General features: G+C 44.5%; 5 protein-coding genes across 10 annotated transcripts; all 5 read right to left on the reverse strand.

Annotated features, from left to right (window-relative positions):
- Positions 1-3,465: 3,465 nt before the first annotated feature.
- On the reverse strand, positions 3,466-25,106 carry mical1 (microtubule associated monooxygenase, calponin and LIM domain containing 1). The gene is made up of 24 exons (XM_080015434.1): positions 25,000-25,106; positions 21,067-21,378; positions 20,165-20,372; positions 18,262-18,369; positions 17,922-18,017; positions 17,513-17,668; positions 16,873-16,973; positions 15,645-15,902; positions 14,326-14,441; positions 13,941-14,067; positions 13,543-13,630; positions 13,270-13,417; positions 12,230-12,420; positions 10,983-11,089; positions 10,687-10,740; positions 10,386-10,596; positions 9,354-9,424; positions 8,284-9,028; positions 7,750-7,877; positions 7,548-7,661; positions 5,632-5,725; positions 4,887-4,980; positions 4,357-4,430; positions 3,466-4,023 (listed from the first exon to the last, which is right to left on the reverse strand). The coding sequence occupies exons 2-24, from the start codon at positions 21,322-21,324 to the stop codon at positions 3,824-3,826; spliced, it is 3,747 nt and encodes a 1,248-aa protein (XP_079871560.1). The 5' UTR covers positions 21,325-21,378; positions 25,000-25,106; the 3' UTR covers positions 3,466-3,823.
- A 2,948-nt stretch (positions 25,107-28,054) lies between these two features.
- src (v-src avian sarcoma (Schmidt-Ruppin A-2) viral oncogene homolog) lies at positions 28,055-53,121 on the reverse strand. Of its 2 annotated transcripts, XM_080015604.1 has the most exons (13): positions 52,655-53,121; positions 37,042-37,303; positions 36,855-36,954; positions 35,139-35,156; positions 34,262-34,360; positions 33,572-33,675; positions 32,662-32,811; positions 32,414-32,569; positions 32,058-32,237; positions 31,896-31,972; positions 31,662-31,815; positions 30,846-30,977; positions 28,055-30,743 (listed from the first exon to the last, which is right to left on the reverse strand). In XM_080015604.1, the coding sequence occupies exons 2-13, from the start codon at positions 37,292-37,294 to the stop codon at positions 30,535-30,537; spliced, it is 1,632 nt and encodes a 543-aa protein (XP_079871730.1). In that variant the 5' UTR covers positions 37,295-37,303; positions 52,655-53,121; the 3' UTR covers positions 28,055-30,534. The 2 variants fall into 2 exon arrangements, with proteins under 2 accessions (XP_079871730.1, XP_079871731.1); XM_080015605.1 differs by lacking the exon at positions 35,139-35,156.
- Positions 53,122-54,845: 1,724 nt separating this feature from the next.
- Positions 54,846-58,004, reverse strand: kcng1 (potassium voltage-gated channel, subfamily G, member 1; the record flags this gene model as incomplete). Its single annotated transcript, XM_080015233.1, has 2 exons — positions 54,846-55,625; positions 57,219-58,004. The coding sequence occupies 2 exons, from the start codon at positions 58,002-58,004 to the stop codon at positions 54,846-54,848; spliced, it is 1,566 nt and encodes a 521-aa protein (XP_079871359.1).
- A 28,213-nt stretch (positions 58,005-86,217) lies between these two features.
- On the reverse strand, positions 86,218-105,419 carry nfatc2a (nuclear factor of activated T cells 2a). 5 transcript variants are annotated; one of them, XM_080014864.1, is made up of 11 exons: positions 102,640-103,123; positions 101,255-102,182; positions 100,976-101,144; positions 98,924-99,126; positions 98,505-98,677; positions 96,846-96,986; positions 94,746-94,801; positions 94,533-94,665; positions 94,045-94,428; positions 93,697-93,904; positions 86,218-88,710 (listed from the first exon to the last, which is right to left on the reverse strand). In XM_080014864.1, exons 1-10 carry the CDS (start codon positions 102,776-102,778, stop codon positions 93,699-93,701), a joined length of 2,532 nt encoding a protein of 843 aa, XP_079870990.1. In that variant the 5' UTR covers positions 102,779-103,123; the 3' UTR covers positions 86,218-88,710; positions 93,697-93,698. The 5 variants fall into 5 exon arrangements, with proteins under 5 accessions (XP_079870990.1, XP_079870991.1, XP_079870989.1 ...); XM_080014865.1 differs by having other exon boundaries at positions 93,691-93,904; XM_080014863.1 differs by lacking the exon at positions 102,640-103,123 and adding an exon at positions 105,315-105,419 and having other exon boundaries at positions 93,691-94,428.
- A 7,679-nt stretch (positions 105,420-113,098) lies between these two features.
- atp9a (ATPase phospholipid transporting 9A) lies at positions 113,099-143,522 on the reverse strand (the record flags this gene model as incomplete). The annotated part of the gene is made up of 28 exons (XM_080015617.1): positions 113,099-113,235; positions 115,220-115,423; positions 117,911-117,968; positions 118,084-118,192; positions 118,440-118,504; positions 119,107-119,262; positions 120,091-120,155; positions 120,402-120,546; positions 120,639-120,728; positions 122,124-122,222; positions 123,061-123,231; positions 125,150-125,233; positions 125,410-125,502; positions 126,087-126,248; positions 129,008-129,217; positions 132,218-132,330; positions 133,555-133,697; positions 133,877-134,037; positions 134,145-134,221; positions 134,705-134,780; positions 135,129-135,209; positions 135,758-135,852; positions 137,024-137,075; positions 138,152-138,210; positions 139,452-139,560; positions 139,689-139,802; positions 141,622-141,766; positions 143,455-143,522. The coding sequence occupies 28 exons, from the start codon at positions 143,520-143,522 to the stop codon at positions 113,099-113,101; spliced, it is 3,141 nt and encodes a 1,046-aa protein (XP_079871743.1).
- Between the last annotated feature and the right edge of the window lie 657 nt (positions 143,523-144,179).

Below are 144,179 nucleotides of genomic sequence, written 5' to 3' on the forward strand. Positions count from 1 at the left end.
TAGTCTGAGAAAAACAAACGAAAATAAACAAAAAATAAAATGAAACAATAATGATAGTAATAGTTATGATAAATAGAATAAAAAGTAAAGTATTTTTTTTTTATAAAAAACAAATATAAGCGAATATCCGAAAAAAGCAGAAGATAACATAATATGATGGAACACATCCACGCCACATGCAGTCTGTGAATAGTTCCTTTTGTTTTTTTCCCCTCTTGAGGCCGAAGTGAAGTTACCCAAGACCTGGCAGGACGAGGGAAGGTCAGAGAGCCTGAAATAAATCAGTTTCACAACCTGCACACCACTCAACACGTTACAAACAGGGGCAGACGTAGAGATTTGGGGGCTTAAGGCAAACACAGGTACAGTATGGACATTTGACCAAAGGGTCAATGTTAATGACTTATAGGCTATTTAATCAATAAAGTGCATAGGAAATGGACAATGAAGACCTTACCTCGGCCTGGATGTTTCCCCCCAAAAATAAAGACAATTGTAAATCATCTTTTTGTGTTTTTTTAATGTTTTTTTTTATTGTGAGAATTTATATATTAACTAGGGCTATCAAACGATTAAAATAATAAATCCTGGTTAATTACATAATATTAGTGTGATTAATTGCACAACATTTGACCCTAAAGAAATATTTTTCTATTAAAAAAGCATGGCTTCTGGGCTGTTTTGGCAATAGCCATAATATGATCTGATTATTGACAACAAAATATTAAGTAATCTTTATAAAAATGTATTTAATGGTATTTTCACCACGAATAGGCCGCTATCCTTCTCCTTTTCTTTTCCACTGAGCCAATTTTACATGAGCCTGTTCACATTAAATGCTATATTAAAACGTGGAAAACTTAAAATAAAAAAACATAAATTAATAGAAATAAATCAATCATCTAAATAATAAAGGTTTTACTGCAGCCCTCTGCAATTCCAGATTTAAAATCTTAATTTCTCCGCCTTTTTTTTCAGTTACAGAGTGCACATAGTATCTTGCCCAATTCTGCCTTGTGACACAGAATTGGACACACATCATCTAACTGTAAGTTGCTCTGGACAAAAACTGCTGCTGCTGATGTAAAGATTACAGTGCTAAAAGATGCCTCTGTATACATTTTAAACAGGAAGCTCTCCTCATCCTGATATCCACGATTTCTAATGGGGAATACATATAAAACTACTTAAATACTTTTCCCAAGCAATTTGAATTACTTTGGGTCTTTGGATTTATCTGTTTTCAAGTGTATTCCCCTTAAACTGACATTACTCAGAATGGTCTTAACACCACACAGAACAAGAACAACAGCATCAACAAGAACAGGAAAACACTGCATCACGCTCTCAAACCCAGTGTGTGGCATTAACCTGCAGTTCAGCTGCAGGGATCAGGTAGAAGTTAATACCTTATGTAACCAAGTTGGTGGATCATGGAAGTCATCCAGCAAATGTGAAGCAGCTCCCAAAAGAAGAATTATAGAGGCGACGGAGTCGAATAAAAATCTCTTAATATTCAACAGGAGACTTAACATGCATGACATTGGTGTGATGCCTAAATAAAAACATAAATACATACATTGATTTTCCATTGGACCACATTTTTTCCATACTTTTCCCTTGTGAAAAAAAACCCTCAAACAAGACAAAAACCTATTGACGTAATGAACACCCATTCTAAAAAATGGTTGGCAGTGTTGTTGCTACTATTTATTGAGGGCCTTTACGGTTCAATTGTGAAAAAAGAGAAAAATGCACCCGGCCTCCGCAGGCTTCCTCTGTGAGGTCAAAAGGTCTGATCAAGTTTTATGCCCACAAACATGCATTTTGAAAATGAGGCACCTTCTGTGGGAGAGTCAAAATAATTATTAGACCGCCTTCATCCAATTTATTAATACCCTTTCCTACGCTCATAAAATATTCACCACTCAGTATCAGCATTAAGGTTTTGCTATTATGTGCTATCGATATTTACGTAATCAGAAAGTTGTTTCTTTTTTACTATTTTTTTGAAGGTTTAATATTTGACTTAAACTCATATTTCTTTTCCTCTGGCACTCCATTACACTTATAGTTTATAGAAATGCATTCACTACTGCAGACATACCTCAATTTACTTGCAAGGTGAACACACACTGATGTAAGTAGCCCTCAACACTGTCATATAATACTCTTAAGATTTATTTAATAAGATATATATTTTTATAAAAAAAAAAAATATATATATATATATATATATATATATATATATATATCATATAACCTCGCATAGGCCAGAAATGGAACATGCAAAGGCAACCTCGAGACTGCATTTCCACAGTGAAACTCACTGTATACAGCTTAAGGGCTTCTATTATGGATCAAATGTATTTCAATGTTTCTCATCTTGTCATCAGCCAAATTTGCGGAGACTGAAGAGATACGCTAAGTCTGCCCCCTAGAGTTTAAAGAGGGAAACAGCCGGGGACATGATCCTGTCCCACAACATGGAAGAGGGTTTTGGCAATGATGTCCAAAGACAAAATTCCATAAACCTGGAAAGAAAGTGCTATTCATGCACACCAGTCGTCAATGATGTTGGCTTTATATAAAAATATCAAAACGCATCAAAGTGCATGATGTTTATTTGAAATAACACGAAAAGCTGTTTGGCAGAATGGCAGCAGCGGAACAATGTTTCAGGCTCGTTGTCTCATTAAGTTGAACCAGTTGTTTTACCGGCACGCGGAGAGCTGGGTCTGCAAATTATACCATAGGCGATGGCCTTAATTAAACAAACACATTCGGTCTGTTCTCCATTTCCTCCCATAAACCCCTGTGTTCCTGTACACACCGCCTTGAGAACAGCCTCATTGTTGAAAGGCCATCGGTGAAAAACTAAACTCTAATTCTGGAGAACTAAACCCCTGAGAGCAACTATCATCATGCAATCAAAACAAAAAAAGCAAATGGCAAACAATTGGAAGTGCTACATTAATGAGAATGAATAATATAAAATGTATTATTGGATTGAACTAATCTTATATATTTTTTTTTTAATCATCTCTGTGTATATATCTCTCCAGTATACAAATAACAAATATAGGAACATGTTACGTTACGTTTCTGTGAACAGTAGCACTTATTTTTCCAGGTGACACATGAAATCAACAACCATTTTCAGAAACATCACCAGCCAATTTTTTTTTTCCTTTCCCCCCTTTTTGCTAAACCCAAAACTGCCTCGGCAGTCTGGGATTCAAATTTTTATATATATATATATATATATATATATATATATATATATATATATATATATATATATATATATATATATATATATATATATATATATTTTTTTTTTTTTTATATGTCCCCCTGGAGCTCTACAGTGTATGCATTTTATTCACATATGCGGTCTTTGTATCAAAGTCACACAAACATTGCAGCGACTTAACCCGACCAAGTCTCTGGAGGGGCTAGAGAACGGCTGCGACCGCGGTGAGGGATTTGGAAGAGCGGCAGCGAACGGCAATGGGGGTCCGGCTCCATCTGTGGGACCCCCCTCCCACACTCCCACGGCAAACGGGGCTTAGCCGCCAGAGGGTCCGACGACGGATCCCGGATAAGACTCAGATCAGACTAGAAGACTCGGATCAGACTACAAGACCCCGATCTCCCTCCGGGGAGGGGGAGGGGACAGGGAATGGTGCTGGTTCTCTCTTCAGCCCGTGTACTCGGAAATCACCGGAGAAGCCCTCCGCCATGCTTTGGCTTTTGCAGAAGTTACATTTCAAGGTTGTTGTTTTTTGTTTTTTTAGGTTCTTGAGTTTCTCCGAGCGTCTCACGCCCAGTGGACCTGGGCCCCGGTCTTGGAGTGGCGCTTGGCCTCCTTGATGGAGAAGGCCTCTTGCTCCTCGCTCAGGTCCTTCAGCCGCTTCTCGTCCAGGAAAGCCACCAGAGCGTCCCGCATGTCCACCACCTCGATCATCTGCTGCAGGACGCGCTCCTCCTCCTCCGCCTGCCCGGGGCTTTTCTCAGAGTCTGATGAACACAAAACATAAAAAGTAATGAGTTAAATTCACATTACTCGAAACAAAGAAATGACTAAACTTGCATGTTAAAACGTCACTATATTTAATACATGCATTTCAATTGAGTTTAGACAGTGTACGTCCAAACTAACGTCTCTATTTTTATGAATATTTTTAAGAATTCCAGTTTTTCCTCCTGCGCACCTGTATCTCTACACAGGCGCGTAAACAAACGTTTTCCCGCCCCCCCCTCGTTACCCACATAAAGATCATGCATTTGCACAGAGACGGGATGAATTGAGAGTACACAGTACACACTGAGTGCACGGGCTGAGGTACACACCGCTCAGCTCCATGTACTTCCTGAGCTCCAGCTCCAGTGTGCTCTGTTTGTCTTCCAGCTCCAGCTGCCGAGACCTGAGAGGGAACACAAACGACAAGTAAATATTAAGTACTCCGGCGTCAAACGACAAAGAGGAAAGATATACAGTAGTTTCAGTCCGCTGTGCAAGTGCTAGTCGGTAGAGGAGTCTACGAGAAAACATTTGAATAAAAGGGAATCGTCTTGACCAAACTACTCCGCCGGGTAACGACGACGCGTAACGATGGTAAAAACATTCAAAATTGGGCGGAGCCGCTTTCACGGTGCGAGCACACTCCGTGACCTCCCCTGGAACAGTTTCTACCGCTCTTACTCACTTTCAAACGCCATGTGCCGTGTTTATTTATTCCCTTCAAAAACAGGAAACGGCGATCACGCTGCTGAGAGCACAAGGTCCGACGTTGTGTTAAAGGGCGGGGGTCGCACCGTCTCACACACACACTTGTGTAGTTTTCTAAGCGTTTGCGTCTCGACGGCGGGTTCACACTTACGCCACCATCAGGTCCGACTCCTCAGACACCACGGCGTTCTTCTGGTGGACGAGCTGGATCCACTGCTCGATCATGTCCGGATAGCCTCCAGAACCTGCAGAGGAGAGGAGCAGGGTTCAGTGTGTGTGTGTGTGTGTGTGTGTGTGTGTGTGTGTGAGTGAGATTTTTTCCCCCCTCTTGAAATCTTCGATATGTGTGCGTGCGGTGAAGGTGCAAGAATGTTGTTCATTATCCTGATAAACTTTCTCTGTACATAAAGCTTTTTTTTTTTTTTTTTTTTTAAACATTCATTTTCATATTTCACAGCTGATCGGGGGGGAGGGGGGGGAATCGTGGACAGTTATTCACTGTAAGTGCGTGTGTAGAGTGTGTGTATATAAGTCTTCCCTCAGAGAAAACTGAAGCTCTATAGGCAAACATCTCATAACTTTGTCTTTGGGATTTCTGGAGGGTGATCTGCTCCTGGTATGTATTGAGCATTTTGTATTTATGAGACTTACTTAACTTGTTTGTTTAGACGATTGTTTAGTTAAAGCAGTGTTCCAACTGGAGAGAGCTGCAATCAATACACTGCATGTGGCTACAAAGCCAATTAATAAATAAGAAATACAAAGACTTTCAGCCTGCCAGTGCTTTACAGCCGTCGCCAGCGTATGGAATGGCATCACAGTGTCCAACCCATGGCTTCAGGTCTTCATGACCAGACAACGCCCGAGCGTCGAGAGCCGAGTGTTTTGCTCCTCACCCGCCTCCCTTCTCAGCTTCCTCTCCAGCTCCACCCCTTTGTCCTCCAGCTCCTTGAACGTCACCTCGATCTCCTCCAGCCTTCTCTGGATGGACTGGGCAGCACACAGCACAACAATGCATTCACTGAATCACATGATCACAGGGTGTTACAGTGCTGCGTGGGCACAGACCAGAGATGGAAAATTCCAGGTCCGGAAAGCAAAAGACCTGCCGTGTGTTCGCTCCAGCCATTTTGCTTCAAAGTCCTGAAATGGAATTTTAATTTCTGAACCTGGATTCTCCACCTCTATCACCGACTACCTTCTTAAATTAGAATTGGCACAATTATCTTTTAGATAACAGCATCACAATAATGCAACCTGATTAATTCATGCTGAATGTATCAAAAGTATGAGAACAAAATTATCTTCATTTAATATAGACCAATACAAACAACGCACAGAGAGGGCCTTTAGGCATCCACGAGAATCTAAAAAATAAAACAAATGCATTTGTGGCAGAGAATTCAGCCAGTAAAATACAGAAGCAACATTTCCTCGGCGTTCATATCACAGCCTTAGTTTAGCCAAGTGAAAAATACACAGCATTGAGCCAGAGAGAAAAAAAAAAAAGGGGCTTCTGCTTGCTGGCAGATATTTCCTTAAATGGGACACAGTTTTTATTTTCACGCTAAATGTCATTTTACTGCCTTATGAATGTTGAGGTGTTTGTGATATTTCAATCCAGTTAATGCAGTTTTATCAGATAACATTCTTCCCAAAACTTTGCATCGGGGTGCATAGTCTGTCCCTCTTTGGACTTGATCCCATTGACGCCCTCAGTCATGACGCAGTTTGTTCCCCTTTGACACGTTCAATAATTCTGCGGTTTTTGTGACTGATGCACCTGCAGTTCGGGTGCCAACTATTTGCCCTCGTTAAAACTGTAAGTTTGCCCGTGTTACTTTGAAAACTCCCTCATTGTAATTGCTAATTCTCAGACCTCTTTCCTAGCCGACACGCACTGCTAATTGACACAAAACCCAATATGACTCACCACTGCAGCTGCATTTGTAATTTATGAATTTGTTCCTTCCAACAGTAAACTCCATTTTCATGGAGTGTCATTGTTATTTGATGTTCTTCACATAATATAATTGGTTGCTTGTATTAATGATACTGCCCCTAGCAACAACGGTTGCCAGACATTGTTTGCGGATAGTTAATTTCTGCTCGAGGTCCAACTTTCTAAATGCGTCCAAACTCTGGATAAAGCATCCTTTTCAAACCACTTCTTTATCTGTCCGCCTCCATGTGACACATTTCTTCGGTCCTCTTGATCATAAACACGTGCGCTTTTTTATGCAAAAGGAAAGGGCACTCCCACACGTGCGCTTTCTCGTCAGTGTCGTTGGCTAAGTTACAACGACAGCCACTGATGGAGTCAGTCATCATCAATAACTTTATGAAATGGCCAAATCTTCATTGTGCCACACATTTATTCCAATGTACTGTTTATACTGCCCATCCCTCCAGCAATTCAACTTCCGTAGTTCTTTGTAACTGTAAAAAATTAGTTTCCAACTTCTTTGTCATTTTCGTCAATAATAACATCCAAGTTATATGTATTCTGTTACTCCCAAGCCCAGTTTGTATATTGTATCTAAATGTATACTGATCAGTTTTTAAAGAAATAGAAGCTCATGATATCTCATTTGAATATACTGCTATACAAGTATCACAATATATTGTGACATATTCAATCATAACCCTTCTTTCATAATCCACGTCGAATCGCCAGATTCCTGGCAAAGCGTGTCTCTGATGGATACGGTAAGACTTGAGGAAATGAGTATTGCTACAGCCCTGAAAGACGAGGCCTTCAAGAGCCCCCCCCCCCCAAAAAAAAAATCAGCCAAACCCAGAAAGTGCTAACCTGGGCTTTCTGGAAGCGCTGAAGTTCACTCATCTTGGCTCTGCGCTCCAGCGTTCTCATTTTCATCAGCTCCAGTTTCTTGGCCTCGACAGGGTCCGACGGAATGCTCTGGAACTGGAGGCGGAGTGTTTTCGTGCGTTAAAAACAAACAAACGAAGCAAGACTTTTTAAATGCTGCATCTGAGCCATTTTCCTCCTGTACCTTCTCATCACTAAAATCGATGTCGTCTCTTCCAAACATCTCGTCGTCGTCGTCATCATCGTCATCGTCGTCGTCGTCTCCGTCGGCGCCGTCTTCTGACGTGCTGTGGCCGTGCCTGAAAGTAGTTTCTGTGGGGAAAGAAAAACCAATAGATAATATTAGAAACAAAAAATAAAGGTAAAATACACAAAATGACACAAAAGCATTAGTATTACATACGGTTCCAACACCAGGCTACAACAACATGTATATCTGTGTTGGAGAATACTAAGAGACACATCAAATACATCAGATATTAAAGAAATGCCACTCTATTTTCTCCACAAAGAAGCATACTTGATGTCTATTTGGGAGAAAACACGGATTAGTATGTCAATCATGAATGTTATATTCTGTTTATTCTGTTCAGGAAAATAAATAGATTGACTTAATCTCAAACAATACTTGTGTGAGTGGTGAAAAAGAGGTAACGGCCCATCCCTTTGTTTGTGACTTGTATAAAAGAGAATGAATGGGGGAGGGCTTTGGACTCACCCACTCTCCCTGGGTGGGCGCTGAGCACGCTGAGCCGGTGGTCCCGGCTGAGCCGAGGCGAGGAAAGGTTCCAGGGGGAGAACTTGGAGCGGACCCGGATCTGGCCCGCCGGCTCCTCCTTCCTCCTGAAGCAGCGCCGGTTCTTCTTCTCCCTCAAGTGCCCCGCGGTGCTGCCGCTCCAGTAGCCCTCCTCCTGCTGCTGCTGCAGGTCCAGCCGCCCCGGTTTGGGGGGGCTCGGACCGCCAGCCGTGGCCGAGGAAGAGGAGCAGGAGGATGAGCCGCAGGGGGTCTCAGAGTCGGAGTCGGCGCTGAGACTCTGCAGGTCGACCAGCTGGCTCTTCTCCTCGTCCGACAGCTGCAGCTTACGCAGTGACGGCTTGGAGCGGGGGTCCCACGCCACCCCCGGAGGGAAGCGCCTTTCGGGGGGCGACGGGACGACAGGGTGGATGGTGCGAGGTTTGGGCATCGGAAGCGAAAACTGCGGCTTCTGCCTGGAGATGCGGGGCTTCGGGGTGGGCTGGGCTAAACCCCCCCCCACCTCCTCTACTGCCCCACTATACAGTGTTTTTGGGGACTCGGGGTCCTGTGGCTCTTCAGCACATTCCAGTCTGCAGCGGTCCGTCCCTCCCCCGGGGGGATGAGGATGTGTGTGTCTGGGGGGACCATAGTCCTCGTCTGAGGGGGGAGCGTTGTCCTCACTAGAAAGGCCATTCTCTTCATCCGTTTTGGGATTTCTTGCACCACCCTAAACAAGATGATATGAGAAAATATGACAACTGCACGTTCAGTTCTCCTGGTCTTTCTGTACAAAACACAATTAAATGGATGAAAATTTGCCACTGCCCCTGGACCTCAATGAGTCCATTGTTCTGAGTTGATTGGTGATTGTGCTTTTTGTGTGACCACTGGCAAATCCTCCTCTGGGGCTGACAGCTATGGACCAAGCACCAGAAGGACCTTACATCATGCGACAGAATGTTGTGTAACGCCGCATTATGAAAACAAGGATTCCACCGACAACCTCTAAGTCCTTTATAGCGGCAGTAATTCACACATGCTCAGCGACCCACCTCGAGCGGAGACGCCTCGGCGCTGTTCTCCAGACCAAGGTTTTCCGAGTGCAGCTCGCAGTAGAACCTCCCTGCGGAAAAAATAGCACACGGCAAACAATAGATGTGTTGATGGAGTGAGACAAAGACCTTTGTCTTTTTTTTTTTTTTTTTTTCTGCTTTCCCTTTTTCTTTGGAAACCACAAAACCCTCATAAGGGGAGTCTGAAGGCAAATTATTCATAACACTGATGAATAAATGACGCCGTGCTCCATTAATCCCACGGAATAGCGTGCCGCTTTCTGCAGAAAACACATTGTACCACAGGTACAACAACTGTTAGAAATACAGACAGAACTTCTCTTTTTTTGCTCGTGAATGGGGGAAAATGTAGCTTTTGGTTACATGGGAAATGGAAACCAAAACCAAACAAATGGCTCGGGTACGATGGGCTTATGGAAACACCTGTCACACCAAGCATTAAAAGGACTGTATCCGCGTGGTTAGAATCAGCAGTCATTTCACCGCCTGACCATTTTCCTGATGAGAGCTCACACTTTCAGACTTTTGGCCTTTTTTTTCATGGGCTCTTTTTTTGAGGTTATGGAAAATTTTAACGATTTGGCCAGAAACATACCATGAAATGAACTCCTGGTAACCTTTTGTCAAAGGTACTTCATTCTGTCATATTTCGTATTTGTTGAAGCAATGGTGCTTCCGCCTTATCAAATGGAATGAACAAATACAAAATAGACGAAATTAAGTAAATTGACTCAATTATGTGTAACTGTAGCTGTCATCGGGAACAGGAGATCATTTTAAATTAGGCTTCTCATCATAGCGTTCAAATCTTCCCAAACCTGGAAAAAACGACACCAAATTAAAAATAAATAAATAAAGAAATGTGAGCAACTTATCAGGAAAATGGTCAGGGGTGCAAAATGTGTGACTTACTGGTCCTTTAACATGATACCGTTACACCTAGAAACGTCTCCAACTTGTCCATTTGTGTAAAGTGTATATTTTAGTTAAGCGTGGAACTCGTGCACGTACCGGTGCTCAGGTCAAAGGTGTAGCCTCCCAGGCGCAGCGTGATCCCACACTGAACACAGGAGAAGCAGCCGCGGTGGAAGAACTTTCCCTCTGCACTGATGCGCTCCAGCACATAGACCCGACAGCCGCAGAAGTAGCACTCCTCGCTGCTCCCCAGGGACTCGGGGGGGTCGGGGACCTCCTCCGGGGTTGACACGGGGGGCGCTACTGGCTACAGGCAGAAGTTTAAAATTACCGGAGGCGTGCCTTCATGGAGAACTTGTGCGGAATGCAATGGATGACTTTTTATACGTCAACGTACCTTGGCCTCATCTCCCATCCTCTGCTTTACTTGTTTGTCCGCTGCCAGCTTCTCCTGTTTGAATGACCCAAAAAAATTCAAGACGACGACCACAGACAGCTTTGGAAGAGGAAATTTAAGGACACGATTGAAAAACGTTTGACCCTCAACAGTTTATTTTCCCCAATATAGCTCTAACAAGCTCGACCTGGACGTCTTCATGCGGGACGAGAGGTTAATCCCGACGATCCGACGTCTGTAAAAACATTGTTATCGTGTTGTGTAAACACTGGATCCTCGTCGTGGCGACGGCTAACCTTGCGTCTCTGCAGCGAGTTGTGCTTCAGCTTGTTGAGGAAGTAGACGGCCGACTGCGTGCGGGAAAGAGTCAGGGGCTTGGGGGAGGCTAGGAGGCCTGCTGGCTCTGGAGCACACGGAGAGATAGCCGTACACACACACACACACACACACACACACACACACACACACACACACACACACACACACACACACACACACACACACACACACACACACACACACACACACACACACACACACACACACACACACACACACACAAAATTAGAGTGCTTGTGAACACACCATCCGTCACAATGACACTTTGATCTCCCTGCAGCGCTGCACACACACACCTATACGTTCGATATTCAACCACACCGATTTTTAACTAGATGTCCATTTTTTTTGTTTTGCCTTTCCCCCCACATTCAACGTAGAGATCTCATCATGCCCACTTACCTTGCGGTTATTGCAGCAATCCAATGCAACTATTCTAGCAGTTAAACTTGTACCTTTAAAACAAGCGCACCCCCAGGTCCTACACCTCTGGACTCATGGTTTCATCACCCAGAGGAGGTAACAGGAGACTGACTGACTGACAGCCCCCCCCGGCACATCTGTCAGCGGGTGCTCAGCATCACACACTGCCAGAATGAAGTCACACCCACTCCAGCTCGCACAGGGGGCTTTTAACCAGAGTCTCGCATTTGCCCTGGAAATGCCTAACACAACCCCACACACAAGCAGTGGAACGGCTGAAATACCCACTTAAAACGCAGAGTCAGAGGACAATCCTCCTCCTAAGCAGGAAAAGCAGATCCCCCGTTAAACCCCCGAGTCCCGTCCTCTCGGTGGCCGTTTGCTCTCTCTGCTGCTGCTGCTTTGAGCAGAGAACCAGTCCCTCAAACCAAAGGGAATTCTGGGTAACTCTTGCTCTTAAAGGGACAGCGTGGATTTCGCTGCTTGTGATCACACGACATGGACAAATGAGCCTGAAGCCTTTTAGAGCAAGGTGGTGTGCTAATGTCCAAGCCGCTGACTTACATAAGATTAAACGGCCATCTGGGAGAAAACATCTCTAACAATATGTCACCGTGAGAGCAACAGAAAGACATCATATTTAGGATTATATACCAACAACTTTTTGATACAGTACAACAATCAATCAATTTTGAAAGTATTTTGCCGATGTTATTTTCTTTTTCTTGCCATCCCAGCCCATGTACAATAACACTTTACCATGTTTGTCCTACTGTCCTACCTTTGCAAGGCTTGGTGAAGCCGTCATGCACCTGGGTGAGATACAGCACCATGGACAGCTTGTCGATCTCGCCGCTGTTGGCCATGTCGCTGGCGGACACAACGGGGGAGATGCCCAGCTCCTTCTCCAGGAGGCCGAACGCCAGCTGGTTGTTGTGAACGGCGTTGGACTCGTCCAAAGAGGAGAAGTCACTGCGGTGGCACGAGGAAAACAAGAGAATCACTTAACACAACGGGAGAGCTTTTCACCTTAATATTTAAGAGTCATGCAGTTGTGAAGATTACTGTTGTAAAGCACTGGTAAGGGCTGGGTACCGGATATGGAAACTGTTACGTATTGTATAATTCAATGGAATCAATAAAACGTGACACTTACCAAAGCTTTTTTCTGTACTGTTTTGTTATTCTATTAGTGGTCACTAAAAATATAATTTAGTTGATAGATACTTTATTCATCCCCAGAGGGAAATTGCGCCGTTTCAGCAGCTCAAATTAAACCAAAATAGGCAATAATAACAAAGTAATATAATAAAAATGAAATTAATAAATAACATTAAAAAAAAAACAACAACCAATAAAAATGTACCTAAAAAAGACAAGGACAATAATCCTAAAAATAACATGAATGCATTTGGCAAAAATATGGCAATCAGTGCTGGTGTGTGGGACAAATTTAACGAAGAAAACATTAAAGCAAGGATGGCAAATTACAAATTGTCAACATGTCATTAAAGTGCAGGAGTGCAACTCTTGTAAAGTTTATCATTTTGTTTAAAGTAATGTGTTATGAGACAGGAGAACAACACACATCCCCCCCTCCCCCCTATTGAGAGTCTAAGTAGATTTATCTGATAATCTGGAATGCGTCAAATTCTAATCACTATCACCCTCCTCCAAATCAGCGGCCAAATTAGATTTTCCCTGAGATATAATAAGAATAAACGTCATCTGCTTTTGCTACCCGGTTCTCCAGGGGCCTGGAACAGCTTCATGCGGCTGCGTTTGCAGTGTTGGATCACACGTCGAGAGGGTCCGACTCACATGAGCTGGGGTCTGAAGTGGTGGATCAGAGCGCACAGAGCCAGTCCGGACCTCCAGGACTGGCTCAGGTCCTTGACCCTCACCCGGTCGTAACCCGCTGTGTGCTTCTGGCACCAACTCAGCAGCTCCTCGAACCCGCTTCCAGAATCTGAGAGACAAGAAGGACAAATGTTGAGCCTTCCTGCGAGCCCCCCTCCCCCACGTGACGGTAAAATGCGCACTGAGAAGGGAAAAGAAAGACACAAAACTGCCAACTACTATATCCCGAATTACCTTGTCGCAAGTGAGACCACCGGTTCTTCTGCTTCTTTCCTGGGGTTTCCTGCTTATCACGGTCATCGACATCATACAGGTGCCTAACCTAGGCCAAAGTAAACAAAACAAAAACAATTAAATGCAAAACATTTATTCGACGAGGTGCAATAAAACAGCACAAAGTCCAATAGTCTATCAGCCCTATCAATCTGAAAGGAAACTTCAGCCGTCTCATAGTTATCTCATTAAATCGGTACAACTTACAGATCTTTTCCCCAAGAACAAATATGACAAATATGATTTTCCCGACGAGATGAACATTTCTCTCTGTCTTTCATGCTCGCCCTCTCGTCTCTCTTGTTCGCTCTCAGTCGGGATGTTGCTTTGGTAAATGCAGGATTCAAAGCCCTCCTCACCTGGTTCACCTGTATAGAGCCGAGGCTTGCGCTCTGGTAGCGTGTGGACGGGTCGATGCTGTAGGCGGTGTAGTTTTTACTGGTGTTTTCTGGGGTGGTCTGGGACAGGAGCTGGTAGACGCTCTCTCTGTGCGTGAATTTGAGGAAAGTAAACAATAGCAAAAAAAGAAGAAAAAAAAAGAGCAGTATGTTATGTATCTTTCCAGTGATAAGCCTCTAATGGGGAACGAGGCGGATATTGAAGGAAAAGAACAGAGCCACTACATCTCTATCCAACAGTTTCTCCATGCAAACTCCATTAAATAACTACATACTGTATATTTTTTAAATCAATGACAATGTGTACTTGTCAAGTTTTAACAACATATTTATGAATCTATTTTACCGTTCAGCCAAGACCTTGAGGTGTGGGACCCCCGCTCCCCAGCTCCTCACCATCCACGCCGTGTCCAACGCAGCAAGGAAGCCACGAGCGATGCCCGTTCCCAGAGGCCAAAACGGCTGAACCGCAGAACGACAATCACACAAACAAACACTGGGATGTTAGATTAATACTCCATTCTGATTGGCTGGTGGCCAACCCGAGGTTCATGTCCCTCATATCACTCCGCCTACATGCTCAACGTGGGATTTGTGAAGCCCTTTGAGACTGCGTTGTAATAGAGTTCGGGAGGGCTTCAGGGCCCCTTGCACTACTTGGAGGTGCCGCGACATAATACTGACCTTCTACACCAGTACCAATGGGGACAAGTCATGGACACTCACCGGTGGATATCTTACACACACGCACGCACGCACACACGCACACACGCCTGCTTGGAGTGCACCCCAGCAACCTCCTGGTTGCATTCCTCTCCTTTCCTCCCTCATTTGCTGCCATAACTGTGACAGGAAGAGGCCACGTGACCAGTTGTAGTTCCAGTTTTCCTGGACCTAATTCAGTTTTTCAATACATGTTGTTGTCCAATGTTCATGTTTTTGTATAAATGTTGTTTGTTTCTATGTTTATTTGTCTCACTGTGGTGATTTTCTTGGAGTAGTGATCAGTTGTTAATAGACCCAAACATGATAAATAGTTCTCCAAAGAGGGGGGTTGGTGGTGGCTCTCCATAAACAAAAATGTGCTCTTGTCATTCTACAGGTCATCCACAGGACAGTTATTGCAGCAGTTCTTGATGATTTAAGAATGAATAAAGAGTTGCATTGCAGGTTGACAAGTTGAACTCCACTTGCAGAGTAACTCTGTCCTGAATGCAATGGCATACAAATACTGTGTGTTGTATGCCCGGCATGCTGACAGCACAGGTTAAAAAAACAAAACAAAAAAATAAAAACTATTAGACTATTGTGATTAAGGGACATACAAATAAATTGGACTTGGCATAGAAGATACAATGGAAGACTTGAAGAAATTAATGTGGATATGCCAGTTTCACATCATAACAGTAAGTTATATGTAGGGCAATTTTTTATTTTATTTTAGAATAGTTCTTTACATTGTTGCAGCGTTGGGGACTATTTTTCTTGGCGGAAGCTCATCATCATAGCAGACTGGAGGCAATCTCAAGCATCTGTACATAATCAACACTGTGTGTGTTCCCATGAATATATTTGATAACAATCTAAGAAGAGGTCAAAGAAATGATATGAACAGATTAAAAAAAGAAGTATTTTTTATGAAGAAGCCTAAACATTGTGTCCTACCTCCATGAGACAGTCTCCAACGAGGCCCATCAGCAGCTTCTTCCCCTTCCTCTCCCTCACCAGGGAGGCGTTCTCAGCGCGGTGCATGCAGGTGAAGTCGAACATGGCCACGTCCGGACGCCCGCTGTGGTTCTGGGTGAACTCCAGGTTGGGGAGCTTCCCGCCCGTGGAGAAGTCGGCGGCCTCGTAGGCGTAGTGCTCCAGGGCGTCCTGGTCGACGTTTTCGGTGGCGAGGAGCTCCTCCGCATCGGCGTGGTCCTGGAAAAGAACGGAGGAAGATGGACGGATCGACCACGTCATCCATTTTGAGATTTAGTTTAGTTTAGTAATACAGTACGGCTCGTGCTCATACAGCTCTCCCATACTTTAGGCCAGAGTACAGATAAGAGTTTTACACCAATTAGCTACAACATTAAAACCACTCACAGGTGAAGTAAATAACAATGCTCATCTCGTTCCAATGGCATCTGTCAAGGGGTGGGATGTATGAGGCAGCAGGTGAACAGCCAGTTGTTGAAGTTGGTGTGTTGGAGCGTGTCGTCTCCAAAACAGCAGGTCTTGTGGGATGTTCCCGGTATGCTGTGGTAAGTACCTACCAAAAGTGGTCCAAGGAAGGACAACTGGTGAACCGGCAACAGGGTCATGGGCGCCTAAGACTCATTGATGCAAGTGGGGAGCGAAGTCTAGCCCGTCTGGTCCGATCCCACAGAAGTTTGAAAATTGTTGAAAAAGTTAATGCTGTTATCATAGAAAGGTGTCAGAACACACAGTGCATCACAGCTTGCTGCATATTGCGCTGTGTAGCCGAATGTCCATAATGACCCCTGTCCACCGCTGAAAGAGCCTACAATGGGCACGTGAGCGTCTTGACTAGACCATGCAATGGAAGAAGGTAGTTTGGTCTGATGAATCACATTTTCTTCTACATCATGTGGATGGCCAGGATTAGGGTTCGATCTGATGGAGCATCTGTGGGAAGTGCTGGAACAACAAGACCGATGCACGGGGGCCCCACCTCGCAACTAACCGGACTTAAATGATAAATGGACTTAAATGATAAATGATATTAGTGGTGGTTTTAATGTTGTGGCTGATCAGTGTGTAGCACACAGGAAACTGTCCACTCATCCGTCTAATCCATGTTTTTTTTGTCTAGTGTGGGGAACCGTGAAAGCAGACGCCAATAAAATTCACACGTTTTTCGTGAGGATGGATGTGCTGTCCTCACCTGCTTAATGACCCCCTTCTTCAGCAGGCTCTTCTTCTTGGCCGTCATGACAAAGTAGTGGGTGTCGTCTTTATAGTAGACAATGTTCTCCAGATCAATACCTGTGAGGGAGAGAGATGTCAGTGGGAGTGGAAGGCACTGGGAGGAAGTCAAAGGAAATAATGGTTTTAACTTGAGGACTTTTTAAAATTTGTTTTCTCCTCATTTCTCTCTCTCTCTCTCTCTCTCTCTCCCTCTTCCTCTCCTTGAGGGGAAAGAAAAAAGAGGAGCTATAACATGTGTTGAATCAGTTCAGTTGATACAATCAGACAAAAAAAAAAAAAAAAAAAAACCAGTAGATCCTGTAAATTGAATGAAGAAAATGGATAAATATACCAGGAAGTAGGCTGACAAAAGAGAGAGAAGGGGATTTCATCACAATTACCAAATTCACAGGAAATTGACACACAGGGTAAGAAAACATCTTTTTTGGGTCTTGTATTTATAGACTGCCACGCTGAATGTTCCTTTCAAACGGTTGTTTTCAGTCAGGTACAACAGAGGAAGAGTGATAAAAGGGATAGAAGGACATAAATACTCTCCTCAAACTGTCCTGGCTCAGTCATACTTCTCCGTCTTATTAAACCGTGTGCAGATGTACCCATTTCGGTGTGCAGGTCCTGGAAGAACTTCTGGTTGTAGATGCGCGCCACGCCGCTGATCTCTTCCACCTCGGCCTCAGCCGCGGTACGTCTGTTGATGAAGTTGGCTGTGATGCCGATGGCGAGCTTTCCCCTCAGCTCCTTGTGCTTGAAGCCTGAAAGAATGGGAGAGTGTGAGAGTGAGAATGAGAAAGAGAGAGAGAGAAATGTCAACCCAGTCTCTGACCATTGTATCTTATTTACATAGTTTTTTAAAATGGGACCCAAAAGGAAGGGGCTCATTAAAATGGAAATGCAATGGAATCTTTTTATGTTCACATTTTTTACTGTAGTGATATAGAATGTGTGTGTGTGTGTGTGTGTGTGTGTGTGTGTGTGTGTATGTGTGTGTGTGGGGGGGTTTCTCACCATCAGGGAGAAAGCTCCCGCCTCCGGCAGAGATAAAGACATCAAATTGAAATGTTTGAGTAGCAGGGGGTGTGGGTTGTAGTTTGGCCATCCAACCTGAAGCAGGGAAGTATAGACTTAATAAATCATCCATGCATTGTTGATTAAACTAAAAGTGTGCAATCTCCCAAGCCTTGTTAAAATACCATACTTTAATAACGTCAAGGCACAGCTTTGCTGAACGCTTTACTCTTAAGGAACCAAAGTCTTAATAAGGTCTGGCTTGAAAGCTCTCCTTTAACAGGAAAAGCAACCTGAGGCTTTGTTGTCTAGACATTTTCTGCAAGGCTAATGGAAGTACCTCTCTCTCCCGAGGGCTCCGCCAAGCCCTTGAACTTCACCCCAGTGTGCACCTCCACCCCAAGGAGAAGACACACCTTCAGCAGGACCAACTGCAGCTGGCGGATGCCTGAAAACACACGCAGGTTTAATTTGCTGGTTGATGTGGGCGTGGTCTATGTGTCCATCACACTGAAAGAACCTTTATGACAAAAACAGCTTATCATTATTCAAGTGACTGGTAGGAATTAGGGCCCTTGATACATTTTCGATACATTTTTCAGATAACCGATATTATCTGGCTGCGTGTGTGCGTGTATATATATATATACATACATACATACATACATACATACATAATACAATTTAATGTATTATACCAATTCATATTTTCAATAACAATTAACTCAAATAACAGTAACACATATGATTATGATCATCATAAAAAAAAACATTGGCACTCTGTCCAGTGTCCTTAATGGCATAATACGCACACGTTTATTTAACAAATCTAAAAATGTAAATTGTATTTTATAAATTTTTTTATAAAAAAATAAAAATAAAAAAAATAAAATATATATATATATATATATATATATATATATATATATATATATATATATATATATATATATATATATATATATATATATTTTTTTTTTTTAATCCCTCATCTCAATTTGTTACTTCTGTGTTTTTCTATTTTTTTTTTAAATATTCCAGGACAGATCAGGGCCGGTCGCTTTAAGATATTGCATTGTGGGTAGTGTAGGAGCCCTGCTGGCACGCGGCTAGGAGGAGGATACGTGATGGAGAGATTGCTTATGAGAGCCAATACACCTGTAATAATATGCAAGTGGAGAGAAATCACTCATTGTTGGACGTTCCCAACAACAAGGTTCCATTCAAACTGACTAAACACCGCATGTGAAAGCCTCAGAGACATTCCATCAACAATACTTTATAAACTTTTGGGGGTAAAATAAAATGGACATGATTCAGACCCGTTGCTCTGGAGCTGCAAGCGAACTCCATGTGTGAGGACACAGACACTGAATATGTTTTTCGACTGACTTGGGGGTGAGTAAGGAATGTGACAATGTGAACTCTAGGGCTAAAACCCCAGCAGGGATGGATATAATGTTATTGTAGGCTCCACAGTTTCGGCTATCTTACTGTCAACACTAACAATCCTGTAATTGTTATTTAAGATTCAATTTCATCTTCTCTAAAATTCAATGTCCACAGACGAATATTGACTTTATTCAAGATTTTGTTATAAGAACATTTGGAACTTTACTTCTTTTACTCAGGGCTTCTAAGTTTGTTCATGGTTGGTATAACCATTGGTAGGATATAACCTTTAGCTGCACTTTATCAGTGAAATTTCAACCGACACCGATAGTTCTTCGGACCCCGAATATGGGGTGATATTATCGGTCTACTGATATATCGGTCATGTCCAACAGGAATATGCACAACAACAACAAAAAGGGAACTGCGCTCCACAAGCTGATCTGCCCGTCCACTGCAGTCCATACTGTACGGATACACACAAACTAGAGCTGCAACTAACGATTATTTTCATTATCCATTAATCGTCTATTACTTTCTCGATTAATCTATGAGTTGTTTTGTCCATAAAATCAGAAAATGCTGAAAAATATCACCGTTTCCCAAAGCCCAGGGTGACGTCCTCAAACGTCTTGTTTTGTTCACAACCCAAAGATGTTCAGTTTGCTGCCATACAGGACTAAATTAACAAGAAAATATTCACATTTAAGGGGCTGGTATCAGAGATTTTTTTTCTTAAAAAAATTACAATTTATCGATTATCAAAATAGTTGGCGATTCATTGAATAGTTGGCAAGTAATTGATTCATCGACAAATCGTTGCAGCTCTAACACACAGACAACAAACTCACTGATGTGATCCAGAGCCCCGGTGCAGAATTTCCCGTAGAACTTCTTGGCGCCGAGCCCACGCAGGTCGTATATTGTGTAGGGCCACAGGTGGAGCACGTTGTTCCTTGAGAAAGATTCTCTCTTCTCTACCACCACCACCTGAGCCCCCAGCAGGGACAGCTCGATGGCTGTCCTCAGGCCGCACGGCCCAGCACCCAGCACCAAACACTGGGCGGGAGGGAGAACGGTGTGGTAAACATACATGGAACATACTGAAATGAAGAACTATATCATACTACATTACATCATGATAGCAGTCAGGATATCCACACACGCTGGATGTGGAAAACTGGCTCCAATTTGGAACTGAATCCACTCAATTCCCCAAATCTATTAGCCACCACCGTCCATCAACTGGATGCTTTTTGAGGAGCATCTGAACGTCTCAGTTAAAAAAATGTCTATTACAAAACAAATCCACTATCAAACAATGTAGACTACACAAATAATCTCTTTGGAAAATGACAAGTTATAAAGCCGTTATAGGACATAGTGATATTCAAATAAGAATGTACATTATGTTGACAGATAACTAATACATCACTGAATAAATAAGGTGGACAATAACGCTGTATTGAATGATGCTTAATTTGTCGACTGAATGTGGCTTTAAACCACAAGGTTGCAGAAGTCTAAGTTACAAGTTTGGTTTCTACCCAAGTCATACAGCAGGAAACAATAGGAAAATCTAGACGAAATCTGACTGGTGAAACCCTGACACCCAGCTCTATCTACAGTACAAGCACGTTGAGATATTGCACTCAAAAGTCACATGCTGCTATATTTTCAAACAAAGAAGCATCCTTTTCAACACACGTATTTTTAAATAAAGAACACAAAGTGAGGAGTAAACAACCAATACCTTGTTCTTGGCACATGCTTTCCCCTGCTTATAATCGGGGTGCGACGCCCTCTTGTCCAGCTTCGTCCACAGGGCTTTGGCCTTCCAGTAGTTAAGGCGTTCCTTCAGTTTGGTGTAGAAGCGGCTGTAGTCCGTGGGGTCGACCTCCAGCTGTGTGCAGAGCCCCGCAAAGTGGCGCTGCACGTCCTTGCAGCTCTGGGCTTGGACGAAGAGGTCAAACAAGGCGTGGGACGGGTTGCTGGGCTCCTGGGACGTCATGGCGAAGGACCGGGAGGAGAGCTGGGGGGGGGGCTTCTGCCTTTTAGAAGCCAACTGTGGGGGGAAGGAGATGGCGAGATGTTATCCAGAAGAAACTAGGCTTAGAGGGTCGAGGATGTAGAGGGAGCGACTCGTGTCAAAGGCGTAGTGGTGGTTTCTAGTCTGAGGGAAATCCCGTCCCCTTAGTAATAATAGCCTCAATCTTTAAAAGTAGAATACTTCCCAATCCCATGGTGGCCCTGAGTCACCGTAACCGCCACCAACCCCCCGCGAAACCACCCCACTGAGCCGATGTCTTTGTGGCAGCTTCATGCACGGCAGCACGCCCACTAGAGATGTGTCATTCTCACACTGCGCTTCAGGCTCCAAGTCACCAGTCACAGGTCTGAGGAGGTGATAAACAGCACAGCGTGTACAGGAAACTTCAGAGTTGCAACACAAGCCTTAAAGTCAACACAAATTCAAATAACCTTAAGGTAGACTGCGGCCAATGCGACTCATTTACAACGAGGGGTAATTTCACGCGAAACAAAAATAAATAAATGCTCTCACTGCTCGGTTGCAATAAAAGTGTCAAGTTAACTGTGACGCCTTTTCTTTTTTCTTTCTTTTCTAAGAGCAGCATCAAATGAAGACCCAGCTCTGGCAGGCCAGATAAGACGCAGCGTGTGATAGATTTTATTGTGGTCTGTGGCACATTTCCTGTAACTGATGTCTACAACTCCCTTCCTGACACACACACACACACACACACACACACACACACACACACACACACACACACAGTACCCACACACACACACAGTACCCACACACAGATGGTACCCATTCTAGATCATTTCACCACAAGCACCTGAGACACAGAGCCTATAATTAGAGGAGTTACAAAGAAACTTAAAAAAAAAAAAAAAAAAAAAGGAACCTGCTCAGTTTGTGTTTGTGTGTAAGTGCACTCACAAGGTCTGGGAAGAAAGTCGGTCGGACGTCTCGGTGCTTTATATTACATCCTCCTGTTCTGAAGATCACAGCCTTTGCTACTTGTGGCCCCTTTTTTTAATTCCACTAACGACATCCTGGTCATTAACATTTATACGTTTAATGTAAAAAGGATGAAAAGGCGCTGTGCTCAGCATATGGACATGTCAACCCCCTGCGGTCCAGCAGTCTGTGGACAGTCCCACCATCTTAAAAAACGGTTGGGAGGAGCGAGCCCTTATCTCAGCTGCTCCAAAGCCCTAAAATTCAAACCTTTATCACACTAGTGTCTGGTGAATACTGTAGATAGAGGTGAATAGATATCAACAACCAAAAATATGTGGGCATGTTGGTGTCTTGACAACTTGACCTTGTCATTAGAAACGATAGTGTTGTAATTGACCAATATGCCTGAGAAGTGACATAATATCCTTTTTATGAGATACGTATCTGGCACTGGAACATACAGGCTGCTGTTGATGTTGATATGAACCAAGTGACATCATGTGTGTGTTCAGAATCACATGATATGCTACAAACATTGCACGACGGTTTCCTTCAGACAAAGTAGCAGACACGTCAGCTGTAGCCTGGGAGGCCGCTTGCTGAGGGACACTGAGTCGCCACAGAGCTAGAAAATCCATGCGTCTCGGCAGATAACGTCCATGTACCAGGCAGGCAGCCAAGCCACTGTGCCACACAACCGCCTCAAAGCTTCAAGGTCCCTGATGCCATCCTGTATTATTTGGAAATAATAATAATAAATATAGCTGCAGGCAGACACAGGGTCCATTACTGACAATACAATTTTTCCCCAGTTTCCCATGAACGCAGCATCGGCTCACGTAATGAGCGTAACGGGTTTTCCAAGTCCTGGTGACAGGCAGAATTACTAATACAAGGAAACACTTGCGGCATGTTATTACTTAATCCTAAATATGTGACTGTCTACTACCTGTCGTCCAGCCTCACGGTGTCTCTGTGGAAGGTAATCACTCCATGTGGAAGTTCCTGACAACACGGTTCCATTCAAACAGATTAAAACACCGCATGTCCCTCAGAGATATGTCTGCAACTTTGTACTTTCGAGGACTGAAAGAAAACGATTCGGACCCGTTGCTCTGGAGCCGCATGCAAACTCCATGTGTGAGGAAAACAAACACGGAATATGTTTTGCACTCCTTCAGTTTGCGTGTCAGGACTGGCTCGATTGCCACAAAATAAGGAGGGACCGGATTAGATCCGAACAGAATGTGTTTATATTTACAAAGAGGGGAAAATAATAAAATATCAAGGGAAACGCCCCGCCGACATCAGGCGATACATGACCACGCACGACCATGGGTGTTATCCGTATCGCGACTACTGCAAAGCCTTAAACACATACAGACCACCACCGCCCTAGAGTCGTGAGGCAATTATAGGAAGAATTACAAATATTTCACAAGTCCGAGCACGAACGTCTCAACCTGGTTCAGAGTTGGAGAAAGAAATGCGAATGTGAGTTTCTGCCCCGATGTTCCCCGGCCTGCAAGTGCACCTACCTACCCTCTGTCAGTGCTCGCTATCAGGACACTGGTCAACATTGTGACATACTGACTTGACTGGAAGTGGCAGCAGCCTACAGAAAGGGCCGTGGGCAGAACTCAAGTTGCAGACAAAGAGACCCTTGAGAATATATTTATAAAAAAAAAATGAAAATAAAAAAAAAAAGATTTTTACCAAGTGTTACAAATCAGAAAGGAAAGGCTTCCCCCCCCCCCTCTGACTGGCACATCGACTTCAATAGACTTAAAGTGATTATCTATAAAATCGTCTCTCGGGTGGACTACGCTAAAATTCCGTTAAAAACCATGCCATGGGTTTAACCATCCTCCTTACGCTAAAACCGGTCACTTTTCATTTCTTCTGATATTCTATTTTCTGGGTCACTTGAGGTGGTGGGGATATATATATATATATATATATATATATATATATATATATTTTTTTTTTTTTTTTTTTTTTGTTCCTTTCCTTTTTGAATGTTCCAGCCATATCGACGCTTAATGTAAACAGCATATAGAGGATCACATCGAACATCGAACGGCTGTTTCTTATTAAGTGATATCGAAAGGAATATGGAATACGTAGAAAAATACGGGATTATTATTATTATTTTCTTTTTTTTTTTTTTTAAACATAATCATCTTTAGGATTGCCACTTTAAAACTGGCTGTAAACAGGAAAGGCGCCAGACCCGCTGGCGGTCAGGATGGAACACAGCAGAGACCCTGATAACTGTACAAACACACTTCCCACTATTACTCTCAGTGAATTTTCAGAAATGGTCTTGATGTATACACATGTCTATACCGTTGCTGTATTAACATCCACAAATGCATTCGTTTTTCAAATTATATAATGAGTGATATATATATAATTATATAACATTCATTTTCAAAGTGCCTCTTTTTTTTCCGAGAGTAATCCCGGTGAAATCCACCATCGTCCGTGCGAAGTAAACGTGTATTTCAAAAGGAAATAAACAGACAAACAAAAAAAACAAACTTAAAAATAATAATAATAATAATATTAAGAGTGGACGCCGGCGCCACACGAAACAAAAGAGCCAGGCGAGAAAAGAGTTTAAAGTCGTAAAGACCGCTCCCACGCCGACTTCTCCCCGCCGTGAATACAGTGACAACAACGCTCCATTACCGGTTCGAAGTGACGCTGGGTGTATTCGCAGACAAGTGACCCGAGCGTCCCCGTCCGCGGTGTCCACGGTGTCCACGGTGTCCACGGTGTCCACGGTGTCCACGGTGTCCGCGGTGTCCACGGTGTCCGCGGAGGGAGGAGGGAGGAGCGGGGCCCAGGGACCGGAGCGGCGCTCACCTGCGGCAGCGCGGAGGGAGCGAGTCTCTTCCGGGAGCTTCGAGTGCACGCGGGGCTCACACCACGTGGTCTGGACAGGTAAGCGGCGCCGGGGCTTGTTTTGGATTATTTCACTCACTATAAATATTTTATTTTGGATTCGTACGTTCCTTTTTGGGGGAGAGTTTAGGTTTAAAATGTGTTCACTGGTCTACAAATGTGTTTTTAATATGTATTCAATGAATGAACCTATGAACTACAAGTATTAATATGAATATATCATATTAACATATTCATAAATATGTACATGTTATTTTTTATTTATTTTGTTATTTTATAAATGTTTTTTATTTATTTACATTTGATATTTTATTTATATTTATTTATTTTATACTCATTAATATATTTGTATTATATTGAACATGTAAAAGTTCCGCAAATTCTCTGAATTTTTCAGCCTAAGACGATTCGAAACAGACGTTACATCTCGTTTGAACTGGTATGTCACAAACATCTCGTGGTTCAACTTTCGTCCAAATCGACCCTCATACAGAGCAGAAATGGGTGAAAAACTGACCTAATTTGACCCAAATCACAGGCGCGGCTTAAGTCTTTGAACGCCAAAGTAGCTACAACAGGGCTAAAACCATCTGGAACACAACAATGACAGAAATTACGAACACAGTTGAGGTGTCGTTTGAACTGGTATGTCACAAACATCTCAGGGTTTCATCCAAATTGATCCACATACGGGGCAGAAATGAGTGAAAATCCGACCAAATTTGACCCCAAGTATCACCGACACGCCACTGTTCGTAAACAAAATGAACGGGATGAGATTTAAAGTAAGACGCTTTGCTATATTTGCCGCTATATTTATATTGAAAAAGTGTCCACATCTACTTAATTGTAAAATACTTTGCTATCATTTCAATATTTACTTAAATACTGTTTTTTTTCCAAACGGGATTCTACATACAGTGGGGCAAAAAAGTATTTAGTCAGCCACCAATTGTGCAAGTTCTCCCACTTAAAAAGATGAGAGAGGCCTGTTATTTTCATCATAGGTTCACTTCGACTATGAGAGACAAAATGAGAAAAAAAAATCCAGAAGATCACATTGTCTGATTTTTCAAGAATTTATTTGCAAATGATGGTGGAAAATAAGTATTTGGTCAATAACAAAAGTTCATCTCAATACTTTGTTATATACCCTTTGTTTGCAATGACAGAGGTCAAACGTTTTCTGTAAGTCTTCACAAGGTTTTCACACACTGTTGCTGGTATTTTGGCCCATTCCTCCATGCAGATCTCCTCTAGAGCAGTGATGTTTTGGGGCTGTCGCTGGGCAACACAGACTTTCAACTCCCTCCAAAGATTTTCTATGGGGTTGAGATCTGGAGACTGGCTAGGCCACTCCAGGACCTTGAAATGCTTCTTACGAAGCCACTCGTTCGTTGCCCGGGCGGCGTGTTTGGGATCATTGTCATGCTGAAAGACCCAGCCACGTTTCATCTTCAATGCCCTTGCTGATGGAAGGAGGTTTTCACTCAAAATCTCACGATACATGGCCCCATTCATTCTTTTCTTTACACGGATGAGTCGTCCTGGTCCCTTTGCAGAAAAACAGCCCCAAAGCATGATGTTTCCACCCCCATGCTTCACAGTAGGTATGGTGTTCTTTGGATGCAACTCAGCTTTCTTTCTCCTCCAAACACGACAAGTTGAGTTTTTGCCAAAAAGTTCTATTTTGGTTTCATCTGACCATATGACATTCTCCCAATCCTCTTCTGGATCATCCAAATTCTCTCTAGCAAACTTCAGACGGGCCTGGACATGTACTAGCTTAAGCAGGGGGACACGTCTGGCACTGCAGGATTTGAGTCCCTGGCGGCGTAGTGTGTTACTGATGGTAGCGTTTGTTACTTTGGTCCCAGCTCTCTGCAGGTCATTCACTAGGTCCCCCCGTGTGGTTCTGGGATGTTTGCTCACTGTTCTTGTGATCATTTTGACCCCACAGGGTGAGATCTTGCGTGGAGCCCCTGATCGAGGAAGATTATCAGTGGTCTTGTATGTCTTCCATTTTCTAATAATTGAACCCACAGTTGATTTCTTCACAACAAGCTGCTTTCCTGTTGCAGATCCAGTCTTCCCAGCCTGGTGCAGGTCTACAATTTGGTTTCTGGTGTCCTTTGACAGCTCTTTGGTCTTGGCCATAGTGGAGTTTGGAGTGTGACTGTTTGAGGTTGTGGACAGGTGTCTTTTATACTGATAACGAGTTCAAACAGGTGCCATTAATACAGGTAACGAGTGGAGGACAGAGGAGCCTCTTAAAGAAAAAGTTACAGGTCTGTGAAAGTCAGAAATCTTGCTTGTTTGTAGGTGACCAAATACTTATTTAACCGAGGAATTTACCAATCAATTCATTAAAAATCCTGCAATGTGATTTCCTGGATTCTTTCCCCCCATTCTGTCTCTCATAGTTGAAGTGTACCTATGATGAAAATTACAGGCCTCTCTCATCTTTTTAAGTGGGAGAACTTGCACAATTGGTGGCTGACTAAATACTTTTTTGCCCCACTGTATGTCTACAAGCTCCCCAAAAGGCAGACATGTCAGAAAAGTAACTTGATCCAAGGAGATTTTAGTAGTCCATTTTCCAATTATTGCTGGCCAAGCTTGATCTACATTCTTAGTCAGATTAAAATGTCCAATCAACACTACTGTTTATAGCTCTCAGGATAGGACAATTTGTTGACATTCTCACCTGAGTTTATTTGGCGGATGCCAAGTTGTCTTTCTTAATTGCATGCTCTAGTTCAATGTGTGCAACTTCCAATGAACATGTAAAAATCAGAAAATAATGCTGAATAAACAAAGAAATGAACATATTTGGCAATATACAAATTTATTTCAAACATCATCCATTTAAAATTTTTGAACAGTACACAGTAGGATTTAAACAAAGCTATCGATATGAAAATTATTCCGTTCCTATTGGATGCAGTAGAAAAGGGTATATGAGTATCACAGATTAAAAAAAAAAAAAAAAAAGAACTGCATAGACTGAGAAAGTAACCCAAGGACCCCACATGAAACACACCCTTGTTTTGTGAGACTGTATTAGAAAAGATGACTTTCCCCCCCGCCCCACCCCTTCCATAACGTTGTTCCACGATCTCTCTTATACACATTTTCCGAGGCCGGTCAGGAAAACAAGGGAGAATGCCAGACGGCCTGGGAGAAATGCCAGACAGGTCAATCTATCAACCATGGCTTAATGCACGTCCACAGGACAAAGTTCAGAAACACACAAGCACCGTTCCTTGCGTCCACAGAAGGCGCACATACCGTCTTTTGAATATAAATCTGAACCGCAATGGTTTGTGAGATCCACGCCGATGAATCGATTGTACCACAAAACAAAATACAGGAGACAGCGTCATGCAAGTAGAAAGAATTATAACAGTTTTGCATCGTTGCCGTTTTCTTTTGCTGCCCTCAGAAATTGGATTATTATGTAAACATGTATTCATTATGAAACCTGGAGTAGTAATGTTTTTTACAGAGCCGTCGCTTGAAAAAGAGGATTGTGTCTATCTCAAAAGGGTAGGTGGCATTTGGCAAATGCAAAGTCAGCTTTACGCCAAGGAGTCCAAAGTTATCACCCGTTGGAATACGGAGATCATAAATTAAACAGCCAGGCCAAGACTCACGGACACGTGCACATAAAAAAAATTGCAGTAAATGTGTGTGTGTTGTAATATATATATATGTGTGTGTGTGTGTGTATATTATTACTGTCAGTTATTATTAATCCTATGACTATAGGAAGTAAATAAATGGAAGATGATTCCAAAAAGGATACAGAAAGCAGGAAAGTAAAAAAGAAAAAATGTAAGTGTTTTAAAAGAAATAAATTATAAAGGTATATACAAAGTATTAGCAATAAAGATATTTACAATTAAATTTAAAAATGCCAATTCCCTATAGACGTTAGGAAAAGCATTCGGGTCTGCCCTCTACTGGCAGGATGATGGCATTGCAAGGTTTCTTTTTTGTTGTTGTTTTTTTCCCCAACTGTTTATCTTCAACATTGTTTTTCTGCAAAAACATAAAAATGGTGTTCCATCCAACTTTTACGAAGGGTATACAATGACAAATTAAGATAAATCAGTTATATTTTTGCAAAGGTCAAGAGTACCGTGTGATGTGTAAATAGTTCCCATCCTGTCACATGGGACGCGCTGAGTAAAAATGTTAAGAAGACGATGGAGACAAAAGTAACATCCGTTGAACATTTATCCGTCATGGTGAGTCTAGTAACCTCTCATGTCATGAATATATATTAAAAAAAAACAACAACGCTTTGGGACAGATAAATAAGCCCTAAAACAACGTAGTGGAATATCATTCGATTACAATTAAACGCTTTCCCCATTTTCAAACTCCCGCTTCATTGGAACAGACGTTCAGCGTAGTAAAAATACATCTTTACTTCGTAGAATAGTGTACAAACTTCATTGCGGCAAAGTTCGAATGCTCGCTGCACGAGAGAGAAGAAAAAGTGATCAGTAGCCATTTGTTTTTGTTTTTTTGTTTTTGTTTTTTCTTTCAAGGAAATTACACAAATGTTCAACAGTGGATTAAAAGAGTAAAAAAGAGATTCCGCTTTTTCTCTCCTCGTCATCTTCGTGTTGAACTTTCCTACTGAACAAACGGGTCCACGGTGACCGGACACGGAGATTCACAGCAGTAAGGGCGACCGTGAAAGGGTTAGACGAACCAAGGTAAAAAGATTCACCCGAAATATATTCCAGTTGATCCAGGATTGTGTAAAAAAAAATAATAATAATAAAAATAAAATTAAAATACACCCGTTCATTAAGAAAAACGTCCCAACTCCATAGCGCTGTGAGAGAACAGGTCACGTTTAGACTGGAAGACAAAATCTGAACTACAGCAAAGTTTCAGATGCATTCCCACTTGAAAATTTCTCCAAATAAACAATGTGTAGCTATCAGCAGGACGTAATGACTTTCACATATCTCGTGATATAATGTGGTAATATCAGTCCCTGGGCATCTGGGACCCTCCGTCCAGGCCAAAGACAGTTGCAGCGAATGGCTTCTGAGTCGTATGGAAAGATAGGAAAATGGGAAAAGGTAAAGTAAGGTACGGCAGGTTGCGAAGATGGATGACTGGTTCGAGGTCCCTGCGGCCGTCCCAATTGCCAGAGGTCATTGAAACCAAGGTCCCGTCGGCTTTCGCCGCACACACACGCACGCACGCACACGCACGCACGCACGCACGCAAGCACGCACGCACGCACGCACGCACGCACGCACGCACGCACGCACGCACACACACACTCTCCTGTTACAGGTTCTCTCCCGGTTGGTACTGGGGCTCCGTGGAGGTGAAGTAGTCCTCCAGGAAGCCCTGCAGGTACTCGAACGTGGGCCTCTCCTCTGGTTCCTTCCTCCAGCAGGTGAGCATCAGCTCGTGCAGGGAATCGGGGCACTCCGCCGGACAGGACATCCTGTAGCCGCGCTCCACCTGGTCCAGCACCTCCCGGTTCACCATGCCTGGAGAGAAAATGGAGGGGAGGGGATGGGCGAGGGGTGTTGGAGGTCACCGTGGAAACCACACCCGCAACGTTCCCAGACGTTTGGGACGTCCCCCCTTACCTGGGTACGGGACTCGGCCCTTGGTGGCCAGTTCGGTCAGCAGGACCCCGAACGACCAGACGTCAGACTTGATGGTGAAGCGGCCATACAGAGCGGCTTCAGGGGCCGTCCACTTGATGGGGAACTTGGCTCCTGTCGGGGGGACGCGCATGACCAAATGGGTGAAAGGGGATGTGGACACAGGTTACCTTTGGCTGCTTAAATTGCTGTTGCCGGTCGGACAGTCCAGATGCCAGTTCAGTAAAGGTAGTTATATACTGACGCCTTTTCACATCTGGAATCAATAACTGACAAAACAAAAAACAACCTTTCAAACTAATTTCAAGAATTTTAAAAATGAAGCTATATTTCCCACCAATTGTGGGCAAAAGATAAATTTGCTAAATTAAAAGTTGTAATAGCATTTAGCGAGGGTTCCTTTGTGTTTTCTGTAAGTTCAAGTGCTCTCCACCTTATAGTGGTGATGCTATTGAATTTTTGTTTCCAGAAAAAAATAATTGACAACGTATCTTATCGGGTGTCCATTGTTGAGTGATATCATTTCTCTTGTTCGTTGGAGACGTAATTCTGAAGAAGGCTGCTGATCATTGTCTATGCTCCCGCAATTGAAAATATAGGTTTAATTTTTTTATTATCAGTTTCTTTTGTCAGTTATTGATCCCGGAAGTGTGTGATTAAAGAAAACGTCTTCACAGAACTCCAGAAGTGTGTGGCATCGCGCATCCAAAGCTACTGTAATGACTGTAATATACGCAAATGTAAAAAAATAGTGGAATATTGTAATAATGATTGTAAAATGCTCCCGTGTGGTCATACCCTGCCTGGCCGTGTATTCGTTGTCCTCTATGAGGCGGGCCAGTCCGAAGTCGGCCACCTTACACACCAGGTTGTCCCCCACCAAGATGTTGGCCGCTCTCAGGTCCCTGTGCACGTAGTTCATCCTCTCCACGTACGCCATCCCCGAAGCGATCTGAGGGAGGAACAAAGATTAATCGCAGACTTGAATACCCCAAAATTAATTTTAAAAGAAGAGAAGGTTTGTTTAATTACCTGTGAGGCCATATCTACCAGCTGAGGGAGCCGAAGCATTTTACCCATGTCGCCTTTCAGGAAGTCCAGCAAACTACCTAATGAGGGTACAGAAACGGCCGCATTGTTTCTTTAAGAACTTTGGAGCATGTTTGGAGTCAGTTCACTGACCTACGAACTGACCTTGGCCCATGTACTCTGTGACGATGTAGATGGGTTCCTCGGACACCACGGCATAGAGCTGGACCAGCTTCTCGTGCCTCAGCTTCTTCATCACCTGCGCCTCCTGGAGGAAGGCCTCCGGGGACATGGTGCCTGGTTTGAGGGTCTTGATGGCCACCCGGGTCGTACCATTCCATGTTCCTGGTAAGGGGCGGGTTATTAATATTGTTTCATTCTACTGAACAGTCCCCATACAATTCAGCCCACAAGGAGATTGATGGAAGTCATAAAGAAAATCAGGGGTTCCCAACACCTTAAATGAAAGATTCCGCTGCAGGGCTTCTTTGAGAAACTGCTCATTTGAGACGACGCCTTACCCATCCAGACCTCTCCGAAGCAGCCCTGTCCCAGCTTGAGGTCGAGGCGGAGGGACTCTCGCGGGATTTCCCAGGCGTCCCTGGCCAGGCCCTGTGTCTGGGGCTTCAGGATGGGACACACTTCCGTCAGAGAGTGACACAGGCCGTCGGCGTGCTCTGGACGGCGGGAACACAAAAGAGAACGAAGCGGTTCGAGTCCGAGTCTTGGGGCTCAGGATTCCGAGTCAGGACGTTTGACGTGAACTCACTGCGATAGTGATTGACCAGCTGCTGTAGGTTGTTGAACTGTGTGCGCGAGGTGATGTAGAAGCCACCGCTGTCCAGCTTCCTGATCTTGTAGTGTTTGACATTCAGCCCTTTAGTGTTGTCGTAGTCCAGCACGGATAGACAGTAGGCACCTGGCAGGGGAAAAAAACAAAAAGGTATGATAACCCTATCGAGCGATTCCAGACGACAAATGACCGATGCAATTCACTTGTCCCGCCACCAGATGGCAGCACCGTCTTAGTGACCGGTGTGAGGGCTCCTCCCGGCATACACACCCCTTTCCCCTCCCTTCCCTCGATGTGCGAACGGGGCTATATGGCCTATGGCAGTGCAGTCCTCAGCCCTGACTCCACGCTGACCTACTTCTGTCTGGCTCGCCCATCCCAGGCCTCCCCTCTGCTCCTTTCGCAGAAACCCCCCTTACCTCCTCAACCTCAACCCCCCCTGGCCTCTCTCTCCTCTTCCGCAATCCCTTCCTCCTTTGATTTATCCATCCCATCCTTCCGCCCCCACAGCCCCAACCGCTCATGTATATACAAAGCTCAGCCGTGTGCGTTTGCGGGCGAATAACACCGTGTGATCTAATCGGAATCCTGGACGGTCCATGTATACACACGTGTAAACAACTAGACGGGGTCGGAAAAGTGGCGCCGGAACCGCAGCGACCAATCAGCTGCCGTATCACAATCCTCTTCAACTCGGATACTACAGGAGTCGAATCTACCTTTTACCCCTTGAGCCTGTGAACAAAAAGTCCTCTAACTTGTTTCCTTGGAGCCACAGTTGCAAAATGAGGAAACCAACGGCACCAACATATCTGGCTTTTTTTGGCTTTGGCTTTGGCTTCTTACACGTTGGTGATGGGGCTGACCGGGGGTTTGACTCGCTCACCTTTAGTGGTTTCGCTCTCCCTCACCAGGAAAGTCCCTCTCCGGTTCTCCAGACTCAGCAGCAGTCTCTCCGACTCCCTGCGCGTGATCTTGCCAAAGTACCACCTGAGGGGGGCGGGGAGAGAGAGAGAGAGAGAGAGAGAGAGAGAGAGCGAGAAAGAGAAAGAGAAAAAGACAGGGTCAGGAAAACAGGTAGAGCGGAATATCCGTGGTAGTCGATGGAGGTGAAGGAGGAGGGAGCAGAGTGACTCTCGAGACCCGAGTGAGTGACACAGCGATCAATCTATCCATCTTTGCATGCCCCACCCCAAATGCCCTTCCTCACAGACCACCACAGAACAGAACAGCCGCTTACCTGGACTCCATAGTCAGTTTGAGATGACTGGTGGAGCGGAAGACAGCGGTGGGGAAATGGAGTGGTTATTAGAAAGAAAAAAGGTTAGAAAGTGTGTAGAAGAGTTATTCTGTACAACTAAGCATGCATCAAGATCCCTCAGGGCTATAAAGCGATTAAAGAACTACTGCTACGGGGTAATAAAAAGAAAAAAAAACAAAAAAGGTGCCCGCCAACAAGGTCCCTTCGAGGCTCAATTCAACCGACCAGACTATCTCAGCTGATGAAAGGAATAAGCAAAAAGAGACACGGAAGCCAAAAGGGAATAAAAAAGAAAAAGAAAAAGAAGGGATTTACTCTTCTGCCTGGATGGAGTCGGAAGGAGCCACGTAATTGCTGGGGATGTATCCGCTCTCTCCGGTGGTCAGGGAGCGCGCCAGCCACCAGTCGCCTTCCCTGCGGATTCAAAAAGGGCACAGACACGAGCTTCACAGGACGCCCGGCGCCGGTTCTGAGGGGCTCGCTCACAGATTTGGGGTTGGGGGGGGGGGGGGGGGTGTTTATCAAGCATCCGGGTGAGGAAAAATTGAATAAACCGACTCCCGTTCTTTTTTTTTTTCCGCCTCTGGGATTGCAATCCACGGAGCAGTTAGAACGTGGTTGATGGTGGTGGCGGAGCGGTGGTGGTGGTGGTGAGGGTGATGGTTAGTAACATTTTCTGTGAAGGGAAACTTGATAAACCCCCCCGCCGGGTTGAATCCAGCGCTGACAGAACCGATCCTCAGACTAAACTAGAAGGTTTTGGAGGAAATCGGTTTTTGCGCGCGTGCCCAACTTGGAAGCCAAACTCCAGGCACCCGGCGGTTCGGTGTTTGGTTCTGATGATGGAGACTCATGCATTTTAAGGCGGTATGACCAGCTGAGGCAGGTGGATGTGGGGGTGAGTTGCTCAAGCGTTTGCAGCACGGGGGATGTGGTTTTCGGGATCAACCCGCCCGGCTGCTTCGGAGCGGCGCGTGGGGTTACGCGGTGCCCGGTCGCCCTAAAACACAGAAAGATGCGGCGGTGCCTTCGGGCGGGTGTGATGGCGCGGCGATGGGGAAAACGGGAACGCACACGGGGACACACACATGGAGAGAAACGCAGTGCAGTACACGCATACACATGGGGGGGGGGGGGGGGGGGGGTGTCAACAACAACAAAAAAAACAAAACTCAAGGGAAGTTTCACAAACCTGCTGTTTACCTTCCTCCTACAACCCCAGTGTGACGTGACGGAGAGAAGGGGGGGAAGGAGAGATAAAAGGGAAACGGTGAAGACGGAGAGAGAGAGAGAGAGAGAGAGAGAGAGAGAGAGAGCCAAAGAGGTAGAGAGAGCATGTTTCATTGCAGAAGCGGGACAGTAGCGTAGAGTACGCTGCAAAATAATCAATAAAAAAAAAAACTAAAAACAAAACGACATCGGGAAGCACTTACAGCATCCCGGATCCAGAGCTCACTGAGAAGTGGCTTGAGCATAAAGGACCACGCCGAGTTTTAGTTCATCTACTAGTCAGCACACACATTTTACATTTTGCCCATAACCCTTATCCTGATGATAGCTCACATTTTGTTCGGTCAAGTCAAAATATTATTAATTATGAATATATTTATGTATTTTAATGGTCTATTTTCAGGTTTCCGGATTTTTTTACAGATATCATACGACGAGAAACCTACATTAGAGAGATCGCCTGGGCCCACTGACAGCTAGTGGTCAAAGTTACTTACTTAATTTGGACGTATTTTCAATTATGTTAATTCACTGTTAAAGCAATGGCATTTCTGTCATGTCTATCATTTAAATCTGCCAAAACCCTGAAAATAGAGAAATATAAAAAAAAACAAAAGTAAAAAAATGTGATGATCAGGAAAATGCTCAGGGGTAAAAACAAACAAACATGTATATACTAAAGCGAGCCAATACTGAAATATATGGAAATATCTTGTGGTGGTGGTGTGCGTGTGTCTGTGTGTGTATTGTAAACAAAACAAAAGGCTGTGAGGTGAGGCCCATTATTATCATAACAACTGATTTTTTAAACCACTGTGTCATATATTGTGCATCAATACGACAGCAAAGCCAAGAAAAGATAAGACAAGATAAGGCATAAGACAGGCCCAGGAGGGGAGGGGAGGGGAGGAGCGGGGTCCTAATATGACCCCCTAATGGACCGCTAACAGTCAATGACCGCTATCTCAAGAGTCAGGTCAGAATCTGGGCGCGTTTGACCCAGTAATGAACCGGGTTCTCCGGGCCCGAGTGCCAGATGCACGGCTAATCCTCCATTGTCCTCAGCTCAGACCTTCTAGGTCAGCAGTTTGTACAGGCCACGGTTCACTGCTCCCCTATTGATTCCTGCAGCACCCTCTCTTCGAAAACAAACACCGCCACCCCCTCCGCCCCCCTTAGACGGGTTAGCTTTCTAGTAAGTTACTGTGTTTAATGTTTTTGGGGGGGTTTTTTACCCCCCCTTTGGGTAATCAGTAAGCGGGGAGGACAATAGTTAACATCTTCACCGTGAGCGGCGACTTGAGAAGCTGAGCTTTTGGAAACGGGCGGTTGGGTGTGTGGCGGAGTGGGATGGAAAATTTAAATTGTGCAGAAATTCAAAAAAAATAAACAAATACAAATAAAATAAAATGAAAGTCCCAGCTGAGGGGGATCCCGTTTCTATGGTTACATGGTTTTTTTTCGGTGGAGATGGCGAGAGACGTGCACTTAGGGTTGTAGAGGAGCCAGACAGAGGGCGCGTCACATCTTGTGTGCGTCGGTGTACACCACGAATTGATGCATTTTACGGGCGTGTGCCGATGTGTTCCTGAGCGGGACGGGGGGGGGACGCGTGGGAGAAAGGAAAGAGAGGGATTCGTAGGACGGCGGGGGATTGCATTTGCGCCGTTTCTCTTACGTGTTGTTGACGATCTGCAGGCGTTCGCCCTTCCTGAACGACAGGTCGGAGGCGGTCCGAGACTCGTAGTCGTACAGCGCCACGAAAGTCGTCACGCCGCCTGTTGGGAAGGAAATTAATTAGCCGATTCGCAGCGAACCCTAGACTGAGGTTAAGGACTCCAGCTGGGGCCCCATCAGCTTCCTACCCGCCAGTGTGCCTCTGTTGGGGGAGGTGACGCAGTTGTTGTCCACCCCTCCAAACAGCGCCAGCTCGGCGTTGTTGCCCAGGGGCTGGTTGCCGCGGAGGTTTCCGTCCGCCGCGGGGCTCCGGTTGGGCGTCAGCGACTGCTGGGCTGAGTTGAGGTGGTGGCCGCCGGCCCCGCAGCCGGCGTTGAGGTTGCCATCCACGCTGCGAGTACGCTGGCCTACATCCTTGGGCTTGCTCTTGGAACCCCCCATGGCCTCGGCCTGCAGGGGTGCCAACACAGAGAGGGAGCGGCCATGAATGACTCGGAAAAACTAATCGTCACCACGGGGGTGCGTTTCAGCGGGGCGACATGTGCGAAACGGGGCTTTCGTCCAGGGTCGGCCGCCTAGTCCGAACAGCCCCCCCCCCGCATTCCCCGGCGGGATTCCTGGGACCGCGACCGGGCTAGATGCGGTAACCGGAGACGGGATGAGAGGCCGCGGCGCTGACACCGTGGAGCCACGGTGTCATGTCAACCGCATAAACCAGCGCTTCCCAGAGGACGGTCCAGCAGCTGCCACGCTCCCTTCAACACCCACATGGACATGGAGGCACATTCAAAATCACACACACAACCAAACACCTTAGGGGTTTCCGGTTCCTCCGTTGGTCTTACCAGTGAGATTAGAAATAATAGGACTCAGCTCGGCATAAAAAAGGCTCTTACCAGTGTGCTATCCATTCATTTCAACGGGATTCCTTTACATTTTAACCGAACCCGTGTACGACGTGAAATTTTCTCATATCTGCGTCACTTGGCGGGCAACGGCACGCACCCATTTAACCCTCTTCATTCGAGGTCGCCGGGAGAACGCGTTTGGGACTTTTCTGACTATCAAGTAGGTGGTTGAGAGGAAAATGGAAGACGAGAGAAGGGGCTTAGAAGAAAAAAAAACCTTGGTTTCCGTGAGATCAGGACTCTAAAGAAGCGGCGTGCCGGGCAGAAGGAGCAATTCAGACACTAAGACCACATGGAGAGACACACACACACACACACACACACACACACACACGCACACACACAATGTCGAGAGGAGTATCTAAAATTCTTCTTCTTCCCCTCCCTCACATTCATTTCTCCCTCATTCCTCAAGCCTCCCTGCTTACCAAGGCATGTGAAGTATCTGTGACCTATGTAATGACAGCTTAGTGCAGCGAAATCATTATGCTAAGCCAGGGATAATTTAGGGTCCAAAGCCTTCGCTATCATGGACAGATATAGCCACGGGGGGGTGGGGGTGGGGGGGTTGCTAGGAAATACTAATTTATAGAAAACACTACATTTTGGGTGTTTCATGCAAAGAATGAACAAAATATAAACCAGTAAATGATCATAGTGACTTTTGATTGGGGAAAAAATAATAATCATCATCATCATGACTGGTCTGATCCTATTATGGTACATCAGAGAGAGAGAGGAGAGAGAGAGAGAGAGAGAGAGAGAGAGAGAGAGAGAGAGAGAGAGAGAGAGAGAGAGAGAGAGAGAGAGAGAGAGAGAGAGAGAGAGAGAGAGAGACTCAATGAAGACAGTCCCAAGGGGCATGTCTGCATAAGGCGGTCGCATCAAAGTGTGTGTGTAACAGTGTGCACAGTTGAAGAAACACACACACACACACACACACACACACACACACACACACACACACACACACACACACACACACACACACACACACACACACACACACACACACACACCACACACACTGGCAGAAGGAGTCTGCCTTTGAGATTTTCCTTCCTCCCCCAGCTGACTGGCGCTTAATAAGCCTTTTCAGACGGATCACCGAAAAGGCATTTCCCAACTCATCTCAATCCCTCCATCATGGAAAAGAAAGGCCAGGCCCATTCCACACAACCGAGGCCCTCTCCTTAAAGAGAAGTCGCCGCTATGTCAGCGAACACGTCTCTTTCACCGCACAGTGGATCGATATGAGACCAGCGCTCAAACCTCCACCGAATTCACAAACCTTTTTTTTTTTTTTGTTAAACGGTAGCCCGCTCGGAAAGCCCAGGCTTACCGGATCAGGCCAAAGTGCAGCAAAGGGAGATCTGAGCGAAATAAACATGAAGCTGCGCATTAAGGGGAGCGCTAGGCGTTTCTGATTTCTCCATACTCGGACAAAGGCCTCTATTGTGGGCTCACAGCAGGCAGCGAGCACAAGACACAGTGGCCGCCTGTGGCTCATGGAGCGCCAGAGCTCGGCCCCGTTTAGCTCCGTTTCCCCGCAGCGGACTATAGCATGTACAGCGGCGAAGGAATGCGTCGAGAAGAGGAGGAGGAGGAGGGACCTTTCTCCCAAAAATATCCTGCGTATGCGTCGGGCCAGTGACGTCGCCACGCGTATCCGACGTCAATGCTTGGAAAAAAAAAAAAAGTTTCGGTCGAATCGCATTGATGCAGACGGATCAAACATTCCGCGGCTTTGAGGAGCAAATTTTGACGAAAAAGTCGGTCGGCCCTTCAATATCAGTGACTCCAAAATAGAAGTTAGGGAATCAGTGCAGCCAGCTGGTCGTTATCCCAAAATAACCCCTGACAGATTGACCGGCACCCCGACACAAAGCGGAGGTTATTCTGCAATAACGACCGACAGCACATTACCCTGCTTATTACACGGCCACCAAATTAAGAATATGGATATGAAACGGTTGTATAACTAGTATGAATAGCCTAACACCTGCGTTGCCAGATTGGGCGGTTTTCCACCAAATTGGTTTTTTTTTTTTTTCTATTACAAGACTGAGCGATGGCGTTCGCCTGCCCCGTTCCTCCAAATGAAATCAATCCATCGGAAATAACTGTTTTTCATTGACCGCTCAACAGACCGCTGATTGTCGCTATTGACCAATCAGAATCGAGTATTCCATAGAGGCGCGTGAAAAAAGGTTCACAACAGTGAATTGATATTTGAACTGGTATTGTAGTGGTCCTCGTATTAATAGTGTTTCAACATTATCCATTGGCTTAGTGGAATCTAGTTAATGACAGCACTAGCTGTAGTGGAGGGTCTGACTGTATCCAGTGAGCACCTGCTCCGTGTGGGGAAGGGCCCACCAGAAAGTCCCTGGGTGCGCGGCGGGGGGTCCGGATGGGGGTGAGATTTGCTTAATTATGCACAAGATCTGGAAACCAATTCTAACCCACGCCAAGTCTCACGGGATTTGGTTGAGTGGGAAAAGGCTCTTTAATACGTCTGCTGGGGGTTGGTATATTAACACTTTCCATTTTTCCCTTCCCGTCTAACGTAGGGTTGGTATGAATCAACTTTGTTCTACATTGCGTAAAACAACACTGGCCAGGCCCCCTGAATTTGCTAACAATCCCACTTATAGCAAGACCATGGAGACAACCCCAAAGTGTCAAGACGAGGGGAAAGAGATAGTGAAACTCTTCTATGGGAATGGGCAAGTCAGGACTGGAACGCAAAAATGACAACTACACCGAGAAGCCTTACCTCCTCCTTACCGCCTCAGGGAGCTTGCTGCCTCCTTTTGTCTAATAAATTGGTTCGGGCATGTTCTGGCAAGGAACCTTCAAGAGATGTGCCAACTCGAGCAGCAGGTTCAATTATTTGGGGAAATATACTAAAACGAGAATGATTACTTGGAACAAAAAATAAATAAATAAATAAAAAAATCTAAAGGAAAAAACAAAACAAAAAAATATATATACACACACACACACACACACATATATATATATATATATATATATATATATATATATATATATATATATATATATATATATATATATATATATACACACACACACACACACACACACACACACACACACAGTATATATTTGGTGGTGGGGATGCTCCGGATCAACGAATCTGAAAACGAGATTAAATGATGCGAGAGAGATAGAGATAAAAGCAGGAAGGCCTCGTGGGCCCCGCTCCGCTGGGCTCATGTCGGTCCGGCCGACAGGAGACGCAGAACAACAGGTGCCAGACGGCTGCCAGATAGGATCCTGTTTTCACTGCATTTGCATAAGCACAGTGTGGGTGTGTGTAATGGTGGAGAAAGGACGCCAATGGTACACTTAAATAGTAATAGTATAAGTATAATAATAATAACAACAATACGTATAATAATAATAGTAATAATAATAATAATTATTATTATACATTCCTTAAGAAAACTGCACTTTGTTCAAAGTAAAACTCCATTCAATTTAAAGTATTAAAGTTGATATTAAAACGTATTCAAGTATCAAAGGGCACATTTCAGTGTGAAGACATGACCAATCCTTGACATTCTGTCCTTTATCGGTGAAGATTTGATGTTATTGGTACTGTTTGGGTGGTTATCGGCCTTTTACGAACTGATTATATGTACATCACCAAGGGACCTTTACTTGCAGGAGCAAGAAGTAAAAAGTGAGATATTGCTTTGAAATGTTATGGAGCAAAAGCATAATGTTCCTGACTTGGGTAAATAAAATGTAGTTTCAGTAACTCCTCACTCTGGATGTTTGAGTGCGTATCAACATCGAGCCTTGGCACGCTTCACCCCATGTGTTGAGAGGGGGAAATTAAAAAAATAAAATAAAACTAAAAAACACTACACACAAAAAACACTCGCTTTGCAAGTGACTTAAGCAACATGTAAACTACCACTGTAATCCTCAACACAAAGACAGCTGCCCGGGCCAGGTATCCACAGATTGTCAGATTACATCCCAAAACCTGTTTCCCCGCCTGTCAATTTAAACCAGCGTTTCTACACAGCGTTTCTAAATCGGAAAACAAGCACAATGCAACTTTTGCCTGTGCCAACGTCAATAGAAGAAGGGGTATGGACAGGAAAACTGATCTGTCCATCTACCAACAATGCCGGCGGGGTACGTCCGGTGCGGAGAGATCTTGAGCACACAGGAAGTGATGTCGTAAGGGAAATCAAGCTCCATTACGTGCACACATATGACACGAGGGACTAAAGGACATTGGGCTCTCCTCCCCACGCAAGTTCTCAAGCCACATTTTTATTGCAGATTCAATTCTCTCCCTTTGTAAAAAATGATGGAGCACTAGCACTTCTGGCCACTTTTCCCAAAAGGTAAATAGTGCAGGTTGAAGTGGAACCGACTGTGGTTTATTCAAAACGTGTTTGCTTGGTAAACGGCCGAATAAATACCACGGCCATCGACGAGAGGGACAAGCGGATGGTGGCGCGGTGCAACAGTCGACCAGTTCAGAGCCATGGAAAGGAATGAAGGCGTGTGTGTGTGTGTGTGTCTGAAACGCCGAGTGTGTGTACACTGAACACATGGGCGTGGATGTCCGCGCCCCACGTGTGCGCGCGCTCTAATGATCCCCCGTGCGCATGTGATCCGTACGGAGGCCTTGCAGACGCTCTCCTTCATCCTAATTCCCTCTATGTAATTGCTACAGAGAGAGAGAGAGAGAGAGAGAGAGAGAGAGAGAAAGTGAAATAGGAGGCTTTGGCTCCTGCGTCATCAGCAGCCATTCGCCGCATAATCCAGCCTGCGCTTGTTCTGCCCAGATTATCGACATCAATTCCCTAATCGCGTTCGCAAAAACAACTGCGATGACATTCCATCTGGGGACCTGCGAGCAGGACGTGACTGAAACGTCCCGACGAGATTTACCGGTCGAGCCGCCGCCGCCGCGGCTGACACCGCCGTCGCAAGCTCCCTCGTGTCAGAAACATCTTTATCATCCTGTCGCCGCCGATCCAATTTGGTTTCAGCACCGAGCAAGCGACTACGGCCCGGCCAAAATACATGGTCACGCCAGGGTAATCTGAGCGGTACATGGAGCAAGGCCGCGCTAATACAGCGAGCTCCACTTTGGAAGCTTAACGAAAAAGGTTACAGGTCGGCCTTGTTCCTCCCGTCTTCATCGCCGACAGCAGAAATGGCCGATGGGATATGTTTGCAGTACACATCCCCCATCCTCAACGGTTTCACCGACCCCTCAGCCTGCATCCATCCGTCCACACCCACTCGGTTAACCTTCAGAGTCAATCATTACAGCGGGAGAAGCAGCACCGTTCGTAGGCCCCGGGAAGGTAAACACTCGCCCCCCTCCCCGGTGGCAAGCCGTTGCCGAGTACAGGAGGAGAGCGCGTCTCTCCCGGACCAGACACTGGAACGGGAGGGAGGCGGCCCAAGTCAATATTTACCACAACACACAGACGCAGCCCGGGCGTTGCTACGGAGGCGATTCCGAGCATTCCGCAAAGCGCTGCACGGACGCATGTGATCTCTCCGCGCTGTCTGTCTTTCCTTGAGAAACCCCCCCAGGGCAGGTCGAGGGAAGGTTCCGCCGCGTCACCCGAAAAACGACGTTGGACGTCGAGAGACCGGGGAAAATTCTTTCCATCTTGGTGTTTTTTTGGTTAGACCACGGGAGATTCCCATTAAAAAAAAAAAAAACATGGTGTTTACCCATTTTCCCCAGCCGCATAGGAGCCTGCAGTGCTCTGGCTTTTATAATAGGATCAGAAGCTGTGAGCTCTTATCCCTCTCAATATGGGTTTGTGTATAATGTGAAGGGCCTGTCTGTGTGTGTGTTTGTGTGTGTGTGTGTGTGTGTGTGTGTGTGTGTGTGTGGTATTTATGCTTTAAAGCAATATAGGTCCAGATCACCTTTTGTTTGCTTAATAATACAACCAGTCTGTCCGCAAATTAAAATAAGAAATCAAGTGACATCCCTCCAGCCCCACAAAGATCAAGCTGAGCCTCTGGCTTTAAAACCCATGTTCACATAGGATTTTTTTTTTTTTTTTTTTTACAAATTTCGAACAAACAAACACTGCTGGCACAAATGTAGGTTCGTGGATTTTCAGTTATCCCTTTGCTCCCAATGTTGACACACATGTGAAATGATTTGGGGGATTGAGGGCTCAGCGAGCAAATATCTGAGCCATTTTAGACGAGCTGATGCATGCAGGCTTCTCCTGCGTAAAGCAAGTGAGGAAAATGAAAAAAGGAAAACCCTTCCCGGGACTTGCCTCGCTATCTGGCAAATGGAGACGAGTCAGAGATGCAGTGACACTGGAGAAGCCCCCGCCCCTTTCACCAAAACCATCCCTATGCCCCTGCTCTTCATCCCTCTGTGGTTGCAAACATCTCCAGGCCAGCCGTGTTCAGCATCATCCCTCCTTCCTTCTCCCCCCGTCTCCCTGAAGTGAGAGACTCCACCCATTCCATTCCATTCCACCCCCCTGCCATTATCTCAAAGCCCGATGTTTCCCATATAAATAGGCAACACTGTCATTACAAAGAGGAAAGAAAAATCCACAGTAAGCCAAGTTATTATGGGTCGCGTCAAAACAGGTCCAGGAAAAGGTCCACGTTGAAAAACACAGAAAAGAGACCCCCCTGAGAGGGAACAAAACAACCGTACACTACGATCACACCGTCTCCACGTAGTTCCTCCGCATGGCTTACGGATCTGCCGAACGGCACACCTCTTTTGATCCGAACCCGATCCCCCCTCCGGCGCGAAACTCCTCCGACTTCCGCTTCTACAGCGGGAGAAGCTCGTCTGTCGGGGGCCCTACAGACTGGGCGTGAGGAGCCCTGGCTGGGGTGAGACATGCAGGGAGGGGTGGCATCACTGTCATTTCCTCCAGGTAGGTCGCCGGGTTTATTGCGTAAAACAAGCACAGACAGAAGCGAGTGGGCGATTGCGATCTACACTACTTCACCGGTACTGGTACTGCTGGAATGCCGACGCTCACAAGCTTGCGAAAGGAACTGAGACATTCATATCCAATTTCTTAACTCTCTTTATGAGTGGATATATTTTTTCCTCTTTTCATGTGTTTGTCAATGCAATGAATTGCCATTTAAATGATCCTGTGTTTAAATAGGAAATCCATAAGATCGTCTGTGTCCCAGCGAGAAAGACCATCAAATATGAGATTTTTTTATTTTTCCCCCAAACAAAATAATCGGATGGATTGCCACTTTAATGGTGTGATATTATGGATATTACACTATATCAGCTATCATCAGATCCCATCAAACCCCGTTACAGCACCAGCGGATCTGAAGCTGGGACTTTGGTGGAAGTGGCGGTTCATAGTGGGGAGTCACAGCGCTGGCCTGATTTCATTGATGGTGAAGAGGGGAAAGAAAACGAGCCACACAACGGGACGCTACTCCGCCGTGGCATCTCGCCCACTCAGGATGGACTGATTCACGCTTTCACTGTCGCTGCGTTCTGCCGCGCGGAGCAGCCACGCACGGGTTTCCGTGCCGATTCGCGGGGTTTGCAGGGTTTCCGTCTAAACATGGTGGATACGTTGCGCCGAGAGCCACGGTCGGCTCATGTGTTCCGACAAGACGAGAGAGAGAGAGAGAGAGAGAGAGAGAGAGAGAGGGGTGAGGAAGAAGATAATCCTTAAGGGGGGCTTTAGCTTTCTTTCCTCCAGTTCTCCATCTATCTCCCCTCTCTCTTTTTTCCTCCTCAACACCACTCTGTTCTCCCTTCCTCCCGCTCCCCCTCTCCCTCCCTCCATCCTTTCAGGAGATTTCCAGGGGGAAATGGTGAAAATAAAAGGAGTTCAATTCCTCCGGCAGCCGGGGATACGTCCGCTGTTCGTCACGTGAGCGGAAAAAAACATCCTCTCTCACTCTGCTCCCCGAGTGTTATTGAACCGGTAGTGCAAATAAGGAGAGAGGGAGAGAGAGAAGCAAAGAGATTCACTTCACCTCCTGGGAGGAATACAACACCATGCAGCAACAACAACAACAACAAAAACCTCTAAACACCCTTTTGATTTGTAACGCCGCCTGCTGGAACCTGCCGGAGACGCCGCGTCAGACAGAAGATGGAACGTCTTCCGAGGCGACGTCGGCCTGACGTCGGCTTCTGACTTTGATGGCGGGGAATCCTTAATTGCGGCCCCCTTGTTTCATCCCATTTCAAAGAGGCGGCGTTCAAACCGTACGGTTCCGCAGAGACACCCCCACGCGCCGCGTGCCTATAGCAAAGGCTTTTTTTAACTTGTGATCTGCACAGCATTAGTGGCGGTGGCCGAGACGTCGATGCAAGCGGGGAAATCTGAGGCGAATGGGGAGAAAAACCATAGACGTGTGTGTGTATGTGTATATATATATATATATATATATATATATATATATATATATATATATATATATATAAAAAACACACACACACACAATGTGCAACGTCAAGGCACAGAGAGAATTTAATGTGACCAAGAAAACATCTTTAAATACGACGCTTCACGACCAAGAGGTGCGCCTAGGTCTGTGTATGCGATTTTCCAGGCGCAGTGTGTGTGTATCCGACTGTACACAAGCTATGCGACACGCGTGTGCGTGCACGCACACCCGCAGCGTGGCATTCCCAGGTTTATTGTGCAAGGGAGCCAGCTCACAGTGGAGGAATGCAGAGTGGAGGACAAGGCGAGTTCCAACTCCTCTCTCTCTCACACACACACACACACACACACACACACACACACACACACACACACACACACACACACACACACACACACACACACACACACACACACACACACACACACACACACACACACACACACAACCCCCCCCCCCCAGGAGGAATGCACCGGGTGCAGGCAGAGACACCGTCGGCGTGGATGCCGTGCACGGCCACGTTGAGCAGCAGATGCCACCCAGAACATTCCTGACATGTCTTGCTGTCAGGGGACCCGGGGGAGGGCAGAGTCAAACAGTCACATTTTGCCAAAACGTCTAAATCAAGAGTTTAAAATACACGTTGGACGCTGTGGTTGTTCATTCAGTAAAATATGGTACCGTTTGTTTAGATTGTAAACAAGTAGTTTTGCATCTTCATGTGACACTGGTGTTTGTCTCCTGACTTGGCAGAGCGTCACCGTTCCTCCTGGTGAACTCTTTGCAGGACGAGGCTGTAGCACAGACCGTGAGCAATGGAGATGGCTCTAATCTACAAAGACGCACATTTGTGTAAACTGGGAAAGTCTAGTATGAAAAGTAAGGAGTAAACTAAAAAACTGAAACGATCCGAATCTGGATTATTTCACCACCAGTGAGATGACCTCAAATTCCTTATCCATGTGTATGTGCTGCGGCAGTAGCTTGTTAACACTGCAGATGTCTTTGTGACCAAAGGGAATCAACAGTGAACAGCAAGGTCCACACAGGCGCTGTGGGCTAAGTAATCTTCCCGGTGACACCAACAAATGGCATTACGGCCTCTCAGAATGAATGAGTGAGTGACTGAGTGAATGAGTGGGAGAGAGTCAGCCAGCCAACACGGCAACGGAAGATAAGGGCAATGGATGGCATTCAACATTAAAAATGTACAAACATGCTCTCAAGCGTGCATGATCATTAAACATAGCAGATCCCTGCGGGGGCATTTCCATAACTGATTGGAGGGCGAGGCTTCCCCCTCACCCCCCGACCGCAGGCGCGATTTCGTCTGCACGCTCCTCTCGTCTAAACCGCCCCTTTGTTCGCCCACCAGGCCCCCGATTTCAATATTCAAATGCTCCTCAGCCGGAGGGAAGCTGCCTGCGAGCGGCCCGACTAGGTGGCGCGGCGGAAACCGGAAGGACTCTGGTGACTCCATTCACATTCCTCCTTTTAATTCCTTAGTTAAAAAAAATAAAAAGGGGGAAAAACCTGACTCATAAAATGTTTAACATACCGTAGATAAGTATAGGAAAACTCATAACATTGAACCGCGCGGCCATAACGCAATCACGGATTGCATTGGGCCACAAAAATCCATAGATTGACGCAGATTCAATGGTCGTGGTTTCAATACCTCAAAATGCCTCCTGAGAGAAGGATCTGAGATTACACTGATTATCCACATCCACACGATCCTGCACTAAAGCGGCCTGTGTGTAGGCACCGCCGCATTAAAACCTCTTTCTCTCTCTCTCTCTGTTATCTGATTTCAGTGCAGATTATAAATCGCGCCCGGGCTAGAGGTGGACGCAGGTCATTCCGCTCCGTTAATGTGGGATCTACATGAAAACTCCCGCACTGTGGCGGCATTATTTCATCTTACTTGCTTCACCAGCTGCCGGGAGGGGGGGCGGGGGGGGGGGGTGGGGTGGGGTTATTGGGTTTTTAAGTGGAGTAAAGACCTAGTCGGTCGCGGCAGCATCCCAGAGGGCTGAGAGAGCGAGAAAGCGCATGTTCTCTGTCCTCATCGTCCTCATCGTCACTGTTATAAGAATTTTATGTCTATGTTTTGCTGTACTTTTCTCATGAACTTTTGTACAAGGTATGTGTACTTTGCTTTTCTCATAAAGGCTAAATAGAGTTCATGTCTTAAAAAACACATGAACTAGTCACTTTCTGTGCCATAATGTGAAGAGGAGAAAGGCAACATGTCTCGACCATCAGATAAGGGAACTTCAACAGATCTCAACGAAAAAAATACCCCATCAGCGAAACTGTCTCATCAGCAAGACCCATGTGGCGGCGTCGCGACATCTGCTGACCGACATCTCAACGACTCGTCGGCTTCGCCACTCCTAGAAAACTGTACAAAAAACTCAGATCTCCAGTGAGAATCGAGCACTTCCTCTGTGACACTCTGTTGCGTTGCTACACTGAAACTGCTCCTCTTGTACAAGACTAAATACTTTATCAACCTAAAGTATTTGTCTCCGATTTCCTCTGTAACGATTAGTCCGTCCACGAACAAAGTTAATAACAATTTAACTTTAAGTCACCGTGGCCGTCCAGACCGAGGGGCACACAGCTGCGTCCGCACACACAAAGACACACAGAAGCGTCTTTTCTGGACGCCGCAGATGCCTTTCCTGTCACCAGTCACTGTCAGGCCAACTTGCGTTCACGCATGTGGATGGGTGTGTGTGTGTGTGTGTGTGTGTGTGTGTGTGTGTGTGAGTGGGAGTGGGAGTGGGGTGGTGGATGAGGGTGTCGGAGCGATAGCCACCACACAATGCTAACAGTGGTCGGATTGAGGAGGAGATGCGTGGCCCACGGCGGCCGGCCCTGTTCCCACAGCGCCGGGACGGGAAGTGGAGGGACGCTGGGAGAGGACACAAGGACCTCCTCTGTTCCTCTGCATCAAAACCACTATCAGACACTCCATTCAAATGGCCCTCTGATGGAGAGAACTGAGGGCGAGATTCACTGAAGCCGGAGTGCACACAGGCCTGGACCCTTATTACTATTCAACCTCTGCGGGCCTTTGGTGGTGCAGTGGGCGGCTTTGTGACTCCATGTGTGCGTGACGCGCTTCTATAACGTGGTCACCAGCCCATTAAACTTGGACGCAAAGCTGAGATTTATTTATTTCTTTCTTTTTAAAATCAGCCGCCGGGCCCCGCGCCGGCTCGGAACAAGGCGACGCGAGGGAATACACGCACCTCATCGAGCCACACTGCAGAGGGATAAAAAAAAAAAAAAGTGGGCCATTCAAAAACAAAGCCGAGAGAGAGAGAGAGAGAGAGAGAGAGAGAGAGCCAGAGTGTGGGACAGTGTGACAAGAAGAGAAAAAAGAGAAAGAGGGGAATGACTGAGAGAGGGGGGTTGGAAAACAGGTGGCACTGGCATTCCTTTGCACAAATGCAAATGCCCTTGAACATAGCTGGGCACTAATTAGCACCTAAAACTGGGCCAGAGCGACAGAAGTCTGGTGTCTGCCACATTAAAAATCTAGAAATTCAATGGGTTCTGTCAGTGGAAGGCCGTCACAAATCGGTCACCCCAACGCCCACTCTAATCTCTCTCTCTCTCTCTCTCTCTCTCTCTCTCTCTAAGTGAGGAGCGTCTCTCATGCTGCCATCAAAACAAGTGTTTTGTTTGTTGAGTGCCGTAAAGCCATGTGGGAACATCGTGTTGACTCAACAATGCAGGGGTCCGCTCCTCATCTCAGGGTCCCAAGCTGTCGATGGCTCATTTACAGTCCCCCCCTCCGTTCGACCATTTGTGCTCCATTCCTTTTTTTTTTCCCCTTTAACTCTTTGGCCGAGAAGCCACTTCCGTTCTACAATATGAGGCGATCACAATATATCCTCGGTGCTCGGTGCTCCTCAGCTGAAAAACAACAACATATCAGAGTCCGGTCCCGCCGGCGCTGTTGTCGTCTTTCCTCGAGCGCTCTCTCGCTCCGAGCGGTCGCATGAACTCTCGAATTTTGACAGAGAAAAAAGGAAATACTCAAGACCATCAGGCGTAGTATTCGTCAGATTAAGTCCCCGCAAAAGACAACATCTGAATGGTCCGCCATGCGTCCCTCTGATTACATGCACAAAGACGACACTGAAAGAGGAAACAAGTGCCTCCCAAAAAGAAGAGGGTCCGATTCTCCAGAGCCGCAGAGCCGGGGATACAAGCGGCCCATTGACGCCGGGCCCAGCGTATCGCCCCCCGACAGACGAACGGACGGGACGGACAGACCGATCCAGTGTGCCGGGGAACAAAGGGGCCCGTCCACATCCACGCTGGCAATTAACAGGAATTTGGGCCCCCGAGAGACACTTTCCAGCGATTTCACTGGTGCCGACGACGTAAGACTTCCCCTGCCGCCCCGTGCAACCCCGGCGAAGGCTTTCACTGGAAGGCATTCACGGGATTCCAAGGAGTATTAAGCCCCATCTGTTAAGCCCAAGATGTGGCAGTAGAGGAAGCACAATGGAGCCATCCAGTAGCACTTCTCACTCACTGGTGGCCTACATGGCTCCGTGTAAGGCAATACCACGGGTTTAATATCGAACAAAATAAAATAGGCGCCCCATTATAAGCAAATGTCATCTTTTCAGAAATTGCGCTTTTGAGATTGAACCGTCTGGAGTCGTCACACACGCCCTAGGATGTTTACTACACAGCTTCATCTTCGGCATTGGTTTGCATGTCATTGGCCCAATATGGATTTTTTTTTGGGGGGGGGGGGGGGGGGGGGGGTGTTCCATGGCAAACATCCTAATTCCTCCAGGAGTGCACACACAAAATACAAACAAGGTCATAATCTGAAGAGGATTATTCCAATGCAATACAGAAATGGTGATGAATGATCAAATGCGGCAGCGATTCGACTTTTTTTTTTTTTTTTTTTCCCCCATTTAAGAATTTGGGAGAAAATCTTCCCCTTTAACTGAAAATTAAGGGAGACGGTTTTTCATGCGAAGGATGAAGGATATTGTTGTGTTTTTTAATAGGGAACATCAAGGTTTCAGGAGAGCCAAACCGCAACAGCACACTGAGTAAGAGGTGCGCGCACGCACACACACACACACACACACACACACACACGCACGCTGTTGTGTGTGTGTGTGTGTGTGTGAAAGAGAGACAGATGAGGACAAGGAGGCATAGTGCATGTGCGTGTAGAAACAGGAACGATAACAAATTGTTCAGTGCGGTGCACAATATGTGATTAATTTTCACTGCTGTGATGACACCTTCGTGATGACTAGGGTGTATTTAGATGGGGAGCCACCGTTGAGTCAACAAATTAAGAAAAGTCGACTGAGAAGTGTAAGGTCGAGGGGATGAACGATACCAGTGAGTAACTGGGCAGTGCAAAGCAAAGTTCCCATCATTTTAGAGTCAATATTTGGCTGTTTGACTCATGTTGAGGGGGAAGGTCACTAATCCTAAGCACATGACAAAGCCTATAGTTTACGTGGGATGACACCAGGGGGATTCTCTGGACAGAGACAGTTTCCAAAACTCAGGATCATTAATATCTCTCTCATAAATATGAAAGAATATTAAAGTGGTAATCCGTAACGCTGTCTGTGTCGGGTGGATTACACGATTCCCAGTCCCCGATATCAGAGCTTAGCCCCATCGGCGGCTACGATGGCCGCTTTCTTTTCTCGAAAGTTTGCCATCTTCTGATGAATTGATTTGTTTGTTTCCTGATCACTGGAGGCGGCGGGTCGCAGCTTGCCCATTCCTTTTTCCTTTTTTTCGCTCGGCGTTCCTCCCGTATTGACAGTTCACTAACCGCAGCCGCAACCGGTTTGTCAAATCCGCCGCGGCCGCCTTTCACATCTTGCCCTGTGCCCGGGGTGTCGTTGCCGGGGAAAAGGCGGGGCCACCGACGCACGGGACGGCGTATAGCGGAGCGCATAAATACAGCGAATTCCAGGTTTTAAAAAAAAAAAAAAAAAAAAAGAAAAAGAAGAAGTTAAAACAATTCCACATGTAAGGAACACGATGAATCCCGTTTTCACACCAAGATAAGCGGGTCAAGCCGGGGTGTCCGGTGGAGCCGATTACAGCCTGGATCTCTATTGCCGTGAGTCGCCCCGGGACTGAGAGGGTTTTTTTTGGGGTTTTTTTTTCACCCCCCCCACCCCCCGTTCCCACTGGTGACAAACGCCGGTGTAATAAAAACAATTCTCACGAGGCGCGCTGCGGACCCCCTGGGGCGATCCCTTCACGGACCCCCCCCCCCCCCCCCCCCCGCGCCCCCCCACGCGTCGGAGCACTAACCGACAAAATCGCGCACGGTTATTGTCCTGCCGGAATAACGCGCGGCGCTGCCCACGTCGAAGATCACGCTCCTCCATCTCGAATGGCCCAGACCCCACGCGCCGTCTCCCAAACTTACCTTCACGCGGAGATCTCACGCGCCGCTTCTTTGACGTCCAGCCGGATGCGTTCGAACCATATAAGGAGACGTCGTGAAAACGGTCTTTTTATTTTTTTTTGATTTTTAAAAAAAAAATGTTTGATTTTTTTTTTTTTTATTCCACCCCCCCCCTCCTCCTCCTCCCCTCCCCCCCGACACGAGCCGCTTCCGGGCGGACGAGCGTCGGTTGTTTCACAGCGGCGGAGGCTGCGTGGGTGCCGGGGCGGACCGAGCCGTCGGAGCGGCGAACATCTTCCGCGTTTCTGCGCGAACGAAAGTTCAATACCAAGTAATGTCCGAGAGGAACAATAATAATAATAATAATAACGAGGAGGAGGAGGAGGAGGAGGAGAAGAGGGGAGGTCCCCCCCCCCCTCAAAAAAAAAAGAAAAAAAAAAAAAAAAGAAAACAAAACAAAACAAAAGCCCTGAGAGTGGGAAGTGTGCGGTCCCGCCGGATGCCTGTTCCGAAATCAGCACCAAAACAGAGCTGAGCGCCGGCCGAGGGGAGGGGGGGCGAGTCGGGGAGAAGCGCCGCGGAGCCGCGATAGGTCGGACGTTCGTACCTCATGGGTTCATCTGAATGGCGTGGACTCCACAGGCCACACCTTAAAACCACCGAGACATGGCCGTGTTTAGTCAGTAAAGTAGGCCGAATACAGTCGGAAGGGAATAACCCAGTCATCAATTAAATAGACCATTTATTATTATTATTATTATTATTGTTATTATTATTATTTTTGCAAACAAACTTAAGGTGTCGGAAGACCACATTAAACAAATATCCATCGCAATTTATTATCGTTATTATTATTATTAGCAGCAGCAACAGTAGTAGTAGTAGTATTACCTATTTTCATTATTTTCGTTTTCATTATTATTATTATTATTATTATTATTATTATTATTATTGGTATTAGTAATAGTAGTAGTAGACGGTAGTAGTAGTAGTAGTAGTATCTATTTTCATTATTGTCTGTTATTATTATCATTATTATTTTATTTTATTTTTTTCTACTATTATATTTATATATTTTTTTTATAATTATGATCGTTAACATTGCCTTTTCATAATTATTTTCATCGACATAATACTTTTTTTTACAATTGAAAAGACCTACTTAATAAGATGAGGATACATTATAAAAACTGTTTTGTTGTCGATAAAATTCCCAGACGCTTGATTTCAATTATGCGCAGTCCCTGTGTTTGACGCAAGGCCGCCATCTACTGGCGACGACAAGGAAAACACAACACTGCATTAGCTGTTAATGCAGAGAAATACTGCATGACTCAACAGGAGGAAGCAGAGTAGACAAAATTCTTTTGAAATTTACTTAAAGGAGAGAAACAAGTTAAGACAACCATAACCATTAAAGGCAAATATTCACATGCTACCTTAAATAGTTACAAGGACAAATACATTATGTTCAAATGTCCCAAAATATATTTGAACAACCCCCGGTAGAATTAAGAACAACATAACCATTATGGCGTCATTGTTAATGTCAGGGAGGAAATACAAATGAAATGAAATCATGTCGGTGTTTTGGGGTTCACATTTCCATTCTGATACAAACTATCAGCCTTTTGAGGCTGAGGGGAACCTTCCTGAAATTGTATTGAACATCTGTAATTTGTGTAGCGTTTGGTTAGATCATGAACCGAACCATTTATGGTGTACATCATTCACATCTTCCAATAGATCTTATGAGAAATGATATGCTGTTTGGACAACTTGACATATGTATATTTTACTGGGTCATCATATACTATTCTGAATCCCATTACTGGCAAACTGAGTTGAAATGTTTTAGTCTTAACTCAACTCTTTAATGGAAGCAGTTATAAGTCTTGCCTCTCTCCTTGTGATCTACTATCCCCGTTTCCTTCCATTAACCAATAGTTAATGGCAGGAAACGGGGAAACTCTTCCTTAGGGCATCTTTACCCGGAGTAGCTCGACCCACTGCATTAGACTGCCGGTCTTAAGCCACTTGTTTCTTATTACTTTACTACTCCTCCCACAGTGCCACAATGACAGATTGCTCTAGAATGAGTTTTAATGTACATCCCCGTCTCACTCCTCTTCCCTGTCCTGTGGGTCTCAGAGCTGATATCTCCCCTCTCCCTCTCATGTGGATGTCTCACTTCCTTTCTTCCTTGCCACTCTCAGTCGGCCCTGTCCCTGGTCTCTGACGAGTCCATGGGGTAGAGCATGTCGCTCTCCAGGGAGAGGTCGCTGCCCAGGCCGGCCATGCGGCTGCGCAGCAGGAAGTGTGTCCTCCGCTGCAGCAGCCTCTGCTGCTCCTGCTTCAGCTCCACATAGGAGCGCGAGAAGGTGTGGAAGATGGAGGTGACGGGGAAGGCCATGAGCAGGATCCCGCTCAGGATGCTGCTCAGGGCCACCACCTGGCCCGGAATGCTCCTGGGCACCATGTCCCCGTAGCCCACCGTCGTCATGGTGATGACCGCCCACCAGTACGTGGCCGGGATGCTGCTGAACTCCTGCGCCGTGGCCATCTCGTTCTCGATCAGGTAGAGCAGTGGGGAGAAAAGGGCGATGGCCACGCACAGGAAGAGGAGCAGGAGACCGAACTCCCGGGTGCAGCGGCGTGCTGTCAGGCCCAGAGTCTGCAGGCCCAGCGAGTGGCGGGCCAGACGCATCACGTAGAGGATGCGCAGGGCCCGCAGCACGCGCAGCACCAGGCCCACCTTGTCCAGGTAGCTGCTGCCCGAGCCCGGCCGCTTCTCCTCCGAGGAGGTGTGGTCCACCACCAGGGTGATGTAGTACGGCAGGATGGCCACCACGTCGATCAGGTTGAGCGGCCGCCGCAGGAAGGCCAGCTTACTGCGGTCCTGGATGAAGCGCAGCGTGAACTCCAGCGAGAACCATGCCACGCACACCGTCTCCACAATGAAGATGTTGTAGCACATCTGGGAGCACGTGCCCTGGAATAAACGGAAAATAAATTGCGAGGTTTTTCCATCGATGTCACATGTCAAACAGCTTCCTCCCCCATGGCAGCGGGGCTCACAAACCTTTATCTACAAACTCCTTGTATATAAAACTGTACTTGTTCTGAAAAAAAATCCTTCTGATTCTGATTCTGATGTCAAAAGTGGCTTTTGACACCAGAGGGAGCCACCCTAATGGGAAATATAAAGAAACACATTGGGGCTGTCTCAAGAGTATTTCAACCGTGGCGCCTGCAAATCATTCCACACAAGTGTTTTTAAGTTAAAATCTTCAGGAGTTTCGGAAGAAGAAATTTGAAGAGGTTCATGAGAATGTTTTCCTCAGTGTATCCTAAGACAAAATCACATAAGAAGACTTTTTCCAAACACACAAGTCTGTGTTTATACCTGTTTTTAAAGAATCATGTGAGTAGTACGTCATTAATGATATTGATACCTATATTAATGACAGTTAACATCAATTGCTAAAAAAAAACAATAAAAACAAAAAAAGGATTAACATGCAAACCAGCCCCACACACTGAAGGAAATATGTCGAACAATTAAACACCCAAACACCTTAAACACTGCGCTGTCTGCCGGCGGAGACTCAGAGCCGTGGAAATCACTCCGTTTGCACTTTTTAATTAAAAAGCCTAATTCCGGCAGCAGACTCCAAACGAAGGCATCGCTCGTTGTGCAAAATAAGCGACGAGTCCCAGATCTGACATGTTATCTCCGGGAGATCGTACGCTGCGATTCCCAGTGCGGCTCTTGAAATCTGCCCTCAACCCGAAGAGGAGCGTTACCGGAACCAGACATTGTGACAGAGGCTACGGAAGCAACAGATCGGAGATAAGGGTGTGGCGTGTAATCAGGTTACATGTATGTATTAATATTCCCAGTCGTGGAAGCGTGAAAGGCGTGAAAGGCGTTTTTCTCTCCTAGCTACTCGACATGCTGTCGGGGAAAAACCCCTTAAACAGCACTTGCGGAGACATTGATTAGGTTGTCTTTCCTTTCGGCATTTCTTTGCTACTGATTACATTTTTAATGAACTAACTGATGTTTGATGAAAACTCGATTTATTCCCCCCTTTCATCCGATCAAAGCGGCCGGAAATCCCCTAATGGCCTCTTTTAATTAGTCTAATTTAATTCTAAGCATTTGGTGGGAGTGGAAAAGCAAAATCTTTCATGCATTTTCTGGCAGGTTATTTTTCCTCATTTCAGGTCATTTCCAACTTGTGTTGTTGTGCTCGGCCGCTGGTTGAATAAACTAAGCTGTCGCTGAATGCAAGAAAACCTGAACCTGGAAGTTTGGTTGTGATCAGATACCCGGAGAAACAAAAGCGTTGTGTGATCCCCTGCGTATTTTTCAGGTACAGTATGTAACGAGATCGTTTGTAACCGTGTTTATTTCTCGGCGCTCACATCGTGGCGGGTTCCTCCTGAACTGCACGGAATTGAATTGGGGTTCTGTGCAAGCATTACAAATGGTTTATGCTTCCGTTGCCGCTGTGAGATTCAAGCAGCGGCTATTTTGACCCGAGCAGTGTGATGTGTTGAAGGCCATGGCTCTACTCACAGCCTCCTCCTCCTCCCTCATGGCCGGCATGGTGCTGACGGAGAGATTGATGGCGGTGATGGTAACGAACAACACTGACAGGCAGGCGAAGATCTTCCCGGGGAGGCCGGAGTGCGGCCTCTCCACCATGTCCCTCAGCTTGGCCATGCAGCGGCTGAGCCGGGAATCGGCGACGGGGCTGGACTCCCGGCCGCTGTCCGTGTCCATCAGGTCGTCCAGGAGGTCCTCCTCCTCCTCCACCCTCTCCATCTCCTCGCACTCCTCCATGCGCTGCAGCATGCGACGGCGGCAGCACCACTCCAGGCTCTCCTCGGGGACGCCCCAGTAGAGCAGCTCCTCCCGGAAGGAGAGCGCGCACATCTCCCGCAGCGAGCGCAGCTTCCCCGCCCGCAGGAAGGTCAGGATGGTGCGGAAGGCGCAGGGGCTGCGGTCGAAGAAGAACTCGTTGCACACCACGTCGTAGTCGTCGCACACGCGCATGATCTCGTCGAAGCTGCTGCAGAGGTGCAGCTGGCCCAGGCGGGACAGGGGGAAGTCCTCCAGCGTGGTCCAGGGCAGCTGGTAGCGCAGGCCGCCCACGTTGATGATGGCGTAGAGCCTGCGGGCGCTGGCCAGCAGGGTCTCGCCGTGTCCGGCGCCGAGCTCCGGTGCCCGCTGCGCCCGTTTGTAGAAGGCTCCTTTTCGGGCTTCCTGCTCGTGCAGCGGCGGCGGGTTGAGGGAGGTGTCGGAGGCACAACTCAACGCGCTGTAGTCGTAGTCCGAGCCGTCGCCCGCCAGCAAGGTCATGTTTACCGGCTGAGCCCGCCGCTCACATCCCTGAGCTCTTCTCCAGTACACCGGAAGCCTCCCTGGGACACAACCTGAAAAAAAACAAAAGTAAAATTACAAGTTTGTATAACCACATATATCATGTCATACAGTAAGTAAGGGATGTTGTGCACCAGCCAGTCATTATTGCAAAATAACCCCAGGCAGGCTGGTCAGGATTCATTACTGTGAAGGTGATTAATTTGGAATAATGAGAATCTAGATGCACATTATCTTGCTTATTACACAGCTACTTGCTAGATAGGATTAGGGTTAGGGTTAGGGTTAGGGTTAGGGTTAGGGCTAGGGTTAGCCGGAGCCACAATATTGTTTTGAGATGATTTTATCACCAATATACCGTGTTTTTACAACTAGTGTATGCCCAGCACTCGGGGACTGCAAAACTGCCCACTAATAAGCTTCCGCCAAGAAAAAATATTCCACAACAACGGAGCAAACTATTCGCCCCCCGGAGGCTAGCTTTGCCCTGCATTGGACCCATTTGCTGTTAATAATGTGAGATTTGACCTCCACTATAGTTTCCATGTGGGGTCACATGATGCGACGCGAGCGCCGCGAAACTGGCCAAGGAAGCGGTTGCCAGACACAACGGTCACTATTAACGGGCGGCGGACATTGTTCAGCCATGACCGCATGCGGCTCCGAGCACATGGTCCGGCGGCGACCGCTGCTCACTGTGTGAATACGCACAATGAAAATTCACCGAGCGGATCGGCCCTCAGGCTTTAGCATTTCCACAGCGGCTGTGATCATGAGACTCGTGCCGTCATTCCGTTCGGATGAAAATGTCACTTACACATCATTAGACATGGCCAGTGGTGTAGACCGCTGGGCAGCGTCGGGGGGCGGAGGGGGTGGGGCGGTGGGATATCCAACCCCCCCGGGGAGCACAAACATCTGTTCTCCACAGCCGCTTGAGAAATGCCAACAATGTACTTTGTTATGGATTCTGTGTTTCCCGCTGTTAATGTTTTGGAGGATACTGTGCGTTCGGCATTTCGTTCTCATCTCGGCGGCAAACAACAAAAAAAACAATGATCTCGTAAAATTACCTTTTTTTATCTTGGCATCAAATCGCCTTTTCCGGTCGCTGACGTTAATTCCCGCCTTCGAGTGTGATTTTCGTCCTTTCTCAGATATTCCGCGTCGCAAGCAACGTTCTAATTATAAAGTATAATTTTCTCAGATGTATTTATTTTCTCTGACTAATTTACCTTGGTTACCAGCGTAGCAACCAAATACAAAATACCATCACATGGGAAGGATGGGGGAGAGAGAGAGAGACAGAGAGGGGACAGACAAAAGCGAAAGCCACGAGAGGAACAAATGGAGGAAGGAGGGTTTACATCGCCGGTGCGGTGAGGACATCTTGGCTTGTTACCAAACTAATTGAATCAATTACAGTGATTTAAGGGGGAGGCAGGTTAGCCAGCCAGGCATTAATGTCAGGGCCTTCCGTTCCGTGTGCCGCACGCCCGGCCCGGGGTTGGGAAAGGCGGCCCGCGCTTCTAAAAAGAGGATGTGAATGAGTCAGCGCAGGGTTATTAGGCACCTGCACTGTCAGGCTCCCCGAGCCCGTGATTACACTCTACCCCCCACCCGTTCCCCACCATTCAAATTAGAGCAAAACCACCCTCCTGGCAGCCCGCCTGCTTTTATTTGTGTTAAAGCCGCCTCTGCTTCTGGTGCCGTCGACGGTGCATCGTCTCCATTTTTACACACCGGTTGATCTTTTCGAGTGACTTTGGCGTGAGAAGAAAACTCGCCAGATTGGGTTATGTCATTACCAGTGTGTTAGAGTCAGAATCAGAATCTGTTTATTCGGCCAGTTCGTTTTTCATGTATAAGCCCCTCCCGGGGTCCCGGACGTCCGAGCGGTGCGGAGGTCCCCGCCCGAGGATCTAAGGCTGTGCACTGGCTCATATGGGCTCAAAAAATCTTTTATGTAACACGGAGTCAAACCCAGACGTGCTGTAAAAGTGATCAGTAAAATCTTAAAAATCGATTCAGAAGCGAACAGGGACCCAACGGAGAGAAGCCAGGATGGGGTGATGTGGTCTATTGGAACCGGTATGAAGCAGAACTACTGCGTTCTGAACTAGTTGGAGGCGAGAGAGTGACTTTTGGTTGATGCCAGAAAGGAGGGAGAAAATATAGGTGTGGATTACTTTTTTCAGGTCGCTGTATGATAGTGTTGGTTTGATTACATTTCACTGCATATATGTATGGAAGTATGTATATGTATGTGACAAATAAAAATCTTGAATCTTGAATCTTGAATCTTGATTCTTGAAATGGTTTTCAGTTGGAGGAAGGAGGACTGGACAATTTTTTTAATTTGTCAAGTGATACTCCCAAGTTGTCAGCTTGTTGTGGTAAGGGTACAGACAATACAGACGATTGGCAGCTTAACAGTTTAAACAAAAATAGCCCAAAAAAAAAATAAAAATCCAAATATATAAAAAATCGCCCCAAAAAAAAAAAAATTTATATACGAAAACATTACCAAATAAAAACTGAAATAACCAAATATAAGAACACAGTCAAAAAAAGCAAATAATACAAAAAATTGCCAAATAAAATAAACGGTGATAACAAAATATATTTGAAAAGCAGCCAAAATAAATAGCGAGAAATACAAAAAATAGCCCCAAATTCAAAAGCCAAAAATACAAAAAGAATAGCCAAAATTAAAAAAACAAATAGCCAAATAAAAACCACAAAAATAACCGAATATACAAAAAAGAGTAAAAAAAAAGAGCCAAATATACGAAACACAGTAATAATAAAATAATAAAATTAAATTATTTCTGTTATTCTATCCACAGGATAAGTTAAATAAAGTTTACCTGTATTTGTTCTGCTGTGCTCATCAGCGCGGAACAGATGTGTGTTTCATCATCTCTAGATCTATCAATTGCAATGAATAAGGTATCTGTGATTAGTGTTGATCTGCAACCGTCCTCTATGAATCTACTGTGCTGTATATTGAGAAAAGAGCCTCATTCTTATATTGTGCTCCGGTTTCCGGACCCAATCACAAGGGGGCTTAGCTGGAAAATGTCACGTTAACATTTAAAAAAATAAAATAAAAAAAACCTGACATATTTCATAAGCTATTCTGAAATCCCTCTCCTCTGCTGCTGCAAAAAAAGAAATCCATAAATCCTCAGATGGTCTCCCTACATGTGGTGAGGGCTATCAATACGCCTACAATGCACACGGCTGGTGTGGACGAGGCCTACGCCACTCTCCTACTAGACTAAATCACACTTAACCCCTTGAAGCCCTCTCTCTCTCTCTCTCTCTCTCTCTCTCTCTCTCTCTCTCTTTCTCCCTTTGTTTTGGTTTTGACCGCCTCGTCGCCATTTCCCTCCGTTACGTTCTTGTGCCGCCGCCTGGGTTAGGGTTAGGGTTAGAAAAACTTGTGGGGACGGCGGTTCCACCTCGGAAGGGGGAGAAGTGAGACGCTCCGCCCGGCAGCCTCGCGGCAGATCGGCCGGGGCCCGGCCTCTCTCTGTGCCAGCGCTATCGCAGCTCCGCTGCGGGGCATGTTTTTCCAGATTGCCGAATGAGTCACCGGGCTTGCGAATCTCTCATTGAACCGACTGCACTGCGCACACGTTTATCCCGCGGTGCCCTCTCCCGGAGTCCAAATGTTTTTGTGGAGCTTTCACCACCACCGGCACAGAGACGAGTGCGACAGCCGAGTTTTCCGAGACGGTCGTGGTGATTACCGCGATTGACTCGCTCGCTGCACATGCGTTGACAGATGCCGGATTGGGCGTCTGAGCCCTAGAAAGCGGAAGAAGAAGCCAGATGGGGGTTTGATTGGGAATATTTACAATTTCCTACTGTATAAAGACATGTGCCTTTACAGCCGCCTGCCCTAATAACACCAAAAGCAAAGTGCCTGTAAGAAACTGAGGCTTGAATAATGATCCTGTTTCGCTGTGGTCGCATTCACTGGAGCTCAACGAGCGGTGGGGGGTGGGCGACATTATTGCCGATGAATCTGCAATTCAATTAACACAGAAAGTCTGTGAAGTGCAAAAATTAGCAGTATCACAGGCTGAGCTCATGCGCTTGCTTAAATTTCCACGAGAAATTCAAAGGCGTTTGTTTTTTTGGTGAGGCTCGAACACTGCATAAAATGCATGATGTTTCTACATCATGCATTTCATGCAGAGTTCGAGCACCAATCGCAAGTGAGAATATCTATTGATTGACTTTTCTCTTTGTTCTGTGGCCCTCTCTCCATTAGTAGCACTTATAGGTATAGGGCTTGGCCATGCAGACCAGATCAAATATAGATATGTTGACCAAATACCTCAATATTCATACTTTGATGATATTTGTAGTTATGAAAATTGGGTCTTTCATAATATATTAAATGAAAATGAATAAAGTTGTAATGTGGATATTACGACCAAGCTGGTAGAGGTATTCATTAGAGCAGATATCTTGTCTCATAATCATGCTGTCAATATTATCAGAATCAGAATCAGAATAACAATGATTTTAGAATAATATAATAATATAAAATAAAAAATTACCTTGTGATAAAATAATAGAAAATAATAAAAAGTTAAGTAAAAATGAAATCAAATAAAAATTGCCAAATATGCACAAGTAGCCGAGAAATAGTCAAATATGTAAAAATATACTGAATATACAAATGTTGTATCGATATATCACCACTTCTTATAGGTACAGGTATATACAGTATATACAGTATAAGGTTGCATAATACATCCAGTTTGTACATACATCATAGTTTAAGGTAATGTCTTACCCCCTTAAACGGAGCCTAACCTTGACTTCTCTGTTCAGTCCTAACGACTGTTCAGTCGACACAATGTCCTCCTGTGTCCTGTCAAACCAACGATACTCGCTGGCCACTCGCCTCTTCCCTAATGGAAGATGAGAGGGTGGCGTCACCAAATGGACCCCATGTAACCACAAGAACCGCTCAGGCCTTTCTCTCTCTCTCTCTCCTTCCGTCTCTCTCTCTCCCTCTCTCTGGCTCTCTCTCTCTCTCTCTCCATCCCTCTCCCTCTCTCTCTCTCTCGTCACAAGTGGACTTGCTGGTTGAACGCAGAAATATTCCCGCATTCACGCATTCACGGAGGAGTTTTGTCTCCTTTGACCCTTTTTTTTTTCCCCAGCAGTTCTGCCTGGAATTGTTAAACAGACATGAGGGGTCTTTTCCTGTTGTAAGTGGGCGTTTAAAATAAATACAGTGCAGCACGGTGGAGGGGAAGGAAGAAAAAAAAAGGAAGATACATCTTTGGGGGGATAATTGGCTCTCTATTGACCTCCCGTGGTCCAACATCACGTGCTTGTCTCTTCACGTGAGCCAAAAATAAGAGACTAAACACTCCCATAGTGACTTACATTGGCGATTCATTGAAAATCATTGTTTTTTTTCCCAGGGTTCGGTGTCTTCCAATTATCCACGGAGTTGCTTTTTTTTCCACAAAGGAGGAAACGGGAGCTGTGCCACCTCTGTCATTTTTCATTCTCCATTCCCCTTTTTCCCTTAAAGCGTTCCATCCCCAGACAGGGCCCGAAACGACCAACCGACCGACCGACCGACCGACCGACCGACCGACTGACCGATACAACCCGACCCAACACCTCCCCTTTCTGTGCCTACGATGCCTCTCCGCTCTTCCTCATCCCCTCAGCGCCCGCAAACCGGGACCCGCCCGATATTTCGCGTCTCGCACCTGAACAGCTCACCCCGACCTCACCTCTCACGCCTGAGGAGGAGGGAGGGAGGGCGGCGACGGTAGTTCCGGTGCAGAGCAACAGTGTGATCGCTCACCGACTTGATTATGTCAAGATCGCAGAGGACCCGACGTCCCCCTCCACCGTCTTCATCGATACGCGGATACGGATCCCTCGACCCTGACCCTGGTCTCTCAGGAGATAATGAAACCTGTGTCAGCTCGGATGGACGCTCGTCTGCCTCCCTGTCGCTCCCCAGGACACAGCGTTCGGAGGGGTCTCGGACCCGGTACCTCTCTAAAGGTCCCCGTACATGGAGCCACGGCAGATGAAAAAGAGGAGGCAACGGGCCTTGGCACAGGGCTGAAGTGGCCAAAACAAAACATGTCGCTCGTCAGACTGTTTTGAGATGGCGTCTGGAAAAACTGCTTTGGTCGATTGGACCGATTTTTAGTTTGAATCAAAGTTTTTGGCCTATTTGCCTTATGTGTATGTGCATTAGGACACCGCTACACACCGGAAAATTGGGGAGTGCCCATTGTTCTGACGGCCCATTATTCCAAAACCCCAATAGTTAAAAATGTCAGGTTACAGATGTTTAAGTATAGGTATAAGGTTAGAGAAGGTTAAGTTTAGGCATGAGGTTAGAGTTGGTTAAGTTGAGGTATAAGGTTAGAGATGGTTAGGTTTAGGTATAAGGTTAGAGAAGGTTAAGTTTAGGCATGAGGTTAGAGTTGGTTAAGTTGAGGTATAAGGTTAGAGATGGTTAGGTTTAGGTATAAGGTTAGAGGTGGTTAAGTTAAGGTATAAGGTTAGAGATGGTTAAGTTTAGGTATAAGGTTAGAGGTGGTTAGGTTTAGGTATAAGGTTAGAGGTGGTTAAGTTAAGGCATAAGGTTAGAGGTGGTTAAGTTTAGGTCTGAGGTTAGAGAAGGTTTTGTTTAGGTCTGACGTTAGAGATGGTTAATTTTAGGTATAAGGTTAGAGATGGTTAGGTTTAGGTATAAGGTTAGAGATGGTTAGGTTTAGGTATAAGGTTAGAGATGGTTAAGTTTATGCATGAGGTTAGAGATTGTTAGGGTGTTGGGTTAGGACAGGGTAAGGTATACGGGAGAAGTTAAGGGTTAGGGTAAGGGTTAGGGTTTTTGGGACTATTGGGGTTTAGGAATAATGGGCCGTCGTAACAATGGCACCAGAAAATTGTAGTTTCTCGATGAGGATTAATGAGTTTTGTGTGTTTTGTGCAGTGCATTTGACTCGGTAATGGCCGCTGAAATAGGGTTTCTTTTTGTGGCAATATAATGGCAGTGCATGGTGTGCATAAAAAGAAATCAAAACGAGCCTGGAAGCCTTTATATCATCCTGCACGTCATCACAAAAAGGAAATATCAGGGCTAAGGCACACGGCATCATAAGAGCAGGGGGGGGGGGGGGGGAGTTACCATGGATGAGAAAATGGGGTCTTGTTTGATCCGCTTCCATCGATTTGGAGTGATTCTGGTCTGATCCTGCCTGTTGGACATGTGTCCCAGACGCTTCACACATAGACACCTGGGAGCAGCAGCAGGCGCGTAACAACTTTCTGGATCCCAAAGAGGAGGAGGAGGCGTTCACGGTGGTCTACCGTGAACCTTTATAAACTGACCCGAGGAGATTTTTATCCACGTGGTGATGATAAAAATTAATAATAGGGCTTATGGGCGAACCGCGTGTTGATGCACATCCGCCTCACGTCTGATGTGAATTGAGCCGAAAATGGATTGATCAAAATTGAGTTTTCGAAAGTTTCAAGTTTCAATATCTTTTTTTTCACGTCGATGACAGTATTGATGGGATGCCGTTGGAAATGGTAACTTTGAAACTTTCAACGATAGTAGACAGGACTTTTCTCCCATTTTTCAACCATGTGAGTAATGCATGTGCATATCATGCAACATATCATGTATAAACCTATGAGACTGGATCAGAACGTCTCAACCTTAAAGCTCAAATAATTCAAGTCAAGATCAGTTTTGCCAACACTGACAAAACATAGCGTGAGGCGATGTATCTGCAGTGTCATGATCAGGGCATCACTAGCAGAATGTTAATTAATCCGTCTTCTCAAGGCAACGCAGTTCAAACGACAAAAAAGCAAAAGTACTCCAGAGCAGTGCCCAGCGCCTGTCGTATTGCGTTCAGTAGAAAATAAGGAAAAAAACTTTGGAAAAATAAAAACACTAATGTGTAAGAATCCCTTAGATGATGCAAAGATAACCTGCAGAAATAGCTCCTAATAATAACAATAATAATAACAATAATAATAATAATAATAATAATAATAATAATAATAATAATAATGACAACAATGGTTCTAATCTGAAGTGATGAAATATCACTGCTATTCTGCATCCTTTCTACTCATTAAAACACATGACACATGCACCAAATGTGTTCAGAAAGGCTGAATGAGAGGCGACTCTCCGTGTACTCACTGTGATGTGGCTCCTAGTTTGCAGGATGAAGATGCTCTGAGGTGAAAACGTGCAGAGGAGAGCGCTCAGTCCTGTTTTCCACTCGGCGAGCCTCACTCAGCCCTGCAGGACGCACGCACACACAGACACACACACACACACACACGCACGCACGCACGCACGCACTCACACACGCACACAAGCACGCACGCACACACACACACACACACAAGCACGCACACACACGCACACACACACAGACACACACACACACACACAATGTGGAGTAAGAGGAGGTTTGATCATCATGAGCAACAGGCTACTGCCCCTCCCTCCTTCCCCTCCTTCCCCTCCTTCCCTTCCATCCTTCCACTCTCCTCCTCCCTCGCCCTCCCCGGCTCCATGCACTCCTTCCTCCACCCGCACAACAGCTCCGAGCTCTGACATCAGAAGTAGGATGTGCCATTATTCAAAAAGCTTTGGAGAGGAATCCATGGTAACCACCATCTAGCACCCCAGCCCCCCATCATCTTCAAATTGGTAGGCTATAATCACTCTCGTTTCTGATCGTATATTCACACATTGATACGCGATGCCGCCGAAAGAGCTGCATGTGGGCTCAGGGAGTCCGAATATAGAATCAGACGAAGAGCCATAGCAAGATACGATGACTAAAAGAAAAAAATAAAAATATATTTTTTAAAAGATGACGTGTATCATCATCATCACCTGGCCACTGTTTAAAGTGGTAAATATTTCAGTATGAATATTTTGTGGGGAGAAAAAAAAACAAACAAAAAAAACCCAAACAGATTTAATACGTTTTTTTTTTTTGCTGGCACTTTCAGAGAAACAGACACTGTATTTCACCGTTCACTGTATTTGCATTCTGAATGTGTTCCTGTATGTGCTGTTGCCATTGTTGGTGCCGGGGTCCACGTTCCCTGGCGAGAATTCAAAGAGCGGGCACAAGCAAGAAGTGAAAGACACCCGGGGCGGCAAAATAAAAACATTGCAGTTTCAAATCGAGTTCTGGGCCTTGTACTGTAATACACACGATTCCCTCAAAACGATCTATTTTGGAACAAAATGATTTATTGATTGAAAATGCAAATGCAATGGTCATTTTTTTCCACAATTATTTGAGCCTATTTATGATTATTTTCAGCTTGTGAGTCGAAGGTTCTCTCGCTCGTCCACCCGCTGAATCGAAAGTCAAGGAGCTTGTTTGTGCACATTTCCCTTTTGTTCACCAACGGAGCTTCAATGTTCCGTAAAAGCCTGCGTGTCTGGCTGCAGTTTCAGGGTCGCAAACGACAACAAAACAAACGGGCAACTCTTTTGCCGGAGTAACTCCCGACTCCTGAATCATTTAAAAGATTTGTTCGCCACGACCAAATCGTTTGCGAATCTGGCATTGCCGCACACGGACGATCCTATGGATTACCACTGGAATTAGTTGGTGCTGTCAATCATCTTCTGTCTTCTTCAGTCATAAAAATACCCTGTTATTAAATGCAATGAAATAATTTTCTATTGAACTTCCGCCGACACTACGGGGACACGATATTTACATGGACAGAATATTTTCATTGGTGCAGTTGAAAATGGCTAAATGTTGTCATGCCCACCTCAATAGGCTTACAGTAGGCTGCAGTAAGTAAGAGCATGTTGAATTGAGGACATCCAAGTCTGGCTATTCTCCACTGGACACCAGGCAAGTATGTTCCATCTGCCAGTGTCGATCTGGAATATGACAGAAAATTCTGGAGTAATTGTAATCGATTGTAATCGTGTTTATTCAGTGCTGAGTGGATTCAAAGAACAATTGCATGCAGGTTTTGCATTGAGAGACAAAAAAAATAATAATCAAATGCCGCTCCAACAAAGCCAACATTTGTTTTGGAGTTACCGAGAATATGCAAGCCATAACAAACAAATAAATCTGTTTTTTTTCTGGAGGTCTATCTTTGGCCGGCTCTGTGTGGCGCAGATGCTGGTGTTTTCTTCGAGTTTTAGCCCAACCCTACTTCAGCAGCTTTTCACACAAGTGATTACACTATTCAAATTGACAGATCCAGTTCAATGGAGGGAATATTTTTGGAGACCGTTCGGTACCAACTTTTAGCTCGTCTATGAAGGGCAGGTTTTTTCCCGTTTCAGAGAATATGTATTTCCTATGCTATTATTTTAATATTAGTCGGTGTCAGTCGGTGTCAAAATCACTCAGATAAATGTTCACGATGCTCGCCTGTATATCTGGCTTAACTTAAATCGTTACTCCCTAAAGGAAAACTCCAGTGCTTTTTTAACCTATAAAGACTTATTTTTTTCAGTCATTGTGGGTGATTGTGAATATGTTAATATGCAAATATGTCACATCAAAGTTCGTAGGTAAGTAAACTTGTTGAATAGCACTAAACACTTAACATGGTTTCGCAGATAAATCACGACCAAGATTATCCTACTTAAAAGCCTTTCTGAGATGTTGCTTAACTCAAGATGAATTCCTTCTAAACGAGGTAGTCCTGGACTAAGGTGGGGAAGGACTAGTCAGCTCCTTCCGTCTGGTCCTGATTCGGGTCTTAGTCCAGATCATCCGTTTCCTCTGTTGTCCAGGTCGACCTGGAGGCCCACATTCCCTAATCCAAAGATTTAATTTAAACCTTCACTTAGACCGAGATCGGCTCTAATCTTCCTCCTGGAAATCAAATTTTTAAACCAATTGTAGGGCAAGTGTGAGACTAAAATCATGACTGAGAAAGGCCATTTCGGTTAGTCCATATTTAAGCTTTGATTCAGTCTAAGATTTCCGTGATACCGCCCCTTAATAGTCAATGGAGAGATGTTATCTGGCTCAACAAAGTGCAAAACACAATGTATTTATATATAAGTGGATTTCCGAAGCATTCTCTTATGCGTCTGTTGGTTCATTGTGCTGCTTCCTTGCTTATTCATGTATTCATGTTGCGCGGCGTAAAGGCAGGAGCAAAACCCACCCACAGCATCTAACCATCATAACCCCGACGTCGCTCCCCGCGGAGAGACGCATTACCGCCGCCCCAGCATCTGTAGCGCCGCATCGCTTTCCCACACAAATCGGATTGTCGTCGCAGATCGAGTTAAGCCGCAGACAAACACAACGGCCAAAAACTGAGGGAAGACTAAATGAAATCCGCTCAAATGCCAAAACAAGGTACGGAATTAGTCGTGAAATCCGGTTACGGAAATTTTAAATATTGACGATTGATGCGGCGCATTTGGAGTTCTGAAGCAGTTTTTTTTTTTTGTTTTTTTTCTTTGCGTGGAGTTTGGATCTGCCCCCGCTGTGCTGTGAGCTTCAGACGCCGGGTGACGCCGCGATCCCACTGTCTCCATCCCATAATACTGACTGATGTGATCTTTTATTGATCTGACAACAAGGCTTTTTTTTTTGCACGCACACACTGACACACACTGACACACAATGACACACACTGACACACACTCTCTCATCTCACACACCAGTCACTGACGCACGTTCGCTGCCTTCTTTCCTGATATATCTCCTCTTTTTTTTTTTTTTTCAATCAGACAAAATACAATTTTCCAAATTTTGACATCTGCACAATCGACAAGTGCCCCTGATTTGATAGAGTCCCAAGAGGATGGATTCTTGAGATAAATTCAACCAAATACCCATTTAGAATCAAAATAGACTCAACGAAAAATAGACAGATACACAAAAAAAGGCCAAAATAAAGAAAAGAAGAAAAGCAAAATATATCAAAATATACACAAAAACAAAGCGTGATTTTAGTATAGGTATATACAAGGTATATACTATACTTGTAATTGTATTGTACCAGTTTTATCGTCGAGGACCATATATTTCAGAGCGTATACTGTATATGACCTTTCGTTTTTCAGATCTTTTTCATTTTTGTCTTTTTATTTTCTTAGGTTTATTCAATATTTTCCAATTTTTCCAGATATTGACTTTTTTTTTTGATCTATCTGTCTGTCAGTCTGTCTGTCTGTCTGTCTGTCTGTCTATCTAGTTTATTAATATGTTGTTACTAAATTATTACAGTGTCTACCATGTTTTTACAGTGTTATTTCAACATCAAAGTTGTTCCTTTTCCGAGCGCAACGAGCGTGGTTTTCTGAAAAGGAACAAACATGACGGAGGAGAGGAAAACTCACTTATTAAGGTGTTGTGCGGCCTTGAGGACGGCCTGGGAAAACATATTTTTGGAGTTCTCTCACACACGCTGCTGAATAAGTCATCGGGTTTGGGTTGTTTTTGCACGCAAGACCGTGCAGGTAGGACGTTGCCACGGCGGCATTCAGAGAAAAAGTCCAAACCTCTCACGACCGAAGCTCGAGCAAAAAGAAACTCTGCTTAAGCTTTAATTAAAACCCAACCCGCATTCGGGGCATTAGCGCATTAATGTCTCATTACGGCGCCGGGTATTATCGAGCCTCCTGCCCAGGCGCCGCGCTAATAAACGAATGAATTGTTGGCAGGATGCAGCGGATCAAAGAAATCATTTTCTCATTACTGGACCTATGGAGGTAAAAAGACAAACAACAACACAAAACAATGGCGAGCCGGCGGGAAGAGGGGTTGGTGTCGCCAAGGGCAGCGGCGAGGTCGGTATAACCGCAAGAAAAAAAAAATGAAATTCCCGTTGGAAACTTGCGTCATTTATGCAGCGCCGTGTCTCCTCCGGGTGAAGGCGACGGGGCTCGAAAAGTGGCTTCCGTGGAGAAAAAAAATTGAGCCGGAGCCGAACTGGAGGTTCAGGTGCTCGCGGCAGTGCTTTGTGGATGTTCCCGTCCGAGCCGCGAATGGACAATTCATGCACGTCGAAGGGGAGAATGAATTCGCTTCGAAGTCCGTTTTTTTTTTTTTGGATCAGACCGTGAAACATGAATCCCCAGTGTGTGTGTGTGTGTGTGTGTGTGTGTGTGTGTGTGTGTGTGTGTGTGTGTGTGTGTGTGTGTGTGTGTGTGCTGGAATCAAACAAGCAGGGAAAGCGTTTGCTTCGGGGATAGCTCGCCGCGGCGCTGCCATGGCGCCGTGGATGACAACGTGGAAGCGTGTGGGAAGGGGCTGCGACCTCAGCCTATTTTTGAGAAGCAGTCCGGTCACACACACCACAACATTTCTACAAAGAACAACACGGCGATTTGATCCGTACAAAATGTGCCTCCGGAATGAAAACGTGAAGGAGAAGTTATTATGGTATGTACTGTGTTTCAGTTGACAACATGGTGAAATAGAAGGGGGAATAACTCGGCTCGTATCGAATTTTCCCCTGGTTTGATGTTTGCAGTTACCAAAACAAAACCGCGCTGAGGTTTACTCACAAGACATGGTGATTGATGGTTTTTGATGTGTTTTTTTTTTTGTTTTTTTACTGATTCCCTCACCTCTACTCTCATGAAATGTTGAGCTGTCCACCTGGACGCCTTGAAAACTCCCCCCGTGCAGAAGTCGCCCATGCGTGGGGGGCCCGCTCGAAAAAGCCTTTTTTGGCAGGTGCCCCGCACCATCTGTGGTGCGAACTGGCTCGGCGAAGGATACTTGTCCAAAACGTACGCGCTCGGTTTTCATCATCCCCGCCGTCGGGGAGACTACGCTTAAATGAGATACTGATGACGAACATTTCATTGATCTGAAGTGGTTGAGAGAATGCATTTTGCCGTGACGAGTTTGCTTGTTTGGGAAAGAGTGAGAAAGACTTCCTCTCACATTGCAAGTAAAATTCAATCAAACAGCTTACCTGCAGTGCAGCCATCTTCATTTTTGTGAGAAGAAATCAGCCACTATGCAAATCTCCCAGTTGTTTCCAGTTTGTTATTTGTCATTCAACCGCTTGAGAACGAGAATGTAGAATTATTTATGAGGCTTTCCATGGATGCGGTCAACCCACTCTTAGTGTCACCTCTTAATGCATTGCACACATGCACACAGTCATGGAACTAATAACATTGTTGGGGATCCAAGGTTTTCTGATTCTTACACTATTGCATTTTCCTTGTCTTTGTTGGCTTCTGCTTTCGTCAAATGAATTCAATTAAATGTGGCAACAACAACCGGTCCGTGTTAGCTGCAGAGAATTCATGCATTCTGTCTATGTGACCTTGCAGTATTCTTCTTCTTTCTTGGTCTAAACCATGGCCGACTCATCCCACCGCTCTGTGCCTTCTACCGGGCACCGTTCGCCTCCTGAGCCGTTGTTCCGCGTTGTATTGGCGAGGGCCGTTTTTTTCCTTAAAGGTGTAAAGTTCATTCCGAAAAACACCAGTTGACAGTCACATGGCGCCCGACAGCTTGAAACGGGGCGAATTAAAGCCGAGCACAGCTCCGTTTTTCTTATCTATCTGTGCCGCGGCGGAAGATCTGGGGGGGGGGGGGGGGACCTTGACATCGCCGCCGCACGGGCACAGCAGGGGGCCACCGCACGTCAGCGCCGCGGATGACAACTTTAACGCACTCCAGTCCCATCACAGGACACCCTGGGATCCAGGACGGGAGCTGCGAGGGGCGTCGGACGAGCTGTGGGAGACACATTTCTGTGTCATGTGCAATTTGTGCGCGGCTTGTTCAACATTCATGTGTGTTTATTATGCCTTACAGCACGCAGCATGACAACGGAAGACAGGAGAGGGCTGTGGGGCTTTGGCTGAGGGGACGAAATTGTTGATGAAGATTGATGAATATTGATGAAGGGCCTCTCCCATTCTACAAACATATGTATACGCAAACAGTGAAATTATATACTCGTACATCATAAGATTTCTTCTTTCTTGTGACTTCACCGAACACACGCAGGGCCTACATCGGCCCGGGCCAATTCCTCTAAATAACACGACTTGATCTCGCATTGACAGTGGGCCGTTTTCAATCTGCTATAATTTAATCTAAACACGGGTATGCACTGGGTATTAGTTTTGACTTTTTTTTGCCCATCTTCAGCTGGGAAGCGGCGCTGCCAAATGCATTGCAATCCATCTCACACTTCATCTACCCCGCGTGCGCGCGAGAGTGTCAGAGTGGCATAAAGCATTCAGCGGCGTAATTGGAAAAAATATTGTCCGACGATTTCCATAATTCAAACGCCCGCATGGCACTCTGATCTGTCCATCTTTATGTTTCTCTGCGCAGAGAGATAACGGTTTTATCAAATGGAAACAATTTGCGATGCATTTATTCCGTTTTCACCCACTGTGTAATCCACCAAATGTTGGTCTTACAAGTCTGCGATGAATATCAACACACAGTTTGACGCAGTGAAATCATCCTTAAATCCATTGAGGGCAAAAACAGAAAAAACAAACAAAAAATAAAAAATTTGGACATTTTGGACCCTGGCAACAGAAACTGTCTCTTGGTACGTGGAACATACATGACCTCGCTGGGGTGGAAGGGGCTGGAGCTGGTGCGTATTCAGCGTATTCAGCCTTCTTGGAGAAGGTGGCTGAAGTTCTGAAGAAGGTTCCACCCGTTGGCTGTATTGTCGTGGCGGGGGGACTCAAACACTCGCATTGGTAATAACTGGGGAGGGATGTGATTGGGTGAAAGGGCCTTCCTGTCTGAAGCAGAGCAGGGGGACCTTATTTGACATTTGTTTCATAACCAACATTTTGGGAACACAAGGCTGAGATCTTTTCATCCGACCTGAGGCCAGAGCGCTCTGGACCCCGTGGTGAAGGGGAGCAGAGTTGTCAACTGATGACCTTCTCGTGGTCAGCTGGGTCACATTTTCAGACGGTGAGGGAAGCTGTTGGACTGACCCCGGCAAAGTGTTTGCTGGGAGCGGCCGGCAGAGCAGACCCTCTCCAGAATGGTTTAAACTCTCTGAACCTCTGAAGGAGCTTATGAGGCTTACTGGAGGGTGTCGGGGACATTAGATCTACAAGTCATTTAAAAGCTTGTCCCGACTTTTGTGAAGGCGCGGGCTCTCCTTGGGACACCACGCGGGAATTTTTTGTTGCGTTCAATTGACGTCGGAAAAATAAAATAAATTTAATAAATGCATCTACAATAAAAATACTATTTTATTGTATTTTTTTTTTAATTTTCATTGGTTATTTATTTTCATTACCGCTGAATGTACGTGGGCTGGTCCGCACCCCGAGCAATGCAACTCGACCACTCTGCACGAAGGTCCCTCTTGTGCCGGTTAGTCCTGCCCTGGAGCAGGAGCTAAACAAGTTCCTCCAAACTGAGTTCTAACAACGAACTACGAATGTTCCGAGTTCCTGAAGTGAGGACACCAAAAATAAAGGGGACGGTTCCTCCAAAAGTTCTCAGAACTATGAAAAGGTTGCTACGGTGTGAAAATGCCTACGGTGTCTGAAATGGACCTTTCTCAGGGACCACCACAGCAGGAGCTCTGAGCAGGTGCTAGAACAGGGGTGGGCAAACTTTTTGGCTCGAGGGCCACATTTAGTTTTCAAAACTGACCGGCGGGCTAGACTATTAGTAGATGAGGTGAAAAATGAGCAAGCATAAAGGGTAAAATATATGTGAAATCTATTTCCTCTTATCCCATTCTTTTAATTAATAAATTCATTTTTAAATAAAAAAATACAACTGCTCGCCATTGATGGATTTAATGAGAACGGTATCGCTGGTCACCCTTTTTTGCCGGCGCATCAAAATCTGCTGCCGTTTTCGTTGTGGAAATTTGCAGGACAGCGCTCAGGTGTTCATCAGTAAGCTGGGCCCTGTGGCGTGTTTTGTTTATCGTCGTCACACTGAAAGTCTGTTCACACACACAGGTAGCATCTTCTGTGCCAAGGAGACGGAGTTGAACTTCTGCTTCAGGACAGAGTCAGACTGGAGATTAATCAGCTCCAACTGTGCTTCCCGCGGTGCTGCCTCGTCATCGAATGACAAGGGGACACGACGCCAGCTGAAGTGACTGCTCAAACATTTCAAAATCAGAGAATCGACCGCAGGATCCTCCGTGCAGCTCGTCCTGCGATTTACTGTATTTGCTTATTTGTTTGTCATTTGTCACGTTTGAATACATGTCGGGTACAAACTGATCTTTCCCTTGTAGCTTCACGTTCAGCTCATTTATGTGTGACGGTATGTCCACAGCGAACGCCAAATCACAAAGCCAGTGTGCGTCTTTCAGCTCGAGAAAATCATCGGCTTTCCCCATCAACTCCAGAAATTAGCCGAATATATCCGAAATATTTTGCAACCCAATCTTTGTTGAAAACCCGACACCCGGTGTCAATTTTGCGTTTTGTTTTCTTTGTCCGCTCATTTTGTTGTGGGTGATGCATACGTGACGATCAGGTGAAGTGAAGAGTGGCTTGACATCAGAGAAGGCTCGGCAATGCACCATCTGGTGGTACCATTAAGTATTACAGGAAAATGACAGTGAAATGAATACCACAAATTTAAATATATTATAGGATTGTTGTTCAAGAAAATGCCTCGCGGGCCGGATCAAACAACGCTGTGGGCCAGATATGGCCAGCGGGGCCATAGTTTGCCCACCCCTGTGCTAGAAGCTGTTAGGAGCTTCTAACACCTTCTAGCAGCAATCTCTTCCAGTTCTTCTTCCGTGAAGAGCTGGAAGACCTCCTTCACTGTGGCAAGGAAGGTCTGGGCTGCTCGCCCTGTAGCCCTCTGCGTCCCTGGCCTGGATGGGTGGCCAGAGGGCAAGAAGGATGGATCGATGGAGACAGGCAATTTCCCCTGCATAATTCGGCTGTCAAGGCATAACCAAGCAGAGGACATTTGCACAGAGCAATGTGATGTGTGCAATTAGTGTGGCGCAGGTAAATCATGCTTAAAGTATAATTCCAGTGTAGAAAATAGGTTCACTAGGTAATGCTTGTTTCACAAATTGTGCATGAAGATTTTTTTGCATATCAATATTTTAACAGCCACTTGTGAGAGAATAAGAAAAAAAAAATCCTGTGTGATGTCAATTATAGCAACTGATAACACATTTGGCATTAGCGGTGGATATCATCATTGTGCAGATGCAATTTCACATGTGCATATTTATGTGGTTCAAATGGCACGATACCAGGAATAGCCAAGTATAAGGTCTGATCAAGACAATGTTGCTGCAGGGGGGAGGTGATTTTCTGCATTACTCATCATGGCGGTATTAATTGTGTTGTTGCTATGGACAAGTGGATCATCACCTTGCTCGCTCCTTAGAGACAGCATGTACAGTTTGACCTAGCTTCCCCTTTCGCAGGCTAAACCCAAAGAGTGTACCACTCTGCACACTGACAGCCTCTATTTGACAATTTTGCAAAGCAAGAATTCAGCAATAACTAATACTTTTTTTTTGTGTCAGTTATATTGGCATTTTTTTCATTAGTCCATAATGTTCTTTTTTGCAAAAGCGCACAAACCCGCTGGTTCAGGTGAGCGAATCATGATCTTTTGTACCTAAGTGCACTTGACATTCTCCTCCGATTTCCTCGGGACGGGATCACATTGAGCTTGCGCCGTCAGTAGTCGGACTCGTGGGTTTGACGTTTTCATTTTCGGAGCGTAGTAATTCTACATTTGCATGATCCACAGTATACGTATACAGCGTCCGACCCCAGCGAAGAAGAAGAGTTGGAAGGGTACTGAAGATGAGATAATAAGTCATGACTCATCGGCACCTTTGTTCCAGATAAAGGTTCCGCGTGTTTCATATCTGACGGTCCTCTCCTTCTCTGGCCTCACAGACAGGCATGACAGCACAGGTTGGTAAAAGAACAATTTGAAATCACAGTGCACATACTAATATTATGTGCCCTCTTATTTAAATCGAACTCAATGAATAGACGGCCCCACTCAAACCAATACATTATTTTATGGAAATGTGGAGTATACATTAGATCTCAAAGATCAATCCTTTCCTGCCAAAACGAACATCATTTCAAGCGCCCGTTTAGCGTTCATCAAAGGTTTATGAAACGTCGCCTGTTAAAATATTAAAATGATTAATCAGTGATTAACAAAATTCTTGTCTTTGGCACAAAGGACAGAGATAAAAATATATTTTGTTTTAAGTTTGAATCAGTTTCTATGGATACCATATTGTTGCTATGTGACAGAGTTAGGGGATGAGGTGGAGTATGTATGGCAGTGTGTGCGCGCGCGATACTGAATCATACGTCTGAATCAAATAAATACAATATTTGCTGAAGATAATGTGTGCTTTGTTAAGGAAATGAAATGTGATATTCAGATTTGTAATAATCAGTGCCAGAGGGAGATTTCGCTCTTGACAATGAATTCGACGGTGGCCCGACCGTTGGAGACAGCGAATGGGATGCAAAGTCTGAGGGACATACACACCCACAATTATTGTCACACGTTCGTGCTCCAATCATCAAAACGTGCCTTTTTTAAGAACGCTGGAGAGAACACGCAAACAGGAACCAAGACGAGAGCGGAACCCAGGCTCAATCAGTGAATAACGCATGGACGTGTGTTGTTCACCTTTAATTCAGTGAAACTAATTTCCTCCCCTTTGTTTATACTTTTGTATTTTTACTTTTATCATCTGGGGGCACTGGTGTTTTTTTGCCGTTAAGTTACACAGAAATAAATTCCATAAATAGTAAATCAGCCAGGGTTGCTCTCTGTCGATTCTTACTGACTCACGTGCATACACACACACACGCACACGCACACGCACACGCACACACACACACACACACACACACACACACACACTCTTTCTGGTCCTATTAAAAAATCTCTTTCAAGGGTTGGAAGTCTGCTGCGCGTGCTCTGGAGCCAGTTTGTCACTCAGCAGATCAGCATGGCTCTGGCTTTCGGTAAAAATAGCTCTTTCCTCCTCGTCCTCTGGCCCGGGTGACGGGATATATTTGAATTAGTTGATTTCAAGATTGCTCAATTAACCTTTTCAGAGGATAGGTATATGTATGTGACAAATAATCTCTTGAACTTGGATGTGTTACAAATGTTTTCCCAATTAAAACCCATATTTTCATAAGCCTTTATTATATAAATCTTGCAGAAGCTATGGGAACTATGGGAATTACCGTAACTTTAAAGCATGTTGCGGAGCCGTGTATGTCCGTGTGAGTGTTATTTTAAATGTGTTCTTCTGGTGGAACGGCACAAAGTGTACACTTAGGCTGACGGTTGTCATGCAACCAGCTGAGATTCCCTGGTGAGTGTGATGGAACTTCCCTTGCAGGCAAGAGTGCACAAGTCCTGGCCATCATTACTGCAAGATCTCATGGAATTCACACCTTGGCATCATGGATTTTTGAATTAATTCCATGGACAGTCAGTCATGTCTAGTCTTTGATACATGTAAATAATGTATTGGACTCCAAAAGGCTTAGGTGACTTTAAATAGCCTTAGGAGAAGGCCGGGGACTCTGGGGAAATCATTTGAACGCTCAGCAGTTCTAGCAATAAATAATAAAACAAACAATAATAAATTAATCCACCTCAGGTTGGATAAACAAAACAGGGAAAGTGGTTTCTATTCTGTGTGGCCGGTTCGATTGCGCCAAATGATGTGTAATTTGTGTTGTGCTACCAGGGAAGTGAAGAAAGTGGTTATGTCAAGTGCACAATTTTGCGGTTCCGACTCGATCTGATGTGCTCACAATCCACTAATAGATTAGGTTTTGCAAGAATGGGTTTGGGATGCTGAGTCGCACTGTAAAGTCATGGTTTGTTATCAGTTATGTAAACTTTTCAAGCCCCCAAAGGTATTTTATACCTAATATACCATCGTCATAGACTACATCATATTCCATTAAATGGGACATATGATATACCTTTTTTTAATATATAGGTAGAACATTTACTTCATTGGTGATGATATTAATTTAATACTTGACAATCTTTTCCTGTTAAATCTGTTCCTGTTCAGTCATTCATTTTCATGTATTTATTAATCATAGATAGATACACTACATGGTAAAAGTATTTGGACACCCAAACACCACACCCATATGTGCATGTTCAACATTTAATTTCAAACCCATGGCCATTAATATAGAGTTGTTCCCCCTTTTGCTGCTACTGTAAAACAGCCTGCACTGTTCTGATTTTGGAACACCGCTCCGGGGATTTGCTCCCATTCAGACACAAGAGCATGAGTGAGGTCGGGTACTGATGGTGGGCGACGGAGCGTTGCAATTCATCCCAGAGGTGCTCAATGGGGTTCAGGTCTGGGCTCTGTGCCGGCCAGTCAAGTTCTTCCCCGGACCATTATTCCTCCAGCATCAAATGGGACTGTGCATTCAGGCAGGTAGCGTTTTCCTGGCATCCACCAAGCCCAGATTCCTCCAAGACCTCCATTCCTCCTTCCTCAGATGCCAGGTGAAGCATGAGTCATCACTCCAGAGAACGCCTTTCCACTGCTCCAGAGTCCAATGGCATCGTGATTTACACCACATCCAGCCGACGCTTGGCATTGCGCACGGTGATCTTAGGCTTGTGTGCAGCTGCTCGGCCGTAGAAACCCGGTTCATGAGGCTCAGGACGAACAGTCTTTGTGCCCACGTTGCTTGCAGGGGCAGTTTGGAACTAGTGAGTAGTGAGCGGCATCGACCGCTTCGTGGTTGAGCTGTTGCTCCTCGACGCTTCCACTTCACAATGACACAACCTACTGTCGACAGGGGCAGGTCTAGCACGGCAGAAATTTGTCAAACTGAGTTGCTGGCAAGGTGGCATCCTATGACAGATAGATGAATGGATGGGTGGATAGATGGATAGAGGTAGATGGATAGATAGATAGATAGATAGATAGATAGATAGATAGATAGATAGATAGATAGATAGATAGATAGATAGATAGATAGATAGATAGATAGATAGATAGATAGATAGATAGATAGTGCTTCCCAGAGTAGTGATTTCAGATTCCTCTCCCCAGGGAACCTCCCAGAGGCTGAGTGCATGTGAAATGTGAGAGGCTGTCAGGATACTTAGGGGTCCGACGCCGACAGCACTCTGCTAATCACAACAATTACCAGAAGAAAAAGGGATGAGACCCCACGCCCCCCCCGTGAAAGGAATCCTGCCCGGTGACCATCTCAAACTGACGTGAGAGAGATAATACACACAGAGATAATGAATTACTGAGCGGAGTAAACAATCGGAATTCTAGGAGTCGACGATCTCTAATTCCTAATCGCCGAATGTTCTAGGGCCCTGTTTCCCAACGTGTGGGCTGCGTCCCCCTGGTGGGCAGGTGGTAAGGCACTGCAAGTGAGCCGCTTGAGGTTATTTAAAATACATAAATAAAAGGTTTTTAGTTTTCAATTTTGGAATTAAGTTTGAAATTACCATCAATTATTAATGATTAAATATTTATTATATTAAATTTAATATATTCAAAAAGGTAATCAGAACTAATTCAACAAAGCCATGGGATTTAAATTACATTTTATCTGACCTAGCATCCATATCTCTTCATTGGCGGGAGATCAAAACTGACGGAGTACCTCATCATTGGGTGGGAAAGAGTTAAAATGGAGTGGTGGCTATCAGGTGGCAAAAGGAAAGCTGTTCATGGAGAATCAACCTCAACAAGTGGTTTGGGTGGGCCTCAGAAGATTTTCAGATTTCAAATTGGGCTGTGCCTTTCTTAAGTTTGGGAAAGGCTGGGGGTCTTTGACACATAATGATTAAAGACGGCGTAAGTATACCCCTAAAATGTCAACTGTCAATATGTCATAGTCACTATGCAGCTGTGTGTGTTCTTCATGAGTATGTACTTGCAGTATATTTATGTTCCCCCAAAGCGAGCGAGGGGAAAAGTAAAACAAAAAAAAAGATGTGTAGATGTGATTATATGTTTAAAAACAGATTGGTTGTTGTGGATGGAGCAATTGTTTTCTATATGGTGCATTTATTGTCCATACACAAATCTACAATATAGTTATAATGATTAATGTAGCTAAAAGCCCAATGTTAAAATTATTGAAAACAAAGTGAGGTTGTACTTGGCAACTCTTACGAATATACAGTGTAAATCTACAAATTACTATTATTGTGAATCGTGGTGATTATTATTATTATTATTATTGTTATTATTATTATTATTATTATTATTATTATTATTATTATTGTTATTTATTTTTCAATTGTAATTAAAAAAAATATGTAATTTGTTTTATTTTTTATTTTTTATTACTTATTTACAACTGCACTTCCAGCCCTTCAATAGCACTGGTGTCTGTCTTTGTCTCTTTCTTGTCTGTTTTTACTGTCTTTTGACCTCCGGGGATCAATGAAGTTGAATTGAATCGTATTGAATTAGTCCATCAGTGGACTTTTCTGATTTTCAGATATTTGTCTCTGCAGAGGTTTCATACATGTGTTATACATCCAATGCAGTTTTTCGGAACCGTTTGTTATTGTCGTATATATTGTTGTTCAAGCGAATAAAACACCTTCCTTTAAATGTCATCATTATTCCCAACTTCAATGAAAGGACTGCAGCGTGAAGCGAGCGTTACCTTATGAGAATGATAGAAACCGAGCCATAGATCCGTGCATTGGACCGGTTGGCGTTTACCGCTGGAACTTGTTCCAACAGCTCTTCTGAAGCCTCTCACCTCCCAGGCAACGGAGAGTGTTGTTAGTGATGATAATGAAGTGTCATAGACTGTATACTGTTATATGAGTTTACTTTTTGGGTCATTTATTTTATAGCAATACCACTTGTGTTGTATTGAAGAAGGTCCTAAAATACAAGTCAAAAGTATACATAGAGTATAAAAGGGAAATACATTTGTTTGTAATTTGTTTTGTTTGTTTGTAATTTGATTTTATACCACATATTACTAAACTTAATTTGATGGCTACTGCGAATGGAGTTGACATTTTGAAATTATTGTTTTTCTGTGTTTTGATATGAAAACATTCATCCTTGTAATGATAATTTAGTAATAATTTGTATTTATAAATATGTATACTGTATATTACTATGACACAGAAATGGTGAGCATGTATCAAAATAAATAATACAAATAGATTTCTTTCTTTCTTTTACCAATATTGTTTATTTGTTTTGCATTCATTTACAATGAATTCTCCATGCCTCTGTGCTATGAACCTATAAAATTGAAAATTAAAAAAATGTCCCATTTCTCCTCGATTAATCACAGGTTATCGTCTTCACACTATCTTCCAACACTTGCCATGGCCCTCCGGGTTTAATCAAAATGTGCAATAAAGGGGAGTTCAGATGGCTGTATTTTATTGTAGTATTTTAATATATTGATGTGTTGTATGTGTTATATCTCCTGGTTGTTTCACATCTGAGGTTCATCTTTGGGTTCCATCCATGCTCTGCCTCTGCAGAGCAAACCAAAGACAAACCCCCGATCAACGTTGAGATGGAAAAGAAACCAGGGCATCTGGGAGGCATTTATTGGCTCTTGATGATTTATTGCGTCTGTTGTGTCCGCCTGGCTCAGACACCGGAGGGCTGTTCGTGTCGCCCCCTACAGGCCGCAGTGAGAACGGCGCGTATTTACTGCTGGACCTCTCCTGCCGGTACACTAGTAGTCACTGTAATACAACATATCAGCACTCTGCAGCATGGAGCCTTGAAAAAACATTATGTGATCTTCTCCAAGCACTCCCCCCCCCCGCCCCCCCCCCCCCCTCACTTACAGCTCTAAATGATGTTGTCTGGTTATTTTTTTTTTTTTGAATCAGATCTATCGAAGCACATCATCATTTGTTCCACCCCATCTTCACCCATTCAGTTAGGACAGACAGCATTCAGTGGCCTATTTGCACAGGTAGGAGCAAGCTATAAATTAATTCCGAGGAACTGACTCACGTCTCCAAGGCAGAATATTTTAGACTTACACGTCTGCGAGAGGACAAGAACAACTTTATTCCACATAAACAGACCATTACTGTTTGTCTACAGCTGAGCCAACTGTTTTTTTTTTGTGTGTGTGTGTGTGTGTGGGGGGGGGGGGGGGGGGGGGGCAGTGTTTGCCTAATGCTGTTCTTTTTCTAAGTTTTGCAACCCAGCTTTGCTGCAGGGCAGGCGGCACTGAAACTTCAGGACCACGCTTGTATTAAAATCAAGACACAGGCCGCCCTCATGCAATGGAAATCTATTTTCCACATGTGGAAAATATTCAAGTGATAGTTTTTCCATTATGTATGGAGCAGTGTTCTCACTATATATCCAGCACGTAATAAAGTACAATACTGATGATGTAGAGACGATATAGATATTTAAAAGTAGTATTGTCTTTGCGCGTATTAAAAATGATATGTATATTTGCAATATGATACAAATGATTGCGCCTTCTCATTAATTAAAAAAAAACAAAAACCAAGATTTAATAGATTTATATTATTTAGAATAGAAAATAGTCAGGTTAATATAGTATATTCTTCAAATATTAAAGTGTAGGCCTCCTAAGCAAAAACCCCAAAACACAATTGAATTCTATTTTCCAGTGCGTGTTCGCTCCGTCTCTGAGGCACTCGACGCGATCAACAAAACAGAAGAAGGAGCGAGTGGAATGCCGATCACTTCGGTTCACGTGGTGGTCCGGAGCCATTACGCCACACGGGTGAGTCACCGCGTGGCAGAGGAGCTGCGTCGCGCGGGGCGACAGCGGGACCGGGGCCCACGTGCGTGACGTCACCGCCAGAGACTTCCTGAGAGAACACAGGGCCCCATTCACGGAGACCTCCTCGCGACACCGGCCACCAAACAAGTCCGGGTCGCCATGGCAACAGAGCCACCGGCCATGCGGGCTGTTTTCCTCGTGTTTGTTTGGAGCAGAGGGAAGGGAGTTGTCACGTTACCAGATTATGTTCTATTCGACTTGAACTTCACTTTTTTTCAGTTTGATCATAAATGATTTATGTATAATTTTGTCATTAGATTAGATCTAATAGAATAAATAAAGTTATATTCAAATATATCCAATATTTATTTATGATGTATAATATTTAAAATATAATGTATTAACCTGACTTTTTCTATCGCTCAAATCTATTTTGAGGCACATTATATGGATTTTCGATTCATGAAACGGTGCAATCATTTGTAAATATTTACGTAAATGACATAAGTTTCTCTTACCACGCGCCACCAAGTGGCGTGTTCAGGAACCTCCGGCACCGAAGAAGGGGTTGTAAACACCAGTTCATTGTAGAGAGTGGGCCAGCTGGAATCAGCCCAGATAGAACATGGCATGACAAGGGCTCCTCTTGAGAGTGTGTGTGGGGATGGCGGTTTTACCTGTTCTCGTTAGACCAACCAACGAGCAACAGGTATGCAGCCACCCTGAAACCTATCACCTAGACCCAGGTCAGGTGTGGCTGCTCAAACCAGCCCCTCCCCATACCATATACCCGACACCAAGCAGAGAACAAAAAGAAAGAAACGCTTAAAATACAGACTGACATAGGGTTACTATACCTAAAATAAATTTAAAAAACAGCTTCTGAAAAAGGGGTCCCATACCTTACACCAACAAATTTACCCCAAAAATTAACTGATTCCCTTCCAGGGGACCTGGTTCCCTAAAACAGCATGGTCCACTGGCTTCCTTCCCCCAGGGCGACGATGCAGACTACCCTACTCTCTTCCGGAGCATGGGACCTCGAGCTGCTGTGCTGGCTGGTGGAGGCGTTGTTTGTCTTGGCTGTTGCGGGCGCTGCTTGGAGGGGGGGGCTGGCTGCTGAATGGTCCGGCGGTGGCTGCTGGGCGGAGAAGCTTGCTGCATGCAGTTGCCCGTGGTGGTTTCTGCGGCTGCTGCTGCTGCTTCTCCCCCGGTCCTCCGCCGCACACCCTGGGTGCTGCTGCTGCCAGTCGGGAGGGGGTTGGTGCTGGGGCCGCCCGTTGACCCGCTGGTGGCTCCGGGGAGTCTTAAGACAGCCCTTCTATGTCCCTTCCCCGTGCCGGAGAGTCCCTGTTCAGGTGCCAGTGTGGTAGTTTCTCCTACCACGCGACACCCAAGTGGCGTGTTCGGGGACATCCGGCACAGAGACACAGAGTGAGGGAGAGTGGGCCAGCTATAATTAGTCCAGTAGCAGATAGAACATGTCATGAGTGTGTGTGGGGAGGGTGCTTTTACCTTCTGCTTGTTAGACCAACCAACGAACAACAGGTATGCAGCCATTCTGATCCTAGATCCATCAATTATCTAGATGCAGGTCAATTTTGGCTGCTCAAACCCCACCATCCTCACACCACATATGAATATACAGTATATAACAAATAATAATAACTCAATAAATATTGATTTATTATTATTTGTTATATTATTTGTTTCTTTTCTTTCTGTTTTTTCTGTTTAAATATACTGTATATATGCATACACATATATACAGTATATAACAAACAATAATAAATCAATAAATAGGTATTTTTTATTATCTGTTATAGATATAGTGTATATATGTATAGATATATATACAGTATGTTTTATTTATTTATATGAGATACTTGTCTGTTGTTTCTTCTCCCCAAAGACCCACACTCACAAATACACATATAGACACCCACATTCATACATTACACACCTACACACTTACACCCACAGTCAAGCCCAAACATAAACACAGACACACACTCAAAGAGATACACACACACACATGCAGTACATATGCATGGTCAAACACACACATCCAAATCTGAGTTTTATTTGTTGTTTTTGTCCTCTCAAGTTTGAACTGCTTTGGCAAAACTATATTTAAAACTAGGATGCCGATAAAGCTCACTGAACTTAAATGAAAATTGAGAGAGAGAGAGAGAGATAGAGCGGTAAAGACAATAGCTCACTTATTCTTTCTGCTTGTTAATATGTTCTGTAATTCCCGCAGGCTGGTGTTTATTCAGAGTTTTGAAATACCTGTAGGAATGATTCAAATGATAATTCAATAGAAGTCTTAGCAAATCGTTATGTTCTGTACTGTCAACTATTTAATGACATATGAATATGCATTTTTAAGGAAGAGGCAAGAAGTCATCCTTTGCATGGCAGTGTATCTGGTTATTATTTATTGCTACTTTTAAGGATACAAAAATACGATGAAACTTTTTTGGCACACGGACTAGTACATTCACAATAGTACAAACAGAGGATTGCCAACTTTAGAAATTTAACGAGATGGGGAAATTAATTTACTCTAACTTCATATACGTAACAAAAACAAGGTGATGACGATGATGATGATTGTCAAATATTCAAAAGTAACTATTGACATGAAATTGTCCCTGTCGTTGATTCACTTTGTAAAAAATAACAACACGAAACTAAACATACAAAAGAGCTTTCTACTGATGATATATTGTGAATAAAGTTGAATTTTGGAGTGTTTCCCTGCTAAATCAGTTTATTTCATGAGAGATTGTGTATGTCAATTGATGCCAAACTTTATGTATACTGTACTACAACAACATTGGCAAGTAATGAGCTGAATGAGCTGATTCTAAAACATGGAAAAACATAATAGACTTTCTTGTATTTACAGAAAGGGGAAGGAAACGAATAAAAAAAACGAATAATTATCAGTTTGGTTTACATTCAAGAGATGTCACACGTTGTGCTGTACATGGCGAGAATGGCTCACTTGAGAAGAAAAATAGATTCATGTCAATTTTTAACGTTACAAAATACTTATATTGAACAGGACGATATCAAATAATAAACATGTAGATTCAGTCTAAAGTTTTTTCCTCCTATAAAACTCTTGTTTTAATTGCACTTTAAAACCTGTGACTCTTCCAATGGCACGTGGTATTTTTTAAGGCACATTATAACGCTTTACAAAAATAGTTGTAAAATAGTTAAAATAGTTGTTAAAATGTACTCTGATGTTAAACATCGCAAATCCTATGAAACATATCTTTATACACATGACAAGTCATTCCGCTTTTGTTGATATAACGACAAGGATTTCATAAAAATAGATGTTAATATACATTTCATTCAAAAACACGGGATTATCTTGGAATTAAAGCTACAGCACAAGCTTAGTTATCTCTCAATATAATGACGGTTGTTATGGCGGAACCTGGACTTTAGGGATTCAGAAAGTAAAATGCCACTCCGGGATTTTGAGTCAACCATGTGGAGTTTCTCATTACCGTCAACCCAGAGGTCCAATGACTGTAATGAGGAGAGATGAAAAGTTTGGCTCTTTTTGGAGACTCGGCTATTTTTCGAGTGACTAACTAAAGAGACCAGTTCAATTTTACGACTCATCTTTCATTTGATTCAATCGGCGTCACGGGGCTCGGGGCTCATTTGCTTCCAGAAACGAGTCGGATTCCGAACGAATGCCTGTGTGCCTGGCAGCAGTTACCCAAGTCTGAAACGAGTGACTCTTTTGCCGAAGTGACTCCCCTTTCCTTTAAAAGATTTTAGTTCGCTATGAACAAATCGTTTGTGAGTCTTGCATCACTACCAATGTGTGAATCAGCGCATGGCTGTAGCTAAAACATGGCAGGATATTTACTTTCTGAACCTGGAATTTACCGCTTCTGTGTTATGGATTTACCCAAACCTCAGCTACACACAAAAAGAACATGAACGTAGAAAACGACTTTGCATATATTTGCCGACTGTTTGAACAGCCACACATATGATAACAATCGATATTAAGAGAAACGCAAACGGAATAGACGGACATTGAAGAAATAGGCAAGGCAACGGCTTCCAAATCTGTGCGTAGGTCCCCAACAAATAAACAAATGGAGTAAAACTCCCTTGAGGCCGAGTTGCTAGGATTGGGTCCCACATACACTTTTTGGAGGGTTCTGTTACGCAAGAAAATAACCTACAAGATAAATCGTCATCTTCTTTTAATTAAAGCTGCAGCTGCATTGTAGGCCCTGTGCGAAGCCGTTTTAGAGCATTTAATTGGATAACGTATAATAGAATAGGTACTTTTTATTATTCAAAAAGCTGTATTCACATCATATATACAGTATGTATATATATATATATATATATACTGTATATAAAAAAGGAACAACATCAACTTAAGCCTTTTTCTGTAAAACAGTGCATATTAACAGGTGCCAAAATCATTCATTGGAGTTTGGTTGAGGGGTTAGTGTGCGTTTCTCTTTGATATACACAACAACACCTAGAAATGAGATGATATGAAGTAAAAAGCTTAGGATATCTGTTGAGCAATTTTTGGCTTAAACACAATTCCCTTTTTTCGGTAAAATAAACAGGTCAGCTGTTTATTTTTCGGCACTTGGGCTGAAACCGTCACGGCGACTGTTTCCCTTCACCAGGCAAAACGATATTTCTTCTCAAAAACTGTTAAAAACAAAAGGCACTATCTGCTTATCGGCTCGCCAGAAACTTAGGTTATGAGTTAAGTTATTTATTCATGTTTGAAAAGGTTTGAAAAGGCAGAGATGTTCTGGCGATGTCACTTCCTGATCGGGTGCTTCCTCTATGTCTGCCCTCTGGCCTGGACGCCGGTCAGATCCTTCCTTATGATCTCATTCACTGTGGAGTCAAAGCACAGGAAGAAAAGAGAGGAAGTTAGAAAGTGAGAGAGACGACCATTAGCAGCAGAATATTTCACAATACAATCACATAATATCATAACAGTGGACGCTTTTTATCACAACATTCATCCACTTCCCATCACAGGGTCAAACAAATCACACCTATGGCAGACTATGTGTTTGTGAGTAATTTATTGGCATTTAATGGCAAAACAAACTTGAGGATTAAAACCTCTCCGGTTCTAATCTTTATGACTTCCTTCGCTGGGTAAAAACACTTGGGAAATTTTACCATGAGCCCGAAACAAACAGCAATTTTAAACAGGAATGGAATTAGCAATTGGAGGATTGGCAAGAAACAAAGATTAATTCTGCAAGATTGTTTGACAACACAAGAGGTAGAGGTAAAACATAGAGCAAAAATAGTCAAATGTGTATTATATGCTCTGGTAAATAAGAGGACTCAAGACTAAATATATATGAAAGTAAATAAGTAAGTACTGTCAGTAAATAATAGTAATAATTAATATATATTATGTATATATTAATTACCACATTAATAACATAAGTAGTATCTTTGAATTTTATTACTATTATTATATATTTACATCAACAAAAATATTTAATATATAAAAATATATTATATAATATAATATAATATAATATAATATAACATAATATGATATAATCCTGTGGGACTACACCCACACAAAAACTATTTTGTGGGATATTTCTGAGAAAACAAAGCAAAAACATCGAATGACCCTATGCAAACCTTTCACCACCGCTGAAATAAAAGGGGCTTGTTTCCACATTTCGGACATTTCGTTTCCCCTTCTTGCTGCTATGTCTGGCTGTCGCCCGACCAGGGGAGGAATTCCTAGCGACGACAGGGAGGCACGGCTGGTATGCATCATGTGGCCTTACCAGATACGTCTGTGAGTCCCGTCCTGCTCCCCGTCAGGGAGAGCCAGGAGCCCAGACTGAGAGTGTATATTGTACAACTAGACTCTCTCTGTAGAGGCAGAATCTGGAGCGGCTGCCACAGTGGAGTCTCGGGGAACTCATTAGGACAGATGAGTAATAATAACTTCTTCAAAGTCGGCCAAAAAAGCTTGTTACAGTCATTTCTCCCCACGGCGCTATTTATAACTGGAAGAGATTAATTTAACTGTTTACCAAAACGTCACATCACAACACGTAGCACCAGTGGGAAACGTGTGGAAATTAGTTTGTAAACAACGTGTATAGTAACTGATTAAAATAGAATGACCTCACAGGCCAACATGTGGTTGGGTTGGTTATTTAAGTGCTATATATACCTGCTTAAGTGAGTCATGTGTTATTTCAATAAATGAAATACTCAAGGTCCTTTTAAGGTGCACTACACCTGCGCCAGGCTTACTTTAAATGGCAAAAATACTAAACCAGTACTCACACAACAGTATTCTTGAGGAGACCAAAGGCTCCAAATGAACAAAAAAGCCTGAATTTTGGGTCAAGAAGCCACATCATTATTGCTTAAAAGCAGTAGTTGTGCAAGGTGCAAAAAAAAAAAAAAAAAAAAATGGAACGGTATTTGCACAGGACGAAAAAGAGAGGCAATCAGCAGTTCAGGGTGTATTTTAACAAGCATTCATGCAGAGAATAGAAGCGAGACGGAGGTGAAAAGATGGCTTTCCAACCAACAAACAAGAGCGATCAATTACAGATGTTTAAAGGAGGGGAAGAAAAAAAGAAAAGAGGAAAAACCTGCTGTTGCAGCGGCTCGACACTAAGCACATTTTATGGCCGGGGCCGGGTCTGGGTGCTGTGAAACCGCGGGAGCATCCAAACCTGGTGCCCTGCTGTCGTAACGGCCTCGACGTCTATGTTTATTTTAGTCTCTGGCGGAATTCCCTCTGACACCCAAGGCCTTAAAAGAAAACTTTCATCTCTGCCGTGGTGCCACGGGGGTTTTTTTTCCCCCCGCGCATTAAAAAACGCACGTGGGGAGGCAACGGGGGAGCACCGCGGCGGGACGACACACAGAGAGGGGCTTTGCTGAATTTAATGAAGGGTTGGCACCGCTCTGCCGCGCGAGGCCGGTCCAAGGAAACACTCAGACGGGCTCCCTACAATAGGTGAGTGTCTGGCTCCTGGGCTGCGCACCAATCAGATGCACTGTTTACCAACCACTGGTGGGAGGAGAGAGAGAGAGAGAGAGAGAGAGAGAGAGAGAGAGAGAGAGTGAGAGGGAGAGGGAGAGAGAGAGACGGTGGCACGACTCAGTCTGGTGCCAACTGTGACGAGGAATGTGGCCGCAGCACGAGTGTGTGTCCGCAAATAGAGCGTGGATGTGCAGCCTGTGGGTCAATCCACGTGAGAAGGCGCGGCGGTGCCGATACTAATGACCCCGAAAAACGACGCGGAGGGAAAATAAACGGGCACGGGGGGGACGAACGGCTCGCCTCGCCTCCGATTTCGGCTCCTTCTCGAAAGATTTTATTCTGTGTGCTTTGGGTACCTCTAAGTAAGGCGATCGTCTCCCCAGTGTCCAGGGTGGAAACATCTAGGTTGTATATATTTGGTCCTTCCTCTCAAATGGGGTGTAAGTGAAGTGAAACTAATGCCCGCGGACCGCGCCGCTTCTGTGTGCTTTATCTCTCTCCACCTGTTGGAACAATTTCACCTGCTCCGCTGCCTCCGGGGGTTGTTCCACACCCACTAAATCTGTCGCCGGCTGCCTTTTGTAGCAGTCGCCTCTGACTCTCAACCTGTTTTTCTCAAACTGGATGCACAGCTCAACCCATTTTTTTTTTTCTACGGCATTGTCAGCCTCACTGCGCCTTAAATGAATACACACACAAACAAACGAACGAACGAACGAACAAACCGACGAATGAATGAATGAATAATTAAATAAAAGGTCTTCGGCATTAAACGGAGTCATGGGAACCTGGATGGGGGCTCTCACAAAACCTTTAAATGTTGAAAAAATTTCTGACGCCTGTGAAAAGCGACGGTTGACGACCACAAACCTTTCTACGATACCAGGATGTGGCATATCTATTTTGAAAATAGGTAAAAAGGTGAATCATAATCCACTTCTTCACACCGTCGTTTTACTGGTCGTGTCCTATGGGAAGTGGAGTAGCAGCACGATAACGACAAGATAACACTTTGATTGGTGTTTGTCATCATTAAGGGACTGTCCCACAACGATCCAAGCGAGTCACGGCTGTAAGTTGAATAATAATATTTCACTGGATATAATTAAGCAGTTAGATATTGTTTGAAAAAAATCAATATAGGTAATGCAACCTGGATTTGGGTTAGGGTTATGGTAGGGTAACCCTATCCAAAGCTATACTTTTTCTTTGATATCCGGTTAAATGTCAAATACAACTTTAAAATTAGGTCTCTAGGTGTCTAACTTTTGAGAAAATATATATTTTTTTTTTTTCAAGAGTGGTCACTAAATATTTCCATACTTTGCATTATTTTCTGTTGGTGTTGAGCATTGATCATCCAGCTTTATGTATTTGGTCTTTGTATTTGGATGTACAGTAGTATTAGACAAATGTCAATCCTTGAATATAGTTTTCATTCCCTCTATCTCTCTTTGAAAATAAAAAAATAAAAAAATAAATAAAAAGTTGAAAAACTGTGTAGTTCTTTGGACGACGGTAGAGCAGTAGATTACACCGGATTAACTTTTCATCCGTGTGGTTGATTTTCAAAGGAGGATTTGATGCGCCGCCAAACTAAAACGAAACAGGAGAACTGCTCGGGGAGATCATCATCAGCTTGTGACAATAGGAGGATCAAACGCAGCCGGCCCCGATCCGAATCGTTTCTATAACACCCTGTTAATTCATTGACTCTAAACTCTGTTGCTGTTTACCGAGGAGGGAAACCCTATAACCACTCTCCAAAAGACACAAATTCCATTGCTGGTTTCATTTTTTCCACTGAAACACACACACTGACACACACGCTCAGCCCCTTCCCTTTTCCTGCGGACTGCCCTCCACCCTCCAGCTATCTTACAGGGATCGGGCTGGATTTCTGGAGGGGGAGCAGCTGCAAATAGGTATTTCTTGTGCCAGATTGGCAGAATACCATTGCTGGAAAAAAAAAGCTAATCCTCTGGTGGGTTCCCCTGCAGAATCGAGGGGCGTAAGGCCAAGGGGAAGCCCCGGCCAAGTATAACAAACAAAGAGGCTTTCCCCAGCTCTCCCAGGCAGCCCGTTCCACTGTTTGACAATGGTTACCATGGAAGTTGTTTTTCACTTCATAACAGTGTCAACACATCCAGGCGGTCAGGAGAGTTGACACTTTTTTCTCTTTCTTTCATTCTTTCTTTCATTCTTTCTTTCGGAGAGGGTGAAAGAGAAAAAAGCCAAAGTTTCATTGTCTGTAACGTGTCTGATGAACCGCTGGGACATGGGGTTTGCCGAGGTGGGTCCATGGGGATTGAGGGGTATAACCCGGTAACGACCTTGTCAAACTGACACCAAAAAACCCCAAAACTGCACAAGAGACCGGAGTGACCTTCAGAACGTGTCGTTTGGAGGGCCTTTTACAAAACAAGGAAGAGAGTCAACCTCCTGGCTGCTGGACGCGGCCCGACATTAATTCTGTCAGAGGGTAATGGGGTTGACAAGCGTGAATATAAACATATGACTCATAATCCCTGTTATTTCCACCTCGAGTGGAACATAACTGCACCTCCTGGCCAAGATTCTTTTATCGGCGTAAGCGTCTTCTGTTTGCTTTGTTAAGAGGGACGCCGCGCCGCACAAAGGATGGACAGAGGATACGTATAGAGGGGGGAGGGCGTGGATCTTGTAAATATCCTTGAATTGTTCTTAGGAAATGTTTCATCCCTCCTTGACAGTTTTTTAATCTCCTCTGTCTCCTCAAGACTCCTGTGGGTTTGGACGCCATTCAAGAGTCATCCCAGTCACACAGAGGTATAGAGGCTCTAACTTACACTCACCGTCATCTAGGTAGGCCTGGTCCAGGTTCTCCTCTTTGACCGTCACCCTCCTCTGGCCATCTCCCGGAGCATCCGGGGGGGCCCTGCCTTTCTGCGGGCCCTTCTCCATGTAGGGTTGCTGCTGGATCACCGTGGCGTAGTGCTGCGGGTCGGTCAACGCCGCCGCCTGGTGGGCCGGTGGCGACGAGGGGGAGTGGGCAACAGCTGCCTGTGGGGAGTAGCCGTCACAGTAGATGACCTGTTGGTCGTCGGGCTGCGGGGCGGGGAGAGGCTGAGGGTCTCCCCCCCGCAGCAAGTGGTGGTGGTGGTGGTTTGTGGGGGAGAACTGGATGATGGACGGGTGCTGACCTGCCACTGGGTGCGGCGGCTGGTGAGCCGACTGGACAGGGGAGCCGGTGTGCACCAGGACAGAGCGCTGGGCATCGGCCATCATGGCCGGGCCGGCCTGGGCCGGATACAGACCGGGGCCGCCGCTCAGACCCTTGGTGCCTCGGGAGTAGACGATGGCCGAGCTCTGCGGGTGGAACCGAGGGTCCTGGCCCGGCAGGATGGAGCCCGGACGGCCCTGCTGGCAGGAGTCCATGCCGGGGACGAGGCCGTTGTCCGGGTGGAGTATGGCGTGGTGGTGGCCGTGATAGTAGGAGTGAGGAGACAGGCCCAGGATCTGAGGCATGGCAAAGCCCAGGTGGCCGGCCTCGTACTCGTCTAGAGGCTCCGTCTTGATGGAGGGAACTGAGGGAGTCATGAAGATGGTGGTTATGGCTTTGGATTCAATTTTTTTCTATCTGATATTTTCTCCTTTACCACACACGTTTTTTTTTTATGCCTCCATTTACCTGCCAGTGGTGTGAAGGTGAAGTGCTGCGGCTGGCTGCGCTTCCTCTTGCCGTTGATGACGTAGAAGTTGACTTTGACAGAATGGCAGACGGACGGGTCCCGGTAGGAAGGAACCTCGACGAACAGCATATTCTACGGGACGGGGGGTTGTGAAACGTCAGCGCATTGTCACGGGGCATTCCTCTAAAGATCTGATGCCGTTTGACACTTACAGGCTGACTCTTGTCTTTGTCCACAGTAGCTTCCATCTCCCATATCTGCTGCCCATCTAGAGGAAGGCGAAGACCGGAAATAATAAGAGAAAGGGTAAAGGGGGCGAATATTCCGCCGAGAAATATATACGAAGACAAATCTTTTCCCTGCTTTGAGTCACCCAAAGTGTTGAAAACAGCAGAATAATGGAAAAACCTTCACAAACATTTAATGTTCCCCGTAAATCACACTTCAACACTACGGTGCAGCTTCCAGTGCATCAAGAAAATTGCACGGTCCTGGCCAAACAAAGATAAAGCTTCCTTTTGTTCATTTGTATACATGGCCTTTGGCACGGGTGACATTCTATACAGCACTGACTTCTTTCTCATTATCACTGTGCATTACACGCCGGGACTTTGCCTCGTGCTTTGTTTAGATGGTATCTCACCGAAAAACCACTTCCTCTTACACCGCATAGCACAACTAAAGGTAATTTACAGACTCGTGTCATTTCCCCCCCAATGAAGTGGTACAGCAGAACTCAAACAACAATATACTGAAAACACCTTGACAACCGGCGCGTAACATAACACTGAGCCGTACAGGAGAGGCATCGCCGTCGGGTTTGGGGGAGATGTTTGAACAATCCAAGGTTATGGACGGCCCTCCATCGTGCGCATTTGCTATTCAAATGATTCGCACAAGATCGTCGTGGTGAATGCCCTAATGAAGCAATAAACGTGTCGATAAATCAAACAAACCCTCGACTTCCTAATCCCGCCTCATTAGGTGCGTACGAGGTTGCCGTTTTACGGCGCCGCGCTCTGTAACAACTTTCATCAAAGTGTACTTGTAAATTCGCCGTGCCTCTTTATATACTTGTAAGGGCGCAGCGCGACTGTAAGAGCAGCGAGTTCTTTTTGAACGTTAGGTGGGAAACCCTCCGTCTGACTGCAAATTACAAACACATGGCTCAAATGAGTCAGCAGCAGAGAGGGGGATTCCACACGCCCGGCCAAAACGTGTTTCTTTTCTTTTTTCTTTTTTTTCTTTTTTTCGATCCTTAATTTCATTTTTATGATCAATTTGCTCCCTTTTAGTAACAGAAGTTGATGACCGCCGCTTTCTTGGCGCTCGGGTTTGTTTGCATTTTGTTGCAATCCTACTCTCAGGGATACCCCGTCTTTTTTTTCGAGAAGATAATTGCGCGGACGAGGAGTGGCCGGGGGAGTTTGGAGCCAGGGCGCTGGGAGAGGGGGCCGAGGAGTTCCGAGCTTGGCCGGCGAACCTCCTCTTTCTCCCCCCCTAACATGGGAGCCCCGGCCAGGGCCAGCTGTCTCCCATTCAGAGGGATTTTGGGGCTGCACTGTTCCAGAGCTCTGTGTCATACAGAAACTCTCCAAAACAATGGCAATCCCTCTTCGGTAAGATTTACTTTTCCGTCCGCATCTCGCTGGCGCTCGCCTCGCTGTGCCGTAACACGACGGCAGGGAACCCCGGACTGGCCGCGGCCCAAGGGTTTAGCCGAAGCGGCCCCTCAGAGAGCCAGCGTTTAAAAGCCAAGTGCGATTCTTTCAGACAGCACTGGAGTCAGTGAGTCACAAAATCATGTGCTAACGCAAACACAAATCACCTTAGCACCGCTCGCGAACCCATACAGAGACCGGATTAGTTTATAGCAACTGGAGGTACAATACTGAACCCTGCACCGGATCTATCAATGAACGGCTTCAATTCATTATACTAAGAGAGAGACAGGGACGTTCGTCCTAATAAGTACAATTTGCGCCATAACTCGCAAAACCAACCTTGATCCCACAGGCTGGTTGAACTGAACTTATGAAGACATCACAGAGTTTAAAACCATGGAGGAAATTCGAGCCACCATCTTATCAGTGGCATCATGTAAATCACTCGTAGGTCAAATACACATTGACACCCGTAAAATAGTCTGGCATGAGACTCTGTTGGCGTGGAAATAAGCATGGGTGGTTATCTCCTTTGAGCAACATATCTTTTGTATAATTCTCGAATAATCATTCGTTTAGCTTTTTTTCCAATTGTTTTTATTATTATTTTTTTTTTTAATCTGTCAATCTGATACCAACGCTACTCACCCTGGGTCTTCTCCAAAAAGATGACCTTGGAGTCGGAACTGAAGTTCTGCCCGGTCAGGATCATCTGCTGGCCGCCCAGCACGGAGCAGCTGTCCATGTCCTGCTTCTCCACCATGGGAAGCTCGTGGGCTGAGCGCTGAGCTGCGGGGACACAAGCTGCGTTGAGTCCACAGTCACATTTTTTCTGTGGGTACTCACTCCCACGGCGGTGCCTGTTGCATGTTATTACTACACTGCTGCTGGATACGTGCTGACTTTAGCGTTAACTGCCTTTTATCTGCTGTGACACCCAAACATATCTTATCTCAAGAAGAAGATGTCGGGTTTGGCCATTGTTGCAGATCAGCTCTTAACATGCTCAGAACTTGAAGCAGGGCCGGGCGATATGAATGATTTTTCGAGGGAGGGAACAGATTTGATCTATAACTTCATCCCTCAGAGTCAGAGGGAAAGAGATGACGATCTCTAAGCGATTGCCGGCCATGATAGTGAGAGTACAAATCTTGAAAGGTCTGTCGCTTGTGTGTTGCAGCTTACAGCTCCAAATTAGTTCGGGTGACATTCGATACCCAGCCAGGCGTATTTAAGGTGTTGGCAAACACTCCCGTGACCTTTGAGCGGGTTTTGCACGGCCTACTACCGCGTGAGTCAACAAAACAAAGAAGACGATACAAGCGGGAGACCTGTCTCTTCAAACAAAACGCTCCTGACACAGTTTGCTTATCGGCCCGGCTGACAGATGTGCCGCAAGCCTCACGCCAAGCAGTTTCACGCTTGATTGTTTTTCACTGACGGCAGTTAATCGGATGTTCATCTGACAACAATATCCTGGCGCACAATGCGCAGATCGAAACTTATTGTGCTGTGCCGTCCGTGACGGGAAATTACAACTCTGCAAACATTAGCGGGCTTTTGTGTCGCCAGGATTTTCTACAATGACGAGGTTGGAGCGCACACTATTGCTGATCTGATTAAATCAGGTGTTTAATGAACATCGTGTTCACACTCCGCCATGTACCACAACATAGACTTTTAACACCGACAGGCATAGCCACACAAACACACACAACACGCCAGTTATTTTTAGAATGTGTATTGTTGATTGTTGAATTGATTATATTGTTGTTATTTTTTGTGAAAAAAAAAAAAAAAAAAAAAAAAAAAAAAAAGTTTTTTGTTTGTTGATTATTGTTTACCTTTCTTGTTTTTAGGTTCATTAAATATATATATTTAGCAAGTTCTGTATTTTTTTATTCTATGACTTGTATTAATGCCCATTATTTACCTAATTAACACACACACACACACACACACACACACACACACACACACACACACACACACACACACTATGTAAATGCGAGCACCACCGCCACAACGAGGTCTTTGTATAAGGCAGCTCTGGAATATCAGCCCAAACCTTCCTCATTTAAATGCAGTTCCACTTTTTTTTTTTTTTCAAAACCTGTTTACCTTGCATTACGTCTCGTCAACATCACTCAAAGAAAAACACCGTCGGTTTAACCTCGAGAGGAAGCGTCGCTGGAAAATTCACGAACGCATGAAGCGAGGCGCTGTGTGCCCAAACCCGATCCCTGACATCTCAGTTCATCTGTAACGCGCATAAGTAACGCCATAAGTCATAGTGCGGATGCTTACAGCACTCGATGGGGTGCGAGGCCACTTGCAGGGAGACGTGCTGCCCCCCGGGCTGCGGTATGTGCACGCGGAACACCAGGCGCACGCGCGTGTTCTTCCGCCCAATGTCCGTCTCGCCCTTCCTCAGCTCGATGTCGGCGTTCCTGAGCTTCAGGATCCCGGCGCAGTCGATCCTACGGCAGGAAGAAGTTTTCGTTAGGGGGTTACTGCAGAGTGAACGTGTGCATTTGTGTATAGAGTATGTTAGGGCTGGGCGATGAAGGGTAGAGGCGCTGAGTATAAAAGTTAGAACAGTCTATGAAGCCCAGAAAGTTGCACTATGTCACCGCAATGCAGCCTTCGAGGCCACATTTAACTCCGTCGGAATATTATGAGAACCAAAATCCGAGAGGCTATCCGCTCTCGTATCGTATCCTCACATCGCTTTCATGTTGTTCTTGGGCTCCAGGGGAATCTCCAGGACTTTGGTGCCGTTGATGATCTTCTCGTAGCTGGTGGTGGTGACTGTCTTGCCGGTGATGCGGTGGACCTGGTAGAAGGCGTGCGGCTTCAGGATGCGCTCGTCCGCCGTGCCGATGAAGATCTGCAGGCCCAGCGGCTCCTTGCCCCTGTAGCCGTGTAACTGGAATGGAAATGGACAAAGCCATGCGTTTGTTTTAAGCAGAATAATAATATAATAATAAACAATAATAGTTCATAATTCCTCGTGTCAGGCCACAAAAGATGGATTTTAGGGGAGTGTTTATTTATGATTTTAAATGTGTGTCAATTCGATGTAAACCCTTTGTCCAACTGCGCCTTTATAGATCTCATTAGCAGCTGCCTTTATAACAAATCCCCCGCCCCCAGTAAGTGCACTGAGAGCCACGTCTGAAGGCATTAATCACTGCTGCAGCCTTGAACAGCCGCCAACACACTGCTCGCATCCAAGCCCCAGGTTTTACATTCCTTACAAAGAAGCAAGCTGGAAAAGTGCGACGCAGGAGTTCTGTAAAGTATGTGCAGTAAAAGGCAGCGTGGCGTATCTCAATGTCTTATTCTGTTTTTGTGCACTTTGATATCACATTCGAGATGTTGGGGGGCATCAAATGTCCCTGATTAATTAAAAGTCTGTGTGTGTGTGTGTGTGTGTGTGTGTGTGTGTGTGTGTCAGAGAGAGGGAGCGAGAGAGAGAGAGAGAGAACTTAACCAATTACTACGGAAACATGCAAAACCACCAAGAGCAAGCCTGACTAAAGGGATAAAGTGCAGCTGATGTTCTGATTGACAGTCATCATTTTAAAGTGATAATAATAAGAAAAAAACGATGCAGTAAGGCATAGTGTCTTTACCTTCATAACAAAAAAGACTGACAATAAGATAAATCAACTAAATGACTGCATTTCAAATCGCAATGTCTTTTGGTTACAGTAGGAATATACATCGTTCCTTCTTGCAAAGTTGATTGTCTGGGCATTTTATATTTTACTCTACTATAAATAATCATCGTCTGTTGCTGTTGTGATTAATATGTATTGCATTGCATTGCATTGTGGGAGGTATCAAACTACAAACTTAGCAACAGCTGTTGAATGGGAGGAAAAACTATGGCAACATGAAGGAGTGCACTGTCCTCATGGCGAGGTAACTGAAAAAGCAGAGGAATAGAGGAAGTTCACCGTAAACACTCGACAGGCCATGTGAGCAGGTGGTTGTCATGGCACTAGCAGCAGAAATGAGTCATGAGCAAGACAGGCTTGGAAAAGTAGAGTGTGGGACTCTAAGAGAGAGAGAGAGAGGAGAGTGTGTGCACTGAGAGAGAGAGAGAGAGAGAGAGAGAGAGAGAGAGAGAGAGAGAGAGAGAGAGAGAGAGAGACTGGGGGAAAAGATCGAGGGATGAATGGAGACAGGTAAAAACAGTGGTGAGAGACTGTGGTCACGTCTGGCCAGTCCAGACGGCCCGCACGGCCAGGTAAACCAAACTGGACCGATGGTTCAGAGGTGGTGGTTCTTTTGAGAGGGTCACGGGACGGAAAGAGAGAGAGAGAGAGCGAGAGAGAGAGAGAGAGAGAGACTTCAACTTCTACTGGGAAGACAGCAAAAGAAGCTATGAAGTGAAACCTACACTTGTGTTACAGACACTTCTGAACATTGCACTGTAACTCTGGGGAACTCGAATTATACTGGGGATCTAGAATTATCCAACAATTATAAAATGACGAATTCAGTTTAGACCTTGGTAGCGTGAGACACGGATGTGATTGTGTGGTTAAAAAAATATGAGTCACCGAGGGCCCAGCGTTAAAGTGTTTTAAGCGGGAAAGTACACCCTATTTTTCAAGTCTTGCATAAGGAGACAATGGTGGTTATGACCTATGGCTCTGGTACGCTTACACCGGGCTTGACAAAGTGAAAGGCCAAGGAATTCGTAGAGCAATTTTCAAGGGACTGGCTCGAGGCCATCTATCTATTGAGGCACTTTCTGCTCATACCTGGACTACCGGGTGTCTTTCAGTAGGAGCCTTGACAGCCCCTCGGCTTCCCTCAGTCTCGTAGTGGGCTCTGTGGTGGGGCTTGGGCTGCACCTCGATGTGGAGTTCGTACTGGTCTGTGCGACTGGGCATTGGCCATTCCAAGGGGGGGAGAGAGGCCACTGGGATGCTACCCCAAAACAAGAACAGAACAATTCAGAATGTCATTTTAGATTAATTGTTAATTGTTCATTTGAAAATGGAAAGAAATTAACACATCACATCACACATTACGTTTACCTGCATAGGCTGGACACCAGGGGCTTGGACCAGACCGGTGGGAGGACAAAGAAGGGCTCAGAACCGGGTTTGGTTTTAACGTCCTGATCGCAGGACACCAAGAAGTTCCCCTCCATGTGGTTGTCGGGGTACAACGTATAAACCTGGTTGGCTGTCTTGACTATTTTGCTTGGCACTAACCCTGGCTGACCGCCACTGATGCCGTTCATAGCATCGGTAAAGCTGGGGTGGGTGCCATAGTGGGCGCTTATGTTGTACTCGTCATGACCGCCGTGGGGGGAGGGACTACGGGAGCGGTGGCCCGGGGCTAGCCCTGTGTTCCTGTACATGTCGTAGGTGCGTTTCCCCTGCGGGGAGGTGGAGCGTGATCCGGCTCTGGGGGAAGGGGAACGTCCCAGGCAGCCGTCCTCAGCCAGGCTGGTGCGAGGGGAGGTGCCGGGAGAGGTGCGGGGGGACCCCGTGTGGATGTTCTGCAGCCGGGGGCAAAGGTCCCCTGGGTTCTGGCCACTGCTGGGGGAGACACAGGGAGACGCCCAGGGGGAGTAGCTCTCCGAGTGCCAGCTGGTGGAGGAGTTGCTGCTGGCAGGGCTCAGGCACTGCGGCTCGCGGTACGTCAAGCTGTCGTGGCCGGGCACTGTCAGGGTGGGCCGGGGGCTAATGTTCAGGGTTTGGTTCTGCAGGGAGTCCCTGCCATGGTTGTAGTGCTCGCGGGACGGCGTGATTTCAATCCGTGGACTGAGGGCCAGGCCGCCGGGCCGGGAGGTGTCCAGATAGCTTCTCGCCTCCTGGTTGCCGTATCCAGCCAGAACTTCAGCGCTGTGCTCGCTGTAGGAGGGGCTGCAAGACTTGATGCCGTACGTCTCCTCCAGAGGGAAGGACTGGTCCGACTCGGGGCTGAGGACTTTGTGGGACGCAAGGTTTGGGTCATCTAAAGAGGAAGGAAAAGGAATCAGGATTAAAAATCAATGAAAAAAAATGCATGAGAATGAATGAAAGGGTAAAATAGTGACTGGCAAAGATTTCAATTGGGGGTTAATGATGATGAAAGAGTCAGACAGGACCCACAACATTAAAACTGATTTTATTTGAGATACAGTATGCCATAATGATTACAATAGTAAAAAGTGATAGATATCAACATAAAGGCCAACAGGTAATTCCCTCTTTGATATTCTGCATTCTATGCGAGTGACCACCTCGATGGCATCAATAATGTAACCTGCAGATAATTAAATTTGACAAGGCCTATAAAACTAGATCATCCTTAAACGAAAATGTAAGATACCAAACAAGGTAACAACGGGTCGTAACCCTGCAGCGCAATGTGAAATTGACTGCCCCGTTGCTTTATTTGTGGATGGCTATAATGTTCCTGACTGACAAACCTTGTTCTTCTCCGGGAAACTCACTACAAGGTGGCTCGTATTCGAACAGGTACTCGAACTCCAGGTCGTCATCATCGGGGCCGTTCAGACCTCCACCGAGGTCCTCCTCCAGATCCTTTCCGTCGTAAAAAGAGCTCATCTGTCTTTATTTGTCTGCTGAAGTTTATTTTCTTCGTCTTTTTTCCCCCTTTCCAGTTCAGTTCAGTTCGGTTCAGTTCAGTTCAGTTCAGTTCAGTTCAGCTCGGAGCAAAAAGAAAAATGGAAACATGCGCGATCTTCTGCGCGGTGAAAAAAGACGCTCGGTGCGTCCCTCCACGCACTGTGGAGCGGCGACGCGGAGACGCGGGGTCCAGGGGAGGGAGGGAACCTGCTCTGGTCGTGGCTCTGGCGCGAACAGGGAACAGAAGCACGACTTCCCTGTTTCAACGTCTCGCTTCATTGGAGGTGGAATGGTGAGGGCTCTTGTGTTCATTCCATGCTGCAGGATTAAACCTTGTTCTGTTCTTTTTCTTTCTTCTTTTTTTTTGCGCGCACATTTTAATAGACCACGCGAAGCTGTTCAGAAACAAGCAGGCAAACAAACAAAAAGCAAAACAACAAAAAACAATGACAATAATAGCCTCCAGTGATTGTCCCGTCTCCCGACACGCAATGTGCTGCTGCCACCGGGCGTCAAGCTGCGATTACGCAGCGGAGTGTTGTTTATTTCTCAGCAGGTGGCGTTTAGTGTAGAGCCCACACGTATAGATCTATGTACTGTAGTATATAAGTTAGTGTAGAGTCTACATATATAAATCTATGTATAGTAGTATATAGGTTAGTGTAGAGTCTACATATATAAATTTATGTATAGTAGTATATAGGTTAGTGTAGAGCCCACACATATATATCTATGTATAGTAGTATATAGGCTAGTGTAGAGCCCACACATATGGATCTATGTATAGTAGTGTATAGGTTAGTGTAGAGCCCACACATATATATCTATGTATAGTAGTATATAGATTAGTGTAGAGTCTACACATGTACATCTATGTCTTGTGGTATATCGGTTAGTGTAGAGCCCACACATACGGATCTATGTATAGTAGTGTATAGGTTAATGTAGAGCCTACACATATAAATCAATGTATAGTAGTATATAGGTTAGTGTAGAGCCTACATATAAATCTATGAATAGTAGTAAATAGGTAAGTTTAGAGCCCACATGTATAGATCTATGTATAGTAGTATATAGGATGGTGTAGAGTCTACATATATAGATCTATGTATAGTAGTATATACAGTAGGTTAGTGTAGAGCACACACGCATGGATCTATGTATGGTAGTATATAGGTTAGTGTAGAGACTACACACATAGATCTATGTACAGTAGTATATAGGTTAGTGTAGAGACTACACACATAGATCTATGTACAGTAGTATATAGGTTAGTGTAGAGACTACACACATACATCTGTGTCTATAGATCTATATCTGTCTTGATCTACTGTATATATATATATGGGTGTGTGTATAATGGTATATAGGCTAGTGTAGAGCCTACACATATACAGTAGATCTATGTATAAAGATCTATATCTATCTTTATCTATATCTATATAGATCTATGTATAGTAGTATATAGGTTAGTGTAGAGCCTACACACATAGCTCTAAGCACAGTTGTATATAGGTTAGTGTAGAGCCTACACACATAGATCTATGTATAGTAGTATATGGGTTAATATAGAGCCTACATATATAGATCTATGTATAGTAGTATATACAGTAGGGTAGTGTAGAGCACACACACATAGATCTATGTATAGTAGTATATAGGTTAGTGCAGAGTCTGCACATATAGATCTATGTATATAGATCTATATCTGTCTTGATTTATATCTATATCTATATATGTACAGTATACTAGTATATTGGTCACGGTTGATTGGATTAATACAGGATTGATTGGACTGATTTGTAATCAATGTGTAATCACTCAATACTTGTAGTTCTATCTATCTATAACTCTGCTCCAGGGTGAACCCACAGACGTCCCACATTCCTTCCGCGCTCCTTCGTGCTCACTCAGCAAACTGATCAATGTGCGTGATGTTGTCACACCGTTTGTTCTTCCGACAGATCTCCCAACGTCGACTCCCAAACTGGGGCTGTACAGCGCATTCTTGCATGTTGGAACACATGACACGTGTGAAACCTTTTTTGGATGACAAAAAAAAAAAAAAAAAAAAAAGCTTCTCCGAACATAACTCCAAGGCGCGGCCATGTGGTTTGCTCGCATTGCGTCTTTAAACAAGTTCTGATATGCCAACATTGCAAAGAGTGACATCAAAAAGAGCAGTTAAAGACATATTGGTGGTTCATATTCACAATTCTCTGTCACGACAGACTGCCGTTCCATTTCATTCTAGTTTAGTTGCAAACATAACAGCGGGTTAAATAGTTGGAGTTGCTGTGACGCACGGCGCAGTGTTTGGAGACCTGGCACGGCGCGCACTGCGCAGCTCCACTCAACTGACTGGAGTGAGTGGACTGAACGAGTTTCAATGGTTGAAACTCGTTCACAAAAGGCTAAAGGAAGAAGAACAACAACATAACATAACATAACATGACATTACTTATTCAAAATCAAATGGATTGATTACCAGATCATCACAACGCGCCATCCATACCTTGATCCACGGACCTCATGGTGTGGTACTGTGCCAGTCTCCAAGTCTCTCTGAACATTTGGAGAATATAAAAAAAAAAAAAAATGTGTAAAAATAAAAATGTAAAAAGTTATTTTCCTCTAACAACCATAGCAGGGAGAGCAGAAGATGAACACCATAGAACTCAGGCGCCAGATGAAGCCGTGTGCTCAGTGGTTATGGTGCGGAGTCCCCTCTCGCTGGAGCTCCAGGGGCGGCTTCCTTCCCTCTCTGGGTGTTTATAATGGTCCAATGCTGTAAAATAACGGGATTCCCTCGCAGTGTTTCCTCCTGTTTGCGCGCGTCGCCATGGAAACCTGGAGCCGCTCCATCTCGGAGACTCAGGGCTTTTCCTGCAAAGCCCGCACTCAGGAATCCATGACGTCACCGGCCCCGCTGCGCCAAGAAGGCATTTCTGCGGCTTCTCCCTCAGACAGTAGCGCACAAGAAGCTCATTGTGAGGGGAAGAAGAGGAAGGAGAAATTACTGTAGGACATCTCTGAGAGAGAGAGAGAGAGAGAGGGAGAGGGAGAGAGAGAGAGAGAGGAAGATAGGGAGAGAAAAGAAAAGAAAAAGAAAAAGAAAAATGAGAAATACTGATGTTTCATATACTGTATCCAGGAGACATTTAAAGACAGCTCGCTCTTCCTGTCAGTCGGTGTTGAGAGTTGAACTGGGTGCTGGTGGAGGTCGATTTGGGGTTTTTTTTTTTTGTTTTTTGTTTTTTTTCATTGGTGATGGATGGACCATCCCAGGCTCAAACGTGGGATGCGTTGCATTGAATTCTATGGCAACCACCAGCCGCTCTCCACTATTTATTGTTTTGGATGGAAAGTTGCTCCATCTTTATTATCTGACAAAACACAAGTCTGTGAAGCTTCACTGGAAAAAGAAAAAACAGTCTGACTGAGACAACTAGATAGATTGACCCCAGTAGTAATCATATTCCATTCAGAAATTATATAAGGTAGCATCTGTGGGGGTGGGAGGGGGGTGATATCTATGCTGCTTATGTAAGACACTTTCCACACAAGACATACACCTTGTTTTGTGTTGAAAAGCAACGCCAATCTCCTGGATCTCTGGGCTCTGGAAAAAGGAGCTTGTCAGCAACCCCCCCCCCAACCCTCCCCCATAATATACTGTACGTCATATACATTTAACGCTGATGTGAAACCTCTCCATGTGTTTTCAGTCACCCAGTCAAGGTTTCTATTTGTCAGTACGGTCAACAATATTGATAATCGAGTGTTTTCCAGTTTATTAAAATACATCATCAGACGGCACAGAGACTTGGAAAAACTTTCAAATTAAAAACTTTCGCTCGAAACCAACCCCGGGGAGAAGCCCCACGCCGTAAAATAGCTTCCGAAAGCTTCCTATGTGAGGCCGGGGTCCTGTGCGGTCAGCGAAATACTCCATTCATCCGTTTTAAAATATTATTTTGCTTGTTCCGGTGGGTAGAAGAGTCCGAAGGGGTGCATGTCGGTGCGACTGATCGACATCTGAAAAAAATCGATTGAATCCCCTACGGCCTTGTGTGTTCATCACCGTCCAGCGTCTTGAGGCTTTAAGTTCGGTCTGGTGTACTGCAATCAGTTGATCGGGATTAAGTTCATTTAAACCCTGAACCCAGGCTGCTCGGGGTAGGGTGTACTGGGAAGAGGCCTCTGTGGTGAACTCTTTTTTTGGGGGGGTGGGGGGTAGGAGGGAGGGTGGGATTGCTTTGGATTGCTAGACCCGGCGCTGGCACCCGCGGCGCTGGCGGCCAGGCAGCTCGTTGGAAACTCTGCGTGCTTTGTGGGAGGCAGCAATCAGAGGATGTGCGTTGGCTCCTAATGTGTCCCAGATCACCGGGGGCGGCCAACTATCGGGCCGAAGGACCGAGGTAGCGGCGAATGAGTCTCCCACCGCAGTAGCCGGAGCCCGTGTTTTGTTGTTTTTTTTAGGGGTGGGGGGTGGGGGAGAAGGCCTCAACGCCAGATTCTAAACTCTCCGCCAGGCCACGTCTAACAGATGTAAATTCCTCCACTGTTACGGAACACTTATGCAACCCAAATTATGAATGAGTAAACGAACACGGCACACAAGCTCGAGAAAGGAAAACTGCCCCGGTCCAGACAGCCGGGGTTGCACTTCCGTTTTTTTTCTGAGTTTTTTTTGTTTGTTTTGTTTTTTTTTTGTTTTTTTTCTTGGAAAGCCCACTTTTTTCCAGGTTCATGCAGTGTTTTCCATCCCTGTAAAACACTTGGTCGAGTTTCGAAATCGTCTGGGTTTGTTTCTTTTTTTTTTTTCCTAGTGTAACATGTGTGACTGAGCCGCTGAATCCAAACAGTGGAACTTTGATATGGAAATGTAGCCTACATTGTAGTGCGTCTCATGGAAAGCCGTTCCCAGGTGGAAAAAAAAGCGTTAATTGGTTGAAAACTGTGGTTTTTTTTGTTTTTTGTTGAAGCGTCCATTTGAATTTTTCAATTTCAAGTTGAGAGCACCTTAAAAAAAACATAGGTCTAAAAGGTGTAAAGCATTTTTTTAAATGAATCCAATGACTCAGATCCAATTTTTTCATTACAGTGTACTTTGCTTTTGTACTAACATATTTAACGATTATTTTTGTAATTTTTTTTATGTAATGGGAAATTTGACTTTTTTTCTTTGAAAAAGTACAGCCAAAAATAAATAAATAATTGATTCCACTTCCAAATGGACTAATGGGATTAGTGGACGCAGCCCCATAGCGACCACCACTGACAATTTCGCTGTGGAAGGCCTCGGCATGCCGTTGTGCAATAAGGAATCCCATTCCCTCCCTGCCACAACTTGTGATCTCTGGAAAACATTTTCCCACTTTTTCCGACTCGCATCAACTCGAGACGTTCCATCGTTATGGAAACGACATACATCCCGGCCCCACTTATGTAACGGGATTTCGGATCGATATTGCGCTCGTGGAGAGAACCTTGGCATCTTGAGTCCAGTGGAAAGCTGTCGACTGGCTCACGGATCTTTCCTTCTCTCTCTCTCTCTCTCTCTCTCTCTCGACACAGTGTTATGAAATCCAAGAAGCAGCATTACCCTCTTCCACTTCCACTGCTCTCTGGCTCACACACAGAAAGGCCAGGACTTGACCTACATGGGTTTTAAATACCTGTTTCTAATACTCCTCAGTGTATTGGAATTCGTAATTTTACTAGACCTTTTGGGACTATATATATATATATATATATGTATATATTTATATTCAAATACTCAAAATACTTTCCTTGAATAGGTCAGAATGAGCTAAAGTTAGGAAAGAGCGTTATTTTGCATCGGTCTTGGAAGGAAGGACAAGGCTCGATTACTGGTTCAGCAAAGGAATTATATATTAGGGTAAATAATATTGAAATCTCCCTTAAGCTAAAAACAAAAAATCACTTCACCAGAGCAATGTAATTGTTCTTGTCTAGTTGCCACTCACAGGAAAGAAGTTTGTAAATGACATATGTTTTAACTAATCAGACTTTTACTGCTTATATATTTAATACGCATATTTAGGTAATTTGTATTGATACAGTTATATGTTTGTTTTGACTATAACTTAGAAATGAGAAAGGAAATTGATTTACTGATTGAGGATCAAACCTCAGGACTTCCCAGTCAGTTCTGAGCCGACTCTAAAAGTTCAATTTAAAAGCAAACATTAAATACCCACAACACCAACCATCTTTCAACAAACAAACAAACAAACAAACAAACAAACAAACAAACAAATGCATAAATATATAAGTATGCATTGCCAGCTAATCTGGAGATCGGGCAGTTTGGTTACATTTGGTGACCCCGGCTGCTTTGTGAGGTGTTCACATGTCACCAGAGATCACAGCCGCGAGCGCAGAAACGCTTCCGCAGAACTTTCGGAATAAAAACAAATCAAAGCAATATTCCAAATCGCACTGAACTATAAATAGCCCGAGCAGAGGGCGTGCGTTCGTGCTTAGCGACCCTTCTGAGCAGCCTACACCTGTGGGCAACAATTTGTCTCTCTGTAGACGGAGCACACTGTGGCTTTTATAGCCATGCCGATAACTCATATAATATGGCAACCTGAAAACGCATAAAAAACGAATTAGACGAATCATCCAGTATCAGTATGCGACAGTGCAATAAGCTGCAGTAAGCAGCTGCTCGGGGCTCCACGGCTATGCTCTTTCAACGCGTCACACATTTACACTGGTTTGAAAAACTGTTTTCTGCCACCCTACCCCAGTGCTGGAAAATCACTAATCTGGCAACCTCAAGTTTCACCAAACTGCCAATCTCATGCCGTCTTAAAACACTTGATGTTCCTGATGTGTACTTTTCAAGTAATTTCGGTAGGAAAACTAGACGCTGCCAGAATATAACTGGGTCACCGCTGTAATTTCAGCGCATCATGTGTTTTATGACAAAATGACAACATTATTGGGTTGTTGGGACGCTCAGGCCTGAAAAAATACAAATTTTGAACGAAATTGCAATATGAAGGAAGCATCTACGAGCACTAATATTAATATTCACCATCCCAGGATTTGATTTGTTTTATTCATTGATTATATTTTCTCAATCTATCTGATTCGCATGTCAGATCAACATGCTTCCACTACATTATATGTGCCCCTAAGGTTCACTTCACATCCCATAATGTGGTAAAAAGGAAATGTATTTTGACTCAGAATGACTTCTGTGGGGCTCCAGTCTCACCAGTAAAGCACATTTTCCAGGGCCCTTTTCATCTCAGATTGCGTCCCGCCTTCAGCTTTTTTTAAATGACGCGCTCATTTCAAACCTTCAGAATGTCTCTATTCCTGGTGCTTCGGGACCCGGACAACCCGGGGCCCTGCAGGTCTACTTGAGAACCACGAGGTGTGACACAGGAGCCCGGTTGACCCCGGTCCGCTCTCCCCTGCCGTCGTCTCTCCAGGAAACTGGCCCACACCCAGAGATCCCAGTTTGATGTGGTGGCACTGGGCCGCAGGCTGGATGATCCGGCAAGGTTCCATACTGTCACTGGGACATCTAACCACCGAAATCAAGACCCCGCGACAAACATTTCTGCTGTAGTTTATATATACAGTATATACATAACTTCAAGTAATGATAGTTGCAGAGTGCCAATAATAAAATGCACAGAGCTTATAATAATGGTGGAATTGTTATGCGGGTTTTGGCTGCAGAGCGAAAATGAAAAGGCCAGTAAAGCACATAGTAAAAAGTGAAAACATAGTCAGGCCCACGCTGACTTCAAGTGATTGGATTGGGGATTTGGCGGCGGTCCAACAGGGCCTCCGTAGAAGCTCAGAGGAAAGACCTTGAAATGCTGAAGCTGGGAGGCAGCTCTGTTGATCCTGGAGTGGAATTTCACTTTTAACAGGCCCGATTAAGTCAAAACGGGGGGTTCTTCCTAATGGCATAAACCTACGCATGTGGGTAATGAAACCAGAAAAAAACTGTTGCATACATAAACAGGGTTTTGACATGGATGTACAGCAGTTTGGTGGTCTGACTTAATGTAAAAAAAATACGATTTTATGGCTGAGAAGTTAGTCCAGTTTAAAAGCTATAAACTTTAAACTACCACTGCAATTATCAGTTTCTTTCCCTTAAATTAAACTAACCACAAATGCTTATCATAAGGAAACGTAAAAAGAAAAAACCTCTGCCAAGTTTGGATTTCATGAATAATCATGGACTTTTTGGTATTATTTTTATTGACAAATATTCATTTGCAATGTGTTCATGAAAGATAAAGAGTTGAGGATTATGTGACTTTCTGTCCAGGTAGGATGAGTGGGGAGTAGGGACTCCCTCCTCTGGTGAGAGTGGGACAAACACGCACAAAATAAAATACAAATAAATAAACAAATATAAATAAATATAAATAAGTAAGTAAGTAAGTAAATAATTCATATATATGAAAAAATAAAAAATATATGTATCGAAAATATATATATATTTTTAACCTAATTACAATTTTTTTACGACACAATGAAGGAGAAATAACACCGGAAAAGAAAACATGAGATTTTATTTGTCATCACAATATTAACATCGACACAATCCTGACTTGGTTGTCTGGCTTACTTGAGTTAAATGAATATCATAAAATGAAAAAACGGGGTTAATAAATGAGAACGTGGTTATTTACATGCAAGGTCACAATAATCATCTCTTTGACAACAGACATGTTAATTAATGGCCACCCTTCATTTGCCATTTCAGCTTAACAAAAAAAAAAAAGTGTCATTCGTAGAAAAACAAAGCAATGTGCAAAAAACCTTCTGAATCCACATGGATTCAACCTTAAATGAAGCACGTAGGAGATGGTGAACAGCGGCAGCCATGTCTGTCTCGTGACTGGAACACCCTTAGTTCAAAAGCACACCGATTACCTGGTATTTACACCAATCGATGGGATGCGCAGGTGAAATGACGAGGACAGGGGCGGCACGAGAGGAGGAGGAGGGAGGAGAGAGAGAGAGAGAGAGTATTCTAAAGGTCTAGTATTGTCTGTGATATTCACATGATATTAAGTTGAGCGGCTTTGATCGGATCCCTTTTCGGAGGTTAGTAGTTAGCGGTGAGAATGGAGGGGGCGTGTGGGGTACAGGTTGGAGCGCGAGACGTCACGGTCAGTAGTTTGGGGTGAGTAGTAAAGTGAGTCATCATGCAAAACTAACGGCGTGGCCACGGTTCGGCTCCAGAGCGGCCACATGAGAGGTCGCTGCCCCGGCTGCAGCGGCCATTCCGACCACGCTCTTCTAACCCCAGCGGCTTGACCATTTCTGGGTGAGGAGGGGTGTTTACGAAAAAAAAAAAAAAAAAGGCGACCGCACCGCGTCCGTGGCGTCGGACTGCAGCGCTGGAGTGACGCACAAACACGTACACAAACACAAACACACACACACACACACACACACACACACACACACACACACACACACACAGACACACAGGGGCGCGTTTTCATGCAGGGCCTGGTCAGACGCTTCAGTCGCTTCAGTCCTGAGACGCTTCAGTCCTGTAATTATGAAGAAACCCTTTTGAGGGTTGCACTGTTTAAGGAGAGCGTGAATCAGGTCCTGAGAGGAGGCGAGCTCAATTTCAGAGAAAAAAAAAAAAAAGGCTTAACATTTTAAGATATTCCTTGAGAGAATTGGAAAAAAATAGAAATAAAAATAACAATTATAGCCCAAAACCTGATTATTACTGAGTGATGACTTAGCCTTGATTATATGGTAAAAACCCTCAAAGGAATCACACTTTTCCATTTATTTTGCACAGTACTTGTAATTTAAGTTCCATTGTTCAGTGTTTAATGGATCACTTGGTATAAATAATACTTAAGTGTTTGTATATTTGTGTTGTCCCCCTTTTCCTTTTAGAAAACTCACCAGAAGGATACAGAATGCAGGTGCGGTGCGATTTATCCAGCGGCAAAACTCCCTTTAGCGGTTTTTCAAAACGCAGAATACACATCAGCCTTTGCATCGAGTGCATGTAGCAGGAAACACTGATTTCACTCCTTCTCATCCATCCCTTTGAATATTCCCTTTCAGAGAAATCCCCCCCCCCCCCCCCACCCCCCGTAGAATTTGCGAGTAAATCCGTTCGGAATAAATAAAATAAATACGAGGCTCTGCTGGCCGACAGGGGAGCCCCGCTCTCTTCTCCCGCTGTAAACACGCCGGGGGGGTGGTGGGGGCGGGAAACGGCAGAAGAAGCGGGACTCTTCCTCCCGCTCGGCTCTAGGAGGTGAGCTTGGAGTAGCTGGGCGGGGAGAAGCGTCTCCGCAGGTACTTGAGGATGTAGAGCGGCAGACAGCTCACCAGGGTGATGACCGTCACCTTCCACACGAACGACACCGTGGTGATGAAGTACACGTCTGGCAAAGAGAGAGTCCAGGTGCGCGGTGAGATGGGGGGGGGGGGGGGGGGGGCAATGTTTTTTTTGGTGTCCATCTTACCCGGATACAGATGACAAGGTCAAGGACGGGCTACGTGCTAACGCAGATAGCTCAGTGCATGGCAGCGGGGGGAAGCGACTAGCCTAGCTCTCGTGATGTTGGGTCCAGCATCTCAGCATCTCAAAAGGGGATTATTTTTTTTTTTCTTCCCCTTAATTGATTAATCTCGTGTCTTTATCACACAGGGGTGAAACTGTTATTGAACTCCCGGTCTGAATATCGATAGGTTGGACTAATAGAGAATATCCCCCGAGAACTGGGGCGTCCCTCGAAGCTACCGTAGAGACGACGAGCTTTGTAAGTAAGTGAAAACAGAATTGCGTAAAAATCAAGTGTATTAAATTAATCGGGTCATTAAATACTGTCCCATTTCTGCCTGATTGTCAAAATGATGGTGTTCTGGTGGTCTAGTGGTTTACACTAGAGCTGCAAAGATTAGTCGACGAATCGATTACTTGCCAACTATTAAATTAATCACCAACTATTTTAATAATCGATTAATCGCTTGAAAATTTCCCAATTCTCTGATTCCAGCTTCTTAAATGTGAATATTTTCTGGTTTCCTTCGTCCTCTATGACCGTAAACTGAATATCTCTGGGTTGTTGACAAAACAAGACATTTGAGGACGTCACTTTTGGCTCTGGGAAACAGTGATCGACATTTTCTGACATTTTACGGACAAAGCAACGAATCGAGAAAACTGTCCACAGTAAAATCGATAATCAAAATAATCGTTGGTTGCAGCTCTAGTTTACACCATCGGCTTAATTAAGCTTGGCTGAAATTATACGATACTGAATGAAATTAATAAATGGGACTTCAAGAATGATTAATCTTTTGAATGGCCGACAACGACGTTCAGATCCTAATTCTCACCGTTCTAAAAAACAGAATGGTTGTGCACCGTGGAAATGGATATAAATAGCTCTGAGGGAAGTCGAAATAAATATAACTATCTTGCGTTATATTTATGTGTCGAGTGTGAACCACGGACTTTAAAATATACTTGTGTCCAAATAAGGTACATCTGACCACATTCCAGCCTGGATGGTCCAGCTGTCCGGATCGCAGGCTGAGAATGGAACTCCACACCCAACATAAAGGGCTAAAATAAAAGTTTGGAAAGCACCGTTTGAGAGCCGTATGTGTCAGAGCTCTCTAAAATTGGCTTTTTTTTTTTTTTTCCTCAAGCAATTCGATCCCCCAATTGCCTGAACGAAAATACCAGCGGTTTCCCATAAAATCTATTCTTCTTTTGTGTTTTTGTTTGCTGTGCTGTTGGGCTGGAACCAGATAGGACTCTTTGGCATTTCCTCTTTGATTTCGACCGTGTGCCAATTTCTGCTCCACACCAGAACAATTTGTCAACGCGCTCACCTCAGGCCTTCCTGATATCCCAGCACAACACGGATAACTGGACACTAGAGAAATATTACGAGGCTTCCGTTCGTTACCGAATGACGCATCGTTTCAAGGTTAGGACAATCCTAACTCCGAAGATCAGTCAAAAGGGCATTTTTAAGACATTTTAAACAAGCATTTCCATATTATGCCAAATAAGTCTGTTACCGACTCCAGGTGTTCCCAAACTAGGCGCAACTGCCCCCTAGGGGTCAGTGAAGGAATTGCAGGAGGAATTGTCTTTACCCCCTTTTTTTATATATATATTCTATACAATAATGGGAATTTTGTGTTTTTTTTTGTTATGAGATTTAAGTTCTTACCAGCAAGGTTTGAGTACTCCGTGGGCAGAAAAAGTAAAATGTATGAGTCTGTGTGTGTGTGTGTGTGTGTGTGTGTGTGTGTGTGTGTGTGTGTGTGTGTGTGTGTGTGTGTGTGTGTGTGTGTGTGTGTGTGTGTGTGTGTGTGTGTGTGTGTGTGTGTGTGTGTGTGTGCTCTCACCTATGTAATCGTGGAGGAAGACGAGCGAGGCGATGTAGCAGGCCAGGCTGAGGCACTCCCCGACGATCATGAGCCAGTGCCAGGTCTGGATGGTCAGAGCCACCATCAGCAGCTCGGTCAGAATGAGAGAGGTGAAGGAAATGGCGACGATGTGAACGAACTCCGACTCGAAGAGCAGCAGCGCCCCGTACATGATGATGGTCCCTGAAAAGCAGAGGGAGATGGGAGCGAGACATGGAGGAAGGTGAGAACTAATGCGCACTACAAATATCTATCTATATTACCGCATTTACTTCACTTTGATTCCATATTGTAAATATAATTTCTTTCCATATGTTCTTATTCAGATTCAGTTTATTCCAGCAGGTACATTTACAATTCTTCTTGGAGAGGTTTGGTGCGTTTCACTACGGACCATTAGCGTTAAAATAAAATGTAAAAAGCTTGACAGTCTGAAACAGTTGACAATAAAAATAATAAAAAGTGAGGTAAAAATACAGTTTTAAATAAAAATTGTCAAATATAAACAAATAGCCCCAAAAAATTAAAATATAAAACAAAAATAGTGAGATATATAAAAACATACAAAATGCGAAACATACAAAATACACACACACACACACACACACACACACACACACACACACACACACACATATATATATATAACTTTTTGCACTGTATTAGTGTATCAATTTTGAGCTTATCTTTATTTCGGTCACTGTGCTATGTAAAATTTTGCACCCGTCACTAAAATCTGGGAAATGAAAAAAGCGATGCGACACTGCCTGTCAACAGCTTGGGAATTACGTTGAAAAAGTAAGATTCACATCCTTCCTTCAAAGGAAGAGGAAGTTTTTCCACTTTAACACATTTCTCTGTCTCTTTTTTTTTTTTTCCTTCAATTTGTTATTGTGACCTTTAACCCGACCGAGCGCAGAGAATGAAGAGTGTGAACGCATCATGTGATGAAATGAACTTAAAACAAAAGACTTGGTAGGAAACTATGGTCACTTCAACTACTGTTTCTACTACCACTACTCACTACTAACTGGCTTAAAACAAATGGTGAAACCAACCCAACCCTTTTTGAACTGCTTAGAAACAACTATTAACTCATTTTTTAACCAAATGAGCTGGAATCCATACAAAAAAGGAAAGAGGTGTAGACGTCCTGGAGGTGTAGCTCCAATAACACCAAGTGTTGGAAAAACTCCCCGGGTTATTTAATGTCCCCCGACTACCACACACACAAAAATAAACTCTTCCACCAATTTAGGAGAAAAAAAAGTGTAGGTTGTTATAAAGCAAAGTGCAGTAGTTAAAAAATACATGGGCTTATCTTGTGGTCAGATTGGGCCACTGTGATAAATACGCAAGTTATCAATGTCTCCCAACCAATGGCGTGACATGCCTGCAGGTACGTTTTGCACTAAACATGTTAAGCTTGAAGCCCCTTGCTTTGGGGGGGGGGGGTGGAGCTTTCTCCATCAGAAGGCTGAGACCCTAAGGAACCATTTGCGATGCAGCCTGACACTGTGCACACCGTCGCAGACTTCCTGTCTCGTCACCCAGGTGGCGAGCTTCCAGGGGAGGGAGAAATGGGAAAAGGTTCCCCATACCTTTCCACCTGACCCATTCCCCAATAAGTATGTCAATCTTTTTATCAATCAATTTAAAGGTAATAAACATTATATTTTTAATTGTGCCTGGTAAAATTATTTGAACATTATACTCATGCCCAATGACGGCCATACCCAAGCTCAGCTATGTGTGATTAATTGTTGCACCAAGTTGTGGGTTGATATCGTTAATTACACAGCTTTGGTACACGTTCTAGCCATTTATGACCACCTGAGAATATGGGAAAAAGGTTCAAACACCCCCCCCCCCCAAAAGAGACCTTGAAGAACGACTTTGAAAACCCCTTTAGCAAACTTAATGCTGTGATGCAGTATCAATAACTTTTGAAAATTGGACATTTGCACGATTTTGACGATTGGATGTTGACTATTTTCTGAAAATGTCTCAGAAAAACCCAGTTGCCTTCAATGCACCTGGAGATCCCATTCATTTTCTGAATGGTCTAGGTGTCTAGATGCTGGGTCTCGAGGTTTATGAGGCTGTGATTATCCTAGACGCCACAATAGGCCCTTTTATACGGAAAGGTCAAGTTTAAAAAAATGCTGTCATCACAATGGAATGGTTACTATGAGGTCATATTTCATCACACATGAATGCAATTGGGCTCTTTGGATTCACAAGAGTCTCAGCTTTGTGGCCATACCCGCTTTCTACTAATTTTCCATTACTGTTTATGAACCACAGTGTGCATAAATAGGGAAATGAAAAAAAAAAAAAAGGCAAAAATAACATATTTTCACTGCATGCAGAAAACGTTGTGTTTAGGACGCTGAAGCCAACATACCCTATGTAGCTGACATGTGTCAGGCGTGGCTGTAAAGGTGAGACTCTTGTGGTTCTAATGAGCCCAATTTCATTTGGATATCTTGATGTGAGAGGTCAAGGGAATTCTAGTTTAGTCAAGTCGTCTGATACCGGAACCTTAAACCCAGCTTAAAAACCGAGCTTGGGCCCTGCGGCGGGTCCAGGGCCCAAGCTCGGTTTTTAAGCCGGGGTCTGCTGGGCGTTTTATTCTTGCTCTAATATACTGTATAAATGCCTCCTTACCTTGGTAGATACTTATGAGGACCCATATTAGAAATGTTTTAAAAGAAAGAGGCCGGCCCTGTGAGGAGAAACAGTCATACGTTACCAGAGGCCATTTTGTCCAAATAGAAAAATACTGTACAGTACAGTATTAATATTATTATACATTCACTATGTAATCGTCAGATGCATACCTTCAGGAGGTCTTTGTACAATTCCGGGTACAGCATGGCAACCTCAGACTTCACGTCTTTGTCCAACACCAAGGAGAACACGGGGAACATGGTGTAGATGGTGGAATAGCTGCAACCAAGAAGATAACGATCAGAAGGATTATCATAAGAAACAACCTCACCCTCCAGGAACTACACCGCAGACAAAACACCACAACGATAAGGATTTTAATGGATCTCATTGTGAGATAAAACTGCTAGAGTCCATGAGAACACAAGATAAAGTTTCATTATTTTTCACTCTCACAAACTTCCTCCACATAGCGACCGGGCCGCATGAGAGGGAATTGCATCCCCGTCCAGCTTGTTCCGCTCACCCGACGACGAGGAATCCTTGGTAGAGCGGGACGGACGCAAAGTAGAAAACAGAGGAGAAGACAGCCTGGGGGCAGAGGGAGAGAAGAATGGGATAGAGTTAGGCGGTGAATCATCGCTCATATCAATCCTATGAGGGCATTAGTGATGAGTCGACTACGGGGGGAAAAAATTAAAGTCACTGGAAATGAGAAAGCTGTGAAAATAAGAGAAACATTCAGTTAATTATCAAAACCATTCGGAGAAAATCTCAGGACGTCTCAAAAATTGCAGTGGGACCACTGCTGTGGAGGAGTCAACGACAGGCGGGGGGGGGGGGGCTCCCGAAAAAGCCGCCGCCGGTGTCTGGCTATGTGAGTCACAGGCTTTCCCTCCACGGCGGGGGCTGAGGGTAGACTGGGACCGCGACACGGGACTTGGACGAGGGCCCCGGGAGAAGGACAAGGGCACCGTACGCCCACTGCTCTGACTCATCAAGGACCTCACCCTGCGATGACCGCGGCCAAAATGCATCTCCCCAATTTTGGCCCCGGCCCTCCGACGGTCATTTCAGCACCTCGTCCACCATCCAGTCTCTTGAATGTCAGTACTTCCCCGTAGATAATACACGTTATCTTCAACGCTACTGCGACCCGGCTCTTGGTTTTGCGTTTCCAAGGCGCCGCCTACCTGCATGGTGCTGATGCAGAGGCTCCGGTGGATGACGAACTGGCTGAGGGCCGCGGACCTCTTGTAGCTGTTTCGCCCGTGGACCATGAGCAGACGACCCAAGTGCTTGAACTGAGTCACGGAGAAGTCGGCGGCCAGGGAGGCCTGCTTCCCTTCCTGCCGAGGGGGGGACAACACAGAGGTCGTCTTGGTCACTCATGCATTCGTTGGCGAGCGGAAGTTCCGCGGGCTACACTTTTTCTTTGTTTGTTGAAAGCCGCCGTTTAGGTCAAAGCCCAAACTTGGTGGTTACGGCCGAAGTTCAAGCGGTTTGAACGCCGACCTGTGGAAGCACTTTCCGTCTGAACGGTGCGCTTCTATAAAGAGCTCTAAAATTAACTTCATTTAAGAATTGCGTTCGATCCTGAATTAGACATAGGATCGAAAATAGCCGTAAAATATCCATGTTTAAGAAGCTCGAACAAGCACAGGCCTGCTCCAAGTTTATCCTAATAACATATACGGTGTGTTATTGGGATAAGCTGTATATGTCTTCAACAATCCACCGCCTTATGTTGCATTGAACTGTGCGTGTTTCTAGTCATGTGGAGGCAGCTAGAAAGCGATGGCAGCCCAAAAACACGACTCCCTAGTCCACCACCATAATAGAACCTCAGATAGCACACGGCTCGTGATATGTCGATTAAACGAATGAATAAATAACAAAATTCCAAAACATTCATCTGCATATGGATCACCGCGGCGGCAGTATCCGTTTGTTCAGCGTGTGAACACTGTGGCCATCTTGACTTGAACTCGAGTTCTGGGTGTGACCAGACGCTGACGGATGAGAGGCTCTGCCTCGCACTCTCAAGCACACGCATGCGTGCACACACACACACACACACACACACACACACACACACACACACCCCCATTTCCTCTGTGCATTTGACAGCTTCTCATCAAAAAGCAGAGAGGAATCATCTGTGAAGAGATTCTCACTTTGCCCTCCACTCCCACGCCACAGTCGGCTTCCTGGATCATGCTGACATCGTTTCCTCCGTCCCCTAAGAGAAAACAATAGTCGCAGAAGTGTCAAGAATCACATATCTGACTCACCGATGGAGTGTGTGTGTGCTTGTCAGGCACTCCCATAATTTGCTCTAAAAATTGTGAAACAGACTATCTATACTAAAATCAAATGCATATATCCAGTACGTACGCAAAGTGATGAAAAATGACTAACAAGCACATTTTTAAGCATTGTTTTTTTTTTTTGTGTTTTTTTTAAGGACTTCACGGGTCCCACTCACCCACGGCGCAGGTGAGCTTCCCGGTGCGTTCCTGCAGCAGCTGGACGATCTGAGCCTTCTGGGTGGGCGCGCAGCGGCAGCAGACCACCGCCGGACACTGGCACGCCAGCTCCATGAACTCATACTCATAGAACTTCAGGCACACCTGCAGGGGAAGAGGATGAAAGCCTGGTTGAGACTTCATCTCGGTGGATGAGTCATTTTTTCCTTTATCGCGGCTCCTCTTTTCACGCTTGCCTCGAGCGAATCCCCCGATATCACCAGCGCACAGTCGTGTTTTCTCCGGAAGGCGTTGAGCTCCAGGTGGGCCTCTCCGCGGGTCGTCACCTACAGCAATGCAACCACATTTTCACACACATATGAATGAGCACATGCACACGCGCACGCACACACACCATCAGAGTCATTCTGCAGATATCAAAACCACAATGTGAAAGCGCAGGGCCACTCATTTTGACTGTGGTCGACGCTGCCTCGGATTAGAATCATACACTGTGATTAGAATCAGTGGAAGTCAGTGTTTACCTTAACTGTCTGAACTACACAATGATCTGGAAACTCTCTTCTGCAAAACTGTGTATAGAATGCTGATATAACCATTTTGCTTTCCACACTGTACACACAGTATTTGTTTTATACACAATTTCCTATTTTTGTCTGAATTTGAGTTATTGATGGCATAGTTTATTATATATATATATATATATATATATATATATATATTTTTTAAATTGGGTTCATGTTCTTGTTTGTTATACATTTTTGATGTATTTTTGTTGTTTACCATTCATTTTTTGTTTATAATACATTGCATTTTTTTCTTTTTTTGTTATTTTTTGGGTTTACTGCAAATTGACAATTATTCTCTATTTTTTGTTTTATTACTCTATTACTTATTGCCTATTGTTTTGATGAGCTGAATAAATTAAGTATCTATCCATCCATCCATCTATCTATCTAAACAGTGACGTTCAACGCCAAAAAAAAAAGCTAAACAAAAACGAGTCTACGGAGAAATAAAGTGCAGGAAAAAAAACAGACGTGTGAGTTTGAAGCAAAGAATGTGAAAGCACCCTCTGCTATACCACAGAATTATTCTATCCAATGTGTTATGCTTTGGTATGAATATCCTTTCAGTGTACGTCAAATTGGACCACTCCGCTGGTGTCGACCAGGAAACTAATCCAGATGTACAGTACGTGTCCCCCCCCCCGCAATCCACAGGGACAGTGGTTTTCAACCAGTGCCAGCCATTGTTACGGAGCTTCCAGTCAAACGCTGTTGTACGCAAGTTGTAACCTTCCTCCGCGGCAGGCTCCCCCCTCTCTCTGGCTCGGCTCCAGAGGGGAAGGCCAGGCACTATCAAAGCGTGCGGAGAACCCAAAAGCTGCAAAACAAATTAGGAAGTGGGTCCGGTGTGCGCGGCTCCTCTGGGAGCTGCTCACTCCTCACTAGAGTGCTCACTCCTATCTGTTTGTTCTGTTTGACAGTGACTTGGACGCCGGTGCCAGAGGGACGGTGATTTATTAGGCTCTGGACGGCGGGGCGGCCGCTGACCAAATGGACCACGGCCCAAAAAATTAACAAAAAAATAAATACATGCATGTGAGTCAACCGCATAGGGGAACTGCCCGTGTCCTTTTGAACCGGAATGAATCACTAAATTCAGCTATTACCCACTCTTCATGCCTGTAGGAAGAGAGGAGCCGTTCCCACACTCACGGGTCTGAAGATGTGGATGTCCTGGTTGCGGGTCACCAGGTGGGCGTTCTTGGCCGTGCAGGTGGCCGTTTCCATTTTGTCCCCGGTGAGCATCCAAACCTGAAGAAACATTGAACAAATCCTTGCTGAGGGTCCATTCCATTCCTAATAATGTTATCAAACATAATAAAGTAAACACAAAAATATGAAGAAACAAACTGAAATGCCTACAAATGCACCGCAGAGATCTCAGAGTGGAGCATCAAACTTCAAGGAAAGAAATTGCAGAGGACTTTTGAATTATTTCGTTTGGTAGTTTACCACAAGTGTGAATATTAGAAAATGCTGAATCTTCTCGGGGAAGTGCTGCTTAAGGAAAAGAAAAACAAAAAAGCCAAACTCAAACTTTGTCCATGGTCTTTTGATTCCCAACATGAGAGTTGTGAGCACATTTCCAAAATCACTAATTCTCTTTTCAGGCATTTTTGCGACAGTATCTGGGGACGGACGCTGTAAAAACCACTGATACCACCACTAGTGATACTACATAGCAATACCAATACTTCTGATGATCTTATCACCTTGACTGATGAGTATTTTTAGGCTCTGGAGACGGAAAGCTGTGTAGCAGCAGTTTTGATCAAGAAGCCAAACACGCTTTCAGATTGAGGCTGTGTTGTGCTTGAATGTGTTTCATGAGGTGGTTGGTATTACTCTCTTTAGAGAACAGTTTTCTTGCCATCTGCATTGATAACGTGGTATTCATTTCGTCCCCCCCACATGAACATTTCAACTCATCCACCGTGCCTGGGAGGAGCTTGGGAGGATGCAAAACTAAAATGTCCTTATATAGAGGCCGGTTAGGTTCAGACCAGGAACCAGCACCGAATTAGCTTGCTACCCATCCCTATCCTGTGTGCACGTATTGTTTATTGTCCAAGCACATTGGTTTCCAGACCTTGATGCCGGCGTTGCGGAGGATCTCCAGCGTGGGCCGGACGTCGGCCTGCAACTGGTCCTCCACGCCGGTCAGACACAGCAGCTCCATCTCCATCTCCAGGCTCTCGATCACCGTGGCCACCTTCAGGGAGCGGTCGTGGACGCTGAGCTTCGCCTGGATGTAGCGCGCCTAGAAGTGGAGGGATTGGGAGGGGGGTTGAGAAGGGCTTCACTGCCGCAAAATAGGGATGGGCATGATTAGTCGACTAATGGATTAGTCGACTAGTCCATTAGTCGACTCGGGCAGTGCCGTTGACTATTGATTTTTTCTGTTGATTTTTTATTTTTATTTTACACTTTTCCGCCCGGACTCTGATAAGTGTAGCACGCGCTTCTCTGCCTGGAGTCTAATAAGTGTAGCACACACATCACCAGAAACTCTGCCTGGACTCTAATAGGTGTCGCACATGGGACGATTGTTTGTATGAGAGAATGATGGTGGCGGAGCGACGTGTGGTGTTATTTAACCCAAGCTGAGAACAAAGTAGAGTGCACGTTGTGCGGGATGAAGCTGTCTTACCACAGTTCTACTACTGATGCAGAATCATTTGCAACTTCAGCACCAAAGTATTAAACTGAAAGGCAAAGTAGACAAATAACAGAAGCGAGTGTAAACAAACACGGCGGAACATGGTGGAAATGACTCATTTGATGGATTTATTAACCTCTGCTACCACGCCGCGACAACGTAAGGTGAGGTGTTGCTAATCGATTATTATCGTAATACCCGCGGTTCACGTGTGCTTATTGAACCGTACTGTAGGGGGCTTACCGAATGGTTCATTAAAATTCCGTGTACCCTTGCATCCCTGGTAGTTACGTGTGGTTAATGGTCTATCTGTTGGGGGGGGGGGGGGGGGTGATGCCGTCATGGCTAGTCGACTCATCGACTGAAATTCTTGTTGGTCGCTGACCACTCCAAAATATGCTCATCCCTACCCCAAAACTGTTACAATATGATGAAAAGTAGAAAGAATATTGTGCAACGGGAAATAACCAAATTTGCCAATGGCAGTGCAAAGCAACAATTTTGATGCATGCAACAGAGACGCTTCATACAGCGTCACTGAATTTACGGTAATGCTCAAGCAGACCCAGAATCCATTTTGGACAATATGAATAAATGCCTTTTTCTCGGCCAGAGCACTGAAGCTGCAAGAGAATGTTCTGGATAACGAAAAGTGACCACGTCTTAGGGTAGCAGCCAAGATGTTCCCGATATAAACCAACTCAAGCAGCTAACGCCCATCTTGTGGCTTCCAGGTCCCGGGCGATTTTTGAAGTGAGATAAGGCGAAAACAATCCGAGTGTGACTCACACAGGAACACAAACTGTGTGTGTGACTCAGCCGGTGACTCACCGCTGCCCACCAGTTTGGCCCAGTTCAGCTCTCACAGCTCCAGACTCCAGTAAAGGGCCTGGGGAGGAGGGGCTGGAGGGTGGGCTGGAGATACTGCCCTTCCTGGCCCGGTAACAATAAGAGCCAATGTTTGGATGGTGGAGAGTGGGTGAGTGTGTGTGTGGGAGTGCAAGGCATACGAAGAGAGAGAGAGTGTGTGTGTGTGTGTGTGTGTGTGTGTGTGTGTGTGTGTGTGTGTGTGTGTGTGTGTGTGTGTGTGTGTGTGTGTGTGTGTGTGTGTGTGTGTGTGTGTGTGTGTGCGTGCGTGCGTGCGTGCGTGTGCGTGCGTGTGAGAAAAAGAGGGGCGGGGTTACTTGAAAATTAGCTTTGACATTTAAAGATAATGGCGGTGTCTTCATGAAGAACCGTTATATCCTTGAGCATTTAATGTTTTTGGCCAAGTGCAACCTACAGCCGCTGCAAAGGGGTCACGTGCTGGGATAGCTGGCAGAGTCCAGCTCTCGTCTCCTGATCTTTCCTCCTACTGTAACGACTTTAGCCGGACACGAGCAAAATGGAGTCGGTCGTCAAGGCTGCTTTAGGATTCCAGCCAGTGAGAGAGAGAGGAGAGAGAGAGAAGCCTGAGCCCCCGTGTCCGAAAGCCCGTCCCCCCCCCCCGCGGGCCGACCAGTCGACAGGGGGTGCTCACCTCAAAGTCCAGGTACTGCTCCTCTGTCAGAGACTTCTTGGAGACCACGAGAACCCTCAGACCTTCCCGAGCCATGTTTCCACACTGGAGCGGAGGGAACGTCAGAAAACATTAATGTTGATAGCAACCGAAGTGCTTGCAGGGTAGGATTTTGGGGATTTCAGCTTGTGAAAAGACAAGTACGGCACATGGTACAGTACAACTTGAACTCAACTTAAGCAAATAGTGTATGAGATGCTCCAAAAAGGTAGAAATCGTACCTCTTCTTCCAGCCAATCATTATACTGGACTATGCCTGCCATTACAGCGTCAGCGCCCTTCATGTAGAATGTTATCTCTCCTGTAGATTCATCCTAAAAATGAAAATAATTTGGCGTTGATTCGGGCGAAAACACATGAACAGGATGCGCAGACTGATCACATTGTCAATCAAATGCCACTCCAACTGTTTTCAGCGATCACGTGCGCACCCAAAGACGTACTGTACACGCTCTATGATTAACTGTTGCCTAGAAAAGGAGAATTGCATTTATATTCCCACGACACATGAAGACATTTTAAAATGTCATAATGAAGCCAAGTAAGTGAAAACTCCCGATTGAATCCAGACTGGACCGGAATTTTTTCTGGGAAAAATAAGAACAAATCAGTCATCCCATTTAGTCAGAGCTCATAACCAGTTCAAGCCCTCTATAAAATGCTGTGCTCCTGAATTTATTATGCCAGAGCTCATTAGTAAAATCCGTTTGACTGGTTTAAAAGATTTGTTTGTATCAAACCACAGGCAAAACTAAGTGTAGTCAATTATATTATCCAAGCAAAATAGAAACCAGATATGCTTGGATAACAGAACAGTATAATACATAACTTTGTGTAAATGGCTGTAATAAAACCTTTAATAACATAGAAGTCATAATCATATGACTGCAGGCCTCACTCGAACGATGATGCCCATCCTCTTGCTCTCGTAGGTGAAAGGGAAGATCTGCAGGATGGTGAAGTTCAGAATTTGGCCACTAGGGGTCCGCAGCTGCATGGAGGACTGGTCCCTTCCCACCAGAGTGAGACCCACACTCTCTGTCCACTGCACCAGCGACACCTATCAATCAAAGACACAACATATGGATTTTAGCAGGAGGCTGCGGGAAACAAAAAAACATAAAACCATTAAAACGTGCACAGAGACGATGAAAAGAGCCCCATAAATAAAAAAAGTCTTTTTTAAAAATCGTTAATGTATTGAATGAAGCAGCACTTTTGTTTCGGCCTTCACCCATTTTTATCGTAGTAAAGATTATTCTAGTGCTTTGGCGTCTGAGAAATTGTCACGCTAAGATGCGACACGCAGTACCAGTCCACCGGCAAAATATTGAAGGACACTTAAGTATGAGACGATTGTGAAGGAGCACGGCCGCCATTCAGCCCTGATCAATAGCAAGGGCATTTTCAGCACTCCAGACTATTGATTGGCAATGTCTGTTATTTTTGGTAAAACGTTGAATTCGGTCTGGTCATTCCTGAAGGACACAACAGACATCCATTAATTAATTGTCAGGAAGAGGGGGAGGTGGGGGGTCGGTTAGTTGAATAAAGTGGAGAAGACACAGCTCCAACAAGTTCCAGACCAGAAATTGGAGCCAGATCACACAGCCAGTCCATCATGGCTCCTCTGACGGGCTCGGACGTATTTTAACGTCTTTCGTAAAAGGTAAATTGTGGGAGAAGGAAAAATAAAAAAAAATAAAAAAGGAAACGGTGTTCCAACAGCAGCAACGAATAACTCTTTGTGGTTCTGAAATAAGCCGTTTTGGTAAAACTGACAAAGCTTTAACGTCAGCAGAGCCTCTGACCAGCAATGATGCCGGTCATGCCAGTTGGTACGTACGAAGATGGAAGACTTAGTCACAGTCTAGAAACATTCACTGCGGAGGAATGCCGTGAAGGCCTCATAATGCCAGCGTCTGAAATATAAAGCCTGATCATTACCGGGCGGCATACCTGTGACTCCAGTCAGAGCCGCCGTGTGGTTTACTGGCATGTTGGATTGAAATCATTACAAGAAAGCAGGTTCTCCAGATATGAGCAACGTTTTGATATCTCCAGATATGAGCAACTCGATCAATGTGATGACTTGCTTTTGTGTGTTCTCATAGGTAACCCAAAACAAATCTGAATAAACGTTAGTAGATCATTTCCCTTTCATGGCAAGCAGCAGCAGATTCACGCAGATTTAAAGAACAAGCAGCAATAGTGATCGTCCAGACCTTCACTTTATGGCCACGACACGGATAAGGCTTGAAACCATGCAAGCAACTGTCAGCATCCTTGTGACCACAAGGCATGAAGCTTAATTTGTGTCTAAAACAGGGACTTCCTGAAAAGCCACGGTGCAGAAAAGCAAACACACTCCCACACTTAGAACTGTGTCAAGATGATACAGAACAATGCACACTACAGCAAAATAAAAATGAAGAGCGGTGTCGGAGCTCCTCCAACAATTATTCATTCACCACAGACGACCTTATTAAAATGTGCTCTATCACTGAGGACATTCAGAGAGATAGAGAGAGAGAGAGAGAGAGAGAAAGCGAGGGTCCAATCAGCGAGGGAGCACATTAAGGAAATGTGTATTTACGCTGCTGGAAACAGAGCACGTTGGATTTTACAACCCTCTTGGTGGAGTTCGAAGGATTCCCACTGATCAAGGACAGAAATGAGGAGCTTGTCTGTTTAAGGTTCTCCATCAAGATAGAGAGAAGAGAAGACACTCACCTAGGCGCACATACTGACAAAAATCCCAGTTGTCTCTCAAAAACAGTCGTTTGGTCTCGGATGACATCAGAAAACGTATAGTTTAATTTAATTTAAAGCGTACATATATATATATATATATATATATATATATATATATACACAAAATAACGTCAATGACCAGTGTTGACCACCATGTGGTAGCATAGATTCAAGTATACAGACCCCTACTACAGCTTACCAAAGGGTTGAGAGGACTGAAATTTGGAAAGATCCCACAATCGGCTAACATTTTGTCTGTCAGTGATATAATAAAGTGAGCAATTGTTAAAGTGTACATTTTTCCACAATCACACAAGTAGCTAACACCTTAACACTGATAACAGCTCTGGTGTTTTCTATGCAGCGCCAGTGGACGTTTGCGCAGGGAACCAAACACACCACATTTTTTAGTTTGATAGGTAAGTTAAAGATAGGTAAGATGGGCAAGTACAACTTACTTTAGGTAAGTCAAAGATAGGTAAGACAAAGATAGATAAGTTAAAGATAGATAAGATAGACAAGTTAAAAATACTTTAGGTAAGTTAAAGATGGGCAAGATAGGTAATTTAGAGATAGGTAAGACAAGTGGGTTTAAGATAGGTAAGATAGGTAAGTTAAATATGGGTAAGTCAAAGATTGACAAGTAAAAGATAGATAAGATAGGAAAGTTAAACATACTTTAGGTAAGTTAAAGATGGGCAAGATAGGTAATTTAGAGATATGTAAGACAAGTAAGTTAAAGATAGGTAAATTAAAGATAGGTAAGTCAGTTAAATATAGGTTAGATAGATAAGTTAAAGATAGGTAAGATAGGCAAGTTAAACATACTTTAGGTAAGTTAAAAATGGGCAAGATAGGTAAGTTAGAGATAGGTAAGACAAGTGAGTTAAAGATAGGTAAGACAAAGATAGACAAGTCAAAGATAGGTAAGTTAAAGATAGGAAAGATAGGTAAGATAAATATAGGTTAGATAGGTAAGTTAAAGATAGGTAAGATAGGTAAGTTAAAGAAAGGTAAGATAAACAAGTTAAGGATGTGTAAGATAGGTAAGTTAAAGATAGGTACCTCGTCTGGGCTGGCGGCCTGGTACACTCTGCAGGTATCTTCGTAGTGCTGCTCGGCCTCGGCCTGGTCCGTCACACCGTTGGCCTCGTACACGGGTGTTACGTTGTGCACCAGCGCGATGGCCTTCACTGCCTCGTGCACTCTGCTGCTGATGGTCTTACGGACCTTAGTGGCTGCCGGACCTCTGGAGGCTGGATGGTCGTGGGTGGGCTGAGATGGACAACAACAGCCTTTGAGTTTGTTCCTGTAAGAAGCTTTTCTGCGGTCAAAGTTTTTCCTCAGATTGCAACCACTGTGCCATCTTAATAGAGCTGACAACTTGTCCCGTACACAAAGAAAAAATATAAAGTGCGCCCCCAAGTCTTTTACATTTATAACAGAGAATGTTTGACCTACTACATCTGGGAGATTAAACAGGAGATGAGTAGATCAGCAAATCTTCCTCTGACATGTGTAGGGGTGTTAGAATAAATCGATTCAGTTACGTATTGCGATTCTGCTCACAAACAATTCACAAATCGATTATTCCAGGAAGAATAAATTCGTAACTTCCCGTTTTTGGGTAAAGTCTTCCAAGTGCGCCGCTGACGTCATACAAGTGTGCCGCTGTATCTTTAAGACCTGCGACAACGAGCACAGACCATCCGGTGCATGCTGCACTTCAAAATATGATAAAACAAATATCCAGTTTGGCTGTTCCAAAGTCTAGACTTAAAACTAAAGGTGAATTTAGTTTTAAGTCTAGACTTTGGAAGTCTAGACTTTTCTGTCAGGGCCCCTCGACTTTGGAATGACCGGCCTGAGGAGATCCAGCTGGCAGAGTCAGTGTCAGTGAGTCAGTGACATCTTTTAAATCACTTCTCAAAACCCACTTTGATAGATCTGCATTTATGTGATGTGGCCCCCTTTCTTTATTGATTTTATTTTTTACTTACTTATGTATTTTTTCCTTTTTATTTCTATTTCTTATTATCATATTGTATCTATTTATTTATTTTACTTTATCCGCTTTTACAATTTAATGAATGAATTTAATTTGTATTTATTAATGTTCCTTTGCCTTTTCAATTCATAATCTGAACACTTATTTCATCTGTCAAAGAACTTTGTAAACGGTGTTTTTAAAGGTGCTATATAAATAAAGCTATTATTATTACTATTATTATTATTATTATTATTATTATTTGACAACTGCAATATGCAAACATTGCAACGGCAAGACTAAATATTGTGGCAACACCACAAATATATCAATCTCAATCGCCGCCACCATCTCAATCGTCGCCACTAAGTGCAGTGATGATGGTAAGTCTCTACTGAAAACAACCAGCCAGCCAATAACCGAAGCAGCTTTGCAAAAATTACCAAGTAGACCGGAGAGAGCAAAACGAATGACAAGTGCAATTGCACATTTAATATGAAAAGATATTCGCCCCTATAGTGTGAATACGCCGGCTTCCATAAAATGCTAACAGCACTTGAGCCCAGATATGTCATCCCTTCACAGATTTATTTCGTGAATACCAGAGATATTCAACAAAGTGAAATCTGAGGTGATGCAGTCGCTTTGCAAACTGAATGGATTGCTCTGACATGCGACGCATGGGCGTCAAGAGCAACACAATCCTATGTGACCGTGACATACCACCACATAACAGATGATTGGATTGCGGCTACTCATGTTTTGGAAACCATAGTAGCACACGGGTCTCACACGGGGACTACCATGGCAGCAATGACTCAAAATATAGTAGAGCAATGGGGACTTGAGGGAAAAAAAACAAATCTCGCTGGAACTCCCGCAACACAAATTGATAGCGGGTTTTCCGCGCACGACACGGCTGAGCACTTCCAAGAGCAGCAGCCAGCCTTCACCGCTGCACCACTTTCCCCCGGAGGTGAGGAAGAACGAAAGAGGATGTAATGACGTTCAGAGAGTCAGACATGTCCAATGCTGAGGATGTCATGTCATGATGAGAGTCACCCCACGCCCTCCATCATTGCCCCTACACATGCCCGGCGTTTGCAAGACACGCAAGAGACTCGGGAAGATACTGCATTCGTGAGGGAAATGAAAGACACTCATAATTCCGAAAATAGTTTAAAGTTGTTATTTTTACAAGCAGATGTAGCACCTGTACCATATAGGCCTGTTATTTGGTTGAGAATTTTTAGTTAAACACAGTGTTGATTGTATTTGCAAATAGTCGGCTTGAACCATTCAAAGCATTTGGTTGTATAAAAAATGATGTTCATTCTATCATATTTTCCCCATGGTAGCCGCTTGTATTGAACACTGATTGTGACTGATTTTCTGACTCAGGATTTTTGTTAAGAATTATCGTCTCCTGGTGCAAGAGCAACCTTATTTTTATATCCTTTACAAAGCAGTCTAAATAAACTCAACTCAACTTGATAGCACCTTTGCTTTCATACAAACATGCAGCCCAAAAGTGCTTCCCACATAAATTACAAAATATAATGTGAAAAGTCAATACAATAAACTAAAATAAACAAAACTCAAAAGTATTTAACTTGAAATTAAAGTAACTTCAAATGCACTGTGATAGAGAAAATGTCAAAGGCAATGTCAAATGGCAAAAAACACAGCTTTGGCAAGCAATTTAAAATTGATTGAGTGATTTAAAAAGTAGTCTAAAGAAAATGGGAACATGTATTGTAATATTGTATTACAATACTTGCAGAATAGCAATACGTTTCGAATCGGCACCCAAGTATCACAATACATATCGAATCGGCAGGTCTCTGGCAATTTACACCCCATGACATTTGGCAACCTCTGGTCATATCATTAGCGTGGTGGTGGCACGTGTAAACAAAACCAGATGTGTAGAGAAAATATGAACAATTAGCTTTCGCTTTATGGCCGACCTATTTTTGGAGGCAGAGTGTTCCCGGGGTTAATGGTGCCATCATTAAATAAGTCCGGCCAGCGCGTCGCTGTAGGACTAATCCTGTTTCCTGCCTCACTAACCTCTGGTGTCAAGGGGACAAAGAGTTCCACCAAAGGTCAGGAAGCATTCGGCCAAACAATAATGACAAAACTGATATGTTTCTGAAAACAATGGCGCTACTGTTCTCTCTGTCCATTCCAAAACGTCAGGAATCAAAACACGTTCTTTTTTTTTTTGGTCATTTCTGTTCTTTTCTCTGACCCCTGGACGCTTTTGGTGTAGAAGCTGGCTTCACCTGAGTGTAGGTGCTGAATACGTGGCTCTGCACTTCATCCATTGAGTCCATCCCGTACGCCACAGTTCCCAGGTGGAGCCGCCGGAACACCATCTCATTTTGTGTAAGAGTGCCTGTTAAATACAGATGACAAATTATAAGAGTACAATTAAGGAACAATGAAAAAATTGAAAGAGATGAATTATACCTTTTATACCAGCTGGTGATACACCAGCTGGTGATACTATTCAATTTTGTTTTTATATATATATTTATAAAATATGAATATAATAAAATATGAATAGTTATGATATTATATATTACTTATGTAAAAATAAAAAATATATATAATTATAAAAAAACTGTAATTCTGCATTGATAAATATTGGAACTTTATCTATATATTGAAATTAGCAAACAAAATTCTGATATACTGCTTTCTCAACCTCATTCAAAGACGTTTACAAAATCTGTTTGAGTGTCACTTAGTCACCAGTAGGTGATTGGCCCCCTTAAAAAAAAACAAAAAAGCGGAATTAAACCTAGAAAGCCTTTCCCTGCTCCACTCAGGCCCTCTGTAACCTCACACTCTATAAAAGCATTTTCCGTCAGTATATCAAAATTACCCGAGAGGCCCCGCACATATATTAGGCTGACGTCTGAACTATAGACCCACTGGCTTCATCGCGCTCTGGATGGGAAAGTGGCCGATGGTTTTATTGGGCAGAACAGCAGTAAATCTGAATCTGAATCTCACAGGAAGTGCCACGGGTCAAGGTGCGCCTACTGTGAACGAGCAGGGGCATAATGCAGGGAAGTTGTTGTTTTTTTTTACAGATTTTGTTATTATCGGCATTTCTTTTGGAGTACCACAGGAAAATAATAGTGACTACTGTTACGATTACAATTCTTAACCTGCCTCAATCCTAAATACATGGACTTGGGGCAAAACATTCAGCTTAAATAAATCTGAATACATTTTTACCCTCACTTAATCAAATTCCTTTCAGGCTAACATCTTTCCCAATGGCATGGAAGGACATGGAAGGACATTTGATGATATTTAAAAGGGGCATTGTATAGGCGACCACGGATTTAAAAATGGTTTTAAAAATACATAACGAGAGAGAGGGGTGTCATGTGGCCGACGTATATATACAGTTGCTGGAAAAATAATATAAGCTCCCATTACTCGACATAAGCAATCAAACACGATAACATCTAAACATGATGAACTCAATCTATGTTCCAATGAATAAGATAGAAACAAAGATTGTACGAGGAATAATAATACGGGGTGAGAATGTGTGATTCCAGAGGTCATTTCTGATTAGTGGCATGGCTCCTTCCTGTCTCACCTGTTTTGTCCGTCAGCAGGTAGGAGATGCGACCGAGCTCCTCAGGTATGGTGCTGGACCGCACCACTGTCCCTGGGATTTTAGAGTCTTTCTTGATCATCCAGCTGAAAACCATCTTCCCCATGTCCAGATTGACACGCAAGCTGGATTAAAAAAAAAAAAAAAAAAAAAAAGAATCAGGGCAGCGAGTGAGTGAGTGAGTGAGTGAGTGAGTGAGTGAGTGAGTGATTTTTGACATGGTATGAGATGTGAGTTTCACAAACTTGAATGGCTTGAAAGGCTTGTTAAGTGAAAATGTGTTCATTTATTTATTTATTCCCACCTGATGGGCACAATATTGGAGAAGAGCAGAAGGAAGCGGACGATCTGGAGATACCAGCGCCCGGCAAAGTGCTGGAGCGCCACCATCACCAGCGACACCACCACCAGCGCCCCAAACAGGATCTTGGTCAAACAGTTCACTTCCAGATCAAACAGCCCCACCTATCAGAAGCCAAAGAAGGTTTTGTTTGTTTGTTTGTTTGTTTTTTAACTCTGTAATGAATAATGAGTCACGTGGTTTGTGCGGTTTCTGCTTCACACTACTGTACCTTGTTCTTCGGGTTAGAGGTGTTCATGACACTGCGTAGCTCCTTGCCTGTGTAAATGACCACCCCCACCACGGAGCCTGGAGAGGGGGTGGGACAACACAACCACCTGAGGCCACAAATACATCAGCAGCCAAAAAAAAAAAAAAAAAAAAAAAAAAAAAAAAAAGTTTGCCCCCCTCCTCTCCCATGGTATGTCAAGAAGATGTTTCCCAGACAAAACTCTTGACATGAAAAGATGTTTTCAAACTCACAGTGACAGTCGGGATATAAGATGCAGATTGCCAATTACCTAATGGCTTGCACATGTTTCGCAGGTTAAAGTGGAATCGCTCTTCTATGGAGGAAGTGTGTGTCTGTGTGCCCGGGCGCCGCAGAGATATTTATGAATGGCAAAATGTCTGATTGCCACTTTATATTGTGTGTGTTTGGAAAGACAAATACTTGGGATGTTAACGGGGGAGGAAGTAAGGTTCCATGGTTTCGTGTTTCAAGCTTCTCTGCGACTAGCCGTGGATACTCCCTCGTCATTAACTGCTTGGCGTGAGGGGCCATATATTTACCGGAGGCGATGACCGTGCTCGCCCAAAGGGTGTTCTCGATGCTTAAACTCTCATTGACGGGAGGGTCTCCATCTTCCTACAGGCGGCAGGGCGACAGGAAAAAGAGAGAATGAGGTGAGGTTTTAAAGAGGGTGCACGTACGGAACAGTAGAGGGAGCACTGGTCTATATCCTGATCAAAGCAAAACATGAACGCCAAGCTCGTCCAACGCAAAACACAGTTCAAAAATTCATCGTGTGGTACCACCTCATATTTGGATGTCGACACGGACGTTAAATCCGACATAAATACCAATCATCGCACTTCAAAATCGATAGAAAAGGCTACGATTTTGTTGTTTTTATGGTTGCAGGGATACGGCTAAATAACGGTGCTATGTTCTTCAAACTATGTGTCTTGTTTTCTCAGCACAGTTGCTACTCACCCTCGTGAAAGTACCGTTGAAGTTGTGGATATCGAGGTTTGGTTCCTCTGCATACACGTATGATCTGATTTGGAGAAGATCCTGTGTGGCAAGAACAAGACGGCTGAGGATCGATGACACACACACAAAAAAAAAGGAGGATGTCAAGCTAAGATAAGGAGCGGTTCATTTACACCATCACACTCGCTTCTTTACAGCCGTCTTAGATAAGGGAATTGTGCACAATTCCGACATAATTAGGAACATTTGCCTGTCTGTATTGGACTTATTGGGCAAATACTATGTGTTTACTGGTGCATTAAAACAAATGCGCCCCGAGGGAAGCCGGCTGCCGACAATTACCGGAACCGACTCACGTGACAGGAGGAAACTTCTCAAGTGCTGCCACGTCACCAGCATTCAGAAATATAGTGCTGCTTACGTTTACTGTTTCTAGTTGTATGTAGTGGTCTCAAATCATTTGCCGCAGCGGGGCGACTCATTGACACGACTCATTTCCTCCAAACGACACAGCTGAATTCAGTAGTTGGGGAAAATGTGAAATGCGAAAAATGAGATTAGAGGATGAGGGATCGCTGGCTGGTCCCCCCTGCCCCCCGGCTCTGCTGTCTGCTCCTACTGGGACTTACAGCTGCGGTGGGCAGCCTCTGGGTGCAGGCCACCGGGAGGCGTAGTTTCCAGTCCGTCTCGCCGTCCAGCTGGTCAGTCCGCAGGAAGCAAGAGCCTGAGAGAGGAGGAGATGACAGCTGCTAGTGATGTGACAACTAATATGTTTAAACCCTAGGGGGCACCAGCATGTAGGGTTTACATTGAGACAGCAATGCAACGAACGTAAACAGTAACTAACAATGTAAAATAGTTACTAACAAAGTAAATAATTACAATGGGTTGTCCAACAGCATCCAACAAGGCTACTAAGGCTTCTATTCTTGCAACGGCTTTCCAGTTTTTTGGTATTTGGTGTTGTGATATTTGGATACAAATATTAGTTTTCGGATCAAAATATGTGTGAATAGATATACAGATTAAAACAAGGATCCTTGCCAGTGGCTAGGCTACATGAGTGGTGGAATCCAGTAAATGGGGAGAGGGAGTCATCCCGCCCATCCCCCCCTCTGGCCGACATGCGTCATCCTGCCCAGAACCCCCATTCGCAGCCTGGGCTCCTCATAATTGACCTAATGGCCTCCACATGGAAGAGAGATAACCAAGCACTATTTCCAGTAAAACAAAGCTGGTGTTTTTCTTCCCGCCACAGGAAGATACAACCACAACACCCGCATAGCTTCTCCTCTGGCTCCTGATTAGGACACTACAGACCTTGAATAAAGCCGTGGCCCTCCGTGATGGTCTTATGTTTCCAATGCTCTGTCCCTTATTGTGAGTGGCTCTTGCTTTGGATGGAGACATTTTTGTATATGTGCAAATAAACACAGCACCGAAATTCCCCGAGTTGGTGTTATTGGTGACAATCTTCTAATCCACATTTGATTATTCATACGAGACCTGCACCTGCTTTCTCTTTGCATTTTATTTATCGCTTTGCATGCCTTGAGTTTCCTTTCCATTATCTTATCATTTGAAAGACAAAATTTGGCAGAAGGTTAAAAAAAAAGAAAAAGAAAGCAAGCCAAGTTGGTCACCACCACACTACGTGGAAGAGCCGCTCCCCGCCACGCTGCGCTTTTATCGACGGTTAAGTACATGACCCAATTACAGTTTAGGCGTCGTAGGACTTCCTCTGTCGGCCCAGGGCTAATCCCTGCACCTCAGCGCCTTTTTAAACAGGTCACCCCCCCCCAAACACCCCCCGCACCACCACCCCCAAACACACCCCCCAAAGCAGCCTGTAGCCTGTAGCTGGGGATCTGGATGAGTGACTGGCAGATGTTTACCATTTCTTTCTGTGGTCCTTAAAAAGATCATGTCGGCAGGAACACGCTGGTTCTACAAAGAAAGAAAGAAGAAAAAAAACAAAAAAAAAACAGGATTTCAGCATCACATCCTGATCCTGCACATTTCCTCCTCCTCCTCCTCCTCCTCCTCCTCCCTTAACTGTATTAAGTAAGACTTTGAGCATTTTATGTTACACATTACCTGCAGCCTGCCAGTCAAATAATAAGCCCTCCTGAATTCCATACAGCTGTGATCTGCGCCGCACCCTGACCGGGTCGTACACTCATCCTGACCCGAGGTTTCCACTACCGGTGCGGCGCAGAGATTTGGGATGATAAATGACTTATCTCGACAGACTTCCAAACATTGACCTGCGTGGGGATTCTTGTTGAGCAGGAACTTCCCAAAAAATGTATTTAAGCTCTTTGTTTCCGAGCCCCTTCTTTCAGATCCAAAGCCGGTCTTTGGTCTACCCGTGGGTGTCTCGATATGCAGTAGAGTTAACGCACAAAAACTAAAAAAAAAAAAGAAGAAGAAAAAAAAAAAAGAAAAACCCAATCAATCATGTGAGTAAAAAGTGTGCAGCAACGTGTGACCTTTCTTTCAGCCGCGTTGAAGTCAGTGATTGAGAAAGACGTCTCCAGTTGGAAACTGAAAACCGGGCTTGCTTCTCATGTTTCACGTGCAAGGACTGAAGAGAATCCTTTCTGTCCCAGATAAGGAAAATGTAGAACTGAAACCGAACGCCCAAAAAAAAATAAAATAAAAATAAAAATAAAAAAAAGATTTATCGTAAACATGTATTCAATAAACTATGTGCTGCTAAAAGGTTTTTTAGGATGACGGAAAAAATGCTTCTGATAAATAGTGCTACATCCAATCTGTGTTTGAGATCCAATTAAGGGCATTTAAAGGGTGTGTCAGCGATGTGTAGGCATTGGGTTTGACAGACTGCAGCTAAGCATTGATCACAAGATTACAAAATCTTTACTAACTCTTTTCACGGCGGTCGCTAGTCTAGTGCCGGGGATTAGCAACCATCTCGTTCCTTGTGATAAAAAAATGGTAAGTTCACACTCCCCTGACGACGCAAAATTACTCACAACATTCTCCCACAGAATACAAACCTTTTCCACAATTATCAGATCTCCCACTTGAATGCCGCTGCTTTTAACTTTCACTGTGCCTAAAGAAATGAGATAAATGTTGAAGTTAGTGTTCGGTGTATATATCTTATTGCGCACACTGAATCTATTGAAGATAATAAATTAAAAAAAATCGGGGTCACAGTGCTTGAAAAATCAACGTTCAATTTGAAGCTGTGCACAAGTGAGCGCACATTCCACCTGGACTGCAGCGAGTTAGAACCGGACCCATCCATGCAAACTTTCAACGTGGATTTTACAGGATTTAGGGCACTCAGACATCCTGTTACCATTAACGTCATTCAAAGGAAAAGTAAAAAAAAAAAAAAAGATAAAATAAAAAATAAAACTTTAAGGCCATACAACGATTCAGATTCTTTGCATTCACGTCTCACTCTTTGTGAATATTTGTTCTACATGCCCTGGCGGTCACCCGGCTGGAGTTGGGAAAGTAATTTTCCACATAGATTTGAAAGCCTGCTGGGGGAGTTGAGCCTTTTCTCTCATTCCTTCTGGAATGAGCTGGCAAATTGTTTGGAAGGGGGTCGCTGACCCATGACCCCTGCTGTGACCCCTGGGTTTTGCATATGTAAGACATTAAAGCACATTAATATTGCTATGCATTAGGTTCACAGGGCCTTGCATAGTTTGTTGTTCGACAAGATACTGATCAACAAATTGGTCAGGGGATGGGGTGTTGCTTGAAGTGACCCTCCCTCTGGCATGCCTTCAGCAAGACAAAAATAACAAAAGCACCAAATTCCCATCATTAATTTGGCTGAAATAAATGTAAAAACCTTTACCTTAAAAATAACCATGCATACTGGCGGCCATGGTGACTGGTGTAAATAGAAAATCCTCCCTTCATAAGAGTCAGTGTGCTAACCAGCTTGTGCCCATATAAAAAAAAAAAACCCACAGAACTTTTAGTGATCATATACCACTAAGCTCCCCCATACACTGGGATATGCACAGGGGCCGCTATCATGGAGGCAACCAGTCATCGTGTTTATGGGCAAGACAAGCTGCCACATCAAAGGGGAAATGTGAGGCAAACCACAAGAGGGCTCCTGCTTTTTATTGGTAGTAGCACTTTATACCAAGCCTTCTTATGTACAGTTTTACATCTCTGCTTTGAATTATCCACCATTTCCCCCGGCCCTTATAAGATTTAACAGGCCTAGCCCCCTACAGCTCAGATGCTGATACCCTGAAATAAACAGCACGCTTCAGATATCAACTCACAGTGGAGTTGATGCAAATCTAAATGTCTAATTCTTACCCTTTGTGGAAAGCTTGGCGTAAATCTGCGAGTTCACTTCTTTGTCTCTCACGAAGCATCTTATCTCTTCGAGAGCCTCCCTCATTATGGTGATGAACAAGACGATAAGCTGCAAGAGAGATTTCATTTCAAGACACAAAAATTTCATTTAAACACCATTTTTATGACACAGATAAAATTAATTTAAAGGTGCATTTATTAGTTACAGGCAACAGTATTTAGTCGAGTGCTGCGTACCAAGGGGACCCAGTATGTATAGAGGGCGCCCAATCGCAACTCCTCCACGAACTGGGAGCAGGCCAAAAGCAAGAAGTACAAATTGAAGAAGTACTTGAATTGATTGAACAGCACCTGCAAACACAAAACAAACACAACAATCAGATTGATAAATAATCTAGCTCATATCCATTACCCCATTCCATGTCATAAATGTCACCTTCAATGTCAAAATCATACTTGTATGCATTGCATGCAGTACCCCTGCATCATTGGTATTCCATACCAACCGCTAGAGATGCACCAGTACCTTTTTGGACATCTTCGGTACTCCTGGGAAATTTTCAATTAGTAATTAACAGTAATAGTGAGATCACTCAGTTTCAAGATCCTATTTGTTTCTTGTTTTCATCAGTTGTATTTTTTCGCTACTTTGTTATAATAAAATTAGATGAAGAATAAAAACGTATTAACACTGAAATAACACCTGAGACAAAGCGTCAAAGCAACTAGGGCTGGTTACCTTGGTGTTTGATTTCAATCATGGAAGATTTTCGCAAGGCGAGTATATGTACATGAGCACACTGATAAACACGATATCCAATCGTAGTAGCGACATCTGTGCATCCCTACCACCCACCCCTAATGAAATGACCACATTTTACATGGTATGTATGGTATTTATAGAGAACATACTGTATACTCATTGAATCATATTCACATTCACTATTTGAAACACATAAATGCGACAACAGAGCATAAGAACTTAGATGGCAGGACAAAGCATCATGTCTTTAAATTTCATCACCACCAACGGGCAAGATAACTGAGGCAGTTATATTTTTTAAATGCTGTACGCTATCAGCTGATACTCCATGTGGCATGAGAACAAAAGAAGCAGCAGCAAACCAATGCACTCATAAGCACATGTTCAATACACCCGACTCCGCCTAAAACGCCTTCTCGACATTGACGACGATTAGAAGAGCGTCACACTTTGCAATGCAAAAATGCCACGGTTCTGTCTTTTCATTCTGTAAACAAATCCAAGCTACTTTTAACGTCTGAGTTCATACACGAAAAAAAAAGCCATACGATTTCAAGACGACCCAATGTCTGGAAAGCAAATACATATGGAAAACAGGAGTGGAGAATGTGAGGTTCGAGAAACACCGCCCAGCAACCTCAGTACCTGCTGCAACCTCAGTACCTGCTGCTACCACATCTTTTACACTTTTATTTTAATGTCATCTCAGCGCCTCTTTTTACAACAGAAAAATGTAATTGATTAATAATAACAATTATAGTTTTTTATTATAATTATTATTATTAACATAATGTGTTACTTTTACTACATGTCCATGCTTTGGCCGACAACCTTAATTCAAAAAATACCCCTTTAAAAAGTCCCCTTCCCTTTCAATATCATTGATGTTCATAAAAATATCAAGCTTGTCATCTAAACAAAAAAGATGTAAAAAAAAAATGTTATTATAAATAAATACACTTAAATATTAAGCTTATTTATTTATTTACATCTGAGGATGCATTGCTCTTTGTTCCCTTCACATATTTTTTCCCCTCAAACAGCCAAATGGGACAAGCACAGTAGAAAAACAACTATGTCTTACTTTTCAAATCAGGGTTGCAATGTATTTATTTTTAAATGCATATTATTGTGAATGTGAAAGTCAGTCAGTTGTTTGTTCAGATGATAAAAGTGACAAATCTGTGTTATTGCGCTGACATCCAGGCATTAAACTGCCGTTCCCCATTAGATCAGATTTGACTGGTTTTGCATTGAATACACTGGTCACACTCAGTGCACATTTCAACTACTATCCCTCCACATTTGAGATCTCTTAATATGCAAACCACCCCTGCGGGGGGTGGCAGGGGTTGGGTAGCAGGCTGCGAGGCGTGTGTTGGGGGGTGACCCCTGGCTGACACTCACCCCAGGAAGGAAGGTGAAAAAGTTGTACTTCTGGTTGTTAATGACATTCCTGGGGTACCTCTGTTCCCTCTTTTCTGGGTGGCCGAGCCACACCGTGCGCGGCCGGAAGTCGCCCATGCCGCAGCATCCTGACCACGGGCAGCACCTGGCACAAAATGATACACAAGACATTATAGATATGACATTTCAATTTAAATACAGGTGATATGTAGTCAGCAAAATGGGAATCAGAAAAACAAGATTGATCAAAGATTGATTTGTTTATGTTTTTATGGATGAAATTGCTCATTTGTCATGTATTCTCTTGGTTTATAGGAATTGCCTTTCACACGATTGCGCTATTCTAGTATTCCTGCATTGTTATTGACATTTTGCTTCTACTAAGAGCACATATTGCAGAACAGCCACTCCACGCCTTACGAAATAAAGATTAATTTCGTCCACATCAGACTGGTGGCTGCCTCCACCCCACTCAAACAACACATTTCAGTACACCGAGTGACCAGTGACCTTTGTGATCAATACATCCCCAATGCGATGAATGATCAATTTTCCTTGATAAAATGACCACAATTTTAGTTGCATTATTACCTGTTAAAAGAAAAACATTAGATGTCGAAAATGAATTGAATTGATATTCCCCTTTCCATAGACTGGACTAGTGATTTGCAACCTTTTTCATATCAAGAAACCCCAATTTGATAAAGAACGAGGCCACTTGTAAATGAAATAACGGTGAGGCTGAACTACTAATCATTTTGCTGGGGACCACATGGAACCTCTTGAAGACCCTGTGAGGTGCCTGGACCACACGTTGAGAACCACTAGTCTAGAACAATTGATGGAGTCTAGACCAGTGGGGGTACTGTGTTAAAAAAATATTGGTTATATATTATGTTTAAACAGAAAAAAAAAACCACACATATGACACACATACAGCACCTCATTTATGTTCATTTTATTTTTTCCTCACAATGCCAGTGAAGGGGGTGCTCAGCTGACAGAATAACTTAGAGGAGGTACGCCACTTAAAAAAAAGTTTGTATTACTGTATTATCCTTTTTACAATTGTATAATATGGGATTATACTATTATTATTATTATTATTATTATTATTGCTGCTGCACTATTTTGGGGATTTAAAGTGAACACGGTCCATACTGCCGATACTGACGCTATCCTGCAGAGGTTTGTAATCACTAGTATTGTGCGCGTATCTTTTTACAGGTATGTTTTGGCCCTTGGTGGCTCCGTGTTTATTTTATAATGGTGGCGTCAACCAGCGCGCCTGTGCACCACCCTCCATCACCGAGAGGCCCGATCGTGGCGGTGGCGGGTCAGAACCGCGCACCGACCCCACGGACGTCCCGGACGGGCTCCCGATGGCGCGTTTTTCGACATGACGTCCCGCTTTTCGGCATGTTGTCTCGCGCCCGGACGCCGCCGCCGCCGCCCGTCACGTCCAACATCGGAGCAAATATTGGCACGAGCGTCAGTGACGTACACCCGGAACAAGTGTTACATCTGTCTCCGTAGTCGGTCTCGAAGCGATAACCACGAATTAGACACGTCCCTACTGCACCACGCGTCGTTTATTTATCAGCCACAAATGCTCGACATTTCGATCGAATGATCAGAAACAAATATATATATATATATTAAAAACGCCTTTGTTTGGCAGGTGGAGACGATGTCAATACAGTACCCACGCCGCTGCCTGTGTAACACACAATGACATCAGCGGAAACACAGGCTAATGCTATATGCTAGTTGCTTTTTATTTTTATTTTTATTTTTTTATCAGATTTTAAGGCGTCTGTACAACGCCCTTACCCATTCCTGTGTTTACTGTCACGTCTTTTCTGCCTTCTCACGGGTTGTAGCGGGATATTGTCCGTCATCCCTGCAGCCCCGGCCGGCTGACACGATACGCCCTGTGTGTGTGTGTGTGTGTGTGTGTGTGTGTTCACTGGGCGGAGGCTTCCCGGCTGTCACTCACTGGAACGGTAGGGCAGCTAAACCCCATTATAATAAAAATAAACAAATAAATAATAATTAAAAAAAAAATATATATATATATATAAACAAATATACAGTATATATACGTTACATTATAAATAAATAATTATATATATATATATATATATATATATATATATATATATAATCCACTGAATTATTATTAATTTATTCATATATGTCTGCGTTGCAAACAGGAATTACTCGTTGTTTAGGAACTAGTTTCGGTTTGTGTTGCTAGCCCAGTGGTTATCAACACGGGGTCCTTCAATGGCCTTTAAGGGGTCCCCAACAAAACGATTAATAGTTCAACTTCATTATGTCATGGCTGTGACGTCAGCACCATTAGAGAATGCACCACAATGGCTGTATTGATCCTATATACAGTAGTTTAGAATGTTGGCTCTGGCGTGGAGTGTTGGAATAATTAATATCCAACTATGAGACTCTTCTCCTTTCACTGATTCATATCAAATTGAGGGTCCTTGTTATTAAAACATTTCGGAACCACTGCTCCACACTACAGGTGTTTTAATGTA

This window comes from Zeus faber (assembly GCF_960531495.2).
Source record: "Zeus faber genome assembly, chromosome: 15".
Classification (NCBI taxonomy): Eukaryota; Metazoa; Chordata; class Actinopteri; order Zeiformes; family Zeidae; genus Zeus; species Zeus faber.

Bases quoted from the DNA above. Each gene is read 5' to 3' on its own strand.
- mical1 (XM_080015434.1), bottom strand. From the start codon at position 21,324: ATGACGTCCCAGGAGCCCAGCAACCCGTCCCACGCCTTGTTTGACCTC. The intron at 20,373-21,066 runs GTATTGGTTGTT...CCTCCCGCCCAG, and splicing joins AAGCATGTGCCAAGAACAAG to TGTTTGGTGCTGGGTGCTGG. The intron at 13,418-13,542 runs GTAATTCGGGAT...CTTGTCTCTCAG, and splicing joins GTGGTCTCACTTGCGACAAG to ATTCTGGAAGCGGGTTCGAG.
- src (XM_080015604.1), bottom strand. From the start codon at position 37,294: ATGGGGGGTTCCAAGAGCAAGCCCAAGGATGTAGGCCAGCGTACTCGC. The intron at 32,570-32,661 runs GTGAGTTCACGT...CCCGCCGTCCAG, and splicing joins GCTGGTCAATCACTATCGCA to AGCACGCCGACGGCCTGTGT. The intron at 30,978-31,661 runs GTATGACCACAC...TCCCCCCGACAG, and splicing joins CGAATACACGGCCAGGCAGG to GAGCCAAGTTCCCCATCAAG.
- nfatc2a (XM_080014861.1), bottom strand. From the start codon at position 102,778: ATGAGCTCTTTTTACGACGGAAAGGATCTGGAGGAGGACCTCGGTGGA. The intron at 101,145-101,254 runs GTAAACGTAATG...GTTTTGGGGTAG, and splicing joins CTGGTGTCCAGCCTATGCAG to CATCCCAGTGGCCTCTCTCC. The intron at 98,678-98,923 runs GTGAGGATACGA...TTCCTGCCGTAG, and splicing joins AAGAACAACATGAAAGCGAT to GATCGACTGCGCCGGGATCC.